At 31.6% G+C, this 126,104-nt stretch overlaps 3 protein-coding genes and 1 pseudogene across 3 annotated transcripts; all 4 read left to right on the plus strand.

Moving 5' to 3' along the window:
• Positions 1–10,956: 10,956 nt before the first annotated feature.
• Positions 10,957–39,001, plus strand: LOC107447494 (sialin). The gene is made up of 10 exons (XM_087160709.1): positions 10,957–11,244; positions 19,303–19,529; positions 20,763–20,996; positions 24,650–24,833; positions 27,671–27,798; positions 28,815–28,964; positions 29,364–29,496; positions 30,660–30,815; positions 34,939–35,024; positions 37,718–39,001. The coding sequence occupies exons 1-10, from the start codon at positions 11,163–11,165 to the stop codon at positions 37,946–37,948; spliced, it is 1,611 nt and encodes a 536-aa protein (XP_087016835.1). The 5' UTR covers positions 10,957–11,162; the 3' UTR covers positions 37,949–39,001.
• A 15,779-nt stretch (positions 39,002–54,780) lies between these two features.
• LOC147810739 (uncharacterized) lies at positions 54,781–59,913 on the plus strand. The gene is made up of 2 exons (XM_087162056.1): positions 54,781–55,435; positions 56,351–59,913. The coding sequence occupies exons 1-2, from the start codon at positions 54,781–54,783 to the stop codon at positions 59,911–59,913; spliced, it is 4,218 nt and encodes a 1,405-aa protein (XP_087018182.1).
• A 20,912-nt stretch (positions 59,914–80,825) lies between these two features.
• Positions 80,826–105,187, plus strand: LOC107447503 (sialin). Its single transcript, XM_087160710.1, has 10 exons — positions 80,826–81,002; positions 88,844–89,085; positions 91,266–91,499; positions 93,057–93,240; positions 94,254–94,381; positions 95,824–95,973; positions 97,077–97,209; positions 101,006–101,161; positions 102,724–102,809; positions 104,481–105,187. Exons 1-10 carry the CDS (start codon positions 80,900–80,902, stop codon positions 104,709–104,711), a joined length of 1,647 nt encoding a protein of 548 aa, XP_087016836.1. The 5' UTR covers positions 80,826–80,899; the 3' UTR covers positions 104,712–105,187.
• A 12,831-nt stretch (positions 105,188–118,018) lies between these two features.
• On the plus strand, positions 118,019–118,151 carry LOC122269367 (U4 spliceosomal RNA; annotated as a pseudogene).
• The last annotated feature ends 7,953 nt before the right edge of the window (positions 118,152–126,104 follow it).

The following is a 126,104-nucleotide window of genomic DNA, read 5'->3' on the forward strand; positions in this document are numbered from 1 at the left end:
CAACTATGTAGCGCTGTAATTTTGAACCCAAACAAGAAGACGATGGGTCTCCTGGATGAAGTATAGGAACTCCTGGATCAACTAGCCTTCGTGGAGGACTTTTTGATACAGCTAATCCGCATTTGCGTTACGTGCAAAGGAAAACCACGAAACCTTCCACTGACTCTTACCCGTCTACCACAGAGGATATTTTACGTCAGCACTGTGGTCGGTGCATGACAGGAACAAAGTTCGTATCAACTAGTCACTGCTGGGTTTCAAACCTGGATGTGGGCAAGTGAGCACTCTATCCCCTGAGCCACCAAGGTTCATATTAGTGATTTTTTAATTTTATTTTATAACCACAGTAGAACAGGTGCACCAATTCTGAATTTAGAGCTATGAATGTTTGATTCCACATCCTCGTATTTTTTTTATCACAACTCAGAAGACAAGGGAACATCAATTGATTTCTCGATATCAAAATGGCATGCGATAAAAATTTGTGGGTTGGGGCAATGAGTAGGGGAAGAAAGGTAACCGGTATCATAAGTTGGTAAGTTATATATCAATGAAATCATGCAGTTAAAATATACGATGAATAATAAAATACAAATAAATAAGAAATGGAAGTAAACAAATAAAATATTTACATACTTATATACATTATTTACAATTAAATCAATTTAGCAAAAGTACATAGTAACTTGCGATTAGATAATTTAATTAAATTAGAATTAAAATCACATTTTAAATTAGAATTTACACTTAAATTTAAGAAATAAATAATTAAGATAAATGTAATTACAGATTGAAAGGAGTACTCTAAAAAATTTAAAAATTAAGTTGAAGACACATCAATTAAACCAAAATAAAGACTGTATCTCTGTTAATGTGGTATCTCAGAAAATAATATTTTTTGTAATAATTAATTAATGTAAGTCTACTTCTCGAGCGATTTACCAATTTCTTCCTAGCGTTCGTTTAAAAGGCCTATTCATTTTTTTTAAAAGAAGAAAAGTAGAAACAAGGAACTTTGATAGTGGAAAATACATATATTTGCCTTTATTTCTTGCCAGGAAACTTCGAACCAACAAAATCTTAAAACAGTCATTAAAGAAACTGAAATCAAAAGGTGTTGGATCAAATTAGACTACAAATAGTCAAATCAATTTCACTTTCAGATCGAGTAATAAATCACATTTTTCTAGCACGTAATTGTGTGGTCAAAATTCGTTTACATTTACAAAATCAAGAATCATGAATTATATCATAAATGTGGGCACACATCGAAAACATAAACTATTAACTCTAACTATCTGCTTCCTTTACATGGCGGCTATTAGCTTAGGGTTAATAGATTTTTCTATTAAGAGATCATGACTTTTTAATGTTATTAAAGTAGCTAATTATTATTATAGTTATTATTATTATTACAGTTAAGGTTGTCTATGCTGTGTAATATTAAATACGTTTTGATTAAAAAAGAAAAAAAGCAGGTATGTAGTACTTACCATTAAGATTATAAACAGGGAGAGAAATTAATGAAACAATTCAGCATTTAGTTAGTTTTTTATAAGATAATGCTGTTCTAAGTTTTGATTACGGCTACAAAGGGTTGTTTCTTATTTACGAAAAAATGAACAGTTCATTGATGAAAACAATGGAAGTTTTAATAATATTATTATTTTTTAACTTAGGAAAAACTTGTAACATTAAATAATTTAACTTGTAAATAGTAACATAACTATTTTTTTTTCTTCTTTCAGTAAATAAAACATTCTTCGTAAAATAATTGTTTGCAGAATTTCAAATCTCAAATAAATATGTAAAATCTTCTTTAACCCTTTATTGGGTCAGGGGTCTTTCTAGCCAGAGGAAATTAAAATCTTCTTGGAATTAACATTGATGTAAAATAATTTCGTTTGGCGTGTTATATGAAAGTAATTTGAATTTTATAGCCATTTTTTGATGATAAATATGCTTACCACCACATATTAGATGTTATAAAAAGTTGGGAATAAAAAAATCTTACTATTATTTATGGTATTTTTGAAGTTTATATTAGTTTGCTTTGAAGGTTGTTATGAGGTTGTTTTGTATAAAAGATGATTTGAAATTTAATTGAAGTAGATTTTAAAAGCTACCATCAACCTCTCAAGATATATAATCTAAGTGTATGAAGTTGTTTTATTCACACTTGAGATTGTTTTGAGGTTGAGGAAAATCTACTTTAGAGTAACTGGCTACGGGAGGTTGTTTTTGAGGTTTTCGGACTATTTTTTCTACACTTCAAGCAAATACATATATTTGAGATGTGAATAATTTCACCAGATCTAAACTAAAATTATTTCTGAGCTACATATGAGGTTGATTTAGTGAGATGTAAAAGAGGTTGAAATTGAGTTAATTGAAATCGAAATTAATGAGGTTATTTTTGGTGCAAAACATACCTCAACATACAAAACATACCTTTTTTACCTCAGGTGTATTGTTTCAGATCTGCAAACCTCAAAATAATCTCTAAAGCACCTTAATTTTTTAAGGAACTTTAATAAGGGAACTTAGTTTTTTAATTTAATCAATTTAATAAATGCTGAAACCTGCAAAAGGAGTTATACGTATAACTTTTTAATATATTTTCTAAAACTGGCATATGGTCATCAATTTTATTTAAACGTATTTCATCAGAACTGAAGATTTTAACAACTGGAATCCCAAATTAAAAATGGTAAAATACTTTGACATCGGCTTTTGAAATTGGTGGTAAGCACACTTATCACGACCTTAGAATGGATTAAAAAGCTTTCATCATTTCAACTTCAAATTTTTTACGACTTTTTTTCTCATTCTAATAAATTTTCTAATAAAATACTTTTTTCGATGTGGCGCATTTCAGACAAATGTTCGTATAAAATGCAAAAGACACGTGTACTTCCTATTAATTCTTTACATCTTTTCTGAAAGTGTGGGAGATATATTTTTTTATTTTCATTTTTTAAAAACTATAACCTCTTAACGCATATATTTTATTATCATCAATTCGAAGAAACAGAATTTTTCGTTTGCGCAGCTGCTACTCGTGTTTAATCGAAGGATTTTATTTTCATATTTAAAGTGGTAATTCATATTATATGTCGACATATTTCAATCTAGTAAAGCTTGGTGGTTTTATGATGCGTTTGTTATGGTGCTGATATATTAAACCAAAAAATTTTTTTACATTAAGAAAAATGTTTCGCAAAAAGTTCAAATGTTTCCAAGCATGCTAAATATAATAAATAGTTTTAGGTTCGAAATAATGACCCTGGCATTTTTGGTACCAAGCCTACCAACCATTACGCTTTTTGCGTAATATTTTTCAGAGAGGTAGTTTCTGGTACTTTAGCCAACATTTTAACAGATTCACCACAAGAGATCAGGACTTGACTGGATATATGCTGTTGTAAAGTTCCTGTCAGCGGTCATCTGACTCCTTCATCTCTCTAATTTGCCCTTTGACGACTATTGGTATTTGATATACGTACTTGATATACGACTAGAGTACTAAAGTGAAGAGATAAGGAATAAAATACATACCTGCCAACTTTTACTCATTTGGCGTAAAATTTCATTTCTATATTTAAAGTGGTAGTAAAATGTATGCTTTCTATATGTTCCTTGCATTTATAAACTTATAATCTTTTTTGACCACCATTATTTTTTAAAAATGTAATCATATATTCTATGCATTGCTTTGCTTTAACCTCAGCAACTTTAATTTTGGCATGCATGTTTTTCAGTTTAATTTCAGGATGAATGGGAAAAGGGCCGTAAGGCCTCAGACTCCCAGTTCCACTTAACCGGTTAACGCGCAGCGTCATATATTTAGGACAGTTCCTTTTTTCAAAGACATACCCGCCAACTTTTACGCATTTGGCGTAAAATTTTATATCTATATTTAAAGTGGCATTAAAATCCATGCTTTCTATATATTCTTTGCATTTATAAACTTAATTTATAATCTTTTTGATCCACCACTATTTTTAAAAAACTTAAACATATATACTAATATGAAATACTGTAATTGTAGTCCGAATAAGTTCACTCAAAATACAACGTGTGTTTCTGCTTAAAATTGTAATTTAAATTCCATTTTACTACCACTAGAGAAAATCATCCTTGAAAGAATTGAAAGTTGACTGGTATGCAAAGACATTCATTGTGGTGGGAAACTTTTTTCAGAATTTGATAATATATTATACCACCTTTTCCATAAAACCATTTCTTGTATCATTTCAATGTATAAAGTCGGGACAAAACGGGCTAAACGAACGAAGAGAAACTCAACTTAATTTTTCTCAATATACAGCGTATGCTACTGCCTAATACTGTAACTTAAATTCCATTTTACTGCCACAGGGGAAAATCATTCTTGAAAGTGTGAAAAAAGTGTAAAATATGAATTTATAAATCATTTATTGTGGTGTGAAAACGAAATTTAAATGAATAAAAATTAATACACTATAACATATCCATATCTACCACTGGAATATATTTTTACTAAATGGGTTGACATTTGGCAGCCCTAAGGTACTATTTTTTTTAGGAATGAAAAATTAATATTTAATTCTTTTAATATACATTTGATTCGAAATAATTTAATTTAAATCATATTCTAAAAATACGGCTTCTTCATAAATCAATTTCTCTAAAACTAATCGGCCGATGGCGCTGTCTGATTTCGAAACTTAAAATATCGTCTGTACTAAATGATAGCACATTTGAAATTACCCCCTCGAGTCTTTAAGATTGAATCCTAGAACGCGAAGATCCTATCCTTCGATCAAAAGTATTCAAGCCAATGATCCAAATTTTTGTTGCACAGTACATAACTGTTATATGAGATACAACTAGTCTTCCAAATTTTTAAATTCTTAAGTATGATGCGCAACCTTTATTATGATGCACACTCGAACAGCATCACTGCATATCAATTATGTTGGTTCGGAAGAATTATCAGAACTTAAAAAAAAATTTAAATATTTAACTTATAGCTACCAGTTCTTAGCTTCAATATATATTTATATATATAAATAATTTCTCAATACATGAATTATCCACTAGTTTGATCCATGAAGGAAATTAAACAAATGCTTGCGGATGCTAGCATACAATTTGTATAACACAACTAATATAGTTTTGCACTTGTTGCTCAATACCAGCTCTGGAGGGCTAAACTTGGTTTCTCGGACTCAATAAGATCAGGACGTTCGAACCACAACAATGAGTTATGTTTTTTTTTCCTGTTAGTAATTCTTTTCTAAATATGTCATTAACACTATGCGGTCCACATATGTTTAGTGATAAGTTTACCATGTAATCGGTGTTTATTTTTGTTAAAACCACCTCAGCAAAACTTAAGTCAGTGGTAGCGAAATTTAAGTTACTTTTAGTTTAGTATTTTTCCTTTTAAGTAATTTTTTCACCACTAAATATCAAAAATTATAAGCATGATATAAAATACAACGTTAAAGCATCAAACTACTGGTTACTATATAAAAAAAGTAGGCATAACTATCAGTCTAAAACGAATTTTACTATATAAATTGCAACCACTTTATTAAAATTATTCCAGAAAGAGGAGCAGTTGGCATCCCTGTACTCTATTGTCCCTTGACAAAATGTCACATGAATATCAGGTTGCAACGCGCTACATCTATGTGTTGTCACCGACCACTAACGTTTGGCTTGGACATGGCATTAACGTGTTGTCACCGGCAGCTAACATTTGGATTTCACGTGACAACACGTTGATGTCACCGGACATGAAAGTGTTAATATTTGCTTTGTCGCATTTTACAGCTTTACTAGAAAAAATGGCAGCAATATATTGAGAGAGTTTTTAGGAGATTTAAGTCATTTCTTAAAGTTTGATCCCTTATCAAGTAAGAAGCATCTGTATTTTTTTTCTCTACATTGTCATGTTAGTCTTGTAGATGATTTGTTGCTGCATACCAAGTTAGTGAGGTAGTATAACTTCAATAATGGTGACTGTTTTACAATCCAGAAAGAAAAAAAACAAGTTGTGGTGAATAGTTTATAATTAAAAAGTGCGATAGATTTTGATTGTAACTTTAGGCTACAAGACATATTACAAGCTGCATCCTAATAAAAATATGGAGATAAAATATCCGTACAACAAATTTTTTTGTTCTTTAATTTTTTGCCGCTAAGTTTTTCAATACAAGATATAATTTTGTTAAAAAGTGCAGTATAAAAACATTCCTCGGAAACTCTGGAATGAACTGACAACGGCTTTTAAAGAATTTCTCGCACAATCATAGCTGGTATTTTTTTTTTCTTGCGGTCGCAAAATATGTATTTAATGTTAGTTTTTTTTTGGTTTATTAAATACGTTTAAAATAGGTATGTTTACCACAGCATAAATAATTTGGAGATTTATATGTATAAATGTTTGGAGATTCGTATATATTAAATACAGCACCAACCATAATAATAAGTTTTAAATTAAATACAGACTTAGCTTCACTTGAAGAAATTTTCTCTAAAAAACGTAGACAGTTCGCAGCCCTATTTCATTATAAGCTTCCCAGCTAAAAGAAAACACTGCAGTTTTTCTACAGAATTGAAGTATTTTTGAAATTATTCTACATGTAATTGTACATTTTCTGAAGCGCAATGCCAACTATAAAAATACTTCCGTTATTTTACAGCTAATGTGAAGTAATTTCTCAGTAATTTATTTCAATAATTTTTTTTGTCTACAAAATTTGTGTAGTTTATGTGATTAATTTATGTGATATTTTGTGTAGTTTATGTGATAAATTTTAAAAAAATAATGAAACTTTTAATCGTTCTCTATTCTGCATTAAATTTGAATTAATTATGCGGTCATTGTTTCAGAAGTTTGTTTACTGATTTATCTGCAGAAAAAACTACAATTATTTTGTTTTATTGCAAAAGAGAGAGATTTACAGCAATTTAAACAGAATTTATTCCTCGTTGATAAATCTTGAACTTTTTACAGGGTTGCCAACTTTCCACGCCTTTTGTTAAAATTTATTCTGGTGGTAGCCAAGTTTGTATTAATGTTTTTTTTATTCATTTATACTTATTTTCCACACCACTTTATACATAAATGATTTAAGAATATATATGCGAAGCCACTTTGTTCTAGCTGTCTCATAGTGATGCTCTTAAAATGCTGACAAAGTTACCGAAAAATATGAAACCTTTAGTTTTTAAGCGTCTACCGCTCTATGAAACATTTTGCAAACAGCGTAGTAGTTAGCAGGACTGTTTTTTTTAACGTTTTTGTTTGTTTATTCTTGATTACATATTATTTTCAGAATAATAGTTTCTTAGATTTAGATAAGGATTCTAAACATAAATATTAAAGCCTGAACTAATGTTCAATATCTATATTTATAAAATAAATGCATAAAATACATATTTGACATGATTGAAATTATTTTATAATTTAGAAGCAGTGAACAGACATCTGATCAATTTGATTATTTTAAATTCCGCAAAAAATTAGGCATTTAAACCTTTCTATATTTTAATAATTTAAACATTTTTTTTATTTTTATTAATTTATTCTTTATTCAATTGTTTTTTACTTAAAAAAGTTGCTTTTACACGAAGTTGTGAGGAAAACAATATTATAATAAAGTATAAGTAGTTAAAATTTATAAGTTTTTTTTTAAATTTGAATTTATCCTCAACTATAAGTTATAATTTTGTCTAATTGAAATAAATTTTTAGTTTTCGTATCCAGCAACTTAATATCAAACAATTTTTCATCTTTGAATTTAAAAGTGGATATTTTATCCCAGATTTATTAGCTTCAATGATAAACCTCTACTTCATAAATTTAATAATTTCAGTCTGTTTATGAAATTTGTATTAAATTTAGATAATTTAAAGCAAGCTAACTTCTTTATTGCTTAAAAATATAAAAAATTAAACTAAATAAATAACTTTGTTTTTTAAAAAAAATGTGGTTCGTAGTATTTTCAATGAACCATCAATAAGCATAAAATTTATAGAACTGCTTGTTTTTAAAATTCATTCTAAAAACTTAAGGAATGACAAATCCAGAAGCTAAGATGAATAATGCAAAAAAATGCGATTCTACATTGTTAGATATTTCCCGGAAAAAAATTGTTAAATAACAATTAATTTAAATGTTATTTTTACATAAACCGAGACAGTCAAATTACTATAAAAAAGACGGAATTTAAAATGTGAACTGTGGGAAAAATCGTCTATTGACTGTTTTTATCTGCTTTGATAACATAAGCAAGATATTTTTCCTGAACAACAGAAATGCCTCAGGCGACTTTAAATATAAAAAGTGGTGGGAACTGAATTCAGTTTCTATTTATTATTTCTTTTATTATTCAATCGTAATTACCACTAAGACTTACATTTCATATTGTTCATATTTAAAGCAGAAATTTTCTTCAGTTCATATTCGATAGTAAAGTGAAAAACATGCTATGTAAATTTTCCTAATTTTAAGATTTCGATTTTTTTTTTGTCGCCCGAGAGGGATTTGTTCCCTTATGTCTATTTAACGAGCGAGTGAACGGAAGTTGGACTCTCAACTTTAACAAAATATTTACATTCCTTCATCACATGAAGAGTTTTCAGCGTCCTGCACTCTTTATTTAATGTCTCTGACCACTCTACAGCGCTTTTGCTTAACACAAAAGTCTAGAATTTCTCATCACTCACGATAGATGGCACCACCAAATAATCTAATATTTCTGTATACTTTCTGTACATTTTTTAGGGTTGGAACTATTACAAGATTATTGCAGTTCACAAACTGTAGTAATTTTGCAGTTCTTCAAAATCAAAATTTTGTAGCACCTATAATAAATAATTTAGTTGAAGAGGCAGGTGCCGTCTGACAGAAACCTCGACATTAAAGCATTAAAAGTTTGAAGAAGTTAGAGTAAATACTTTGTTTAAACAGTTTTTTTTTTATCGTTTTTGTAATCTGTGATTATATTTAGTCTAAATCAATACTCGATTATTTACTTATTTAGATTGTCTTTATAAAATTATGTGTAAAGTAAAATACCAAAAAAAGAGAAATGAAATTTAGTATGCATATGCAATTATAAAAAACTGCAATAGCATTTAACATTGCACGTTGCAAATCAAAATCAAATAATTGAACTTTTTAAAAACAAATATGTTTTTCTAGTATTAATTTAAAACGTTTATAGCAGTTTTTTCCCCCCATAGTCATATAAATTTTTTTAGCTAGATTAGATTCACCGCCAAGACTGCGAATTCAACTGTCGAACATAAAACCTAAGTAAAGATTATTAATGATAAAACGATTAAAAAATTTCATTCATACAGGGTGTTTATAAAGTCCCGGACCCATTTTGATGTTTAATAACTCATAAAATAATAAAGACAGATTAAAATTAATAACATAAATGCATTTATGTTATTAGACCATGGTTAGATAGACTCAAAAAGCTTCATGACCCTTGTCAATGAACTTCCACGTGTGCCCCCTTCGTCGCACAGAGAATATCAAGTCGATAGTCAAAATCACTCCAGGTAGCGGCAAGCATGTCGGCATCCACAGAGGATACTGCGGTTGTAATTCTGGCTTTTAGGTCATCAATGTTCGACACGATTCTCCTGTGAACATTGTCCTTTATAAATCCCCAAAGAAAAAAGTCCAGCAGCGTTATATCAGGTGATCTGGGTGGCCAAGGAATTGGACCTCCTCGCTCAATCCATCTTCCTGGAAAATAGTCATTCAAAGAACTATGAACGATGATACCCCAATGAGATAGCGCACCATCTTGTTGCAAAAAGACACGTGGCTGAAGCTCTTCTAGTTGTGGAAATACGAAGGTATCATCGAATACGAAGGTATATGTGGGTATCATCACACGTGGAAGTTCATTGACAAGGGTCATGAAACTTTTTGAGTCTATCTAACCATTTATGTTATTAATTTTAATCTATTTTTATTATTATAGAGTTATTAAACAACAAAATGGACTTTATAAACACCCTAGATTATTAACTACAAAAAATAGTCTAAAACCCACAATAAAATAGTCTTTTAATGCTTAATACGTACACATCATTCTCTATTTTAATTATGATGTTGATGTTCCGCCGGAAGAAGTTTGATTATTTAGGGTTCCATAGCTGAAAAAAAATGGGAACAGCAGAGCTAGGATTAAGAAAAAAGAAGAACAAGGGACATTTTTGGCTTTAAAGGCATGGGGACTAGTTCTGCTCACCGGGGCCATAATTTACGAGACTATGTAATTCTTCAGCAATGTTTACAATATTTATCGACAATGGAAGCACATGTTGCTGAATGGCGCAGTACTCTGTTTCAATAACCCTGAACTAAAGCAGATGTCGCACTGTCCCATTATTTTTGAAAGCAGCATTTTCTTGTTCAAATCATGCAACATTTGAATTTCAGCAAACATTTTAGTTAATATGTATTCTAATTATCTGGGACATAGGCCTAAATTTACTCCTTTATGTATGATTATATCCACACGTGCGTAACACCGAAGATTTAAAAGCTTGAATTCTTTGAAGATAAAAGAATAAATAAAACGCGATAAGTCACTAAAAACAGAACACCCCACGTTTTAATTCTAATTTATGATCCGAATTTTCGAAACGTTATTTACTTAACAATCATCCACAGTACCCATAAGAATATACTTTATATTTGACTTCTTAATTTCTGTCATTTTTACACACAAATTTCGGCATATTTATTGTCTAATTTAATCTAAAGATAAGAGTTTTGGTCATTCTTGATAGGCTGATGTGTATTTAATATATGTTTTATTTTAACAAAGAAGAGACGCACTTAAAATTGATTAGACATAAAATGACAAAAATCAAAAGCGTGTTGACCATGTGATGTAATAAATTGATGATGCAAGATGCAGTCTAAAGTCAATGCAAAATCATATTTTTCTCCCCAAAAGACGTAAATTTGGATTAGTCATTTCAAATGTAATTATTTGTTTTGTTTTTATTACTACCGTTGAGTTGAATTTGTGCTGCTTTTTTAATATACTTATATCTTCAACCTTTTAAAAATGAGAAAATCGCATCGAAACTATCCCATAATTTGTCTCGAATTTACATGACAAGAGTAGCCCATGCAAGATAGAAAAATGAGCCTTTCCGAAAGAAAACTCAGCCTTTCAGAAAGAAAAATCAGCCTTTCAGAAAAATGTTCAAGTGAGTAAATTTTTATTTCCAAATTTTAAGTCTTGTAATACTAACGGAGTAATTTAGTTTCAGATTTAGTTCTGAAAAAAATTCATATTAGTTAACTTTCATTAAGCAGGCAATACTATAATGCAGATAAATCAGTTAATCAAAATTTATAATTTATTCTCATGTAATTATTGTACAGTAATTTATTTCAGAATTCTTTTTTGAAGGTTTGGTTTTGATTATTTTAATGAGCGCTTTTTTTAGGCGAATCTTTTTGATGCCGATTAATCAACAACTCAAAACTTTACGACTTGTAATAAGAGATGAAAAATTTATTTTTATGATCATTTCTAATGGGATTGATACATTAGAGCAATACAACATACAACACATTTTAATGCATGTAAATTGATACAGGCAGCAATATTTTATTACATGTAAATCAGTTCTTAGTTTCTAGTTCAACATTTTGCGTTTTGCAATAATAGCTAATTATTTTTTCAAACCAACTGTTTGGAGTAATAACTGTTATAGTACTAATAATTTAAAAAACGGTGTTAATTTATGACTAAAAATTAAATTTAAGTTTGGCTTTTTAAAATGATAAAAATCATTGCTAAAACAGATGGTTTAGTTAGGAAAATATAAATGTTTTCTCGAAAAGATGTTAAAAAAAGTTAACTATAATAGTTTAAATCAATTATCTCGATAAAAATGGGATTGGTAGACTTAATAGGATTAAAATGACACTTAAAAAACAACTTTTAAACATTGTGATTCGTTTAAAGTACACATCACTATAAAACAGTTCTGGATTAATAAGCCATAAAAGATATTTGTTTATTCATCCTGTTTTTGATGGTTCATAAAATAGATAATTTCCAAAGAGGAAAGTTAAAGTAGAAAAGGAAATGATATATATGTCTGTTTTGACTTCTGTTTCAATTAAAATATAATAATTATTAATTGCAGAGTTTCATTTTTAATCCATTATCTTGGACAAGGCAGTTAAAAAATTTATAATGACTTTATTTTATCCAACCTTTTTTTCAATTGCAAATATTTTTGAAATTTTTACTGCTCGCAAAAACGGCTAACTCTGACTATAGTTATTACCCACACAAATTAGAAAAAAATATAGTTGGTATGGCTAGTTTTTAATAATTACGACAAAACAAAATTTCATGACTTTACGAAAGAGATAAATTATGTAAAAGAGGAACATTGATGAAGAAAAAGACGCCTTTTTTCCCTTTTGATATAGGTTTCAAATAATAGATTATAATAATTAAATTATAATAATTTCAATGATTAAATTTTAATAATGATAAAATGGAAAATTTTATTTAAAAATAATTACCTTCATTCAGAAATTTTACAAAGTAGTAGGGAAAATGCTATAATTATATATATACAGCTTTTCTCCTTAGTAGCCAATATTTTTTAAAATTTTACCACTCGCAAAAATTACTTGCACTGACTATTCTTATTGTACAAATAAATTGAGGAAAAAAAAATTAGGTTTGGCGAACTATTTAGTTATTCTTTTGGCAGAATAAAATTTCCAAGATATGACATTATTAAATATTGGGTTGTAAGGAGAGTAATTTCGTTTTTTTTTCTTATGAAAATTTTCTCTCTGTGAATAAATATTTTATTGAATTTTATACAGTACATTCTGGAGCAATATCTTTCTGACTATAGCGTGATTTTTAGCTCATAAAATTTTTGCCTTTTTCTGACAAAAAACTAATCGAGGAGATTTTTGACCTTTTCATTCGAAATTGTGCGGAAAGGATCTTTCGACCATGTCAATCTTCATCTATTAAAAAGGTAGCTCAAGTTCGAAATAACTTGAATTTCAATCAGGGCACCTAGGCCGCGAAGCGGACCCTATCCCATCCATCATGAAATATTACTCATTTTGTATGCATTCATTGAGGTAAGCAGTCAATGTAGTTGCTAAGTTCGAACTGAGTTAGCATGTGCTATACTATAGAGAATTGATGTTACTTATCTTAGTGGTAGTTAGGCCACAATTTCCCCTCCCCAGAATTTTATCTGGGATACATTTCGAATGACGCATACCGCACCACTAGTTGCCATATTTGAGAAGTACCGGGAGAACTGTATTAAGTTCACCGGATTTTGAGCGCTTGAGGCGAGGACTGTGCAACGTTCACCTAGGTTTTTTTCGCGTTTGTCGTGAGGGCTATATTATGGTCAATGGTCATGGTAGTGTATGTGGTCTCTTCGGTTTTTCTATTAGCAGTCGAGTGATGCGAACGCGTAAATTTCATTCCGTAAAAACTAGAGGAACTCGTATGCTTAGCTTTGAGAATAAACTTCGGCTTTTCAAATATTCATGAATGATCGAATTAGACAAATTTAATCTCTCAGCAACCTCAAGAGTTAGTATCGATTAATGTCTTTATTGTATCTTCATCAACTTATGCTTCATCAACGTAGTGCATCCTCAGATTTTTTAGTCGAAATTTCACAAGTAAGTTTTAACATTCGTGTACTGTCAATACATCTTCTTCATACACATCGGATAAGATTTTTTGTTTTGAACAGCAGTTGCACCTTTTCGATATTAAAAAATAAAATATATTAGAAGATGACGGTTTTCAATTTTAATATTTGTAAGAGCACCAATCTAAAATTACTGTGTTGAAACAATCGAACTTTGTCACAAGTAATCTCTCCTATATCAGCTTTCAAAAATACTAATGATTATACAACTTAGGTGGGGAATTAGCTGCGTAAAAATACAATTAGGTAGGTATTCTGTTCGAAAAAAAAACTAAATAATTTTCTGAAGAAGCTTAACCCCTTGGGGACGGGTGATTCAGAAAAGCTTTCGTACAAAATCAGAATCAAGTTCTAATTAAATAAAAAACGGTAACTTAAATGTAGTCGTTGCTAATTTAACAGACTTACTTTGCTTTTACTTTAATTATTGTTAGTTTAATCATATATATAATCAATGTTAATTCAAAGTATAACTAAATAGTTTTATTTTGAACAAAGTAATGGTGAATTAAAAAAATCAAACAATTATAACTCCTCCCACAAATGAACTGCTAAAGAAATACTTTGATTACCAGTTTTATCTTTTTACCCTGATTGATACGGTTTCATGCTGTCACGTATTTGTGACAGTCGGCGCGAAAGGGTTAAAGATAAATTGTGCAAACGAGAGAAGTTAAAACGGAAAGAAACGCAATCATCTTATTGGATTTAAATTTTAGATAAAAAAAGGATAATCATTAATTGAAGAATTTTATTTTTAACTTATTATCTTTCTATTGACGTTGGAAAAAACAGCGAGAAAAATGCTATACTGACTTTTTGTATAAAAACTTTCTTTAAGCGGTTAATATTTTTGAAACTTGCTCAATTCGCAAAAATAACTCCCGCTGATTATCTACATAGCACAAACAAATTAGGGCAAACATAACAGCTTTCACTATTTTTCTACGTATTTTCCCACAATAAAATTTTCAAGGAAAATTTATAAATTGCGTAAAAGAGAAAAGTTATTCGTGTGAAAAGTTAAAGAGCAGCATATTTAACTTTTTTGACTTAGATTTTTTTAAAATTAATAAATTTAATCTACTTAATAAAAATTTACAGATTTAAATTAAAAATAAGGATAAATATTTTTCATTTTGAAATAATTATCTTGTTATAGAGAAGTTGTACGAAATAGAGTAGAAAGTAATATACTAACTCAGTGTTTCTCTTCGAGCTGCAAGAATTTTTGAGCACTTCGCTGCGATTTTTCTTAAAGCACTAACAAATTAGAGGTAGTGGTGAAAAAAAAACATGATTATTTATTTATTTATTTATAATTTTTTTTGCAGTAATAACATTTTCGAAATAACATTATTGAGCCATGGTGGTTCAGGGAATGGAGCGTTCGCCTACCAGTGAGGTGAACCGAGTTCGAATCCCCAGCGATGGATATAAATTCCACACCAGATTGAATCGACCTAAGTGCTGACATAAAATATCCTCAGTGGCAGACGGATCATTGGTTAGATTCCCGTTGCCGTCGGGCGGACCGTGGGAGGTTTGAGTGGTTTTTCTCTCCATACAAATGCGGCTTAGTTCCATTAAAAAAGTCCTGCACGAAGCAAAATTTCCCCCAATACTTGATTCAGGAGCTCCCTTGTCCTCTGGATTAGGTTTAAAATTACAAAACTATGGAGATGAACATTAGTAGTCGTATATCCAAAATTGTATCGCTACCACTACAATAATTCTTTAACAGAATGTTATATAAACGGCAGCTTTTTAAGGGTTAAAATCACCGCAATAAAATGCTCTCTCTCTCTCTTTCGACTCATTGGGCTCGGAAGAGAAGAATAAACAAAAATAAAAACTGCTTTTTAAAATGAAATTAATATCAATAAGCTTTTTTCTTTTTAAAATTCATGAAAGTTCGTTAAAATCTAAAAGAAATATTAAAGATATTTTTCTGAATGTGACGCGGTTGACGCATAAGCTTCAAAGTTTAAAAAGATACCGCTTTCTCAACCCGTTTAGGAAAAATACGATCTTTTACTATACTTTTCAGCTGTCCTATATTTATACAGCTTTCAGACCTTGGCACCATCAAACGCTCCTTTGTCATTGAACTCTTTATTCGAAAAGCAAATATCGCAAATCTCTCCTTTTCTTATCTTTGACTGACTCTTATTTTTCTTATCTTTTCTGTATTTAGTAATTTCAAGAGTTCCATTTTGTGCTTAAATTAATCCTTTATTTACCAACTTAATTTTATCCCATGATGCGAGCATGGAGTCACGACAAATGCCTATTTGCTTTAGTACTAAATGCTTATTTGCTTTAGAACTAAATGGTTATTTACCAGTTCATACAGTATTAATTTTATAAATACCGCATACGTTTTATTGAAGTAGCTACTATATAACGATGAAAACGAATATCTTGGGGTTTTTTTTCCTTCAAATAAATGTTTATAGGGAAATAATTTTTTCTGCCACCTTTATTTTTCTGAAAATACGAAAATGTTACTTTGAACACACCATAAGTAAAGCAGGGCTGCCCAATTTCTACGCTTTTTTTTCAAAAATTATTCTAGTGGTACCTAAGTTTAAATATTAATGTATTATTTGTTATTCATTTGAATGAATTTTCTAAACCACTATATATAAATGAATTAGAAATTCATAAACAACGCCACTTTGTTTCTAGCTCTTTCGAAGTGAGGCTTTTAAAATGTTAGCAAAATTATCCTATTTCATGATGCTAAAAAATTAATAACTTTTTTTGAATTAAACCTTCATAAAAATTTTAATTCTTTCAATTTTCAAGACTTTCAACTTATTATCTTTTCAAGACTTTCAACTTATTATCTTTTTCCCCTCGATTAATGCCTTAATATTATCTGTTTAGTAGTTTTTTTTTTTTATCTCATATACTTTTACAAGATGGGCCAGCAATATATTAACTAAAAATACTACCAGGTATATAAAGCAAATCTTATAAATTAAAAAATAATTATTCCTGATCAATAAATGGGATATCAACAATAACCTTCCAACCACAATAAAGCGTTCAATTTCATTTAAATATGAATTTGTAAACACAACCTATAATGTTGATATTGAAAATAAATTTTATAACTTTGTTTTCTGCCATATCATTTCGTTTCTAAAGCTTGTAATTACATCTTTGCATTGTGCTGTTCAAGTTATAGAAATACTTTATTGATGTTATGAAACGATCTTGAAGAGTTAATAAATGTAATAAAAATGTAACATCAAACTCTACTCACATCAATTTTAATTTCATTATTTTATTTCAGCAAAAAAAGAGCTGTTGTAAACAGAACTATAAATGCTGATATAATTTCAAATCAAAATATATCATGGTCGAAAATTGATTTCAGTAATAAAATGAATTTACAGCATGGCATACGAACATTTCATTTTGGCCTGAGATCAAACTGTTCGCTAAAGAAAATCGTAAATCTTGTAAAAGAATGTTTGGAAAAAAATGTATAGAGCTTAAAATACTCATTTAAAAAATGAACATAGCTATTTAAAAAATCGACGTAGTTTTTTATTCTGTTCTTTAAACTACTGTCATTACTATTGTATACAAAATTGTATACGACAATTGTATTCTAAAAACTATTGTATACTACTATTGAATAAGAATGCCCAATACAGTCCCCAAAGATGTGCTTTGTTAATATTGCAATTTTTATTATTAAATATAAAAGACAATAAAGAATGAAAGAAAAGTTAAAATTTCAAAGAGAATTTAAGATTTATTCATTTTAACAACATTTGTTTAAATACCAAAAACAAAAGAGGCATATTTTTCCAAAAAAATTACAAAATTACGATTAGCCAAGAAGTTAAATTCTTTATAAAATCATTGAGTTCAATGCGTATTAAAATTAATAAAAGAATATATTCATATAACGACTACTTTTGTTGTCAGCCACTTGCATATCCATAGGAACCGAAAATTGAAATTATATCCGTTCTTTATTGTAAATAATTTGACGTTTTATAGCTAACCAACAACCCCCTCCCCAATATTCAATTAAATATTTCATATTATTCGAAAAATGGTAATAATTTCTATAAAATTATCGAATTTAAATGTTATGTTTAAATGTCGATCTTTTATTAATTATAAGTTTTGAATTTTGTAGTATAATATATTATTCATTAAAGGATATAGATACTTTGTGCTATGTGAACTAAAGAAAAAAACAACGTCAATAAAACAAAAATGAAATTACAAATAAACATAAAACTTTCATCTTTGCTTTATTAATGTTGTTTTTCCTTTAATGTATCTGGATCTTAATGTATTTAATGCTCTTGATCTTTAATTTATTTAATGTAAGCGGGCTCAAATCTGGTTTTCAGACTAATCCAGGGGGTACCGAACAAATCAAATGATACTTTTCACTTAAATGTAACCGCACCTTAAAAATACATCCCTTGTTAAGCTTTACACATCCCTATTTAAGCTTTACCTTCATTTTTAACAATCAGGCAAATTAATAAAGAGAATATTTTTAGATACTTTCGCAAGATATTCATAAGTACAAGACATCTTTCTCTCCTCGTGCCGTTTATGTTTCTGTTTTTTCTTTTTTTCAATTTTTGTTATATTTTTACTCTATAAAATTATGTTTACGGATCGCTCCCCCTCTCTCTTTTTTTTTTTTTTTTTTTGGCTCTCTTTGCAATATTGTATTGATTTATTTCGTTTTGAGTGTATTAATGCAGTATTAGAAAGTACTATTTTTACGGATACAATCGTTTGAGCAGCTTGCGAGAAGAGTTGTTGGTTATTTTAGTTGTTAATTTTCAGTTATTATTTTTTTTAGTTTACAATAATTTTCAAATTTTGTAGCAATTTTTCTTCTTCTTTATTCAATACCTTTTTATCCTCTTTTTGTCTCTTGTCTTACCTTCTTCATTATATATATATATATATATATAAATTTTGGAGAAATAATTTCAAATTATAATAACTAAAAAGAAACTGGGTTTAGGTAACTAGAAATGGACTGTGCTCTAAAATTTTTATTTGTAATAAAAAAAAAATCCTAAAGCTATAATTTATATATTTTTTTTAAATTTATTTTATTTGTCCGCTTTACTTGATACTTTCCATAGTTTTTGATGCGGACATATTGCTGTTTATGGAATTTTGTTTCGTTAATGGGATTATAAGCGTCATTAAAATGCTTAATACTGATATGCATTATTATGCTTTCATTAATTTGCACTTGAAAAATATGTTTGGGCATGTAAAAAATTTCATTTAGGCAAGCATGTTGAAGAGTATTTTGGCATGTATAATATAAGGCATGTATAAATTTTGATATTTTCCTAGATCTTCTATACTTGAAAGTTTTTGAACAATGAAACTGAAACAAATAAAATTTAGCGAGAGACAAAACAGTTTGATGAAATTTCATTATAAATGTTTATATATAAATGTCGTGTGCAGTTTTGCAATAAAATAAAGTAGAAGAAATTCCAAAATTCTGAACAATAATGTTCCTTTTTTTAGAATTGAAATCACTGTATATGCCGAGAAGGTACATATTGGTTCTCCTTGGAAGTCTTGGTATATTCAATGTTTTTGCCATGAGGACGAATCTCAGCGTGGCTATTGTGGCAATGGTCAACCAGACAACAAATGCTCCTCTGCCTTCACTGAATGCTTCTTTCAACCAAGTTGCAGAATGCCCCAACTTGGTCCAGGATGAACCTAAAAAAAGCAGTATGATTTTTACGGTAAGACATAAAAAAGATTTTCCTTGTTTAATACTGTACTCTTAAATAATTGTTTTCTTAAAATCTCTATTGATTAATCGCTTTCATTGTTAAGACGTTAAATGACACGCTAATTTTACATAGCCTGCCTATCTCATACCTGCCAACTCTTCCGGATTTTCCGGAAGATTTTATTTTCATATTTAAAGTGGTAGTAAATATATACTATTTTTTATTTTATAATTTTAATTTTTAAATGATTTTGATCACCACTATTTTTACAAAAATTAAGCACATACATCAATATGCGTTACTATCATGGTTGTCAACTTAAGTTTTCTCAAATAAAACGTATTTGTTTGCTTAAAATTGAAGTTTTAATTCCGTTTTAATACCACTGGGAAAAATTATAATGGAAAGGATTAAAAGTTGGCAGGTATGCTGTCTGGTCAAGCGGTAAATAACTACAAACTAAATTTGCAAATATTAGACAAATTTTGCAAGTTTTTTTTAACGGTTTAGCTTGACTTATCAGAAAAAAGTGGTGAATTATATAAGCCAACGAATTGTTTAGAAATAGTAGTGGAAAAAAATCTACTGAATTGAATTTTTTTGACTAAGAATAACAATTAATAAACTACCACTTGAAAATATTTATTCACTGTCTGGAGCAAGTTGGCAACTCTCTGTATTTAAAAGAAACTATTTTTGTGTGTTCTATATTGAATTCATTTCTTCAAACCATTTTAGTAACGATAATAATATAAAAAAATTAAGATTTTACTCGAATCGAGTGTTTCTAATAATCTTGGCTTCGCCGGTCACCGGTGACCCCCATGGCATTCAACGTGTTAATATCGTTTATTGATATACGCAAGTGTTTATATTTTATTGCATAGATAAAAGTATAAGAATGAATGGTCAACTATGTAAAGTAAGCTAAAGTTTTTTTATTTGAAAGTAAATTTGATATGTTGTTTGAAATAGTATTACAGTTTATAACAATTATAATTAGGATAAAAATTTTGATTTAAAAAAGAATAACGTAAAGAAAAATAACAATTCTGTGCACTTTTAATCGTCCTAGTTATAATGAATAAAGCCTAAATCCCAAGCATATCCTAAAATTATTGCTTATAATACAAATAATAAAGTATATATTTTTTGTTTCAATAAGTTTATTATTCCATCATTTTTAGTTTTCGTGAATAAAATGATTAATGATTTTAATGAATAACTCATAAATTATTATAGGGTGAACAATTCAACTGGGATACTCCAACACAAGGAGCTATCTTGGCAGCCTATTACTACGGGTATGTGATCACTCACGTACCTGGTGGCATATTGGCTGAGAAGTACGGTGCCAAATGGGTATTTGGCGGAGGAGTTTTGGCTACATCTATCTTCACCCTTTTATCCCCATTAGCTGCACATCTGGATAAATATGCTTTAGTTGCTATCCGTGTTCTTCAAGGGCTAGCTGATGTAAGTACTATAATTTACACAACTTTCAACGCTGAAAGTAAAATAAATGATAGGTATTAATAATAATTTAAACATCAAAATTTTGTAGAAAGCAGTGATCTATTAGTGATCAATAAAGCCCGGAATTTCAGGCAATAAAAAATGCAAAAATAGGCAGGCAAAAAGGCATTTAAAAAGCTTGAAATAGGCACCTAAGAAAGGCACTTAAAATTAGAGCAAAATGGTAGTTGGTAATGCCTAAAAGCCCATATAGGTATCCAAGGTATAAAAAAAGTTACTAGAAGTATCCGGTATACCTACATATTCATTTCACTCGACTGTCGTAGCAATAGTACAAAAGAAGTGGACATAATTGCACACAAAAAAAAACTCAACTGCGTAGGTGCGAAATAAAAATTGAAAACTCGTACTTACAATAATATTGTATGCAGATTTATTCTGATGATTGGTTGTTGTTGCACATCACAACTAGATGCTTTTTCAAATTTTCGAAAGAGAAATTTTGTCTCCTGTCAGTCAATATAGTTTTAAACAAAGAGAAGGATCTTTCTACTTCGACAGAGGTTATGGGCGCGTACCTAAAACAACTTGCCATGGTAGGAGAAATGGTAAGTTCAACTGTAGTATCACCAGAAATTACTTTTGCAATGTCCTTGATGCATTCAAAGTCTGTATTTGCAGAGATGACGTTTTCACATTTCTTCCTTATTCTGTCACCAGCTGGCAGACATTAGTTCTTCAATAGTATCGTAGAAAATCTTTAGTGACTCGGACAAAGACATATTTCTTTTTTCCATGTGTTCAATAGCTCCAGGGAGCTTCCCAAAATAAGTTGAAATAAAAGTCAGTTCATTTTTTATTTTAGAACTGCTAAGCAGATTTTTACTTTTTCTTATGGATATTGACTCTTCATCCGAAAAGCTGGTAAGGACTCGAGTAACTTCCTCAAAATTTGTGCAGTAGTATGAGACTGCTGAAATCCATGTTCCTCATCTCGTAAGGATCGGTTTAGGAGGTAATTGAATGTCTGGTGCAATTTCTTTGAACTCTTGAAGGGGCTTTCACAAATACTTTTTTCACACTAGAAACAAGCAAGTCTACCTCAGGATAGAGACTTCTTACTTCCTCTGCTATCCTGCGCAATGCATGAGCAAGGCACGTTAGAGGGATCATATTAGGAAATAAAACTTTTAAGGCATTTCCAGCTTTTTTCACGTAGGAGGCTGCATCTGTAAGAAATAATAGCACACTTTCACGCTCAGTACCATTTGGCCAAAGTAAAGCCAGTGCATTAGTGAACAACTGTACAATTGTAGTACTGTTAGTCTTTTGCGACTGTTCAGATGTCAACAAAAAGATTTTATGTTTTTCAAATGGGCCCATAACACCAACAATAACATTCGCAACATATCGTCCAGTTACATCTGTCGTTTCATCTATAGATAGCCATATGTTTTTCGTTCCGATTTCATTTTGAATAGTTTTAAGAACTTCGGTGTAACAGTCATCTAAATAAGTTTTCCTTAAAGTTGATTCACAGGGCACACTTTGATTCGTATATTTTTTCAAAAAAGCTCGTATACTTTTATTTTCAAGTTTCCACAGCGGAATGCCGGCATCTACAAATGATCTGCATAAATCCATTGCAAATTCCGATTTGCGAGAAGATAATTGAAAACAGGTGGGAATCAGAGTCGGTGTTTTCCCATCTTTTTTATCTTTTGCTGTTTTATACTTAGATGTCTCCAAGTGCTGAGATATAAAATACTTCTTCTCAAAATTTACTGACTTCTCGCATGCCTTACAAAACAGAATGCTCCCATCAGTAGAAAGCACATCCGACCCAAACTCTTTCACAAAACTGTCCAGTTTTTTGCTTGTACAGGCTTTTACTTTAGGCATTTTTGAAATAACTAGTACTAGAAAACTTTTTCGTGCTCCTGCTACAATGTGCTCAACCAGCTTGGTGAATTCGTTTTGTAGATAAGAGAGCATACGAGTTATTCGATGGTGTATGCTATATGGGGCTATATGGGCCGTAAGTAAGAATAAATTCTATTGACTGTAAGTAAAAATAACTCCTATCTTTTCACTCCCTTTCTCTCTCTCCTTGCAAAGCGCATCGGGCGAAGGTGACGCCACGAAGAGACGGCGAGAAAATATTAATAAGACAAAAGGAATAAAGTCCTATTCTCCATAAATGCATTACAATACGTCGGATGACAGTCAACCATTTCTGTACTTCAAAATTTCTTCATTTTGCGTTTATGCTCGGTCAAAAGCACAAAAAGCTTTGCAGAAAAATTTTAAATTAGACAGAAATAGGCATTTATGAACAAAAGGAAAGAAAAAGGCATTTTCAGAAGAAAACGTTTAAAAAAGGCAGAAAAGGGCATTTATGGCATTTTGCCTGAACTTCCGGGCTCTAGTGATCAACCACGGTTGCAATTTATTTACCTCTTCGGGACTGGCGAGTATGAACGCATTGATACAAAACCAGACACAGGATGGAAAAACGTTAAAAGCTATAGTTTATATGAGGGCATGACTAATTTCACAAACCTTTTTTTTTGTTTTTACTTTACTTCTTATATAACTAATCAATGTTCTTAGTCCAAGTGGTGGTTACAATTTGGTCACCTGGGCCACAAAGCGGTTCTTATACCATAAATCATGTACTTTAAAAAAAAATGAGGCAACACATTGTAATCACCTGACCTTTTCGTAGTAGATATTTAAAGTTTGAGCACCTTGCTGGGAGGAATTATATAAGTTGAAAATAAAGAGAAGTATGTTTCTCAAAAACTTTCAAATTGTTGTCTGTAAATGAGGAGGATCTAATCAATATTAGTTCAAAGTATAAAATGCATATTTTTTTTATATTTTAAATGAAGTAGTTCCCACTACTTAATTTAAAATATAAAAAAATGAAATAGATTAAAATATTATTACCTCGTCTAACAAATAAACTGATAAAGAAATAGTGTGGCAACCAGCTTTATCTATTGTTCCCTGATTGTAAAAACCTTGAAAATGCATAATGATTCACCCGTCTCAAAGAGGTCAACGATCTTGTATAATAACAGAGATGCCAACTTGCTCCGGACAGCAAATAAATATTTTAAAGAGGTAGTTTATCAATTGTGATTCTGGGTTTAAAATATTCAAATTAGTAGATTTTTATCCACCATTATTTCTAAATAGTTCATAGTCTCATATAATTCACCACTTTGTGGTAGTTATGTCATGCTATGCCACTTAAAAAGCAAACAAAAATAGTCAAACATCTGCAAAATGTAGTTTGCAGTTATTTACCGTTTTTTAATTATTTTGGCGTGTCCGGAGCAGTTGGCATCTCTGTAATAATTTGAGCAAATTTACTAGCAGCTCATATCGTGCAAGATAAATGTTGACTCATAGACAATATGATATTTATGATCAAGCCCTTATAAAGAGGCCATAATCAAATATGTTTAAAAACAGAAAACAGGTATTATTATGTTTCAGTACCTTAATAATTTAGATTGGTTATTTTGCACTTGCATAACATCAAATCGGTGGCAAAATTTTGAGATTATATTGTGGCGATACAATTCATGTAAATGATTACACGTGCTGTCAATGTATCATGGTGTTTAATTGTATATCTTCAGGGCGTGACAACCCCTTCCATAACAGCTTCCATCAGCAAGTGGGCACCTAAAGTTGAGAGGAGCAGACTGTCTACAATCATCTACACTGGCGTGATGGCAGGGAACGTGGCATCCCTCTCTGTGTCCGGTTTGCTTTGCAGTACAGATTTCCTTGGAGGGTGGCCTTCTGTTTTCTACACTTTCGGTAACATGTTTTTTTTTTAAATCTTTTAAACATTTTGAAGAGTATTGAACCATTATATCGTTTATAGTTGCTACAACCTTAACATTGCACTAAGTTGAACCATATTATCAACGATTTTAAACTTGGTAATACGATACCGAGGTTCAACTTCTATGGTAAGATCGTTAAATTTGTCCCTTATTAAGAATGCAACAATATCCCGCCCAAATTTTATGTAAATTGATTCCCTTTCAAATTGGCTTAAAATATAATCTATTGTAGTTCAAAATATTCTGGGCAAAAGTTCTTATTGGCACAAAGTTTCAAACATAAGAGATATAGAACGGTTACTGTGGGGTTGTGACGTGGAGTACTTGTGCACACATTGCAAGTGTTTAGGATATGCAAGTATAGAGATAATTTCAAGTATCCGTCTACGAAGATAATCGAATGTATCTAGAATGTAGAAAATCGACTTCTCCAACAAAATGTAAATAATATTTATATACTGTTTAAATAATTAATGGCTTGTTATGTTTATATGTAACTATATATAATTATATGCTTACATCCAAGCATCTTTTTGTTTAAACAATCTGCCCTTATAAAGGATATAGCATTTGCGAAACCCGATCCGACAATCTCCACGTGGTGCACATTGTTTAATGCTTATGCCGTGACGGTATTAGATTTTTGTTACTTTTCAATATTTATATTTGAGGCTTCGTATCTTGGAAACTATCAGTTTTTGGACGTTGTGTCAATGAGAACTTTGGATCAGAATTTTTTAAACTGTAATCTTTTCATTTACAATTTTCAATAAATTTTTACAGAGAATTAATTTTTATAAGATTTGTGTGGAATTTTTTGCACCGTATTACGGTTCAAGATATAAGCAGAATGGTTGAAACAATCTGTCGGAGAATGTATATTTTAAGAAATGTATGATTATGTAAATGTAGAAATGTATGGTATGTTATCATACATACGGGGAGGTCAATAACAAACATTAAACAAGTTTATTTCTCCATAATTTTTAACGATTTCGTAAACGTGGAGAATATGAAAACATTATGTCGGCCATTAAGCCATAGGGGGTACGATTGTTCTTGTTTTTCAGAGGCGCCATCTATGACCAGAAATTAGACTTCTGCCGCACCCATACGTCACACCCGTTTATAGGGCGGACCCATTCATTCATCCACAGATCGCAATTTTGACCTGTACCAGAGAACGATCAATCACCAATTCGGTACCCCCAGAGGTATTGATTTGTCATGTTAACATGGAGGACTTTGTGACTCGACAGATTTAACGTGCACCGATAATCATTTACTACGTTCTCGCAAGCGTGAGTCCAACACCCGACCAGCCAGGCTATCCCGGCCCATATGAAAACTTTATAAAATAATTATTTAGTTCCAAAATTTATCTGCTCAAATGTAGCCTAGTATAATCATGTAGAATGTAATGCGAAATTACCAAAAAAATAGTTTATAAAAATGTAAATAATTTTCTGTTGTTGGAAATCGTTTCTGAAGTTTTTTGGAAAAATGTGTCATCAAATTTGATCATTTTAACCCACTGACGGTTCTGCACGTAAAAAGTCGCATTTTAACCTGCAGTCTTCTCTGCATAGCAAAACCGGTTTTCCCATGTTAACTGATAGGGGAACTGTGTGTAGGGGAGAAACATTCTCCCAATTTTGCCCATTTCCTTAACCGCCAGTGGGTTTTAATATGAGTTGCATAGGAACAGGCTACAAGGAATGCCATTGCTAGTACGTTTAAATATCCAATGATATTTTGTGCGAAAAAATAAAATCGCAATCGTTAAAAACTTTATTATGGTATCTTTGCGTCCATTTTAATTTCGGAAGTTACATCAGAATTATATAAGGCGCGAGTTTATTTTTTAATCTTTTCTGTTTATACTACTTGTATTGTAAATGTCAAATTAACCATTGGCCTACTACACTGTCGGCTCATGGCTGGCCGTAGCTCACACACCACTAGAAATGTAATACTATTTACTTGTAAGTTTCACCAATTTTTAGCCACTACTGTTATTTAATCAACAAAGACACAAAGTTAGCTTTTTCAATAATAATACACAGAAGACGCAATTGCTAGTGTGTTGACTATGAATATCCTACCAAACATCTGATATTTTTGTAAAATACTTTCTCCAGTGGTAGAGTAAATAATCTATTAAGCAAATTGAGTTTTCATAAAACTTTAATTGGACGTAAAAAAATGAATGTTCGCCTATCTAACCCTTTACCACAAGGCAAAAATTCAACAGATATATTTGTTTCTTTAATAAATACCAGGAACTCATACCTGCCAACTCTTCCGGATTTTCCGGAAGATTTTATTTTCATATTTAAAGTGGTAGTAATTATATACTATTTTTTTCTGTTATAAATTTAATTTTTAAATGATTTTGATCACCACTATTCTTACAAAAATTTAGCACATATATAAATATGCGTTACTATCATGGTTGTCAACTTAATTTTTCTCAAATACAACGTATTTGTTTGCTTAAAATTGAAGTTTTAATTCCATTTCAATACCACTGGGAAAAATTATAATGGAAAGGATTAAAAGTTGGCAGGTATGCAGGAATCCATATAATATTTGCATCGACCAAAAAGATTGAGTTGGACTTCTTTTCTTTTTTAATACCATTATAATAAACTGGGAAAGTATTTTCTGGCAAATATATTTCAATACTATTAATTGTACTTTGTATTTACTAATATTTATATTTCTGAATAGACTAATATTTGAAGTTATGTATTGTTTCAGAATGCTATCGTTGCACTTTTAAAAAATTTTTTGTTCCGGTTTTAGGTACAATAGGCGTGATTTGGTTTTTCTTTTGGTGCTTCTTAATGTATGAAACTCCTTCTGTTCATCCCACAATCTCTAAAGAAGAATTTTTATACATCGAACAAAATAAAGACGAAGAATCCAAAGAGGTTAGTTGAAACCAAACTTTGTCAATGTCCTAACAATTAAATTCTCAAAAACATGCTTGCAGATTTGTTTAACAAAGAAAATAACTGATTTTATTCTTCTATGAAAAAATAAGAATTTATGTGAAAATCCATAAGGTAAAGAACGTGTATCAAAATAATTCCCGTCTTATTTTACGCACGCACTTAATCTACAGTGCGCAAAATAAAAAACAGACCAACCTGAATAATTTTTAATCTAATAATCGGATTTTCACCTTTTAGGACGAGTTGCAGGGTGTTATCTGAAATATGCTAATTAATTAGTGCAGACTATTTTAAATTACGAAATCAGAAACAAAAATATACTTTCTCTTAATAAACCTATCTTTTTTCCAGTCGGAATTCTGTCGCTCAAAATATAGTTAGAAGACGCAAATTGGAAAATATGGTCCCCATAGTTTGGTCTAGTCAGTACTCCAAAGTTTGGAAAATTGCTACGCAAAAGGTAAAATTAACATTAAGGGGTCGAAACTTTAGATCGCTCTCCTGACAGAACTATGGGAACTAATTTTTTTAAATTGCGTGATCCCACTATATTTTGGGGGTCAGACGTTTGAATCCGTCAAGAAAACGGTATGCTTATTCAGAGAAAGTACATTTTGTTCTGATTTCATAGCTTAAAATATCGTACGCACTAATTAATTGGTATATTTGAGGTCATCCTCTCGAACCATTAATATTGAGTCCTAGAGCGTGAAGATTCGAACATTAGATCAAAAGTTAATTAGGGTGGTCCGTTTTTTATTTTGCGCACTATGCTATAACTGCTAACACTGTACTTACATATTATTGACTAAGTAGAAGAATATTGATACAATATCAAGTAAAAAAGTGCACGAACTGTTTAATGAATGTCTACGAATATTATAAAGAGAATTGAAATATATAATTATGAACTTTTGTTTCATCAATAGTATATTAGACATACTTTAGGTCCTATGTTTACTGATTTATTTAACTTTAACTGTTTTATATAGAAACATGTGATTCCATGGAAAGATATGTTTACATCTGTTCCTGTATGGGCTCTTATGATTGCGCAATTTGGTCAAGCATTTGGCTTTCTAGTGTTGCTGACAGAACTACCGACTTACTTAAGCACAGCTCTTCACTACGATCTAGCATCAGTAAGTATTTAATAGCTTCACTGCATGGTGGCAATTTAATGTAATAAAACAATAAGATTAGGCGCAATACTTCAAATGCAATATTGCAAATGCAAGTTCGATATTTTTGTGTAGTTTGATTTATAAAGACATCAATTTTAATGTATAAAGCTTACATACATAAAGCTCAAATTAATCACAGCACCAATGAAAATATTTAAAATTAGCAGCATAGTACAATTTCGTATGTGTAACCAAAAGCTTGATAGAAAACCTATGAATGCAAATGAAAAATGATAAAAAATGATAGCACAAAATCAAGAAAGCTATGCGTTAAGAAATTTAAAAACCAACTTTGAATAATATATACATTTCAGCATTATTTATTTACGCTTTCTAAGTTATTTTTCTTTTGTTTAGAATGGATTCATCTCAGCGTTGGCTTACATATTCCAAGCAATAGTAGCTTGTGTTGCATCTCTTGCTGCCGATAAGTTAAGAGAATCGGAGAAAATGTCCGTAACTGCAATTAGAAAGTTGTTCAATTCTATCGGTAAGATATTATAAGCGTCTTCTTTAATTAATGTAAACATTATAATCGGCAAAATTGTAAAAAAAGTGAATTATTAATATTAAGATATGATTTGAATTTGCGATTTATTAGTGTTCAAATTGAATGTTTCTGAGATTATGTATGTGGTTTATTAGTGTCCAGAAATGACCAGAATGTTTTTGAGATTATATTTGAGGTTTATTATTGTTCAGAAATGATCTGAATGTTTTTGAAATTATATATGTTTTTTATTATTGTCCAGAAATGATCTGAATGTTTTTGAGATTATATATGTGGTTTATTAGTGTCCAGAAATGATCTGAATGTTTTTGAGATTATATAGGTTTATTATTGTCCAGAAATGGCCTGAATGTTTCCGAGATTCACAAATCATAATAGCGTTCATATGTTTCTGAGATTGAATTCTCAGTTTATAAGAGTTCAGATACGACTTGAGGAACCCGTATACCTTCATAATTAAATATAAAAATATTTCGCTTATAATTTTTTTGTTTTTAATTGTTCGTATGCTTAATTGCTAGTTACGATATTTTATTTTATTTCATTTTCGTTTAAAGCCGTCGTTGAACAACCAACCATATTTGAGTTTACGACTACCAATGCTCACATTCGTAGCCTTTTAATTTTCGTAGTCGTTTAATTTACGTTACATGAAAAAGAAAACCACAAGACCTCCCACGGCTACCCTCACGCTAAAGGAACTCTAACCCATGATCCGTCTACCATTAAGGACATTTTACATCAACACTGCATTTGGTGCGAGCTGGATGCAGAATTTGAATAGACCCGCCATAGCTGGGTTTCGAACCCGCTTTACCTCATTGAGAGGCGAGTGCTCTATCTCCCAAGTCTCCATGGCTCTCGCCACTATATTGAAACAAACATTGCTATATTTTCCCCCCGCAGTATTGGAGTATAGACAATTGTCACTATAATCAGTACAAGCAACGCTATATTGCTTGTGGATATCAGAAGATAAAAACCTTTCTTTTTTATTAATTGTTCCAATACAGTGAGTTCTCTTTGCTATTAACCGTAATTTTGCAAACGTTTCTTGTGTTTCTAAGCTTAAATTTTCTCGTGTGATTTCAAAATCAATCCATTGGCATACTCACTAAATGAGGCACAATTGATCTTTGCAGGTATCTTTGGCCCTGCTATTTGTTTACTTGGCATAACAGCGTCTGGCTGTCGCTTGGACATCAATGTAGCACTTCTTGTGACTGCAATAGCTCTCGATGGGTGCATTTATTCTGGCTACAACGTCACCCATGTCGACATGTGTCCAGGTTTCTCAGGTAAGCATTTCTGTTTATTTATGTTTGCTGAAAATATTAATTATTTAAAAAATGAAAAATCCATACAAGAACTCAAATCTAACATATTTTTTGGTACAAGTTATTATGTACTTGACATTTATTATGTGCAGTGCAGCAAAAAAAAACGGACCATCTTAAATTTGAGCGAAATGGGTTGACTAGTTCCCTAGAAATCGATTTTTTTTTTTAAAAATCGTATAGTTAAAATTCGATTTCTCATAAACTATTCGACCAATTTCTCTCAAGTTTTGTATTTTGTCATGTAAAATTAAATATTTTAAAATGATGTAAGAAATTGTATGCTTTACTATTCAAAATAATTTTTAGCAATTATTAAATAAAATAATAAATATTTACTGCAATTTATTTTCTGAGTATCATTATCTTTGGGTAAATCAATTCAATTTTTTTCAATTGAGGGCAAAATTGTTTTCAATTTACTTAAAAAGTTCTCGAGATATAGCAAAATACGCAAAAAGTAAAATTAATATTAAGGTGTCGAAACTTTGAACCACTCCCCTGATCGAACTATGGGGACCATATTTCCCAGATTGCGTCTATATTTGGGGAATCAGAAATCCGACTCCGTTAAAAAAAGATATGTTTATTCAGAGAAAGTGCGTTTCCGTGTCTAATTTCATAAATTAAAATATGGTTTGCATTAATTAATTAGCTTATTCGAGGTCACCCTCTCGAACCATTAAGTTTGACTCCTAGAACGTGATGATCCAATTATTAGATCAAAAATAATTCAGAGTGGTCCTTTTTTTAACGCACTGTACATATAGTATGTAATTTGTTATGAGTCTATATCATGTACATTTATTACACTTCTTACAAATATTTTAAATTATGAGGAACATCACCCTATTAACTCTACAGTAAGACTACCCTATTAACTCTCTCAGTAAGACAACCTTTTTAACTCTCTTTTTTAAATCCTGTTTTTTTTTTAAAGTTATATATGACAAGGGAAAAAAATTGAAAATATTCCGAAAGACTTTGATCAATTGCAAGTAGTAGTGCAAAACCAATTATCCAATAACAATTGTACCTAAAAATGAGGGCAAGGGTTTAAAAAAGAAGTAAATGGAAGGACCGATATTAAGTGATATCAATTAATAACATGTTAAATAGTAAGTAATAAACATGTTTCTTGTTAACAATGATTGTGAAGTGAGGATATGAGCAATACGTACATAAAAGTCTCCTTATTCTTATATAAATGTAATAAACAAATTGGAAAAAATCCCGCAAGGAAAAATTTTTAAATTCGAAAGTAATTTAAGTTTAATATAAGGAGAAAAAAAAGAAAGACGTTTTTCAAGAAGTTTCGAAGGTCAAAAGTTTTTAGGGGTGAAAAGCTTAATTCAGAAACACAAACGAATCTTTAAAAAATAGCACTGGAGACAAATTTTTTGATGCATTTATACAAGTACTCCATCATACCTAGTACGAATGTGATGATTTTAAATCTGAAATTAGCTTTGTTCAGAAAGCAACATATTTTTTAAAAAATAATATTTTCGGTTTATTTTATTTTTTTTCTTCTTATTTACATGTTTACACAGAACGTGTATACAGAATTAGTTTATACAAAACGTTATTAACCTAAATATACACTTGCTTTCGAATTTGAAAATAACACCTAATGCAAAATATGTATGACCTTAACTTATCGCATCATAAACTGAAATATATTTATTATCTTCTTGGAACCACTCCTTACGTATCAAATAAGTGGGGACATTTAGTATTCACTTGAGTGAATTTTCAAAAGTTCTGGTTCGGAATATATCAATCAATTGCATAAAACTGCAGCTTGTGGAGAGAAGCCAATTGCAGATTTGAAATCAGCAACACGAAAATATTCTAGAACTATTTAAAAATCTCATGTAGTTGAAAAAAATGTGCTCTTCTATTACTTACTCGAACTTTTATATAATAAATACAAGTGTAAATTTCGTTTAAAGAAAAAATACAATAAGAAAAAAGTGTTGTGACTTTCTAATGTAAACATAAAAGGGTGTTTGTGGTATGCTTATCTTTGCTCACAATGGGGGGGGGGTATGATGCTTATAGTGCGGCTTTCAGGAGATCTCCTCCAGACATCTGTCTCGCGGCGTGGATGGTACCATAGTTAACAAGGAAAAGTCACTTTGAATAGGGGTGTGAAGTGAGTAGTTTTGTCTTGATCATGGCACAGGCCAGCGTGAGTAAACCAATGGACACCATTTCTCTATTGTACCCCCATTCTAAATGCGATCTCGCTTGTTACCATAGCAGTAAACAACCTCAGACTTTTAGTCTGGAGGAGTTTTTATACAGTACGTAATATTTGAATGGCTCCAATGATTGCTCTTAAGGAATGACAAAACTTACAGATCCCAAAAAAATCAACTTTTTTTCCTTAGAAAACTAAAAATTAAGATTGAAAATTATTTTAAATGTATCTTTTTTATCATTGTTTTTACATGCACTGGCGGTTTTCACATTATTCTAAAAAAATATTTTTTTCACATTAATTTAAGTCTAATTTACAATCCAAAAGATATAGTCAATAAAACTGGGGAATTTTTTTTTGTTTTGTTTCATAAGGTTTTGAACGGATGTTAGATGTTTTTGCTTTACTGATTTCTAGCATGCAATCATTTTCTCGTTAAAAGGTACAGTTTTTAAATAATTTTAGTCCTCGCTGGAATTATTCTTAAGCAAAAAATAAATGCAATCGGCGAATATTTTTAAAGTTAATGTGCTCAGAAAAAATCAGAGCAAAAACGGCACATCCCAAATTCACCTGAATTTCTAGATAAATGTATGCCAGATACTGCTGCCATCTACATACCATAAGCTGAAGTACCAAACGAATTGGTATACGCTGCATCTCACATTCTATTGTTAAAATTTTTTAGAGGAAAAAGAAATATTTATTTTCACATTTTTAGTTTTCTGCCTTAAATGAAATGTTAGCAAGAAATAAGTTTTCCATTTCACATTCTTTTGGTCCAAGTGAGAATAAAATTGAGCTAAACATAATTCAAATGATGTGATTAATATTTATAAAATAAATGTATTTGTTCAAAACTCCATCGATAGATAGTTCTATCGATGTAAATCAACACATTTTATGCGCTCTATAACTGTTAAGTAGAATTTAATCTAATAAAAGTAGTATTAAATTTGCTCAAATTCCGTTGGGAACATCACACCTTCGTAACAGTTCTTTGCGACGATTCTTACAACTGAAAAGAATTTCAGCTAGTGTCACTAGAACAAATTTACCAGCTGCGCTTTTTCTTGCAATGTAGGCCTAGCAACTACTAGACTTTTTAGAAACTATTTTATAGAATGGTAGGCATTTAAAAACCAAACTTTCAGAATTTTTGGAAACTTTGCAAAAGGGTTCTCTTTGAAAGAGCTGGAACAAAGTGGCGTTGCATATGAACTTTTAAATCATTTAAGTATAGTGGTGTGAAAAATAAGTTTAACTGAATTAAAAAATACACTAAAACATTTCTTAGCTACCACTAGAATAAATCTTTACAAAAAGCGTAGAAAGTGGGCAGCTCTGGTAACAAGGAATGCTAACTTGCATCACTTTGTGAGAAATGTCTATATTTTTTTATCGGTGGCCAAATTTATATAAGTCATTCTTTAGTAACTTTGTTTAAAATTATTCTTCCCATCACTAAGCAAAAAATAATTTTAAGTATAAATAAAAGGGTACTTACTATTAGTTAATTTTTGCAGCCAAAGCTTTCTTCAAAAGTCGGCTAAATTATATGTACCACATTTGCAGGCCTGTCAATAGCTACGCTTTTTGAAAAATATTTTACAGAGTGGTAGACAGGTAAAAACCAAAAGCTTTCAGAATATTTGGTAATTTGGACAATATTTTAAAACTCCTCACGAACGAAAGCGCTTCAGCAAAGTGGCGTTGCGTGAGACCTTATAAAACATTTATGTAATGGTGTGGAAAAAAAGTTTAACTGAGTAAAAAATAATACATAAAAGCATTAACTTAGCTACCACTAGAATAAATTTTTGCTAAAAGTTGGCAGCCCTGCATTTGTATTTCAAGTTAGTTGAAATCTATTTTTAGGAACATTATATGGTATTGCCAATGGATTTGCTTGCATATCTGGCTTCATAGGACCCATGGTTGTTGCTATTTTCATAGCTACTGGCGTAAGTATTGCATTATATTACATTTTTTGGGCATCGGGATAACCTAGTTGGAAGGACGTTGGAATTGTGTTCGTGTGAGCAGGACTTCGAAACCAGCCGGCTGAAAAGTCCCCATGTATTGAATGATGGCTGGTGCACATTAAATATGTCGGATTCACAAAGTCATCCAAGTTTCCATTACAAATCAATTAGTACTCTGCAGGTACTATATTGGAACATCGGTCATTCTCTGGTTCAGATCAAAATTACTATCTGCGGATGAAGAAAAGGTGTGAGAGAAAGTCCGCCAAATAAAACGGGTTATGACGTATGTGAGCGGCAAAATCGTATTGTTGGTCATAGATGGCGCCACTGAAAAACAAGAAACGCACCTTCGCCTTAATTTCGAAAGATTTCTATTTTGCTTCCTGGTAATGGCAACACATTCCTTTTTTACTGAATTGTATTATTTTATGTGGCAACGAAATTTAGAACAATCGTTTCCTGTTTTTCATACTACGAAAGAAAGGAATATCAGAAACAAATACACCTTATATTTAGTATTTTTCCAGAGCTTGCGTAAATCACTGTTTAATTAATATAGTTTAATATATTTATTTTATTAATCACTAGTTGCTGCCAAATAATTTTAAATTATATTTATAAATACAATATTGAAATCAAAAAGTATAAACTACTCTAATATTTTAAATTTAAGAACAAACTCTTCCGAAAATCCGTAAGGATTGGCGACAATAATATTTATATAAATAATTTGTAAATAAATTTATGTGGTCTTAATTGTTCACAAAATTAAAAAAAATCTGCTAAAGCTGCAGTTATCAGTACAATTTTATTTCCATTCATTCCCCTTGCTTAAAAAAATGAAATGTTTACAACCATACTTTTAAATTGAAAATAACATACCAGTTTTAACTTTAAAAAAATTAAATAAATATAGATAAATTTCATATATTTTAAAATTTTTAATATGAAAAAGAATTATTCCTGAATTAACTGTTCTACTATTTGGACTGGTTAATGATATTATAAGATAGGTGTTTTTAAACTGTTGTGCGGTTTGCAGAAATTTTAAAAACGTATTCTTACATGAATTGTATGCATTAGCCATTTTATACCGTACTTCTTAAGTGACGAGAAATTGGTAGTAAATGTGTTTCTCTATTGAGATTTATGTTTTCATTTTTATCTATTATAATATAATAATAATCACAAAAAGTAACCTTCAACTAATAAAAGCAATATATATTCATATATTCCCATCAAATTGAAATTTTTCGGTAGACACTTTTAAATTTTGAACAACAATATTTGTCACACTTTTTCTATCACTTAGAAATATTCCAAGGCGTTCCAACCAATATATGATATATGTATGTTATTAACTGATTAATATCAATATTCACCCGTTATTATTAATCATAACCACCGGTTATTGTTATTAATAACAGCCTGTTATTATTATTAATAACAAGTTTATGTTAATAATAGCCAGATTTATTATTTTAACCAGAAAATATAGACCACTTTTTGAATCTTGCAAGAACACGGTAAAAAGGTGAAACATCGCATTTTATCAAATCTTAGAACTTAGCATATTTATTATGTTTCGATGGTAAGCATTTAATTTCAATACAGCATTCAGTGTGCGTTTAAAAGAATGGACATGGTTTAAAGTACGTAATTTATCAGATGAACTCAATTCAAAATGCCTGTTTATGAAATTAGACAAAGTATTTGATTTCATGTTTCAAACTATATTTGTGACTACTATTTTTTCAAATTATTAACTTATAATAATTTTAAAAGCAAGTTACATCGTGGCTAAGTTTTTTTTTAAAATTAATAAGAATTTCAAACTGATTTGGTTGGGCTTAAAGAATTTTGATTGACGTTTTACCATTTAAAAGACGGATTTTGTATTCTGTCTTTTTTCTTAAACATGTGTATTCAGCTCTGTCTATTTTTTAAAAAGCACATTTCCAGTTACTCTTATTTTCTTAAACACGTGTATTGAGCTCTGTCCATTTTTAAAAAAGCGCATCTTCAGCTACACTTGTTTTTTAACGAGTGTATTTAACCCCGTCTTTTTTTTTAAAAAAGCGCATTTTCAATTACACCTATTTTCTTAAACACGTGCGCTGAGTTCTGTCTATTTTTTTAAAGGCGCATTTTCAACTATACCAAATTTCTTAAACTCGTGTATTGGGCTCTTTCTGTTTTTAAAAAGGCACATTTCTAGCTATTCCGATTTTCTTAAACGCTTGTATTAAGCCCTGTCTATCTTTTTTTTAAAACACATTTTTCCAGAGATACCTACTTTCTTAAACACGTGTTTTGAGCTCTACTTTTTTAAAAGCGCTTTTGCAGCTGTTTTCATTTTCATAAACACGCAGTTTGAGTTGTGTTAAACAAATCAACTGTATGCTTTCGTGAAAAAAAATATGTTCTCTTTTTCATTTTCATGCTTCCTTACATTCTTTAAAATAATAATCACTTAGAAAATTAAAAATTTTCATGCCATTAAAATAGCATCATAATTATTAAATAAAACACTGCTTTAAAATTGATTTTTTTTTTTAATTTGTAACAGTCAAAAGGTTTTAACAATATTAAAATGTTCTTGAAATCTTAAACCATTACTTGATTTTATCAAACTGTATGTGAAAATTAAATAAAATTTTGCATTTCAGCCTACTCTTGCAAATTGGAGCAACGTATTCTACATGACAGCGGGAGTGTACATATTCTGCGCGACAGTTTTTGTACTGTTCGGTTCTGCAGAATTACAGTCTTGGGGCACAAAGAAAATCCCACAAAGCGCTGATCTGAAATTGGAGAACATTGTTATCAACGCTCACGTGAAGAATGAATCTGAATTGATAGTCAAAGTAAATACTGAGGATTTGAGGACTTCAATGTGATTTTCGTGCCTTGAAATTTATTTGCTTAGCAATCGCAAAAGATATATTCATCTGATTTTGTTATTAACATACATGTGCTCAAGACTTAAAAATATTCATTTGCAAGTTCTTTTTATGCCCACACCGATGTAGTCTGTGAAACAGAAACATGATTAATAACACGTTGAATGCCACGCTAATTTAACATACCTTGCCCGTCTGGCCAAACGGTAAATAACTACAAACTAAACGTGCAAATATTGTACATATGTTGCTAGTTTTTAAAAGGTTTAGCATGGCTTATATGAAAGAAAGTGGTGAATAATATAAGCCAACGAATTTTTTAGAAATAGTGGTGGATAAAAATCTATTAATTTGTATTTATTAAACCAAGAATCATAATTAACAAACTACCACTTGAAAATATTTATTCGCTATCCGGAGCACGTTGGCATCTCTGTGTATATAAATAAAACCATTTTTGTGTGTTCTATATTGCATTAATTTCTTCGAACCATTTTAGTAACGATAATAATATAAAAAAATTAAAAATTTACTCGAATTATGCGTTTCTAATAATCTTGGCTTCGCCGGTCACCGGTGATCCCCATGGCATTCAACGTGTTAACTGCTTTACTGTACTTAGTATACTGTGGGATATCAGTACGATTTCATATCTTACCAGACATGGAGTTTTTCTATTAGCACAAGGCTACCAACTTTCTGTGCGTTTTTTTAATTTGCAACCGAGTATACCCGTAGCACGTTTTTCATAAATGGACTTTTTCTATTAGTGCAAAATAAGTCCGGCAGGTAAACGATCAATTATTTTTTTACAACCACTTTAAATATTATGTGCATTTAGAACTTCTGTAATGATAATTATGTGACTGATTTTATAAAACTGATTTTAAGTATGTAATTCGTAACTTGTGTTGTATTTTTTGTTTTTTTAAACACTTTGTTGCTTATTTGTATTATGTGTTCTTAAATTTCATAAAAGTTCTCATGTGTATATATTCATTTCCAATGCATTGACAAATGTCTGTGAGAAATAAAAATAAATCTAAATGAGCCTTGATTTATTCTTTTAGTTGTAGATTCCATATTATAACCATTTATGTAGTATTCATAGTTTTTTTTAGTTTTTAAAAAATAAAAAAATGAAATCATGACCTCCAACTCTTCGTCATTTTCCAAAATATTTCAAATCGTTACAAAACAGACATTTGGCTTTGTTAAATGAATGGATGAAAATTTTTGCATGGCACTATTTGTTTGCTAAAATCTTTTGCTTACACATTTCATTTGCAAAAGTGCCGAGCTGGCCTGGTTGGTAGAGCGTTGGGATTATGTCCAAAAGGTCGTGTGTTCGATATCCGCAGGTCGAAAACTCACCGTGTCGTAAACGATGACTGGTGAAGGTCAAATTAGTCCGGTCGCAAAGTCCTCCATGTTCCTATTACAAATCATATCTCTGGGGGTACTGAACTGGAGATTGTTCGTTCTCTGGTTCAAGTCAAAATTACGATCTGTGGATGAATGACTGTATGTATGAATGAATCCGCCCCATAAATGAGCAGTGACCTGTATGTGTGGCTAAAATCGTATTCTCGGTTATCGATGGGGCCACTGAAAAACAAGAAACGCACCGTCTGCCTTAAATTTGCTTGGTTTCACCAAACAGGCTTGCTTTCATTGGCAAGTGGCATTAGAAACAACAATATTTAAGAAAAAAAAACTTTGAATATATTTCAAAATAATGAGTTATATTGTTGAGTTCATAATGATTATTAATTAAACAAATTATTACGACGTTTTTCTTGTAATTGGTACTGTCAATTTAAAATCAAATGCAGCTTTTTTGAGAAATTTTAAGCCCAATATTAAAAGAGGTAACGAAATTTATGCAATAATATCTAATTAGGAGAAATTATTTTGAATTCTACAGCATTTAAATAGTTCAAGAGCCTGTAGTAAAGCCCTGACAATCATACAGTTATTTTTTAAAGTGCTGCTCTAATTTTAAAAGTTGTCTTTTCTTCAACCGCCGCCTACCAAATAATTGCAATAATATTTGAAAAAAACATAATTAAGCTGATTTAGATGAAAATTAAAAGGTGCGACAAGGATAATTTTCATCAAAGTTAGCACAAACTTGCCAATGTACCCGACTGAATTTTATAAACATTTGCTTACCTTACGTAATATATACGGGTGACTTTTGCAATAATATTCAACAAAAAAATCTGTGATTATAAAGCGATAAAGGATTTACAATTTTTTTTCATTTAGAAATTATCATGACACTGGTACGACATTTTAAGTATCAGTTTATAATGTTAAAAACAAATAATTTACAAATTCAAGATATAATCAACAAGAAATAATCAGCAAAATGTCAAGAAAATATTTTTGAAACTTAAAAAATTTTAAAAAGTTAAAATTTGAATTACATTATTTTATAATATCATTCCTCGCTTCTAAAATTTTGTTAAAATGACAAAAGTCCTTCAAAATATTATACAATACGTAATATAAAAAATTGTTGGGAGCACTTTTTCTGTTTTTTAATACAGAAACAAATAGCAGTAAAAGAGCAGTTAAGGACCAGCATTTTCGGGGGGCAAAAACATCAGATTGTAATAAAGAATCATATATAAACTAAAAACAATTTTACCAACAAAGTTTTAATAGCATTCATAAGAATGTAGTATCAAATTTTCAGCTAAATAGAATAACAGCCATTCCATAGACTGCTGAACTCGAACTGTTTTTATTATAATTTTCTGTAATATTACATGATGTATGGATATATGGGCCTAGCGCGGACAAGGTGCCCGATCTTTTATAAACAAAATAAGAAAGTAAATAGAATAAAAATTCATTTCGCTGGAACAAATTTGCTGAAATGGACAGAGAAAAATGGCTTTTCCGGTTATTTTCTCGTATTACAAATTATTGAGCAAATATTTCTTTTTTTTTTCAAAACATAAATTATGATCTTATGAACTAGTCAAATGATTAGATGCGTTAAAATTTACAAAAAAATAAACACAATTTTCAAACACAGGCAAACACTTGGGTACACAGCTAGCTGCAGACAAGGAAATGTTTAAACAAAGGTGCTCGGTCAAAACAAATATCGCCATAACTTCTTCAATTTAGCTCCGATTCAGAAAGTGTTTGTTTTAAAATGTTCAGTTAAATACCTAGATTTCAAAATTATAAAAGTTTAAAAATGATTTTTTTTGACGAATTTTCATCGATTTTTAAATCCCTTGTTGCGTAAAATTAAAATTTTACTAAATAGTTAGCAAATTTCTACAAGAGCCAGCACAATTGTTAAACTAAAATTTCAAACTTTTATATTGCAAATACGAGCGTACATTCCAACATTTAAGTTTTATATAAAATAAAATCAAGATTGGTACCGAACTAAAGCTGAAAGTCTTGAAATTAACTAAATTTTCAAAATAAATTTGGAACTGCCAAATATCAACACTTTTTTCAAAATATTTCTTCTAGTGGTAGCTAAGATTGCATGATTCTTTCTGTTGTAAAGTTGTAACATTCAATAAGATATTTTGGAAAAGGAGTAGTAGCTGACAGCCATGCGTACTTATCAAGACTTAAGAGCATGTTCTATATGACATTTAATGCGTTTATTTAAATTAGTTGTATGTAGTTGTTTAAGCTGGACAATATTTAATGAGAAAAAAAATTATTACTTTGCATTTTCTTAATCATAACTACTTTTTGAAGAACATAGAATGACATCAAACTATAAATTTTATTATGGTATTTTCCAACTTGAATAATTTGAGGAACATTTTTATTACCACGAATAAATGGAAAGATTTTTTAACTTTTTGGTAAATTTCGACAACAAATTTAAGTTTTGACAAAACATGTTTGTCTTATTAAAATATCGTACTTAAAAAATGCAAAAGTGTATTTAGAAAAAAACGAAAATTGCTCTCTACTTGCATTTATAGACTTTTTTGAAACATGTAATTCAATTTCTGTTTTCTTTTTCGAAATATTGTGGATATCGAAATAATTGAGTGAATAGGACACTTTTATTATTGTGTGGGATTTTTAATGAACAGATTATACAATAAAAAACAAAACAAAGAAATTAACTACGCATATTTGCTCTAAAAATGTTTAAAATAAAAATGTTAAAATATTTTGCGTGCATTTGTCTCGAAAATTTAAGTTATTGGTTTCAATTAACCGACAGAGCACGTTCAGTAGGTCTGAAACGAAAAAAACAGATGGCCAAATGTAAAGAAAGTTATTAAAAAAGTCTTTAAAACTATTTAATCACGCAGAAAAAATTTTGCATTGGTTTATTTTTACTTAAGTAGCAGGTTGATTTTAGATTTTTTTATAATATCGGCTACTGCACTTTTAGAAAAAAAAACTCTCACTTTTGACGATTCAGCAATCCTTGAGCAGTATTTCATTAATTTTGAGAATCACGAAATCACGTGATTTACGACGAAATGCGAACTCACAAATATGTGATGAAAATGTTTCCTCGATTCGAAACCTCTTCGTAGAATTTATAAACTAGAATGACGAAACTAGAATAGGGACTAGACCAGAGATGGGGAAACTACGGTCCGCGGGCCAACTGTGGTCCGCCGGAAGATTTTATCCGGCCCGTTTAACTAGCTGATCAGTGGCGAATATATCTACTTTGTTTAAAGCTATTTTTGTCCTTTCTTTTTTAATAAAGTACTGATGACCTTTCCACTTTCTCTATTTTTGTTCTACAAAACATAAATTAATTAAAATAGTTAGCACAAACAGCTTTAACTGGTAAAATGCTGAAAGCAAAAGTTCTTTATAGAATAGCTGTAGATTAGCTCCAACTAGTATTTGTCTTTCTCAAGGAGCAGACATATGGAATCTAATGTAGGTGAATTGTACTTCACATGAGGCTGACTACGCGTTTTAAGTTCCAACGAACGGATTTTTCTCTCGGCTCGAGCTCTAACATAATTTACTGCGTATGGAAAGGTTGCACACATACAACGTCATTGTAAATAATGGTGAAATTATTAAATGTATAAAATGGCTACTGCCTTTTTGAGTTATTTGTAAACATTTTTTATCCCAAAATGGCAACTAAAAATCGTAAAGTTGATGTAGAGTGACATGCACTCAATGTTGAATTGACTTTATTTTATTTCAGAAGTTTTTACTCGGCCCATCAAACTTTTTTTTCTAGATTTTTGGCCCACGACCAAAAAAGTTTACCCATCCCTGACTAGACAATCGAGAAAAAAAATAATAAACTGATGAATTACGCTGACCGGTTTGTATGGTAGACAAGGAATTGGCCTTGTAGCAGGAGGATCCGGAGTTCGAATCCCTCCTCAGGCATGATGCAATTTATCTATCTGTCCTTGTTTTGCTGGGAAGAAATTTTCCCAAAAAGCGTAGAAAGTAGGCCGTCCTGTACAATACTACTACTAGCAGAAATAAACATTCAAGAAATACTTTCTGAAAGGTGTACTTTTGAAGCAACTATGCACTTTTACTAAAATAAACTTGTAGCATACCGCGCAATGTGTAAACTTGTTGCATATTTACTGTAGATGGCGTATCAAGAGATGAATTGTCCATAAGCCACTCAAAATAATGCCACCGAAATTGCATAATATTTTTTTACCTTTTTTAATATGTAAATTAGAGAAATTTATCAATGCGCAAAATTGAGTTTTGAGTAAGTCAGAATTGTACTTTAGGAGTGCAAATGTATGTGGTTTAGAACATAATAATAACACGTTTGAAGCTTACTCTCAACTTACCACGACTCAGGTCTGACTTCTGGCTTCGAATTTAATATATTAAAAAAGAAATTATTTTACTATTAATTGTTTTCAAAACCGCGAAAATCTTACCAAAAAAAAGTTTGTAAGTAAAAGAAAATTTAATAAAAAGTCAAATAATGTTTTCGATTAAAATAAAATATCTTCAATAACAATGCTATGTTTAGAAAAATAATTTTACTCGAGCTATAGAAAAAGTTTGATAAGCCCTAAAGCTAAGCATACAAACGAAAATTAAACGAATAAGAAAATAGAGGAAAAGAATATAGAAGAAAAGAAAAGAAAATAGAAGAAAAGAAAATAAAAGAAAAGAAAATAGAAGAAAAGGAAATAAAACAAAAGAAAATAGAAGAAAAGGAAATAAAAGAAAAGAAAATAGAAGAAAAGAAAAAAAATAAGTAATATGTGTACTACATACAACAGCGAAATATAGTAAATGTTTTTTTTTTTTAGACCATTGACCAAAATTGCAAAACATTCTTTTTACCTTTTTTAATATGTTGTTGTTGTGGTTAATTTACGTCGCACTAGAGCTGCACAATGGGCTATTGGCGACGGTCTGGGAAACATCCCGGAGGATGATCCGAGGACATGCCATCACAACTTTGATCCTCTGCGGAGGGGATTTAATATGTAAATGAAAGAAATTTACTAATCCGTAAAATTGATTATTAAGTGAGTCGTACTGAAGGAATGCTAACTTATGTGGTTTGGTACATTTAGAACTTATTCTCAACTTACCACGACTCAGATCTGATTCAGACGACTCAGGTTCGACTCACGGCTACGAGATTAACATATTAAAAAATAAATCAATTTTCAAAATCATGACAGTAAATTATTTTCAAGAACACGAAACTCTTACCAAAAAAAAAGTTTTTACGTAAAAGAGAATCTAATAAAAATATCAAATAATGTTTTCGAATAAAACAAAATATGATCATGCTATGTTTAGAAAAATAATTTAACTCAAGCAATAAAAAGAGTTTGATAAGCCCTAAAGTTAAGCATACACGCGAAAGTGAAACGAATAGGAAAAGCAACAAAAAGATAATAATAATAATAAATTATGAAATGCGTACTACATACAACAAAACTCATAAACGTTTTTTTCCTTGCTCATGAACGTTTTTTTCGCAAGCTCACTCGATCTTATAAGGAGCTTAACCGCTATATTGATAAAAAAAAAATTTATAACTGTCGATAAGCAGACGACCCAGTTCTGAGATAAACAAGGTAGCTTTGTAATTTTGAGCCCAATTCGGAAGACAAGGGAACGTCTGCATCAAGTATTGGAAGAAACTATCATTTGTAAAGGATTTTTTGATGGAACTAATTCGCATTTGCGTTACACGGAGAGCCCGCAAGCAAAAAGCCTCTACCCTTAATCAGTCTACCACTAGGATATTTCACTTCAAAAATTTGAACGGTGTTAGCCTTGTCTGGAAATTTATATCGATCAACAGTCGCTGGGATTGGAACCTGGGTCACCTAATTGGAAGGCGAACGCTCTACCACCTGAGCCACCACAGCTTAGATAATTAACCTTTCAAAAATAAAAGCGGTTGCTGATGATAGCAATCAACTTAGTGTCGTTTATCCGTCCTGCAGCAACTAATGGCTTATTGTTGCTGTTGTACTAACTTGCATAGAAAAACGTTTAATTTTAATTAATTTAATTAAACGTTTAATGCTTAATTTCAATACTGCGCTTTTTGAAAGGCTACTAGTTAAAATGCTACTACTACAGAGATGCCAACTGCTCCGGACACGCCAAAATAATTTAAAATACAGTAAATAACTACAAAGTAAATTTTGCAAATATTTGACTATTTTTGCTTGCTTTTTAAAAGGTGTAGCATGACATAAATACTATAAAGTCATACCCTTCAACTTATGAGGATTTTGAAAATAATTCTTTCTAGTGGTAGCGAACCAAAGCAGAAATTTTTAAAGCAAATGGATCTCTCATAAAACTTTTATCAGAACTTAAGAATCTAGCCATATGGCCTGCACTTTTATAAGTAATAGTGGACAAGTTACGCTAAAATTAATTTTTTTTTTAAATATTAAGACATTAATTTTGCTACCGTCTGAAAAGAAGATTTCTGAATCTACGGAAATTCCGTAGCAGTTGGAGGGTATGTAAAGTGGTGAATTATATAAGCCAAAGAATTATTTAAAAATAGTGGTGATTAAAAATCTACTAAATTGAATTTATTAAACCAAGAATCACAATTCATAAACTACCACTTTAAAATACGTATTTGCTGTCCGGAGCAAGTTGGCATCTCTGCTACTACCCTCTTTTAGCAGTTATCATATTTTATTTTTTATATTCATTTTATTTTATAACCGTCGTTGAACTGCCGAACAAATTTTGGGTTGACGACGATCAATGTTCAAATCCGTAGCCTTGTAATTTTTAACCCAATCCAGAAGACAAGGGAACTCTTGGATCAAGTATTGTGAGAAATTTGACTTCATGGAGAGGAAAACGAAGAAAACCTCCTACGGTTTTCCTTTCTAAACAGAGCTGATATATATATATATATATATATATATATATATATATATATATATATATATATATATATATATATATATATATATATATATATATATATATATATATATATATATATATATATATATATATATATATATACAGGGTGTCTCAGTTAAGCGTTTCAGAACTTCTAAAAGGGGTAGGGGGCATCCTGACGACTCGAAATCATATAGCAATGTGTGGTCGGAAATGCTTTCCTGAAGCAGTGACGTACACAGAAGCACCATAAAGAAAAGAGACCGTAAGTGAAAAATCGTTTTAATAATACATTGAAAAAATTATATGGTACATGGGCCAAAGTAAGTGTTTGAAGTTTCTGCCACCGGCTACAATGTACACCTCACATCTCCGGCGCATGGACATTCGAACATTCTGCAATACTCCAGGCATATCTCGCAGGCAGCTACTGCGATTCCTGCAACCAGCATTATCAACAGGGGTGTCATAAACCAGTGTTTTCATATGACTCCAGAAGTCAAGACATGATAGGGTCGGGTGACCGAGGAGGCCATATAATTTTTTCAATGTATTATTTATTATAGCGATTTTTTACTTACGGTCTCTTTTCTTTATGGTGCTTCTGTGTACGTCACCGCTTCAGGAAAGCATTTCCGACCACACATTGCTATATGACTTCGAGTCGTCAGGATGCCCCCTACCCCTCTTATAAGTTCTGAAACGCGTAACTGAGACACCCTGTATATATACATGCCCTAGAAGTCATTATAATTTATTGGTTTGAAAAGATTTTTTGTAAACAGCTTAAATGTTCTGGAAAAACTTCAGCCAAATTTTTCTGTATTTTAACACACTCATATTTCTTAGACGATTTACAATAAAACGTTTAAAAAAATTATTTAAATATTATTACCGCAGAAAATTACAGTCAATTATTTGCCACAAAAAATTGTATCTTCCAAACCGTTCTTAAATATCAAAGATTATCGCGTTCGTCATGCGCGATAGAGGTCACCAAAGCTTTTTCTAAAATTTGACTAATTTTATGCAAAAATATCAAGCTATAATAATTTTTAATCTACCACTTTAAAATATTATAAATATGATAATAAAAATAGTTAAATTTCGGCTAATAATTTAACAATACATTCTTTTCTTCAAGTTTTTATGAAAGACTGTCAGTGGAGGCATGTCTTGAATTTTAAGTAGAGAAATCATTAGGATTAGATTAGCTCTCACAAGGTGGCAGCTGGCAAAGAGTAACGGCAACTGGGTGCATCAATAATTCTCAATTTATTTGCCAAATAAAAGGGATAATTGGATTTTGAACTGCATTTTTCACCACTACTTATTTAAAAATATGTATAATCGGTATTGGACTTGAAAAGTATAAATAACAACACATTTGTAAAGTCATACTGTAATTAAAGCTATCTCTATTCGCTTGTCTTCTGGATTTGATTCAAAATTACCAAGCAACGGAGTTCAACATTAGCTGTCGTAAACCCTAAATTTGGTCCAATGGTTATAAAATGTAATATATTATTTTATATGTATTTGTTTAAATTAATTTTGTTTTGGTTACCAAAATTCTTGCAATTCTAATTTATTAATTTGCAGTGAAACCCCCAAGAACTACCTCTATGTAACGACTTCCTCTATTTACGACCATTTTTGGAGTCACAGAATTTTTTCCAAAGACTTGTGTTGAAGAAAACCTTTAGAAGAGATCATCAAAACCTCTCCCTGCGACCAGGCAATACTCGGAACTTTTTGCGAAAAGGGTTAGAAAACGCAAAAGGAAAATGAAACACAGCTGCTGAAGATAGATAAGGAGAAACATGATTGTTCGGAAAACCGGTTAAATGCATGCAGGGCAGTGTCACTGATGTAGGGAATACTGGGCTATGTATACCAGGCAGTGGCACTGAAACTTAAAAAAACATTGATGCGGAGCATAAAGGGCACTGACACTGAACGTTAAAAAAAACATTGATGTAGGCCATACGGGGCAAATATATACCTTACTAGACCTAGGTACTAGATTTGACATTTAACTAGACCAAGTATATATTTCAGACATTTACCAAAGAGACTATGTGATTGTAAACATTCATTGGTAGAAGTCATCAACCACCGATTTGGGTCATTCACAGTAACTAACATATATAAGTCAGAAAAACATCTCCTGCAGAAAACAAGAACCATAAAAATTTTAAAGATATGTGTGTTAGTGGCACAGTACTTCATCAGGGGACACCGGGCATTGTCCACTAACTCACAAGAGTATTTCTGTTATCAGCGGTGAAACTAAAAACTGACAGTGCCCCGAGGCATCACCTCCTACATCAGAAAGCCTCCACACGGTTTCTTATAAATTTTCTGCGCAGATTATTTAAAAAGCGAACCACTTGTGCGCATGATCCCAAATTCTATTTTAAAAGTACTAACTAACTAATCAAGTTTTTCAGAGTACCCATACAGCAGTGTTTCCCAAACTTATGACTTTTGTGTACCCTTTATAAATTTTTCGTAACACTGTGTACCCTAATAAAAAAATTTATGTAGATTTTACTATAAAAAAATTGCACAAAAGTTAAAAATTACAACTGGCTTTTGACAATACTAATTATTAACTATTAACTCAACGAAAAATAGCCAATTGAAAAATACTTAATTGCAAATTTTCAAGGAGAGCTTTGTTTTTAAATAAAATTTTTTTGAAATGTTCTTTTGTTGTAAGATATTCCCATAAAAACGCGTACCCCCGCTAAACTGTTCCCGTACCCCTGGGGGTACGCGTACCACACTTTGGGAAACACTGCCATACAGGAATGGATATCTGCTCTTTCATCTAAATTGAAGAATATGTGGTGGAAAAGAAGGGAGGTGTGTTAACATTAAGTTAAATCTCAGAATGAACAATAATTGATAATCAAAAAAATCAAGTCTGGTTTATACATAAAAATAAATCGCAAGTTGATACAGAATAAAGGGAACAAATTGAAGATAAAGATAAAGAAAAAATATTTACACTATTTACAATATTTTAAAAGTACTTGAGAGGAGTTTATCATATATATTTGAGAATTGAATTTGTAGTGGTTGACAAGTAAATAAAACAAACCAATTATATTCATAAATTAAACGAATTGTTAGACATATATTTGCTACCACTTTCTAATTTTTAATAAAATTATATTCATTAATTAAACGAATTGTTAGACATATATTTGCTACCACTTTCTAATTTTTAATAAAATTCATATTAAATGGTTCTTTTACTAATTGGTTTACCTTCATAGTGGTCAGATCGGACTACCTATAAAAAAGCGTGTGGATAGGCTTTCAGTTATAGGAGGCGTTGCCCGAGGGCCCATAATGGAAAGTCAAATAAGAAAAATTGAAATGTAGATGCAAAGATAAGTAAATGTCAGTTACAAAGTAAGTCTTAATAATGACTTAAAAGTACACAAAATACGACATAAACGCCCCCAAATAAGAAAAGTAAATAAAGTTACAGTTAGAATAGCCACATCAAAATAACATATAAATTGCCACATCATTAACAAAACTTTAGAAATAAATCAAATGTTGGCCCCTTTTTGAAAATCTTGAAAAATATAAAACAAAGCAAATGAGTAAAAAATGTTTTAAAATGGTGCTGCCATCTGGAACATAAAATCCTAAATTTCACCACATAGACCTATTCATGCGGGCTTAAATATCGGTAATATATTGTGAATCATTCAATATATTTTGAATCAAAACATCATAATTACAGTAATTAAAAGAAGGAGTGTTATTCTCTATTGTAATCCTGATAATTCCAATAACTGAAAGAAAATCTGTTTTATTATTACAAAAAAATTTAAATCTGATAATTTGACCAATCAAAATATTCTTAAAAATCTTAAAGTAAAGGTTGGAATTAAAATGTGTTAAACTAATGACATTAAACTTAAAATCTCTTCCTTTATCGTATAATCCGATGAACAGTTTTTGGTTATGAAGTTTGATATCAAGATTTAAAAAATAAGCGCAATTTTCATCTGAATTAGTCTTAATTAAATTTAGTTCCTTACGATAAATATCTTTAATTAAATATCTTTAATTAAATCAAAATCATTACAATAAAAAATAATTAAATCATTAATAAATTTAAATCCAATTAATAAATTATGTTGTAAAATATTTTGCACATGAAAATGTAAGAAAATATTAGCAAATGCACCTGATTAACATTTCCAGATTGAAATACCTTGAACTTGTCTGTAAAAATAAATACCATTAAAAAGATAATTTTCAAAAATGTTTATATTACATAAGTTTATCCAGTCATCCTTATTAATTTTTTATGGTTTTTGTTTTCTGCAGGAGTTGTTTTTCTCTCTTTTTAAATTAGATATACTAACTTTGTTACCGTGAGATCAGTTATCTCCTGAAACTACGTAAATTCCGTAGTAGTTGGAAGGTATGTTTTTATATACAGTTTTTAGTTTCACATTTAAAAATAAGTATAGACGGAATTTATATTTTATCTAAACAAGTATAAACAGTACATCTATAGTATTAAATGGATAGTTTAAGTACATTTATACTATAGAAGTTGCATTTTTACTCTTTTAAATAAATTTAATCATTACAAATTTTGACGAACACGAAGATTTAACCCGTTCGGGACGGGCGAGTGATAAATGTTTTCGTAAGGAATCAGTATCAGGATGGTAAATAATAAAAAGCGGTAGTTTAAGTTTGGGCATAGCTAATGGACCAGATTTATTTTTGCTTTCACTTTAAATTTAACACATACAATTCATAAGTGATAAAAGTGTAACTACACAATTTTTAATTCGAGCTAAATAGTGGTGAATTAAATAAAGCAAACTATCATTACCCCGGCCACAAATAAACTGCTAAAGAACTACTTTGGTTACCAGTTTTATCTTTTTACCCTGATTGATATGGTTTCATGTTGGCACGTATTTGCGACGGTCGACGCGAAAGGGTTAGCAAATGTGAATTAATTGAAGCCTGACATTTTATATGACAAATACGAGTAAAGTGCTATAATCAAAAATGCTGTAATATATTAGCACTTGTATTTAGTGGAAATTTTCTTAAACTGGCTACCACATATTTCTTCCGACGGAAATATTACCGAACTTAATTGAGAAATTTTATATTTCTAAAAGATTACGATGAACGGGCTTGTTTTGTTTCCTTAAAATCAAAGTTAACTCTATCACCTAGATGCTAACAATTAACTCCATCAACAACGGATAGTCCGGAGTACTTCAATTTATAATTAAAATCTCAAAGAGTGTTATTATTTATTTATTTTTAATTTTCGCAATGCAATTAAATCTATCTTATGTATAAAAGCAAATCATAGAAACGAATATGAGCAATAACAATTTTATCATAGCAATTTTCATTTTTATAAAAAAAGAAATTGGGGGAAGTTCCCAGACGAATCAGGGCCTGACAAATGTTGCTGTAGTAACTGTTAGTAGTAATTAGTAGTTAGTAGTAACAATACAGGGAAGTACCTTTAAATTAGGGAAACAAAAATATTTATAGGAAAACAGTAACTCGTGACTTATATCAATTTTATGCTGATGGCAACTAAACTAAGTAGAAAATTAATGTGGAAAAACTGGATCCTGCCATGTTGTTGCTGTTGCTGTTCATTTACGTCGCACTAGAGCTGCACAACTAGCTATTGTCGACGGTCTGTGAAATATCCCAGAGGATGATCCGCAGACATGCCATCGCAATTTTGATCCTCTGCAGAGGGAATGGAACCCATGCTTTGTTAGCCTGACTAGCTGCGCGCTAAGTCGAGCACTTTGCGGCAGAACAAGGACCGATACCGTGCACCCTTGATCCATACGCAGGCTGATCAAAGTGGTCACCCACCCGCTTCCTGACCGCTGCCAGTGATGCTCGACTTCCATTGGAAACCATTCCTTTACGGTCTGTCCACTGAGGGATCCTTTTAGGAAGGAGGTTACTTCCAAAAGTCAAGCGATGTCTGTGTCATTTCGGATTTACCACAAATAATAGACAGAATAACAAATTCTGATATTGCAATTGCTTTTAACTCGCTAGCATCAAGCCTAATCTTTGGAGGATAAGTTTTTGTTTGTTTCGAATAGTAGTTATTTACGCTACTCTAGAGCTGTACTATGAGATATTGGTGACGACCTAAGAAACGTCCCTAAGGATGATACGACGACATGATATCACAATATTTATCCTCAGGCTGATAAAGTTTCTCCACCATTCTCGAGGTGATCCTTTTTTTTAGTTCTGTACAATGTATCATTGCTGAAAAATCATTTCTGCATTAATTTTTTTTTCTGCAAATTTTTTTTTTCTAGACAAAGTTAAAACACCCGTCCTTATCCACTGATGAGTTTAGGCAGGTTATATATTAATTCTATATAAATTTCAGAAATATTTGAATTTTGGTGCAAAAGTAGCAGAGATTTCTATTTTATATTAAAATTATGCATGCAATTCAGATGTGATCTTGTCAACGAAGTACTCGAAAAGGGAGAGATTGATAAGTGTCGGAACTGCCGAAACACTGACCGAAATTCTTCTAAAAATGCATATATGTCGAGCTTATTAATTAATTTTTTTAAAGAAGTTTGCAGAGAATTTCTTTACATCGATATAAAAAATATATTGTTTAAAGTGTCGTTAAAAATCTTGCAAAACACGTAAATAAGGCTTTTTTCGTTTTGAGGAAGGGGTCCGAAAACTAATTTTGTCCCGGAGCCACCGCAAAACTTTTGTTCAGCTCAGAAGAGGTACCTAGTCTTATCAAACGGCGAACATCCAGATCCTCAGTAATCATTAGGGAGTCATCCCCTCAAAATACACAGTTTGGATCGGGACAGATCTTAGGTCTATGGAGGTGAGCGGTAAAGCAGTCGTGTCCGGCTTACAGCCTGAAGGCAGCAACAGCAGTGCGTCTCGGATGATCAGGGATCTTTTTCAGAGTCTGCGTCCAGATCTTGTCACCAATAAAATTAGGGAGTTGATATAGTAAAATAAACTTATCAACACAGACACCGTGACTGAATCAACAGGCTGATATGGTAGGTCCTTGTTGACTAGTAAAGTATAATACATTGTTTGTTTGCAAGAAATTTCCACTAAGCAGAAGTAACAGCAAGTAATTTCCAAACAGAAATAATTTCAACTAAAGCCCTGGATTACCCAGATAAAGTAACATCACTCTTTTCCTTACGATCTTTGTGCTGCTTTCGATTTTGATTTTCTGCCGCCGATCACATGGTTAAACAGTCTCCTTTTTGTTGACTAGTTTAACCCCTCGAGGACGGGTAATTCAGAAAAGTATTCGTACAAAATCAGAATCAGGATGTAATTAAATTCAAAACGGTAACTTAAATGTAGTCGTTTCTAATTTGACAGACTTACTTTGCTTTTATTTTAATTATTGTTAGTTTAATTATATACATAATCAATGTTAATTCAAAGTATAACTAAATAGTTTTATTTTGAACAATGTAATGGTGAATTAAATAAATCGAACAATTAAAACTCCGCCCACAAATAAACTGCTAAAGAATTACTTTGATTACCAGTTTTATCTTTTTACCCTGGTTGATACGGTTTCATGCTGGCACGTACTTGTGACAGTCGCCGCGAAAGGGTTAAACGGCAAAGTATCATTGCCGTTTAAACTATAAATATAACGATCTGTTAATTTTATTTTCACTTTTCTTTTTACCTTTTTTGTTTCATGTTTTTAAATTTATTATGTGTTTGCTGCGCATTTGAGTGTAAATTAAGTCAAATTATACCGTTTACCCGTACCAAGGCGTTAAATTATGTCATTTACCCGCTAGAGGTCGAAAAATATGGCTGCATAGAATTGACCGAGATAAATGGAATCCAAGCGAAAACAACAGATTGTGTCAAGTAAGTTTGATATTGATTTATTAATTTGTTACAAATTTTACGTGATATTATTTATTAACTATGTAGAGCAAATATGTTTCCATTTTTTTGAGGTTTGACGAATTCAATTACATTAAATATATTCCTCTGTGTTGAAGCCGGTATGTTGCTACGCCCGTTGGCTTCTTGGCGTCATTGTTCTCAGCCAAGAGTCAGTTAATGTAAAACAACCAAAGAGCATACACGCTCGGTTTTTGCATCTCCGCAGCGCTATCAGCGCACCCGCAAAATAAATTCTTTACAGTCCACGTTGTCCAAGTTTGATTTTATACACCCCGCAAGCTATCGCAAAACATCTGGTCCGAACGATCAGGAGAGTAAAGATCCAGTATATCGCAAATTTACAATAAAAAACCCGCATTCATTATTGGACTGACCACGCATCGCATCAGAAATAACGCAGCATATCTCCAGCCATCGAATTAGTGAAAGGTAGGCAAATTTTCAGCATTTATTTACCGCATAATTTCATTTAATAAATAATGGATAACATCGAGAAATGTAGAAAGAAACGCGCTACAATCAGAACTAGCGCTACAAAACTAATAACAAAAGCAGATACTATAATACAAAGTGACACTAAAGAAATAACAGAACTAAATGAAATATTTGAGCAATTAAGTCAAAAGGAGAGTATTTTGACATCATTAAATTCTGAAATTGAAAATTTAATTTCGGTTCCAGCAGAATTCGAAACTGAAATTAGCGCTAGCGAAGAATACAGCGAAAAAATCATCAGTGCTAAGTGCAAAATTAAAAATTGCTTAACCTATTTAGAATCAGTTAATCAAGTGAAATTAACTCCCGCAAGTTTTGTAAACAATAGTGTTAGCATAAAATTACCAGAAATTCCGCTTCCGAAATTTTCGGGTAAATGTGAAGAATGGAGTACTTTCAAATTGCAATTCAATAATGTTATTACATCCAATAATCAGTTGACAAATGCACAAAAACTACACTATTTAAATTCAGCTTTAATCGGAGAAGCTAAAAATCTTATTACATTAGATGATACATTCACTTCATTATATGCAGCTTTAGAAGAAAGATACGAAAACAAAAGGTTAATAGTAGAATCTCACGTTAAATCAATATTAGATATTGAAAAATTAACGCATGAGTCGGCTAAGGACTTACGTAATTTAATTGATTGTGTAAATAAAAATATAAGAGCATTAAAAATTTTGGAGTATAATCGCAATGATCTTTCTGATATTTTTGTTTTAAATATAGTACTTCAAAAATTGGATAGGGAAACTCGAAGGCAGTATGAATTAAATATTAGCTCAAACGATGTTCCTAAATTAGATGATTTATTTTCATTTTTGGAAAAACGAGCTCAAATATTAGAAAATGTTAGCAAAACCACTCCTTTAAGATTTAAGTTAAGTCAAGAGAGAAATCCAAAAACGAAAACATTTCTAATTAATAAAAGTGTAACTCAATCATGCATTTTGTGTAAAATGAATCATCCTATCTTTAAGTGCGATTCTTTTTTGAAATTGAATAGTCATCAGAGAAGTGAATTGGTATCAAAACATAAATTGTGTTTAAATTGCCTAAGCAGTCAACACAAGTTATTGAATTGCAAATCGAAACATTTATGCTACATATGCCACTCAAAGCATAATACACTACTCCATAAGGAACGCGAAACTATAAACAACTCTGCGGTTTTGGCTTCTTCTTCTCACAGTCATGACCTCAATCCCGAAGCAGCGGTATTTAATATTCATCAACAAAATAATGAAATTGTTTCTGCTTCTTTATCTTGCATTAATTCGAAAAATAAAACAGGGCTTCTTCCGACTGTTTTAATTTGGGTTTTAAATCCTTTAAATGGATCTAATATGCAATGTAGGGCGATATTAGATTCAGGCAGCATGTCGAATATTTGTACAGCTAATTTCGCTAATAAATTAGGTGTACCTCAAGAAAAAATAAATTTTCGGGTGTCGAGTTTGGGCGGAAACGAAACTACAATAAGATCAAAAATACAAGCTACAATTTGTAATGGTAATGGCTCTTTTTTGAAAACTCTTGATTTTTTAGTAGTATCCAAAATTACCGATTTTCTTCCTGTTACATCCTTCAAAGTAGATAAGTTAGAAATTCCGCAACAATTAGCAGATCCTAATTTCGCGGTAACTGGAAGAATAGATATGCTTTTAGGCGCGGAGGTATTTTTCGAAATTATCAAGGCTGGAGATATCCGCGTTGCAAACAGTGATTTGGTGTTTCGCAATACTGTTTTTGGATACATTGCAACTGGAGCAATAAATACCCGCACCCCAGAAATTCACTGCGGTTTCATAACCACTCAAACAGAAGTCGAAGACTGCTTAGAAAAATTCTGGAGAATAGAGGATATAGACTATAAAATGAAAATTCAGAGTGAAGAAGAAAAGTATTGTGAATCACATTTTCAGAATACTTATCGCAGAGATGAGCATGGACGATTCATCGTAGAGATGCCAGTTAAGGACGTTGAGCGTTTAGGAGTGTCCAAAGACTTAGCCGTGCGACGTCTGAATCAACTATGGAAAAGATTATCCAGAAATCAAGAAATGCAAGATTTATACAAATCATTTATGCAGGAGTACTTAGACATGAATCATACGGAAAAATATGATAATGAAAGCAATTCCGGTAGTCAAATTACCTATTACCTCCCACATCACGGTGTTTATCGTCCAGAGAAGGCAACTACTAAGTTACGTGTTGTGTTCAACGCTTCATCAAGTACCTCAACGGGTGTGAGCTTGAATGATGTCATTTTGAAGGGGGACGTGGTCGAGGACATTTTCGAAACCATGACTCGATTTCGTAAACATAAATATGCTTTCACGGCAGACATCCAAAAGATGTTTCGACAAATCAAAATAGATCCATCGCAGCTTGATCTTCTAAGAATTGTTTGGAAAGATTCAGAGTACGCAAAACCTGTAACATTCAGACTCAAGACAGTCACTTACGGAACTGCTTGCGCTCCATTTCTCGCAATCAGAACTCTCAAGCAGTTGGCTAAAGATGAATTACGATTTCCACTGGCATCATTAGTTCTTTTGGAAGATATTTATATGGACGATATCGTTTCAGGTGCTCAAAGTTTAGAAGGTGCTCAGAAAGTGCAACAACAGCTGAACGATATTCTAGCAACTTGTGGAATGTCTCTTCATAAGTGGAACTCTAATTCAAGGGAGTTAAGGAACAGTTTACCATTAGGTGACCCAGCAGAGCATGATTTTGCATCAGAAGTTGATGCGAGTGTCAAAACTTTGGGTGTAAGGTGGAATTCAATTGAAGATCAATTTACGTTTAAAGTATCCATCCCAGAAATGACCACCAAATTCACTAAGCGTGAAGTGCTGAGTTTTATAGCAAGACTGTATGACCCATTAGGCCTTTTGCAACCTGTCATCACGAAAGCAAAGATGTTTCTCCAAAAATTGTGGGTACATAAACTGTCGTGGGAAGATCCCCTTCCACCACAAATCGCAGGTCAGTGGCTTAATTTTGCATCTTCTATGCAACATATAGAAACTATTCGCATTAATAGATACATTTTAACTGACTTTTTCACAAAAACTGTTTTAATGGGTTACGCTGATGCCTCGGAATTAGCGTATGGAGCTGTGGTTTACATGTATTGCCCAGGCCTAGCTGAATCAAACACTTGCCATATTATTGCAAGCAAATCTCGTGTTGCACCCATTAAAGTAATTTCTATACCACGTTTAGAACAATCAGCTTGCTTACTTCTTTCTCAACTTGTAAGAAAGGTTTATAATTCTCTTAAAATGGACATTGACGAAGTCATTTTGCATACAGACTCGACCATCGCACTTGCATGGATTAAAACGCCAGCCCACCAGCTTAAAACCTTTGTTGGAAACCGAGTCTCCAAGATCCAAACCTTGACTGAGAACTACCAGTGGAGACATATTTCCACTCATAACAATCCCGCAGATCTCATTTCCCGTGGCTCGAATCCTCAAGAACTTTCCTCATCAGACTTGTGGTGGTCGGGTCCGTCTTGGATGAAAAGTGGTGAAATATCGCATTTGGAGGAAATCCCTGACGCTCTCAAAGAAGAACGCAAAAGGACATCGTGCTTGATTGAAACAACTCCTATTGACTTTCCGATCATTTACAATGTTTCATCATACGTTAAGTTAAAAAGAATTATAGCTTGGTGTCTCCGCTTCATAATGAACTGTAAATCTCCGAACAATCGCATAAATGGTTATTTAACTAGTAGTGAGATAAAACTAGCTAGAAACGTTTTGGTCAAAATAGTCCAAAAACAAGAATTTCCAAACGAATATCACCAGCTAAAAAATAGCAAACCAATTTCTTCGAGTAGTAAGATCCTCTCCTTGAATTCGTTTTTGGATGAAGAGGGCCTTATCCGTGTTGGCGGTAGGTTAGAAAATACACAATTATCGAATGAAAGAAAACATCCTATTCTCCAACCGAAAAAACATCACTTAACTAATCTAATTATAATTCATTATCATGAATCCTTCTTGCATGCTGGAGCACTTTTACTATTATCAGTTATTCGCAAAGAATTTTGGATAGTAAATGCTAGATCAGTTATAAAAAAGCAAATCTGGAAATGCATAAAATGCTTTCGATTAAAAGAAAAAACCGCGACACAGATAATGGCTCAATTACCACCTTCAAGAGTAACGCCTTCTAGAGTATTTTCCATGACTGGTCTGGATTATGCAGGTCCAGTTTTTGTGAAACCGCGATCTGGACGTGGAGTTAGATCAATTAAAATGTACATTTGTATATTTGTGTGTTTCGCGACAAAGGCGGTGCACATCGAGGTTGTTGGAAATTTAACCGCTGAATCCTTTATTGCAGCTCTAAAAAGATTTGTTGCGCGAAGAGGAAAACCAAATGAATTATTTTCAGACTGTGGTTCAAATTTTGTTGCTGCAAATAAGGAAATTAATCGAGTAGTTAAATCTCTTCAAAAAGAAGAATCCATCCATCAGTATTTTGCCGATGAGCAAATTAAATGGCACTTTAACCCACCTTCAGCACCTCACTTTGGAGGAATTTGGGAAGCTGCTGTGAAATCCGCAAAATCGCATTTGAAAAGAACAATAGGTGATCATAAATTGACCCTTGAAGAGTTTTTAACTCTTACTGCACAAATTGAATCCTGCTTGAACTCTCGTCCTTTGTGTCCAGTATCGGACGATCCCGCTGAGCTTTCAGCACTTACCCCAGGACATTTCCTTGTGGGACCCGCTCTTTCCTCTATACCAGAAGAGAACCTTCTAAGCGAAAACATATCCCCATTAAAACGTTGGCAGTTGACTCAAAAACTTTTCCAGAATTTTTGGAAAAGATGGGTTAACGAGTATATTTCCAGCTTACAGCAGCGCCCCAAATGGTTGCGAGAACAGCCTAATTTGAAAATTAACGATTTAGTTCTCATTAAAGAGGACAATATTCCACCTTTGAAGTGGAAATTAGGGCGTATACAAGAAGTTTTTCCTAGTGCTGATGCTAAGGTAAGAGTGGTCAGTGTCAAAACTGAGACTGGAACTTATAAAAGACCCATTCACAAACTGTCAGTTTTACCTATTGACTGATTAACTTTCTTTATTTATTTTAGACTTTTACTTTTCTTTTTGTTTTGTGTTATAGTTATCCGGTTTATACCAAGGAATCTATACATCTGTTTATAATTATATTTATTTTAATTTTATGTATGTTGCATTAGTTTTTTATAATTATCTTTTTATTAGATGTGTATAGTTTAATTTTGTTTTTTGTCAATTTATGTGCAAATTTTGAAACTATGTTTCAAGGTGGCCCGGTATGTTGAAGCCGATATGTTGCTACGCCCGTTGGCTTCTTGGCATCATTGTTCTCAGCCAAGAGTCAGTTAATGTAAAACAACCAAAGAGCATACACGCTCGGTTTTTGCATCTCCGCAGCGCTATCAGCGCACCCGCAGAATAAATTCTTTACAGTCCACGTTGTCCAAGTTTGAATTTATACACCCCGCAAGCTATCGCAAAACACTCTGAAAGAAATGAAAATGTATTAAAAATATTGTTTTAACTTAAAGAATTTTTTCGTTAGAAAGCCTAGAAAATAGATTTTAACAGCATTTAAATATTTGAGAGTTTTTTGCCAGAATTAAAAATAAACTAACTAACATATTAAATATTTTTCAAATGAATAAATTTAAAATTTCGACGTTTTAATAAGATGATTTTATTCCTATTTGAACTTTCAGTTTCCTTATTTTTTTATTATTTTAAATATGTCATACATTATAATAAAATTTCGTGACAGTGCAAAATAGAATTGCTGTTCATTATATTCAGAAAATTTGAATAAGAATTCTCAAAGAAATATTTATTAATTTTATAACGAATCAGAACTCATTTATTTTGTTATTAAATGTAACAGAGCTCCCCTTTACTAATTATTGACTGTTTTATCATGTACCTTAATTTTCAAATAACTAAAAAAACTGAAATTACTTTAATTATTTCTAACTATATTTATCCCTTTGACGCTTATAAGAAAACCGACTGCGAAAAATTTCAAAATGTTTAGAAAAAAAGTTATAGCATGTTATGATAGACGAAATGAGAAAGTTTTAACTTATAGATTAGGTATTATTTTCAATGAACGGAATAAAAACAAATCGTATAATTTCTGAAAGAAAAAAAAAGGAATTAAAAGAAAAAATGGTAAATATTTAAGTTATCTTTAAGAATATGAAAATATTAATCAATAAAAAGTCGCGTTTAACAATAAAAACTAGGTATTTCTACATTGAAAGTTTCGGTCACAAGAGAATTGCCGTCACCAAGATGGCGGCATGTTGCTTCTTTATCTAAGTATCGATGACTTTAATTTCCACACATTCGAGGGACCCAGTTCTACCCCACAACCCGGTCTCACCCCACACTCCCCCACAGAAACTTCTCGAAAGTGGAATAAAACATAATAATAACTTCTCAGAAGATAAGAAGTTGTTAAATCCTTATTTTAGATGATTTCGGTCATAAATTTAGGTATGAGGCATCAGAAGGGATAATAAAACAAGGCAATAAGCACTGTCATCAGTTTCTTGATTTTCTAAACTGAGACGTTCCGGATTATTTCGGTCTTCGGGAACTAGTTTAAACCACACATTTTAGTACTCGTTCGTTATTTACTTACCAGGTGCGAAAATGAAACGTCAACAAAAGTAACGAGAAAAACAACTTTGTATTTGCATTTTGCACGTGATATTGTCCGGGCGATCAAATAAATAGCATTTTACTTTCCCGTCATTTCGCTTACCTCAGTGATGATATTAAAGAGTATATAAAGAGATGAACGGATGGAAATTCTAAGTTTTGTCAAAATCTTCTTTCTTCAAAATCTACTGTACAATTCGGAAAATAAAAATGGTCCGGAATAATTTTCGGTCTAAGGATCAGAATATTCAAGTGCTCGGAATAAATAATTGTTCAAAGGGCTAACCTTACTTTTTCAAATCGACTTGTGTGAGCCATGGTGGTTCAGAGGATAGAGGGGTCGCATCCCAATGAGGTGACCTGGGTTCGAATCCCTGCACTAACTGGTCGATAAGAATTCCACCCTCGGCTTGCACCAGCCACAGTGATAACTTAAATTATCCGCAGTGGTAGACGGATCATGGGTCACAGACCCCTTGTCGCCGGTCTAACTGTGAGAGGTTTTCCTCTCCGCGTAACACAAATGAGCGTTAGTTCCATCAAAAAGTCCTCTACGAAGACAAATTTCTCCCGATATTTGTTCCAAGACTTTCCTTGTCCTCTGGATTGAATTCAAAATTACAAGGCTACAAAATTGGGTCGGCTGTTCAACGACGGTTATGAAATTTAAAACAAAATAGATTTGTGTTGATGATAATTTTAATTACGAAATTAGACGCAAAAACGTACTAAAAATAAACTTTTTTTTTTCAGTAACTGATTCTTGTCCTTCAAAGATAGGGGGGTTAGTCGCAATTTCGAAAATATGATTCCAATAGTTTGATCTAGAGTGCAATCGAGGTTAAATATTCCTTTTAATGCGCTGTTTGCGTTTATCACCGTCTCAAAGAAGTAGCATTTTAAAAATTCTTATTTTTCACGATCTAATCGACAGGAGCACTTGAAATGTTTAATTTTAACTTTTAAAATAAGTAGATAAAAATGGTGCAAGAATTATTGAGGCATAAAATTCTAAACTTTTTAGTTCATTATTAAATAAATTGCAACAAAAATTATTAATATTAGTTTTTTGCAAAGGCTTGCCTTCAGATAAGTATGTTTTGTAATCGTGTGCAAAAAAATATATTATTCACTTCATTATTTTCTAAGTTATGACGAAATAATAAAACATAAATTAAAATAAATAACTATGTTTTTTTCATAGGCTTACCTTCAGATAAGCACGTTTGATAATCGTGTGCTAAAAAACACTATTCCCTTCATTAGTTCCAGAGATATAACAAATAATAAAAAATAAATAGTTTAAAATAATTGTTTTTTCTTACGCTTATCTTCAGATAAGCACGTTTGATAATCGTGTGCTAAGAAAAGTCTATTCGCTAAATTAGTTCTAGAGATATGACGAAATAATAAAAAATAAATAATTATAAATAATTGCTTTTTCATATGCTTATCTTCAAATAAGCACGCTTGGTAATCGCGTGCAAAGAAATATTTCATTCGCTTCTTTATTTCCAGAGATACTTAGAAATAATAAAAAAATAAAAAAATAAATTATTATAAATAATTGTGTTTTGTTCATTGGCTTACCTTCAGATAAGCACGTTTGATAATCGTGTGCAGAAAAATCTATTCGCTTCATTAGTTCTAGAAATACGGCGAAATAATAAAAGATAAATAGTTATAAATAATTGCGTTTTTCGTAGGTTTACCCTCAGATAAGCACGTTTGATAATCGTGTGCATAAAAATTAAAAATATTTCATACACTTCATTAGTTCCAGAGATATGACAAAACACGCAAAAAGTGGAATTAGCTTTTAAGCTGTCCAAACCGCAATCCTGATCAGGGCTGTACTTACCAAGACGGAAATGAGCAAAAACTGGTACGACAGAAATTTCATTCTGGCATTTTTTTCGAGAAAAATTAATTTTCTGTAACTACTGAGATTTTTTTACATTTATAGCATATTTATTGACTCCACCCGAAAACTAGTTAAAACGGAAATAGTTTTACTACCAGATTTTCCTCTCTTCCGTCTCGCTTTCACCCATGTGATACTGGCTAAACTATTAGGAACATATTTTACAGAATATGGTCTTCCCCGCCCTAAATAAAGAGTCAAATATCCGAATCGGTCGAGAAAAAAAGTATGTTTATTCAAAGAACGTACGTTTTTATATCTGTTTGCGTAACTTACCATCTGCACAAATAAATTTGCAAACTTAAGTTCAGACATTTGAACCATTGAGTCCTATCACGTGAAAATTCGAACGTTATTCACTGATGTTCCTTTTTTTATTATCTGCATTTCAATCTGAAAAGCAGTAAAAAAAGTCCGTATTGAACTTATTAGCTGCAGGTATTCATTGCTTGCCAAGATGATTTCAGAATGTCTACTGTTTTAAAAAAAAAATTCTCTCAATTGATCTGTTAACTTCCACTTATTCCTAAAAACGAACCCCTATTCCTCAATATCAGATTTGTCGGAGAATTGTATTTTAAAAATTAGTCAGTTCAAAAATCCTTGAAAATCATCGAATTTGCAATAAAGGTCATAAAAATTCTAGTGACCGGTAGGCACCCTTGTCCGGCACATTTTAATAATTTAAAAAAGGAGCATTATAAGTACGAAGTATACTAATAATTATTAGGAAGTCGACTAATAATAATTAATGCGAAGTATATTAATACTAAATTAGCTAAATTATTCAGTAATTTCTCGTGAAACAGGATCTAACATTTCAGATAACATATCTTTTTTTTATTTGCTTGGAAAGAGAAAAAAAATGTCGCAATTAACTAATGACGGTTACAGCAGTCGAGAGTTTTCATGTAAAAATTTTGATAAAATGTGATCCAAACAATGCGACAAAATGGGAATTTAACTTACTACTGACGCTTAATTTCATAAGGCAGTGATGCAAATTCAAAATTAAAAAACTTTATTTTTTTAACAAAATGTACTTTTTTTTTCGAGTTTATACAATACAATGTTTGTAACTTTTTTTTTAAGTTATCCGTAACTTGCAGTATTCATAAGTATAAAAAAATTATCCCAGTTTGATTTTTTTTTAAATTACATAAATGTAGTTTTTGTTCAACATAGGATTTTTAAAAAATGTTTTTTTTTAACTGAAAATGGCGGCTTTTTGAAAAAAATTTCAAAAAATGGCATAAACTAAGTTACATTTCTTTGCATTACTCTAAAACCGTCAATCTAATTAAAAAAATCTCTATGTGCAACGAAAACTATATTGTGAACAGTGCATCAAAATTTGAAGTAAACCAGTTGAAAATTATACTAGTTACAGATACAGAAAGTACAAGAAACATAGTTTTGAATAAACTGCGTTTAAAATCAGTTAAAATAAAACGGTTGAAAACTGTTCCAGTTATGGATATAGCAAGTACGAGAAACATAGTTCCGTATAAACTGCGTTTAAAATTGGTTAAAAGTTTTTCTAGTTGCAGATACTGCAAGAACGAGAAACATTGTTTCTGCTAGTTTTAACTGCGTTTAAAATTTTATGATCAATAATCCATATAAAAATATAAAATTTTGCAACAAACAATAATGCGTCAATACTAAATCTATAGGCCGGGATTGGCAGGGTGCTGGAATCCAGCAAGTCGAAGACTCCCTGTGTAGTAAATCGTGAATGGTGCACGTTCACTCTTTCAGGTCACAAAATCCTTTATATTCCCATAACAAATCGATGCCTCTGGGGGTACTGAATTCTGAGGGTACTGTTCCAGATCTTTTAATAGCCTATTGCAACCTTCGTTAAAAATTATTACATCTAAATAAGCAGCAATTTAAAATATTTAAATTGAAAATACCATTAGTTCTTTTTTCTACATTATTTAAACAAATTTTTTTCAATAAAATAGTTCAAATCATAGTATTTTACTAAAATGCTTTGACATTGAGCATTCATCATAAGTACTTGTTCATTTCTTCATGCACGACCTGCGACGCTGACAGCGAACGACATATCATACCATAACGTTTAAATTTTTATGAAAATTGGTTCAATATTTCGATACAATAATCTTTAAAGGAAAAATCTACGAAAATAGTAATAATTTTTTTTCTTTATTTTTTGAAACTGTGTTGTTCCCATTTAAAAATTTGTGGCAACGTGCTAATTGATATTCATTTCCGAAATTTTATAGAATTTGTTAATTTTTCCCCCTCTTGTATTCTAATTTACTAAAATTCCATTACGACACTTATAAATTTTTAAAAAGCTGATATAAACCAAAAACCGAAATAAAAACTTCGTATTAAAACTTTAAAGATAAAATGTTAGTACAAAAACCAATTCTTCCCTTCTTGAAAGACTCTCTCTTCGAGAGCTCTATTTTTAGATCTCATGTAATTAGTTATGTTGTTTACATTTCATTCTGTTGGTATTATGACTCGAATTCACGAAAAATATAGATGTTGAAATAGAGAAGGTAGAATAAGCGTGTATAGATTTAACTTGTTTTGAGCCTGAAACTCAAGGAATAACATGAATTTGTTGGCTGTTAAACAAGGCTGTTAAAACAAAATAACATTGACAAAAGTTATTGCTATACTTAAAAAAACAATGCAGAACAATCATTAATTCATATCCACAGTTTCTTCTTTTTTTTCGTGATAGTTTTCAGTCATTTTTTTTTCTGTTATTTGAAAATTATAGAGTAAAAATCAAAAGGGGTTTTTTTCCAACAGGGTTGCCGCGGGCCTCGTAAATTTTAAAAAGTGGTAACGACAGTTAAACAAATGTCGATAATTTAATTTCTGTGTAACCACCACTAAAAAATGTTTTCAAAAGAAAGTATATACACATGAAAATTTCAACTTCTAAACGACTTAACGACAAAGCAATATGTTATATTGAGAAATATCTTTTAGCATTAACATCAATTTACTGCCACTACTAAATTTTTTCAAGGACCGCAGGAGTCCTGTTCAATGATATTTGCATAGAAACTTGCCATGGATAGTTTTTTTCTTTCTAATTCTTGTGATTAATACTATTTCCGAGATACATTTATTGTTACCGCATGATTTAAACCAAAGGTTTGTGGATTCACGAAATGTAATAATTTAATCACAAAAAGACATTGATACCAGGGCTGAAAGACCATTTATATCGAGACGGAAAAGAGTAAAAACTTTTTTCCCCAGAATAATAAAAATCCATAACTACCAATTGTTTTTACGGGTGCAATTTTTATATTGAATTGCTTCTTCAGCGTGAAAAATTTCCTTACAGTGAACTGTTATTGTAATAAATTAACTCCTCCCGAATATTATCTAATATTGAAATAGTTCTTCAACCAGTATTTTCTCTTTTCCGTCCCGCTTTCAGGCCTGATTGATACTTTTTAATTCAATCTTCCTTATATTCTTTTTATTTATTTTTTTTTTCTCGGGCAAAAAAAATTCGCCTGAGTTTAAAAATTTTCATTGCCTGAGGATTTGCAGCTTTAAAAAAAAAAAATTTATATATATATATATATATATATATATATATATATATATATCACCTAGCACATGTAAGCTATAATCTATTCTTACAATTATTTATCTCTCTTTCAATAAAAGATAAAGCTTTAGAAATTCCTGGGAAGAACTGCTGAAACTTTCTTAACGGACATTTCCGCTCGTTTACATCTGGTAAATCCAGAAGCATTCAAAGGAAGACAGTGATGGGCATCATTCACGAAAATTTTATTCATGACTAAATTTATTCAGATTAAATTTATTCTGAATGATTATTCATACGAAAATTTAGTCATTATTAATCATTCATTATGCAAACGTATAAAAGTTTTTGAATAATGATTGATGAATAAACTCATTAGTCATGAATAATTTTTCTGAATAAAATTTTGAATAACCAGCAGAAAATACAATCGATATGTTTTTGTTTATAACGAGATGCAAAACATCGTTTGCTCTTAAGCTTCTTATTTTAGGAATTAAACTATAAAACTAAGACAAGTATGACTATTTACTTTTATGTTATTTTAACTTACTCCTGCGTAACATACTTAGTTGTGCTAAAAAGTAGGTTTATAACAGTTTAGTTACTTAAGTTCATTTTTTAATTTTGTTCTAAAAACTATAAAACGCAATTTTTTATAGTTTTAGAAAGCAAACGATAATATTATTTTAAATTTTTAAACAAAATTTTAACTTAAAAAATTAAACGCTTTTTTGCCTTGTAACCATTTCTTAAAAGTATGCATTACGTTAGACAAAAGTAAATTTTCTCAAACATTATATAAATATACTTGAAAAGGATTAACGTTTTATTTGTAGTTGTCATAATCGTAGTCAATTAGAGTATTGTGTGCCCATTTTTGTTGACCAGTGAAATTATTCAGTTATTTTTGACTAATGAATAAAAGATACTGAATAACGAATAATGAATGATTTATTCTTTATTCAAAATATTTCTGGCTAATGAATAAATCTTTATTCATCATTCATTATTCAGATTTTGAATAATTATTCATCATTCTTTATTCATTATTCTGAATGACAAATGCCTATCTCTGAAGGAAAAGTATTAGCTTATAGCTTACATAGAGAGGTAAACTCAAGAGATAAAATTGGAAGTAAACAAAATAAGAATGCTTCGCTGAGTAATGAGTAAAACAAAAGAGGGAGAGAATGCGGTATGAATAAGATCACAGATGCATTTTCTTCATTTGTCTCATTTATTGGAGCCATTCGTCTTTCTCATTAGTACCTAACTGTACAAAAGGTAACGGCCTTTTTAAAAATGCTTAATGATTTATTGAAAGTATTTGTCTTAAAACGCTTAATGGAAAATGTAATTATTTGTCTATTAGAGCCAAACAAACCATGGAAAGCGGCAATGGCTCAGGGGATAGAGCATTCGCTTTCCAATGAAGTGAACCGGGTTCGAATCCCAACAATGGCTGGTTCATACGAATTCCGCTTCCGTCTCGCATCGACCACAGTGCAGACCTGAAATATGCTTAGTGGTAGACAGATTATGGGTTAAATTACCCTGGCTGTTAGTCTAACCGTGGGAGTTTTTCATGAATTTCTACTCTGTGTAACGCAAATATGGGTTAGTTCCATCAAAAAAACCTTTACGAAAGCAAATTTCTCAAAATACTTGATCCAAGAGTTCCCTCCCTTGTCTTCTGGATTGGATTCAAAATTACAAGGGTACGGAGTCGAACATTAACTGTTGTAAACCCAAAATATTGGGTCAGTTGTTCAACGACGGTTGAAAAATAAAATAAAACAGACCATGGACAAATGAGAAAGACATGGATGAAATTTATTTAGATCTTGTCATTTCTCATGATGAGTGTTAAATGGGGGATGTAGTTTTTAAAAACCAAATCAGGGTAGATGAAGTGGAAAATCAAATCTCTCGACTTAGTGGAACGGAAAAGTGAAATCTCAGTCATAAAATAAAATTAGAAAGATAAATTCGATACGCCAGCACAGTGGAAAAAAAACAGTTAACAATTTTGCAAAAATATCCTGAACTCGTAAGTCATACTTTATTAACATATTTCACAATTTTTTTTCCTGAAGAATATAAGGAATATCTGGGTGATATGACCTTACTTTATGCTTTACAGGAAAATTAAACTACATTGCGCTGAGTGATTTTCATCTTCTCAGATATTTCAAACATCATTTTATCTGCAATCACCACGATAATAAACATGTGAAAACGATTGTGACCCTTTGATTAACGGATCAGGTGACAAATTTGTATGAAGTGTGTGTTCTAAATCTAGTTGTAAGTTATGATAAGTATTTGAACAAACTAAGCAACTATGCTGAAAAAAAGATAAACGTATGTGAGTAGGTTGAACTCCGACCCACCCCAGGGGGGTATACGGAGATAAAAGTAAAATTATTACAATAAAATTTCTCTAAAAACTAAAGTTACAGTAAAATTTCGCCAAATGACAGTGGTGGTGATCAGTTAAAAGTGGATTAACAATAAAGTTTGACAATTAAAAACATGTGTTAAAGGCAATGAAACCCAATAGCGCCGGTGTAAATGTCGAGAATTAAATGATTATAATAATAAGGAAACAAGAGATAAAAAATCTCAAAACTAAAATCAATGAAAGCTAAAAGTCCAAATAGTAAATGTCTAAAAGTAAAAGTCTGACTAGAAGTCTATGAATTTTAAAATCAAAAGTAGATAAAAATTCAAAATGCAAGGCTAAAAGTTTATTAGTAAAAATTAACGATGACATGCTCTATTGTTGGTTCATGACTGGGGTCAGTTGATCTGGGGCTAGAATGTCCTCGAGGGTTTGTTTAATAATTTGAGTCACAATTTTCCTGCAGGTCAATATGGCGAAGAATTGATGTTCCTCTTCGCAATTATTCATGTGGGTTCCACGAAGTGCCCGGAATCTTGGACAGTGCTTAAGTAGATGATCAATGTCCTGTCTCACTCCACAGTAATTGCATGAAGCTGATTTTTTGAAATATTTTTGTTGATAGGTCCCGAACACTCCGTGGCCAGTAAGGAGCTAGTTTAAATAAAAATTGGCCTGCAGGCGCTTTATGCTTGGGTCTTTAAAAAATTTATAGGGTTGTCTTCCCTTGTCACTAGACCTCCAGTCATTTCTCCAACGGTTAAAAGTAATGTTCTTAATGTAAGATTTAATTTCGCATTTTTCACCCGGGATCTCAAAATCAATCTGGCCAAGTTTAGTGGCTTCCTTAGCAACCCAGTCGGCCTCTTCATTCCCTTCAATGCCTGAGTGTGCTTTAATCCAATTTATATTATAGTTGCTAATATTCCTACACAAATATAGTAACATTGTAAAGATAAACGTATAGCGAATCTGAAAATAAAATTGCTTCTTGAAAATTTTCTTTCGTTTCGTTTTTCAAATGGTCTTTACTAAAAAAAACATCCCTCGTATTTTTATCTCAAGCTTTTGTTTCTAGTATTGACATTATACACTCTTTAATAGTTTGCCTAGGCAATTTCAAGCTATTTGGATAATCCGTTCTTAATTCTGTGGATGCCCTACCAACTCCCCTTATCATTCTTGATAAACTTAATTAGGAATATACAATCATTAGCATACCTGCCAACTTACAATCTTTTCGAGAATGGTTTTCCCCAGTGGTAGTAAATTCGAAATTAAATTATAATTCTAGGCAAAAACATATGTTGTTTTTGGATAAAGCTTATGCGGACAAACACGACAGTATTTTATATCAATATATATGCTTAAATTTTTTAAAAATAGTGGTGGTCAAAAAGATTTTAAACTTAAGTTTATAGATGGAAGGAATATGTAGAAAGCATACATTTCATTACCACTTAAAATATAGAAATAAAATTTTACGTCAAATGCGTAAAAGTTGGCAGGTATGCATTAGGAGTACCAAGAGATGACCGCTGACACTATTTCTCAAATTTGTAGATATTGCTGCTTATATTTAATCATTTGGTTACAAAATTCACAAATCGCTATTGGATGGAAGTATATGAAACATGCGAGCACTCGATTTCCAGTTGACCTTGGAAAACAGTTGGTTGGAACACAGCTAGAATTTTACACTTTCAGCAATTAACACGTTGAATGACACATTAATTTCACATAACTACAAACTAAATTTACAAAAATTAGACAGGTTTCGCTAGTTTTTAAAAGGTTAAGCGTGACATATTTGAAGAAGCGGTGAACTTGAAATATATAAGGCTACGAATTATTTAGAAATAGTGGTGGATAAAAATCTACTAAATTGAATTTATTGACCAAGAATCACAATTAATAAACTACCACTTGAAAATATTTATTCACTGTCCGGAGGAAGTTGGCGTCTCTATGTATATAAACTGCTGTTTGTAGAAAATGCAACACCATGAAGGAATCATCAGAATCAAATGAAATTCGCAGCAAATGTCAATTATAGGATATTATGCAAATTAATAAAGTTTCAGAGCCATCGCGCGTGCGTGGCGCGCGCAGCGCCCTCTGAATTGATGCTGAAAGCGTATAAATAAAGTGCTGTAGCGGGACGTTGAAAATAGTCTATGATTATTTGTTAGTGGCAAACGTTTAGTGAGACCTGAGTATGCCTCCACGACGGAAGAATAAGAAATTCAAGCAACTTACGGAGTTTGAACGAGGGAGGATAATCGGCCTTCGAGAAGGAGGATTTTCCTATCGCGCAATAGCAGCTCGTATGCAGCGGAACAGTTCCACAGTGATGCGAGTTTGGAAGCAGTGGACCGACGAGCACCGAACAACTCGAAAAACAGGCACTGGACGACAGAAGGTGACGTCAGAGCGCGATGATCGACACCTGCTCCGCATGGCGGTGAATGATCGCACAGCTTCCTCCAGGCAGCTGGCAGCACATTGGTCTACTGCTACAGGTGTACAATTGTCGGCTTCGTCAATTCGTCGTCGTCTGCTGCGCCGTGGATTGCGTGCAAGGGTGCCATTATACAGGATTCCCCTCACGGCGGATCATCGACGGCTGCGTCGGCAGTGGGCTCTTGAGCACAGAGACTGGCGAGCTGATTGGCACCAAGTTGTCTTTTCAGATGAATCACGCTTCAATTTGTGGACCCATGATGGCCGTGTTCGTGTTAGACGTTATGCCGGTCAACGCTGCCTTCCTGAGTGTATTATTGAACGACATAGTGGTCGAACACCCGGAGTTATGGTCTGGGGTGCGATTTCGTATCATGGACGATCCAATTTGATACGAATTGAGGGTAATCTCAATAGCAACAGATACGTCCGTGAAGTGCTACAGCCCGAAGTCGCTCCTTTCCTTCAAGGCATCCCTGGAGCTATCTTTCAGCAGGATAATGCACGCCCACATGTTGCGCGGACTGTTAGAGACTTCTGTTCAGCACAACGCATGCAACTTCTTCCTTGGCCTGCTTATTCGCCGGATATGTCGCCTATTGAGCACGTGTGGGATATGGTTGGTCGGCGTCTCACTCGTGATCCGCGTCCTGCAGTTTCCAAAGACGAACTTTGGTTGCGCATACAAGCGATATGGAATTCTCTTCCTCAAGCAGATATTCAACATCTGTTTGACTCCATGCCACGTCGTATAGCAGCACTTATTGCAGCGCGTGGTGGCTGCACCAAATACTGATTTCGGACGCTTAATTTGTTTCTTTTGTTTTGAAAATTTCATCATTTATTTGTATCAGTACAAGTCGTTTCTGCATTAAATTTCATTTGATTCTGATGATTCTTTCATGGTGTTGCATTTTCTACAAACAGCAGTTTAAATAAAACTATTTTTGTGTGTTCTATATTGCCTTAATTTCTTTAAACCATTTTAGTAACGATAATAATATTTAAAAAAAATTAAAAATTTACTCGAATTATGCGTCTCTAATAATCTTGGCTTCGCCGGTTACCGGTGACCCCCGTAGCTCTACGGCCAAACTCAATGCTCGTCACCGGTGACCCCAATGGCATTCGTGTTAATAATACTCCAAGTAGCTGCAATAAACTAACAGTTAAATCTATGAAGCTTAGTGGAAGAGAAAAAAGGATTGTTAAGCATCAAATTTACTCTGAGGCTGCTGTCAAACGGGAAAGATCAACAAATGGCAAAAAATACTCACAGAAGTGCGAGAAATGCAGAAAGTTTAATTGCAAAACTCGTACTTTGAGATTTAACGACTTGAAGCCATACTTTAATTTGGTGTAATAATTGCTATGGAGATAAGCAGCAGAAATGAATAAAGTTGAAATGTATTATTATCATTTTCTAAAAATATTTTTTTTAAAATTGAATTCACTTGATTTTATTGCCTTTCAAATTATGCCTAATATTGTAAAAAGAACAGTGCCAGTCAAAGCGAAAACTGCCCCAATCGAAAACTCTACTTTAGTGCCCTCTAATAATCCTAAGTCTTATGATGTTTGTGGAGAAGCCCTCGAACTATTATAATCTGTAACTTTTTTTATAATGCGTAATTCTGTTTATGTATAATTTTTTAGATGCCTGCTTTAGTGTGGGATATTGTTCAAATGGATTATAATTAAAAATCTGTTCGGGGCATAGATGTCCTCCACTTTTTCAACTTGAGGATAGCTTGGTGAGTCTATGTGTGGCAGCAGTTTCTCTGCTGTCAGCTTGGTATATGCCAGTAGACTGCAGACGATGGCAACCAAGGCTCCTCGGCCATGGTGCTTTTTTGCTCGGTCACAGGTCCATTGATTCCTTATATGATGCTCTCAACCACGCTTGATTCGGACCGTCAGCCAGCTAGTCCTCAATTGCTTGATATTATTGTGCTGCTGCATCTGTTGCAGACGCTCGGCTTCAAACGTATATGCAAGGACCTCAATTGGCATAAGCCACTTTATCCCAGCCCTTAAGAGGACATTATACAAAGGGAGATACTTTTCTTCGCAAATTCTTTTGCAGATCCATTAGTAATTTAATGTTTAAAAGAAAAAGTGAGTTCAGGAAAACCTAGAGTAAGCCCTAAAGTTTCAAATCCAGAAAAGAAATTTTCAAAATAACACAATGAAAATCAATTTTGAGACGATAACGTAGGAATACGCAATAGAGAAGCCCTTTTTCACTAATTTGCTTTCATTTTGATTTTTTTTTTTCAGCAATTGAAACGTCACGGCTGACTCTAGGTTTGCCAGAACTACTTTTTTTCAATATTTTAAATTTTAAATAAATTCTGGAATTTACAATAAAATGTTTCTCGCTCGGTATGGCGTCATATTAACTTTTGGAGTTTCCACTGTCTCTTTCTCCTCACAATTAGCACAGTTAGCTAAAATTTAATCGTGAGGTTTTGAGTATTGGTTAATTTTAATCCAGAAATTTGGATTGGTTCGGATTAAAAAATCACGCTCTTATGTATGATCGTATATATATATATATATATATATATATATATATATATATATATATATAGAGAGAGAAGAGTGTGTTCAATTGTAACATTTTTCACTTAACTATTTTTAACTAGCAAAAAATCCAATATATTATTAGTATTAATTGACAGACGAGAAAAGTAGACTATCCTCTACTAGAAAAAAAATAAATACCTTATTTCAAATACCATTATATTAGTTATTAACAACTTTTGACAGTCGTGCACTTGTTACAATTGTCCCCACTTACGGGGTCAATTGTAACAGTTCATAAATTCAACTAAAACATAGTTAATTATACATATTATCATAGTTGTGATATATTTTTTTATTGATCAAAATAGTAGTGATATTTTGGGAGTAAAAATAATAATGAGCAGAGACCTAAAGGGTTAAACTTTTAACTTTAAGTTGCTAAAAATTTTAATTTATGCTGTGAAAGGTGACAAATAAAATAATGCACATGTAACATAATATAAATGGTATAGGAAACTATTGGTGGTTCTTAAAGAGTTAAGTAATGGTTTGGAAACATAAGATTATTTATTTTCAGCTGTTACAATCGTCCCTTTACTTATTGTTACAATCGTCTCCAAGAAGCCATTTCAGCTTCATTTGTTAAATACAATGCTAGTTAATTAACAAAACTAATTTTTTTTATTGAAATGTTAATTAAGGTGTCCACTTACATATTCGGTTAATAATTTTTATTTGTTTAAACAAAATTTATTTGTTACAATATAATATTCTAATATCAAAAAAAGTACTTGCGTAGCGTGAAAATATCTTTTGTGATGTAACTCTTTCAAAAGTACATAAAAATGGCTGCCAGCAGGGGTGTACATGTAGATTTATTAAATACACCTTGTGCGCCACCTAGGAACCAAATCTAGAACCCGACACTCGAAATTTTTGCTCCGTTACAATCGTACCTTGTTACAATTGACCCCACTCTCCCCTATATATATCTATATATCTATCTATCTATCTATCTATCTATCTATATATATATATATATATATATATATATATATATATATATATATATATATATATATATATATATATATATATATATATATATATATATACCTCAAAGATAGGTATACCACAAAGAGAATTTCAATATTTCAACGCTTTTGAAGAAAATAAACTTCAATATATATAAAAATGAAAACTGGTTTTGTAATTTTCCTTATAAAATTCGGAATGCGTCAAAATGACGCGCCCCGCAAACCTAGTGTTAAAGTAAAAAAATTTAATTTGTGAAAACCGCTTTATCATTTTGAGCTTTCTTTTAGAAAGTAAAAAACTACCCCGGAATTTGTTTGAAACTTTTTTAAATTTTTAGATTATTTAAACCAGTTTTTTTTTTTAAAATTAGTTACCAAATTCGATTCACTACAGAGTTAAGAATAAAAAAAATTTTGATTTTTCCAGCGCCTGAGCTCTATAAAAAAAACTAGTTTAGTTACTCATATTTTGCGCAGTTTCTTAAAAAAGAATTTTTCTAAAATTTTAAAGCAAACATTTTGTAATTAACTTTAAATTGCTCTAAAAATTTTGTTTAATTTTATTAAATATTTTTTATAAAATTATAGCAAAAAAAAATTTAAAAAAATAGTTTCTTATAAAAATGTATATATTTCCATTGTTTTTTAACCCCTTTACTACTTTACTATTTTAATGGGTTTACACTTGTTTTAATAGATTTGTATTGATCATTATTTTAGATATTCTTATTTTTATACTTGTTGTTGATGTAATTTTTAGAGTTTTATGTATGTATAATGTATCTTTTATGTATGCATAATGTATCTTCTCTCGTATGCCCTTAAATAGGGCTGGTCGAGATACAAATAAACTCATATATTTAATATACATACGAAAATCTTAAGAAATTTTGTGTAATCATTGCATTTGATAACCAGATTAATTATCACAAGTTACAAATCTATTATTATATTTTATGGCATAGAGTATTCAAAAACTGTATTTTCCGTTTGTTATTTATTGTTGGTCCCTTATTATTATATTAATTCACTGCTTTTATGAAAAAAAAAACATTTGGAACACTCATTTCCTAGAATATGTACTGTTAATTAACACTTGATTAACATATACAAATTAAATTAATTAAAATATAACAAAACTAATATGTGACATGAGTTAATTAATAAGAATAATGACAGCAAAAATACAGAAACAGTTTGTAATATGCTGTGATGTCGCATATCAAGTATCAAAAAATAATATAGAATAATTGAGTTTCTTTGCAATACAAAAAATAATTAGGTTTACTTCATACATTCCAAATTTTATCAATGGTAGTAGGCTGTAATGAAAGTAAATAAATTTACAATAAAGCTGGAAAATAAGTTTGTCAAAGCAAGAATACCTTACCAATCTTTGGAAATGTTATCATCACAAAAACCATTTCATTGGTGAAAATATGAAATTAAGCACGGCATTCTTAAAATATAAAAAAGTAGCGATGTTTAAATTTTAAATCATGTAAACAAATTTAGAATCCACGCGTCTCCCAACACCGTCGACTTAACCTCCTTTTCTGTCTAGAGCAAACTTTCCGTCACTAAATGCTCACTGGCTCATCGTTGCCTGAGGAAATTAACCCTTTGCACTTAAAGTCCTTTCAACTGCTAAAAAAATGGACGCAACCACTAACATTTTGAAAGAATTTTTCTAATCTTACCTTATAAAATCCGAGGATCACTGAATGCAGTGGTAACTAAGCATTAAGATAAAAAAAAATTCACAATTAAAGTGGTGGGTAATTTATAGGTGACAGTGGTGACTGACAGTCACCTCTCGAGTGGAAAGGGTTAAAAATTCGTCACAGATCAGATGGTTACTGCAGATCCGGTTGTTTTGGTAAAATCACAGGAACGTAAGTTATCGTTATATCTATTTGTATGTCACTTCATTTAATGAACTTTTCGCTTTCAACTTTCCGCCTCTGTTCAGCGTATAGCTCAGTTTGTTTCACCAATTCTTTCCCCTCATGAGAAATACCTGAATAGAACAATCTAGATTATATGTTAAAAGTATATTATATGTTCTTGCTTATAACTGCTACTTCGATTATTATTTCAATTCCTTGTTGTCACTGCTAGATTTCTGTTATCAGTTTAAGGTACGCATTAATACGGTACGCATTAGTGTTTTATATAATACGAAGAATACCACGCCATGCGCCCCACCTCCCCCTCTTCCAAATTACTTTCGTGGTTCTTTTCAAATTATTTTGCACGCTCATTAAGTGCTGGTATGTTTTATTCTGGCTTTGTATGTATACCAAGAGTCTTTTCGAAATTAAGCTCTAAAAACGTACAGTGTGCATATCATAAGAAATATTTGATTCCTAAGCATTCATTAAATTACATTGATTACGATCTTATTTATACAAAATATTAAATTCCATTGTTTGGGAGCTTAACGTATTATTTGTTCTTACATAAACTCATAACACCTTTATTCTAACATAATCTCAGCAAAATGAATAAAACCAAAGAAAAATGTTAGAAAAAAAACCTAACTATACAACAAACTGCTATATTTTCGTTAATAAAACGTATCATTCTATGGAGTTAATAATAAAGCATCACTGAAACTATTATCTTTAAATCACATGGTCTGATTTAAATCACAAATCTGATTTAAATCAGATCTGTGATTACCACACTAAACATTTCTCTGCCCAACTGTAATTCAAACAAAAATATTGAGCTGTTTACTTGTGAATACGAACTATTTGCTTTTAACTGACTAACTCAGTTTGTCTCATTTTTTCGTTTCTCATGCGAGAAAGGAAGTTATATTCAGAAAATCGTAAATATGTAAATATGTAATCCATTTCTGTGTTTAAGCTTATGATTGTTGCAGGGCTCGAAAAAACTTAAAAATTTTACCCGTCCCCGAGGACGACTTGTCCAACAATGTACCCGTCCTCCTTTGAAACTAACTCGTCGCTTCTAAATAAATAAAAATATAATTTTCTCTTATTTATTACAAGCATTTATGTAAATTGCACAATGAATTAGTAGTTACTAGGATTACAAATACTAGGATTGCATTATACAGTAATAAAAGGAATACCCAGTATTTCTTTTATAAAATAATTTATTTCTTTTATGAAATAATTTATTTCTTTTATGAAATAATTTAAATGACAAATGTCAAGTTATCTGGAATGTTAATTTATCCGAGGGTACTGCGTTTTTTAAATGAATCAAATATGACGTTAGCGTTTTCCACAATCAAGCTAATGATTTACAGAAGTTTCTGCACAAAAATCTGAAAGGAGTTTTCCATTTAGGTTGATGTTCATAATTGCGTTTAACGCATCTTGTTTAAGACCAGTACGTAATATCTTTCTTTTTTCTTCTTTTTTTTTTTTTTTTTTTTTTGTAAGTTCATTGCTTAAAAGTCCCTTGCAACCGCTGCAGTACGGGAGACAGAGAAAACATCAATTCAACCATGCGCAGTATGTTGCTGTATTTCTAGATTAGAGGGTCATTTTAGAAGTGAGGCGCTAGACTCTTGTAAGATAACAAAAATTGAAAATGTATCACCAACATTAACTGGAAAATGGCCGTCCGCGCGGACGTCGGATTTGAGAAATTCGTTGTCCGCTGGGAATTTTTAACCGCCGAGGACGGGCGGACGGGTGGTTTTTCGAGCCCTGGATTGTTGACTAACTTTATATTTCAGTTTTCAGTAAGCTGTTGCCAACGCATAAAAGCAATTTCATCAGGTTTTTTTTAGCATTTTAAATGCACGCATGCATTAGTGTTCTGTACAATAAGTTCGATACAACAAATAGCTTGAATAAGAACTGATTAATGGATTATTAATTAAGATTTAATAATTGGTAAATTAATTGTTTAAAAGCGGTTCAAAGAAATAGAATTACATGGTTACCACGACATGGAAAAAATAAAGGTTTGGTAGTTAAGGTTTTTTAAAACTTCTGAAAGATGCATAAATTTAGCTATAATTTGAGAATTAAAAACATATCCCCATGGTATTTCTTACATATTTCATTTAAATTAAATATTTATGGATAGCTTAAATCTAGATTTATCTCAGTGCTGCTAACAGTTTTAAAAAAAATCCGAAACTAGGGAACCCTAAATTTATGTTCAACTCTTTTACTTTTGATATTTTTAAACAGAATTTGTTACACTTCTACTCTACACTTTAATCTGTAGAATTTTTAATCATTCTGATTAAAAAATACTTTAATTTATCTTTGATTTGAGAATTAAAAAATTATTTTCGTGATATTTTTTTAATCCACATATATAATTCATTTAAATTAAATATTTATTGATAGCTTAAAAAAACAAGATTTGTCTTGCTTCAGCTACCAGTTTAAAAAAATTTCTAGAAATTGGGAACGTTGAATTTATGTTCAACGCCTCCACTTTTGACATTTTTAAACAAAAGTTTTGACACATTTACTGTACAATTTAATCTAAAAAATGAATTTTTAATCATTCTGCTTAAAAAATTCTTTAATTTGAGAGTATAAAAAAAAAATTCGCGAAATTTTTTCACCCATATGCTGGGCCCGCGCTAAGGATTTCAAATTATCAGCCAGTAAATTAGCCAAACATCAAAAGTATTTGCCAATTTTTGAAAGTTTTTGCAAATCTTAACAATTTTTTATGATTAATTTTTTCTCATAGAAAACTATTTTACGGTAGTTTCTTTCAGGCTTATCTTAATTGGAATCAATTCTTATTGGTTATGCGACGCATCTACCGAAAATTACTGAAATCGAATAAAAAATACTGATTTGTTTATAAAAATTCATTTTGGCGTAATTTTGAGGATAGAGTAAAATATATCATTCGCCAATATTTTCGCTAAAACACAATTTTATACGCCAAATTTACGATTTTATCTCATTTGGCGAGGTGGCGAATACTTAGCGCGGACCTTACACTTATATTTCTTTTTAATTAAATATTTATTGATAGCTAAAAAAAATCTAGATTTATCTTACTTTTGCTACGAGTTTTAAAAAAAAACCTGAACTTGGGAACGCTGAATTTATCTTCAACTCCTTTGCTTTCATTTTTATTGTACAATTTAATCTAAAAATGAGATTTTATTCATTCCGACACGCTTATGCGTATTTCATTTACAATTTATTTTAACAAAAAAAATACACTTTCTGTTCATTAGACATAAAATAACAAAAATCAAAAATTTTGTTGTTCACGTAATGTTATAAACTGATGATGAATGATACTATCTTTCTTCATCTGACATAAATTTCTATTAGTCATTTCAAAGATAATTGTTTGTTTTATTTTTACTGCTTCTGAGTGGATATTTTACTGCTTTTACATTATATTTATACTCTCAACTTATCAAAAATGAGAGAATCGCATCGGACCTGTTCTGTAATTTATTTAGAGTTGACCTGACAAGAGTAGCCATGCAAGATAGAAAAATCAGCTTTTCAGACCGAAAAATCAGCCTTTCAGATAGACAAATCAGTCTTTCGGAGAGAAAAATCAGCCTTTCAGAAAAATGTTCGAGTGAGTGAATTATTATTATTATTAATATTATTATTATTTTGATTTTGTTGAAAATATTTTAACCTTTTTTTTTAAATTCCCGGTCACAAAAAAAAATTGCCCATACATTATAAACGTTTGGTTTAAAAAATGATAATTCTTATTCATTTATATCAAGTGGATATTTCTTCCATTTAGCTATCATTTAATTTCTTTAAGAAAAAACACTGATGAGCTTTGACTTCAAAACCGAATGTAAATATTTGTACTATTAAAAAAACAAGGTAAAAAAAAAACATGTTTTTCAGAAAATGAATCTTAATGAAGAAGCAGTTATGAAAACTCCCTTTTCTTATTTGAAAAAGGAAGAGTTACTTTTAAAATGACACTAGGCAAAAATAAATTAAAAAAGTATAAGCTACTGAAAAACTTAAATTTTACGTCATGCTGAACAATTTATTTCAAAAATCAGTTCTGAAAAAGTTAAAAAAATTAGTTCTAATTTTGATTACAATTATACTAATTAAAACTAATAAATCAATTTAAAATCAGACTTCAAAATTACATCTTGAAATGAACAGCTGACTAATTAATTCCTACAATCAGTTCTAAAAATGGTAGTAATTTAATTCTTGAGTTTTTTTTACTCTGCTTTTACTATAAATTAGTTAATTCAAATTTAACATTCCTTACCATGTAATAGTAAATGAGTAATTTATTTTTATAATAAGTTCTGAAAAGATTCTTTAAGAAATTACTTATAATTTTGTTTACAATAATTTAAAACTAATAAACCAATTAATCAAAATTAAAAATTGCATGTTAAAATGTATAACTGACTAATAAATTCCTGCAATCAGTTCTGAAAAGGTTAATAATTTAATTCTTGAATTTTTTTACTACGTTTTTACTATAGATTAGTTACTTCAAATTTAACGTTCCTTACCATGTAATAATAGATTAGTAATTTATTTTTAGAATTTCTGAAAATATTAAAAAAAAAAAAATTTATGATTTTGATTGCGGTTATTCAAAACTAGTAAATCAATTAATCAAACCTTAAAATTGCATGCTAAAATGCATAGCTGACTAATTTAATCTTACAGTCAGTTCTAAATAGGTTAATAATTTAATATTATTTTTTTTTTAAATATATTTTCTATGAATCTGTCACTCCAAATTTAACACTTTAGCATGTAATAATAGCTGAATAATTTATTTTCAGAATCAGTTCTTAAAAGTTTTTAAAAAAATTATTTCGAATTTTGCTTGCAATAATTTGAAACTGTTAAATTATTTAGTCAAAATTTAAAATTGTATGTTAAAATTTATAGCTGACTAATTAATCCTACAATCAGTTCTAAAAAAAGTTGATTCTTGAATTTTTTTAGTATATTTTTCCTATAAATCTTTCCAAATTTAAAATTCCTTACCATATAATAATAGCTGAGTAATTTATTTTAAGTATCTGTTCTAATTCAGTTATAAAGTTAGATTTGGATATTGTATATAATTTCGTCAATAATGATACATTAGTCATTCAAAATTTAACTTTATTTTATGCAATGGCAGCTGATTAATTCATGTTCATAATAATTTTTAATTGGAGTTAATAAATTGCATTTTAATTTTTGATAACACTTCATTAATGCTGATTAATCAGTTACTCAAAACTTAAAATTTTATTTTATGTAAAAATAGCTGAGTAATATATCACCATGGAGTCAGTTTGGACAGGCTAATATATTGGCTTTTAATTTTGTTGTATTTCTTTATTTTTTTCTTTGCAAATTCTCAGAAATATATTGTAACAGTATAAAAAAATTAAATACAGAAATGAAACCATAAGCAAGCTGTGCATATGATTTAAATATTTATTTATTTATTTCTGTAATGTAAATAAGCGTCGATACGTTTCTTACAACTCTTTCAGTTTCCAACATTGTTTGACGATAAATGTGCATCATTTTTAAAAACGAAAAAAAAAAATTAACATATTTCATCGACCTCAAATATATTAATTTTTCGAATTTTAAACATCTGTCTGTTTCAGAATTTAACTTCTCAGAAACTAGTAGACCGATTTCTCTCAAGTTTTGTATTTTGCAATTTAAAATTACATTTTTTAAAATGACTTAAAAATTATATACCGCACATTTCAAAATGTTTTCGACTAATATTAAATAAAATAAAAAATATAATAAATATTCACTGAAAATTATTTTTGCATGGAATTATCTTTGGCTAACTGAATTTTATAATTCGCTTCAAACTTTCTCAAGATATGGTGAAATATGCAAGAAGTAAAATTAAGATTAAGGGGTTCAAACTTTGGAGCGCTCTAGTGACCAAACTATTGGATCAAACTACTTTACCCTTTATTTTGAGATCACAAATCCAAATTAGTTGAAAAAAGGTATGTATATTCAGAGAAAGTATGTTTTTGCACCTGATTTCGTAACTTAAAATATCGTCTACACTAATTAATTAGCATATTTGAGGTCACTCACTAAAACCTTCCAGATTGAGTTCCAGAACGTGAAAATCCGATCATTAGATCAAAAGTTATTCCGGGTGGTCAGTTTTTTTTTATTTTGCTCACTCTATACAAAGTAACAATTGAAACTTTGCCATGGATAATGTTTTTACAATCGGCAATTAAATAACCTTCAAATTCGAATAAAACAATACTTGAATATTGAATTCAAATTTTATGACCTTGTTTCCTTAATTATTATTTGCTTTCAAAAGCTTATATAAATTAATCTCTGCGACGTGGAGTTCCAATAATATAAGTACTTTATTGCCTAATTAAATGATCTTGAAAAGTTAATAAGTGTAATAAAAAGAAACATCAAATATAATTTGTACATAACACTTTTTCCTGTCAATATCTTATTTTAGCAAACGGTGTGTGTGTTTTCTATAAAAAGAATCACCTGTAAAAGTTGAAGGAAACCACAGTAAATATGATAAAGTAAAAATAGAGAAAAGCACGTGACATGAAATAAATATCAGCAATAAAACAAACTATACTGTAAGCGGTTTATGTTTTTTTTAATTTTAGATATTGATCTCATTTTACGTTATAAAAACAGCTATAAAAGTAGCTTGGAAATTGAGACAGATAAAAAATTATATAGCTGTTACCTCTTTGCTTCAAGCAAGCTTTTGAGCCACAATTTAATCAAAAGTCGTCATATGAATTGCAGTCTTACCGTGCACAAGATAAAAAACTGATCCCCCTGAATTATTTTTCATTTATGATCGGATCATCACGTTCTAAGACTTAATCTTAATGGTTCCAGAGGGTGACCCCAAATGGGTTAATTTTTCGATTTTTAAATATCTGACTTTTTCATAATTCGATTTCTCAGAAGCCTACTTCAATAATTTCTCTCAAATTTTGCAATTTGTTTTTTAAAATTACATTCTTTAAAATGATTTGAAAATTATCTACCTTACAATTCAAAATTTGTCCGACTAATATTAAACAAAATAATAAAAATAAAATAATAAAAATTAAATAATAAAAATTTAAATGGTAAAAAAATAATAAAAAATAATAAGTATTTATCAAAAGTTATTTTTGCATGGAATTATCTTTGACTAAATGAATTTATAATTGTGTGGAGAAAAAAAAAGGTTTAAATTCGCTTAAAAATTTCTCGAGACGCATTACATTCAATTACGCATGTGAGATAAGTAAAAAGCGAAATTAACATTAAGGGATCCTAATTTTGAACCATTCACCTGACCAAACTAATGGGACAGCATTTTCCAGTTTGTGACCCCCCCCCCCTATATTTTAGGGTCACAAATCCAAATCTATTGAAACAAAGGTATGCTTATTTAGAGAAAGTTCGTTTTTGTGTTTGAATTCCGTAACTTAAATTATTGCCTGCCCTAGTTAATTTGTATATTGAGGCCACCCTCTCAAACCTTTAAAATTGTGTCCTAGAACGAGAAGATTCTATCATCCGATAGCTTGTTATTTGGGGGGGGGGTCCTTTATTTATTTTGCACACTGTACGTTCCTAATAAAGCTACAGACTTGATATTTTTAAAACTTGAAGTGGTTGATCGAAAAGCACTTAGTTTGCGAAAATAAAATTGCAATAATTTAATTTTTACTTCATTACCTATGAAATGATTAAACTCATTAAATGATTAAATCCATTAAAGCCCAGTCACAAAAAGTGGTTTATATATGTAAAGCATTTATTTGAAAAAGTACATCATCGGTTGGCTTTTTATTTTGGACATGGCTCTAAATGCACTAAGAAATCGAATAATGCGAAAGTTACTTCTTACTTTTCTCGGTTGGTTCTATCTTAGCTTTACATCTTCGCCTGGACGTAACGAAAAGTAGTTAAATAATTAAATTTCTAAAATAAGCATTTAATACATATTTATTTAACAAGTAAAAACAATTGAATCACTTCACTCACCGCTTTTTCCGAGATGACAAGCACGGAAGCACACAATGTGGTAGAAAACATTTTTTATGCGCATGCGCCAACTGCGTTAGCTGGATGCTCTGTGATAGCTCAAGTTCTCAGTCACGATGGACAACAGAGTTAGTGACAATGTAACATGTAGAATAGACCAACGCCTCCTATAACTAAAAGCCTCCACACGGTTTATTGTAGGTAGTCCGGTCCACTATGAAGGTAAACAATTAGTTAAAGAACCATTAAATATGAAATCTATTAAAAATTAGAAAGTGGTAGCAAATATATGTCTAAAAATTTGTTTAATTTATGAATATAATTGGTTTGCTTTATTTACTTCGCTACCACTACAGATTCAATTCTCAAATATATATGTTAAATTTCTCTCAAGTTCTTTTAAAATCATTTGATCATTGGATCTGCTAGAGTAAGGTTGTGTTGAAACCGAGCTCCTACTACGATGACTACTCAACGATTCGGACGTGGAGGGAAGGCTTTCCGACCCTCACGCGAACCAGCCATAGACCACGATGAAGTGAGAGAGCGGATGAGAAGAAAGATCTACAACCTAAGACTTGTTTCTTATGATGGAACCGTGGATTACGAAGGGATTGAAGATTTTCTGAAGGATTACGAAGACAGTGCCGATGAAACCCTTAGGTTCATTGAAAGCTCACCTAATCCACACAAGTTTTATCCTTCCTACTACGAGTGGATTTACTCTATTGAAGCATTGGAAGCCCTTAAAGACTCAGCAACCACCCAGACGCCAACTACAGTCGATTCCCCAACAACAGTTGATACTCCAATTGTTTCAGAGGAGCCAATCCCAGTCGTAACCGACGTCAACACAGATGTGCGTATCCCTAGTTCCACCCCTGAGACAGACTCTACTACTACAAAACCAAAGAAAAAGAAGAAGAGGAAAAAGTGCAGTGTCAACCCGGCGACATAAAATAGCACTGGACCCGACTCAGATAGCGAACCCCATCGCCCGAATAAAAAGATCGACTCCACTACTAATGTGACAGATTCTCCACCTGATACAACTGCAGCCCCGGCAATCGTCGAGACTCCAGCTGAAAATTCTGAACCGATGGAAATTCTACAAACCACCCGCAGAAATTTAAAAGCCCTGATCCGAGGACTTAATTCAGAAGTCGAAATCACCGATCTCGAGAAAGAACTAAAAGTTTTTGAGCAACGGCCAATCAGGATAGAACAGCTAAAGAAGAGGCGTGGCCAGGAACTTAAGCCCCTCCCCCTCTACTTGGTTATACTTCCAGATAGCGAAAAACATCGCAACATCTTCATCATCAAAAGACTGTTTGATACCCCTGTACAGATAGAAAGATTTCGTGGCGGGCGCCACGAAATACAATGCTTCCGATGTCAGAAATTCGGACATACACAGAAGTCCTGCACAGCTGAACCCGCCTGTATGAAGTGTGCCCATGCACATTTCACGTACACTTGTACAAAGCCAAGGGGCGAGCCAGCGAAATGTGTAAACTGCCTAGGTGAGCACCCAGCCTGTTTCTCAGGCTGCGGTGCAAGACCCAAAAGAAAATCCAGAGGACGACAAACCAAGCCAGCAAAAACTTCGGACAATGCCACCAGATTCATGCTGCTTTTTAAAGAAATGCAGCAACTACTGAAGGACTAAGACCTCATGAACCTACTACGATCCCTGCTAGCCGATAAGCAGTAGCGCAGTGATCTCCCCATCATGCCGATGATCACCCAAGACATCCACAGCACTCCTGTGGTTATCTTTTTACCAACATCATTACAAGCGCCCACGGGCACTACCACAGATGAAAAAGTCAATTGTCCGCTTCGCGGACAGGCACTTTGTATTCTACTCTTGTTCAAGTTCTTTTAAAATAGAATTTGGGTTCATGCGCACAAGTGGTTCACTTTTTAAATAATCTGCGCAGACTACTTATAAGAAACCGTGTGGAGGCTTTCTGATGTAGGTGGTGATGAATAGACACAGCTCAAAGCACATAAGAGGAAGAAAAAAGAACATAGCTTAAAATGCATAGTGTTATAAGAAACTTTGTATAACCTAAAACGCGTATTTACGATATTAGACACGTTATTGGACACATTCGTAATATAATGCCGTCCAGTTGCATAAATCGCCTAGTTTCTTTATTTTTAAATTAAGTTTTTTTCCAAAAGACCTTTTACAAGCTTATGCTGTTCTTTCAACAAACTTTAAAATTATTATAAATATATGTTAATAATGGAAGGAAATCTTTTCACGTTTAGATACCTGAATGCGAAGATATCGTATGGATAAAAAATTATGCTCGTGAATTAATATACAGTGTTACGTAATGATTATGTTTATATAGTGTTTAAAGAAGTACGTGAAACCTCTGGTTCATTTTTTGAAATTTGCGTTTAGCAAATTTGGATTCTTGCCTCTCAAAACAGGGGGGGGGGGGGGGCGACGCAATTTAGAAAGAAAGATCCCAATAATTTTGGCAGGAAAACAATTGAAAGTTAGCACCCTTTATTGTTAATTTTGCTTTCCGGTACATTCGAAATTAATAAGGCGAATAAAAAAAATTGCTTACAGTTATAAAACTTGTTTTCAAAAAGCAATATCATGTAAAAAAAAAAAATTTAATAAATAATTATTATATTTTCATTTTAATGATGCTGTAAAAAATTTTGATTTTTATCTATAGATAATTTCAAATGACAAGATTCATTATTTTAAGGGAATAGTTCGATTAGCTCTTGAGAAATGAAAATTTTAAAAAATGCAACTTCTTTGAGAAAGCAATTATATTCTGAATATTTCTATTCCATCCGTTATTCCGTTTTGATGCTCAAGAAACCCAATATTCCTACTCTGTCCGTCCTTCCGTTTCGATTATCAAGAATCCGAATATTCCTATTCCGTTTCGTTTGATCTGTCCAAATATTTCTATTCCGTTCGTCAGTCCATTTTAATGATAAAGAATTTGAATTTTCCTTTTCTGTCCTTCCGTTTTGATGATCAAGAATCTGAATATTCTTATTCCATCCTTCCGTTTCGATGATCTAGAATTCGAATATCCCTATTCCGTTCCGCTTGTTCCTTTCGAATATCACTATTCCGTCCGTATTTCCGTTTCGATGATCAAGAATCCGATTTCTCCAAATGAAAAGTCTGTTTATTCAAAGAAAGTAAGTTTTTTAGTCTGATTTCGTAACTCAGTATATAATTCGCTCAAATTAATTCATTTAAAGATAAGCCCAGAACCATTAAAATCAAGCTCTAGTTCATGAAAATCAAATCATTAGATCAAATGTTTTCAGAGTGCTCTAATTTTTTTGCGCAACATACACTTTTGCATATTGAAAAATTAAACAAGCATAAATTCTTAAGAATGGTGTTTTTAATTTTAGAAACAATTGGATCAACAGTGAAAACAATTTATATACCAAGAAGGTACATATTGGTTCTCCTTGGAAGTCTTGGTATATTCAATGTTTTTGCCATGAGGACGAATCTCAGCGTGGCTATTGTGGCAATGGTCAACCAGACAACAAATGCTCCTCTGTCTTCACTGAATGATTCCATCAACCAAGTAGCAGAATGCCCCAACTTTATCCATGATGATACGCCAAAAAATAGTACCGTTTTTACGGTAAGTAATAAAGAAATTAATTTACTTTTTCTCCACTGTAACCATAATTTATTGTTTTATTAAAATGATTTGTTATCAATTGTTAACCCTTTAACATTAACTTCTGCCCTCGAGTTAATTTGAGCGAGCTAAACCATCACCTCCTACATCAAGAAGCCTCCACACGGTCTTTTATGAGTAGTCCGCGTAGACTGTTTAAAAGTGAACCAGTTGTGCCCATGAATCCAAAACCTTTTATAAAAGTAATTGAGCAAAATTTATCTTATATATTTGAGAATTGAATCTGTAGTGGTGGACAAGTGAGTAAGGCAAACCAATAATATTGATAAATAAAATAAATTTTTAGTCATATATTTGCTACCACTCTCTTTTTTAACTATATTCTATATTAAATGACTCGTGCTGTACGTGTATATCTTTCACAGTGGTCTGATCGAACTACCGATTAATAACCGTATACACTCGAGATAATTCGAGCGGCGTTGTATTTTATGCTGCGATAATTTTAATCGAGAATTTAAAATCGTTTTATTGATCATTCACATAGGATTGTAAGCTATAACACTTATTTATTCAAGAATAAAATATAGCCTTTGTCCATGGAACAAAAGAGCAGTTTATCAAAATTGTCCACCAATAGAAAAGTTGAACTAGGAGCAGCAGGTATTTTTTACATTAAAAAAAAATTAAATATTTTTTGGCCGGTTTTTTTCAAAAAATCTGTGAGTTAAGGATGAAATGTGCAAAATTGTGCTATGGTTAATTAGTTTCAACATATGAATGAATTAAATAAAGATGATGATTATTTTATTTATTTATAAATTTATTTATTTTTGAAACTAAATGAAATGCATATTTTCAAAGAGGTTTCAGAGTCATACTGCAGGGGTTGGACAAAAAAAAAATGGAAACATTTCCAAAATTGCCAACTATTCCGCTTCTTTCTGCAAAAGTTTTAATAAATTGCTAGCAAATTAAATAGCAGGCCTGCTACACTTTTTGAAAAATATATTATAGAGTGGTAGACATTTAAAAGCCAAAACTTTCAATATTTTTGGTAATTTTGTTATCATTTCAAAAGCCTCACAACAAGAAAGCCGGAATAAAGTGGCGTTGCATACAAATTTTTATGGGTGGTGGCATGGAAAATAAGTTCAAATGAATTGAAAAAATAATACATAAATATATAAACTTAAGTACCACTAGAATAAATGTTTACAAAAAGCGTAGAAGGTTGGCAGCCCTGAAATAGCAATACTTATAATACTGAATAGCAATACTGAATAAGGATAATTAAGCTTACTGTATAAAAGTGTCACCACGAGATAACTGCTGTCTGAATAATACTGTGCTGACAGAATAACTAACCCAGAGGGTTCTTCCTTATCTAAATTAAAATTGTGAAGATTTTCTTTCTTTACTTATTTAACGGGCAGTTAATGTTTCAGAAGTTTTTATATGACAAAACTGTTTTCACAATTTAAAGGATCTTTTATGTGTTCATTATCAAGTTTTGCTTAAAGCTTTTAGAAACTGTGTCATTTTTCCCCATGCAGTGTTCGGATATCACCTCCTGCATCAGAAAGCTTTCATTACTTTCCTTTGTGTTTTTTGTTCTAGTTTTCGAATCTTTTCATGTGATAACATTAAATAACAATACTAGTCAAACTTCAGTTTCCATGATTAAAAGCAACTTTCAAGAATTCTCATACAAACACAAAAGAAAAAATAGTTTTTTAAGTGTTCCCTCACGTAAATAAACAATTAAGTAAATAATAGTTTCAATGATGAAAGCGAAAATCACCCAGGTAATACAAAAAAAATGCAATATCATGCAATGAGCATTTTTTTATGGAAGATAATAATGTAGTTATGAAAAGCAATTTACTTGAATAACTGATTAGAATGATTTTAAAATCTAATGCAGCAGTAAAAGCAAATTTATCATTTTTTTTTCAGCACTGAAAAATTATCCTCAATCAGAAAGATTGAAAAAACGTTGAAAAAATCTGGGCACAGAAGGAAAGAATTTAAATAATAGCAATGAATTTTTTTACATATACCGAGAATATTGACAAATACTTTAAGTTCTGAAAGAGAGAATTTAAGCTTTTGAAAAAAATTTAAGACATAAAAATATAATTCAAAAACTGTTAATTATAATTCAAAAACTGTTTTAGGGTGAACAATTCAACTGGGACACTCAAACGCAGGGGACAATTTTGTCAGCCTATTTCTATGGTTATGTGATGAGTCATGTACCTGGTGGAATATTGGCTGAAAAGTTTGGTGCCAAATGGGTATTTGGCGGAGGAGTATTGGCTACATCAGTCTTCACCCTCTTATCTCCTTTTGCTGCATATCTGGATAAATATGCTTTTGTTGCTATCCGAATTCTTCAAGGATTGGCTGATGTAAGTAGTATAATTTATATTATTTTCAGAAATAAAAATTAGTTGCAATTAATTGATAAGTTAAAGGATAAATTGTGATTTAAATAATAAATTACTATATAAAATTTACTACCCCAAGACAGTCATAAAGAAAGTGATCCATTAATACATAAATGGTTATGACACATTAAGATTTGAGCAAATTGCTTGTGGCTCAAATGTTGTAAGTTTAGTTTGGAATCTTTAACAATATAATTTTTCTTAATGGTATATCTAATGGTTATTAAAGTAACGATGAAATTTAAGCCCAATATTACCGCTTGCATTAAAGTACAAAAAATAAATATTTAAGAAAAATTGCTAAATGAGAAAATCTTTTTACAAACAAATGTGCATATTTCGGTTATATTATATAAAGAAATGCTATTGAAAATTAAAATTTAGTACATACTTCAACAAACATGGAATTATTTGAAAGCACCACTCCGTGATTTCAGTGCTTGACAACTCTTTAACCTTTTCGGAACGGGTGAGTCATAAATGTACGTGTACGGTACCAGAATCAGGATGGAAAAAAATAAAAAGCGGTAGCTTAAGTTTAGACTAGTCTTATTTTTCGCTTTCACTTTAATTCTAACATATCTAATTAATGTTAGCTCAAAGTGAAACTATATAATTTTTATTTTGAGTTAAGTAGTGATATATTAAGTAGATCAAACTATTATTACTCCTCCCCGTTATCATTTTTGAAAATTTACAAGAACCGTGGGATCACTGTTATACCTGTATATCTAAGCTTCAATTTTTTTTATGTAGTGATAGACGAAATTTCTTTATTTCCTATTAATTAAAATGTTAGGATATTATCTTTGCTAAAACTTGGGAAAATATTTTTTTAAGACTACGAAAATTAACGTAGTAGTTAAAGGGTATGATTGACTGGAATGATTTAGCTATGCCATTTTTTTTTTCTCAAAGGAAGTAACTTAAAAACGATTTAATGACATGATGTTTAACACCTTATTCTTTAAAATACATTTAATTATCCAGAACTGTATATACAGGGTGTCCCAAAACGACCGCATAAACTCTGCACAGCTAGATTCCTCGTTGGGGGTACATAAAAACTGCCCAAAGAAGCGTTCCTGTACGATCCATAGTTTACGAGAAAAATACGAATAACAAAGTATGACGTCGCTGCCGGTGCAAGAAAAAACACTTTATTGAACATATCAACAGCAGTATACTATGCACAATTTAAAGCAGATGTTCAAAGTTTCCGCCGTGCATGTCGAGGCATGCTTGTTCACGCCATGGAATGGTCCAATAAAGTGTTTTTTCCTTGCACTGGGAGTGACGTCATACTTTGTTTTTTGTATTTTTCTCGTAAACTATGGATCGTACAGGAACGCTTCTTTGGGCAGTTTCTATGTACTCCCAACGAGGAATCTAGCTGTGCAGAGTTTATGCGGTCGTTTTGGGATACCCTGTATAGATATAAATATTTTTTCTTCGGGGGGGGGGGAGAAAACTCGTACTATCAAGAAAACAGCATAATGATTATTTATGTGTTTGCAGGGAGTGACAACGCCTTCCATAACGGCAGCTATCAGCAAGTGGGCACCCAAAGTTGAGCGAAGTAGACTCTCCACTATCATCTTTACAGGCATTATGGTAGGGAACGTGGCATCACTCTCTGTGTCAGGGTTGCTTTGCAGTACAGAATTCCTCGGAGGATGGCCTTCCGTTTTCTACTTATTTGGTAAGATTTTTAATTTTTCTTAATAAGTGGGGAACAACAAAACCTGGACTAGGTTAGTCAAAAGCCATTCTATCCTAACTAACTTTCAGGAATTTTATAAGCACAGACTAATGTAAAAGCTTATGTAAAACGATTGTTTAATTAAAAATAATAACTGTTGTCCCGACTTAGGCGTTCACTTCAGGTGGTTGGGTGCGTGCATTTACTTGTTATTATTTCGTTCGAGGTATCAGATATCAAACCCCTTTGAATCCAAAACAATTTTAAAAAATCTAACTGACAGAGAAAAAATAAAACAATTTGACAGCTTATAATTTCTCCAACTGATTCTAACAGAGAAATAGGAAATATTTTTTTTAAAAAAGGGATAATTAACAAATACACAAAGGGATAATTTGGTTTGAGACGGTAGACACTTTGTACTAGTACGTTCTAGTTCTACTAGTACTTTCTAGTCCTACAAGTACATTTTTGATCTAGTACGTTCGAACCCTACTAATACATTCGAACTAGTGTGTTCTAGCCCTACTATTACCTACAAAGTTCAAGTGATATTTGAGACGAAAAACAAAATAGCAATCTATCAAAACTTTAATATTGTGTTTCAGATATTATTTTTATTCCAGACATTGAGTGTGTGAGAAATGAGAAGTTTCGTGATATTATGTATCAAACATGCATGGTTGATAATACTATATTTCAATTTAAATTGTTTCAATCACACAGCGAGTACCGATGTCACCGAGGAGCTAGACTTTTAAAGCTTTCTCAGGTAGACTTTCGAAATTTATGTTCTGCGCTTGCGCGGAGAACACAATATGCACTCACTGTGAACTCACATTAAGATAACTACACAATTTTTGAAAGAAAAATAGAATTTCGAGGATAATATTTCTGATCAGTTATTAATATATTTTCCAATATTTATTGAAATTAAAAGACTAATATTTGAAGCACGTAGTTGTCAATAATATATTTTTTGCTTATTTTCAAATCTTTCGTTTTGGCTTTAGGTGCACTAGGCGTTATCTGGTTCTTCTTTTGGTGCTTCTTCATATATGAAACTCCTTCAAATCATCCAACAATTTCAAAAGAGGAATTTTTATACATCGAACAAAATAAAGACAAAGAATCCGAAGAGGTTAGTTGAAACCAGTTTTCACTGTATGTCAGAAATTAGTTTTTCTGTATGGTAAAAAAAATTTTTTATTTAAAATTAGGAATATTTTCTTGCAGATTCATAAATTTGAGTGAAAGACATTACAGATCTTTATTTTCTTTGAAAAGCACTTACTTTTTGATGTAGTACTTGAAATTCATTCAACTTTCTATTAGTGATTCTCGAAACATATTTTTTGTTCTTCAAATAAATGGAGGCAAACAAATCTCATTGTTTATGACTAACTGAAAATTAGTAATTTGGGAAAATTGTTTAATCCCTTCACGAAACAAATAAAAACTTATTTAATATACATAATTTCATGGAAAAAAATTATTTTAAATAAAATACTTTACATCAAGAATGACATAACAAGTCATAATTTCTTCAATCTCTTTAAAAGTTAAATATTTCGGGAAAACCAGTATACTTGGCGACTATGAAATAATGGAACGAATAATGAGTCAAAAATACTTTGCATTGTATAAATATTGCAAAAGCACATCTTAGCTGTTATCATTCCTGCCAACTTTCATTCTTTACGAGAATGGATTTTCAGAGTGGTTGTAAAACAATAAACGAAAACCAATCTGACTCAAAAATATAATTATATTTTGATCCCTTTGAAATTCGCTTGAGCAAGTATTATTAGGCTTTTATATATTTATTGTAATTATTTATATGTAGTGGTGGTCAAACTCATTTATAATTATCATTATATTTCAAGAAGTTAATTGGAATAACATGTGTATTACTACCACTTTAAATATGAAAATAAAATCTTCCGGAAGAGTTGGCAGGTATGTGTTATAGATTACAATTTTAGCAATGATAGACAATTTTTTTTCAAAGCTTGCGCTGTCTTGTCACATTATTAACACGTTGAATGCCAAGGGGGTCACCGGTGACCCGCACTGAGTTTGTTCGTAGCTCCACGGGGGTCACCAGTGACCGGCGAAGCCCAGATAAATAAAAACAAATAATTCGTGTAAATTTTTAATGCTTTTAATTTTTTTATATTATTATCGTTACTAAAATGGTTTGAAGAGATTAATGCAATATAGAACACACAAAAATAGTTTTATTCATATACAAAGAGATGCCAACTTGATCCGAACAGCGAATAAATATTTTCAAGTGGTAGTTTATAAATTGTGATTCTTGGTTTAATAAATTCAATTTAGAATATTTTTATCCTCCACTATTTCTAAACAATTTGTAGGCTAATATGATTCGCCACATGTGCCAGAATTGACTTACTAAAACCGTTATAAAAAACTAGCAAAATCTGTCTATAATTTGCAAATTTAGTTCGTAGTCATTTACCGTTTAGCCTGACGGGCAAGCTGTGTTAATCACTAAAAGTATGTTTTGTTTTTACGTGCGTTAGTTTTACGAGCAATAAAAACTTTTCTGTTTTATAGAGACATGTGGTTCCATGGAAAGATATATTTACGTCCGTTCCCGTATGGGCTCTTATGATTGCACAATTCGGTCAAGGATTTGGTTTCCTGATTTTGCTGACAGAATTACCCACATACTTAAGTACTGCTCTTCACTTCGATCTAGCATCCGTAAGTATTTAAAAGACTCACAGCATGATGTCATTTCGTATAATAAGACCATAAAATTGGCCGCAATACTACAAATGAAAAAATTCAAATTTTTCGTGCAGTTTGAAACAGACAATTCAAGAACAGGGCGGAGGAAAGGTTTGTGTTCGGATACGGAGAAAAGCTAGGACATGAAGGGTTTTTGCACAGTACAGTCTATCTTCACTGTGTAGTAACTTTCAGGCAGAACCAATTTTTCAAGTTTTTGATTTGACAAAACTTAGCAATCTACAAAATGCAACTGGGGGCAATCAAATTGTTATTTTTTTGACAAAAAGGACATAAACCGTTCTTTCTCTTGGCCTTCAATTGTTTGAACATTAAAAACTCTTTGCATATTTCTGAATATAAGCCGAGATTTTTAAGAAAACTTTCGAGTACTAAAGTTAAAGGGATCAACTTATAATCGGATCCACTAACTTTGATAAATTACAGGAAGACATCACCAAATTAAATACTTCTTTCTTTTTCCCATCACATTTGTTACGTATCATTGGAGAATACGAATAATCTCCAATTATTATGCCAAATTACCGCCTTAATCACATTTACCGTAACATGCATATAGCCATTAAGTTTGATTAAAATCCTATAAATACAAAATTACTTAATTCTTTTCATAAATAACGCAAAATAAAAGAAGGTATATAAAAAAACTCTGTATAAGTATCTATATAAATATATTTAGACAACTATATATATTTACATACCCTCCAACTGCTACGGAATTTCCGTAGTTTCAGAAATCTTCTTTTCAGACGGTAGCAAAATTAATGTCTTAATATTTAAAAAAAATTAATTTTAGCGTAACTTGTCCACTATTACTTATAAAAGTGCAGGCCATATGGCTATATTCTTAAGTTCTGATAAAAGTTTTATGAGAGATCCATTTGCTTTAAAAATTTCTACTTTGGTTCGCTACCACTAGAAAGAATTATTTTCAAAATCTTCATAAGTTGGAGGGTATGTATTTAGGCAATATTTATTGTTACGTTCCTTTATTATTATTAATCATACGTTTTTATTTCATTGTGAATAATGTAGAGATGTTTTCTTTCGTATAGAATGGATTCATTTCAGCGATGGCTTACGTATTCCAAGCTGTCGTTGCTTGCGTTTCATCACTTGTTGCCGATAAGTTGAGAGAATCGGAGAAAATGTCCGTTACTGCAATTCGAAAGTTATTCAATTCTATTGGTAAGAAACTATAATTATTGCTAGTATTCAGGTTGTAAATTGGGATATCTGCATTCCTGAATACTATTTACTAACATTCAGGAATGCAGAGATACCGATTTGTTCAAAATAGCCGATAAATATTTCCTAGTGGTAATCTTTTAATGTATGATTCCTGTTTTAGTAAATTCGATTCAAAGGGTTTTACTCGATACTGCTTTTAAAATATTCAAAGGTTTATGTAAGCGTTACTTTGTTACAGCAAAGCCGTGCTGTGCCCTTTGAAATGTTGGCAAAATGACCCGAAGGTCTTCAAATTTCAGCCTGTAGTTCATGTCGAATTTCACCGGTGAATTTCCGAAATATTTGTTATATCAGATTTCATATTAATTTAATCGTTGATATTATTATATTTATTCGATATTTTAATATCTGCTTAGGAGAAGCATCTGTTTTCAAAGTACCGGTTAAATGCCTACTGGGCAAGAGTGGCACTTGACCCTAAAAAAAAAAAAAAAAAAAAAAAAAAACTGATGTAGGGCATAGCAGGCAAATGTATACCAGTAAGTGGAACAAGAAAAAGTTATTTTAAAATAAAAGCTGAATAAGAAAATTTTTTCGCCTATATTATATTATGAAGCCTGAGCTATATTGCTGAATAGAAACTTAATCTTTATTTATATTACTGTACTCATAAACTTTTCAACCAGTCGAGATATTTTATTTATTTATTATGAAAAAGTGACTGCCTTTTTTATCCTATTTCCTACAGTTACGATACGGTAGGGAAAATATCAGTGCAACGAATATCTTGCAGTGATCTTTAACTCTACAAAATATCTAGTTTAATATATTCTTAGCAAGTGCATGCTAGGAAATGGCTCTAAACAAAAAGAATAAATACATCAGTGTAGAAAATATTGAGCGAGCATATAAAGCAACTATATAGAGATAATCGGGCAAGTGAATATTTAACAATATAGTTAATGTATACTTTTATCACATTTACAAAATGAATTTGGTTTTTTAATTAAAAACTGGAAAAACCTTTATAACAACCCCGCAGGTTCATTTTCCGTCCAACACTTGCCTAGCACCCTCATTTTCTTAAAGGAAAGCCATTTATCTATATTCTCTACACTAGTGTTATTTTAAGGACCAGTACCTTTGCCCTGAAAGCACTTGCCTAGTATTTCCTACATTACTATTTTGAGATTTAGTGTCATTATCACATCGGCAGGCGTTTTTCCTAATCTTTCCTTAGTGAGTAATTCGTGCCTCTCGCAAGGCTTAAAAATAATACAACCCACTTTTTTTCTGAAATTGTAAGAAAATCTGTCTTCCCTGCTTTTTTTGTGCTAAAATTTATGGTAAAATAGTTTTCTATCTGTACATATGCACTGAGTTGCCAAATTATTATGTCCACCCCCTCAATACCACCTTTAGCCAGTAATACAGCTCGAATTCTTCTTGACATAGATTCTATGAGATGTTGGTAGATGGAAAGAGGAAGTTGTCCCCGTATACGATGAACTTCATTTGTCAGCTCCGTCAAATTGGATGGCACTTAATCCTACTGTCCGATGTCCCATTCGTACTCATGCCACAAATTCTCAATTGGATTGATATCTGGTGATTGTGTGGGCATACGAAGCAATATAAAGTTAACGTCATGTTCTTCGAACCATCTGACGATAATAAGAGCTGTATGAATAAGAGCATTATCTTGCTGAAACTTTCAATCCCTGGCAGGGTCTACCATTAACATAACAGGATGTACTTGATATGCGAAAACACTTTAATACCCTTGGACATTTAGGCGTTATTCCACAGAAATCAAAGGAGCCATGCAATACCAAGAAAACATCCCCCAACCATAGTATTGCCCTCATCAACTAGAAGTGTTGCGCAATGCCGTTGGGGTCCATGTTTTCGTGCTGTTTACGCCATATCCGATCCCTGCCATGTGCATATCGTATTTGAAAACGCAATTCATCAGACCACGTGACCGTTTTCCAGTTATCTACTGACCAATCATTATGCTCCCTTGCAGTATGGAAACATCCGCTATTGTTCAAGGCTGCCAGCAGAGGCTTTCGAACAGGTCGTCGGTTCCCGTAGCCTATACGGTGCAATGTGCTGAGTTAAATTTACTCAGAAACGTTTTCAGTTGCACCTCCATTAAGATTCCCTACTATTTGACGCTCTTCTGTTGGACTGGACAACTCTGGCAAATCTCCTTTCAGCTCGAGCGTTCATCAGCCTGTAACGACCACAAGACATACGTTGAGACCCGGTAGTCCATACACGTTTATTACTGCTGCTCTTGAACACTTCACAAAAGCTGCAGTTTTGCTGATATTGGTACCGACACTTCAAGCGCCTGCAATCACCCCGCATTCATAATAAGTTAACACTAGGTTTACGGACATTTCTTATATACCTATCCATACGAACATGCGCCAATTTGACGCTTGAACGAATACATATAGCAGTCCTCACAGAGATGCCAACTTGCTCTGGACATCAAATAGTATATATTTTAAAGTGGTAGCTTATTAATTGTTATTCTTGGTTTAATAAATTTAATTTGCTAGATATTATCCACCACTATTTCTAAATAATTCGTAGCCTTATATAATTCACCACTTTTAATAGGAACATTTATTTAGTAATTATTTGCAGTTTTCTTAAATATTTGGGCGTGTCTAGAGCAGTTGGAATCTCTGCACTTTGAAAGCAATGAAAATATGATATATATATTTATGAAATATTCTAGTATTTTATTTTTGAATACTCGAACTAAGCAACTGAAGCCTTCAAAATCTGACATCAATTGACATTCTGCGTTTGCTCTTGCTATTATTGGTTATCGGCAACAGTTATTTATCGTTTGTTTCATTTGAGATAACGGATCGAAGTATTGTCGGTACATTTCTATTTGATGTCATATTTGCATATTTACTTAAAATTTTGTCTATATTACGATCACGTCAAATTGATGTATATCCGTAGAAATAGGTATATCACAAAGAGAATTTCAACGCTTTTGAAGAAAATAGACTTCAATATATATTTACCTCGATTAATAGATAAAAGTCATTACAAAAAAAATAAAATTGCAAACGATTTTTGTAATTTTCCTTATAAAATTCGAAATGACGCGTCCCGTAAACCTAGTGTTAAGTCACATTTGTCTCCCTTATCTCCAAACTTAACACTGTGCTATTTATGGTTCACTTTCCTCTTTTGTAGCTTTCTCGCACTCTAGCGGCAACACTGTGAAGCATAGCTGATTTTGCATAAAACTGTCAAGTGGTCATAATAATTTAGGCACACAGTGGGTATATATATATACATACATATATTCAAAATATCTCCTTCATGTTTTTAGGACTTATCATGAGTTTTTTGGAAAGGACGTTTAATTATGACTCCTTATTATGAATTAAATCTCCTGAATCAATTGTTGTCACAATTTTTTAGAAATTATTTAGATGTCATTACAACGAAATGGTGATTTAAAAACGGTAACCGAATTGGTTGCAAATAGTAGAAAGTATTTGAAATATCTGACTATTTCGTATTTACCTTTTACTACAATAAAATGTTTGTTACTATATCGGAACAATCAAGAAAAGTTTTGTTTATGTTTTCTGTTGATTTTTTTTCGATAAAGCGAGTTCACATCACCTTCAATATCGCGAATATTTTTGTTAAGGTTTATTGTTCTTGAGAGCTCAACTGTTTTTGTGTGATTGTATAAATTTAACTTCTAAACATAATTAACGAGATGAGAAACAATTTTTCTTACCAGGTTTCTACGGCCCTGCTATTTGCTTGTTATGTATAACAGCATCTGGCTGTCGATTGGATATCATTGTAGTTTTTCTGGTAATTGCAATAGCTCTAGACGGTTCGGTTTATTCTGGCTTCAACGTCACCCATGTAGACATGAGTCCAGTTTTCTCAGGTAAGTTGCTTTTAGTAGCGCTTAATGTCTCTTAAGTCCCCTTAAAAGAAAATTTTTAAAAAAACTAAAGTCCTTTCTTTTAATGTCCTACCCTCCAATTATTTAAATATTTTTTTCCTTGGGCATTTTATTTTTTGCGTCGTTGAACAGCAGACCCAATTTTGGGTCTACGACAACTAATGCTCAACTCCATATCCTTGTAATTTTGAACCAGTTCTGAAGACAAGGAAACTCCTGGATCAGTGCCCCCAGAGTTATTGATTTGTGAACATGGATGACTTTGCCACTAGACAGATTTAACGTGCATCAGTCACCATTTACTACACGCAAAGTCTTCGGCAGGCGAGTATCGAACCCATGAGCACTTGGACATGGGCCCGGTGCCCTACCAACCAGGCTATCCTGGCCTTTTCTGAAGCATTAAACTGAATCAGAAAATTAAAAAGGAAACAGAACATTCGTAAACCTTTTCATTGCACCTAAGTACAGTGTACGCAAAAAAAATAAGCACCCTGAATAACTATCGATCTAAAGATCGAATCTTCATGTTTCATCATCACTCAAACTTAATGGTTTGAGGGGGTGTCTTCAAATATGATGGCTAATAAACGCAGAGGATATTTTAAAATACGAAATCAGTCATAAAAACGTACTTTCTCTTAAAAAAACATACTGTTTTTTCGACAGATTCGGTTAAGATCCTTACAACATAAGGAGTAGCAATCTGGAAAATATGATCCCCACAGTTCCCCATAGATCAAGAAAGCGACCCAAAATTTGGACCACTTAATGTTAATTTTACTTTTTGCGTAATTCGCCATCGTCATATTCGAGAGTTTTTTCAGAAAATTGAAAGAATTTATCACACCATTATAAAATTTGTTGATCCAAAGATAATCCCATGCAAAAATATAGAGTCCTTTTAGAAACATTACCTTCCCAATTTTAATTACACCGAATAGAATCCTTTTAAAAACTTTACCTTTCCGCTTTTAAATTCACCGATTAGAACCTTTTGGAAATTTTACCTTTCCAATTTTGAATTCACCAAATAGAGTCATTTTAGAAACATTACCATAGATACCAACTGCTCCGCTGTTAGCAAATTGGTAGCGAATTAAATAGTAAAACGTGTAGAATGAGGATAATTACACCTACTTCTTAAAAGTGTCACTTTGATAACTGCAATATACTTTGATTTTTTGATATGCAGCTGTGGAGAGATAACTCAAAATGAACATTACTAAACTAAGTATAACTTAAATTTCGTTACCACTAGATAATACGTTTTTACGAACCAGAGCATGTTGGCATCTCTGCTACCTTTACAATTTTAAATTCACCTAATAAAGTTCTTTTAGAAACTTTACTTCCAGATATTCAGTTTTTCCTGGACGCTAGATTTTTGTCATAAAATATGTACTGAGAATACTTTAAATACAACTTTTTTACATGTTATGAAAAATTCATGGATGTATATATTTTTAACATTGATGTATGTATTGCATACTGTATTACTGTTTTTTTTTGTATTGTAACTGAAATCTAATTTTACTTTTTAGGAACGTTATATGGTATTGCCAATGGATTCGGTTGCACATCTGGTTTTATAGGACCCATGATTGCTGCCATTTTCACATCTACTGGTGTAAGTATAATTAAATTACATTTTACTAAATATCACAAGTCTTATGTTGAAGAAAATAAATGTTTATGTAGAATGTTCCTAGTCTGCGTTTAAATACTACATAAGTACAGAGCACTTAAAACATACATTATTCAACTCTATACTTTTTAAAGGAGAAATTTTATTAGGTTTAAAAATTAAAGCGATAAAAAGTTCATTGTAGGGAATCTCGCCATTGACTTTTAGTAATATCCATACAGATAGAAATTCTCTCGATTCGGTTACCCGATTTGTACAACTTCTGACAAAATATGCTTGCTCTTGACATTGTTTCTCTTTTCGCAAATGACCGTATTTATAGTGCAACTGTCGTTGCTGTAGGCCATTAAGGCAAGGGGAGCGATTGTTCTTGTTTCCTAGCGGTGTCATCTATGGCCAAGAATTAAACTTCTGCCACACTCATACGTCACACCCACTTATAGGGAGGACCCATTCATACATCCATACATTCATCCACAGATCTTAATTTTGGCCTGAACCAGAGAACGATCAATCTCCTTTTGAGTACCCCCAGAAGTATAATTTGTCATAGGAACATGGGGGAGTTTTTGATCCAACCGATTTAATGTCCACCAGTCACCATTTACTACACGGGGTGTCTTCGGCCTGCTGGGTTCAAATTACCGCTCTCACGAACGTGTGTATAGCGCCCTACCTGCCTGGCTATCCCGGCTCCCATCATAATCTGTTTTAATTACTATTAAAATATGGAATATTCAAAACATATTTTATTCTACCCTATACTTGTTAAACGAAAAATTTCATTAGGTTTAACAATCAAGGCGTTGAAAAGGTTAATTTAAGGAATTTCTCCGCTAACTTACAGTATTATCCATACAGATATAATTTCTCGTTTTTGTTGCCAGATTAGTACAACTTTTTCCATCTAAAAAAGTATGCTTGTGCTTGAATTTGTTTCTTTTTTCACTTATATCCCTATTTCTAGTGCTATTGATTGTTTTGTTAAAAACAACCTTTACAGTAATTTCGTTACTCTTTTAGTAATATGAAAAAAACTAGTTTTCTAATTTAATGACAGTTATTCGAATCTAGTGAATTTACCTATATCTATTGACAAAGAATAATATTGATCTAGACTGGAGAACAAATTTTAATTGCATTTATGCAAATACTTGATCTTAACTAATCTGGGTGCGGAAATTTCAAATCTTTTTGTTACCTATCTTAAGATCTCTATTCGGTATCTTAAGATCTTTTTGTTACATATTGTAAGATCTTTATCATGTATCCTAAGATCTTTATATCTTTTTGTTACATATTGTAAGATCTTTATCATATATCTTAAGATCTTTAGATCTTTTTGTTACATATTGTAAGATCTTTATCCGGTATCTTAAGATCTTTAGATCTTTTTATTCCCTCTCTTAGGATTTTTTGTTACCAATTATGGATTCAGATTGTCTCTACGGCTTTGCATTATTCGTCATGAAATTCTCACCAGCATTAACTTATATAAGCTGTTTCTGTTTTAAATTTCTTAAAATTGTGCGAACCCTGCTTTTATTGCTTCATTGAATCACACTTTTATGCCATTCGTTTGTAAATTTTTAAATTGTTCCACACTTATTCTGCTTTAATCATGTGAATTTCTAATAAAATGTTGTATTTCAGCCCAGTCTCTCTAATTGGAGCAACGTATTCTACATGACAGCGGGAGTGTACATATTCTGTGCGACAGTTTTTTTACTGTTTGGATCTGCAGAACTACAATCGTGGGGAACGAAGAAAATCGAGCTGGAGGAAGAATACAGTTTGGAAAACATTGTCATAAACACAAAAGTGAAGAGTGAATCAGAATTAATTCTCACAGTAAACACCGAAGACTTTAGGACTCCATTGTGATTCTTTGTGTCGTTAAATGTTTGACATTTATTCGCTTATACTGCAAAATATTCAGGAAACTTTTGGGATAAGTATTGCAGTATGTGATCCCTACAACAGCCATTCAACTTTCATGGTAAACTTTACGGGAAAAGTAAGGTGGATTCATAAGCAACCTTCGTCATTTTCCCGACATCCTCTCGACTAACTTTCTAACATAATTAATGTAGCTTTATAAAGTTGTGATATAAAGCCGTATATAGGACTATGCAGAAGCATGTCGACAGGCGACTATGAATTCTTGCGTTGACTTGCTTTTCACTCATATTTCTTTTTGGAAAAAAATGCCGACCTTAAATTTTTACCAAATATGCTTAGAAGTTGTTTTGCAATATAATGATTTGCATAAATGAAGGTATGCAGCTGATTTTATAATTAATATGTCCGTCATCAAAATTTAATGTTCATTCACAATATTTTTTTTATCCTCGCACAAATGCATACTAGAGAACAAAAAAAAAGATTATGAATTGCTAAATCACTTTACTCATGCTATTAGTTATTAGCTGGGATTAAAATTCTGCCAAACATATTTTTGCTCTACTGTGACGATAATATTCTAATACAATAGGAATGCCAATTGCTTCGCTTGTAGTAAAAAAAAATTTATTAAGTGGTATACAGATAAAGAAGTTTTTTGTTCAAAGGCTCCATCGTAATACGAAATTATACTTTTTTGCGAAAAATATGCTATTTTTATGATTACTGTGAGTTTGTAACTGTTATTCATGTTTGTTAGGTCAAGTTTAGCCTATCGCTGTCTATGCCTATTTTGAAAATGGTGCAAAACTTCACTGTGGAGAAAAGCTACAGTTTTATGAAAATGAAAATCGTTTGTGGTCTCATTTTTCAATATTTAACAACTTACTCCAACGCTGCATTACTTGAGCTCATAAAAATTTACAAAAACTGTAAATAAGGCAGTTATTTTTGGTAATTTTCGTCTAAGTGGGAAAATGTCGCCAAATTGACGATTTTTAAAAAAAATATTTAATAAATTTTAAAAAAGTAAAATTATTTGTTCATTCTAAAGTTCAGATAACGGTTAGTTGATATGTATTGTGTAATATCATCGCATTGCTTCAAGAGTTAGGTACTTAAACTACGGCCTTTTTATTTTTCTTGGCGGCAGAGCTTCGAAAATCGCGTTAAAATGTTCATTAACAGTTTATTTAAAGATAATTTGGGAGAATTAAGAGATAGTTCGACGAGATAACTAGCATATAAGGCCACCCTGATAGATGTTGAAAAATTTCTTTCGACGATGTTGATTTCACTGATGTGATGAAAGTACTGGAGATGTTTAGAACAAATCGTTAATTATCCGTAGATAGCTAGTTAGAAAAGATAAATACCACCATATTCTCAACTTTAATTGCAAGAAGAGTTTCAAAGTATTTTTGTTCTTACCAGCTAGGCAACCTCGATGTCAGAAAAAAGTCTCTTTTTGTTGTTCAAGTGTCCTGGTAAGCTGTGATGGTTATGAGATAGATTATACACCGAAGAGCCATTACATTATGACCACCCTCCATCTATAGCAATGGGCTCGCCCATGTTTCATGGTTTCTCGCTCAGGAACAATGTTTTTATGAGGATCATTAGAACCCATAATCCTCATAGAGCAATCCCTGACGTCTGTAAGCTACTTGATCATAGTTGCAGACCAGGTTCACCCATTCATGGCAACAGTTTTTCCTGCAGGGGATGGTGTTTACCAACAGGATAATGCACCATGTCATAAAGGTTGAATCGTCATGGATTGTTTCGAGGAACAATCCAGTGACTTTCAAGTCATGTCTTGGCCCCCAAATTCACCTGACCTTAATCCAATAGAGAATTTGTGGTCCTACTTGGAAAACCAAATTCGTGCTGTCACGCTACCCCCTCGCAATGTGAGGGAATTGCAAGACCAGTTGGTAAGCGCTTTGTTCCAGATACCTCTGATTACCTGTCAGCACCTTGTGGAATCAATGCCACGGCGGGTGCTAGCAGTTTTAAAGGCTAAAGGTGATCCTACATGTTATTAGCAGGGTGGTCATAATGTAATGGCACTTCGGTGTATTTTCTCCTGGAGTTGACATATCTTTGATTTAAAAAAATAAAACTTTTGAAACTAAATACCGTAACATTAATCTTTAGCACTCCAAGTAATTTATTAAGCTTTTTGAACTTACGTAAACACAGAATTTTCTGACATGAGCAATTTTCCGGCAATATTTTATATAATTTTAAAAATTCATTAAATAATGTGGTAACTAATTATTAAAATAAAAAAAACTATATAAGTTTAAGAGGAGTGTCTTTTGATGTCAGTGTAAAAGTTCAAAACATACTTAAAGTTTAAACGAGCTAAATGGAAACTTTGCTTTCTAACTGTCTGAAATTATTACTACTGACTTACCTATATTTCTATTATAGTGTAGCGAATAATAGAGCTATATAGTGTAGCTTGCTTAAGCATAAACGTCCTACCACTTTCTTCTACTATCTAGTGCTCTGGTTTGCATAACTTATTACATTTATGCCTATGTCACAGGCACCAATGTCCTACCACTTTCTTTTAGTATGCACTGTTCTAGTTTTCATTAAAAAGTCACATTTATATGTAAGTCGATAAAGCAGAAATGTCATACCAATTTCTTTTACTAAGCAGTGTTATGGTTTCCATAAAATGTTACACTTACTTTTATGTCACTTAAATACAAATGTTCTACCATTTCCTTTTACTATGTAGTTTTCTTGTTTCCATAAAATATCGCATTTACGGATTCATGATTTGCAATCTCTAGTTTAAAATAGAATTGTAATGAGTGAATAGTTGCAAATTTCTCTCGCATTTTGTGAGAGATTGTTATTTCAATTTTTTTTTTTATATATATCCTAGCTTATGTAACAAAATTCAAATTTTAATACAACATTTTTGATTTCATAAATTTTTATTTTAAATGTTATTGATCATCATGACGTACGTAGAATTCAAATTATTTGACAATAATAGGTCAAATTATAAAGTGCTTGTTTCTCAAAACTCCTTCAAAATAATTAGATTATTTTGTGACATAAACTTGCAGCAAAGTTTCTGTCATGAAATTAATTTTCACAGGTTTGTAAATTTGCCATAAAGTGCTAAAATTCTTCCCCTAGATTGGTAACTAACTTTATAAATAGACAAAATTACAAAAATAATTATAATAATAAAAAATTACAATTAACAGAAATTTGACGTCTATTAATAGAAATCTGACGTCTAATAAGTAATTATAAAAATAGTTATCTGAACGTAATTCTAGGGGTTGGTAAATAATGAAAATACCTACTTACTTGAACTATAAGTTAATCACCTCGTGAATAACTGCGAATAATTAAGAGAAAAGAAACTTTTTTTGCGTTGTTGCTTTATTACTATTATTATTAAATATTATGGGGCAATAATATTATCTATACATTTATATATTTATAAAATATGTATATATTACTTTCAAAATTCTAATAAAATGCGTAAATTTACAAAACAAATGTTGTATGTAATTATTTTGATGCGATTATAAATCCTTCCTCTGTAGCCGTCTGTTAATTGTACTGTATATTCTTACATTTCATCGAATCTCATGTGTATAAAGTTCTTTTCATTTTCAATCCATTAATAATGTCTGTAATAAATAAAAATAAATTTGTTAGTTTTTCAAAATGGATTAGTTCTTTCTGGTGTATTTTCTGTACGTTTATCTTTTGCAGGATGATAATTCGAATGATATATTAATTCTGCCTACTTGGTAAGTAAACAAAGTCATGATTGCCAACTCGTTAGCCTTTTTTCTCAAAAAGTTTAAATCGAAACAAACTCCAGATACTTTCGTTTTTAAATTCTTGATGTATTTATAGACCGAACCGATGTAATGTATTCTCAGCAATATTTGCTTAACTGAAAATCTATTGCTACCACATTATATTTTAAAAAGAAATTATAATTATATTAGTTTTAATGCATATTTAACACTTTTGAATTATTAAATATAAATGGCAATTATCTTCCAAACGATTCACTTAAATGAATCGATTCACTAAAAGTAACGAATTTATAAATGTATTCCATACCTGTCAACTCTTCCAGATTTTCCGGAAGATTTTATTTTTATATTAATAGTGGTAGTAATTATATAATATTTTTTCTTTTATAAACATAATTTTTAAATGATTTTGATCACCACTATTCTTACAAAAATTAAGCACATATATTAATATGCGTTACTATCATGGTTGTCAACTTAAGTTTTCTCAAATACAACGTATCTGTTTGCTTAAAATTGAAGTTTTAATTGCATTTTAATACCACTGGGAAAAATGATAATGGAAGAGATTAAAAGTTGGCAGGTATGGTATTCTTTTTATTTATTTAATGGTTGTTAATACAATGGAGGAGTCGTTATAAGTTGAAAGTCGCACAAATTACTTTAGACTGTTTTAGTTTTTGAATTATGTAGTTGATTTAGGTCAGCGGTTCCCAGTATTTTATGGCTACGAAATCCTAAATAATTAACCTTCTTACTGTGGAACCCCCGACTTTATAAATAAAGCTTTTTAAGGTAATAGTGAACGTTATAGCCTTTTAAAGACTATTTTAGAAATATTTAATTAAAGGAATGAAGAATTTTCATCGTTTTATCATTAATATCCGAAAGTCAAATTTCCAGTTCTTGTGCTGCTATAGTCTGATAAAGTAGTAGTGATATAGTTTAGTCTGATTAAGAATTTGTTTTTAGTGTTTAAGTTGAAAATAAATAATTTGAAATAAATAAGTTCAAATAAGCCGAATTATGGTTTACTTCGAAATGAGAATTTTGAAAAACTGTTACAAACGTTGAAAATGGTTATTATGGAAACTACTTTATTAAAGTAGATAATTATTTTGATCGGAAAAGCGTGCTGAGAAATACTATTGCAATATTTTCTGAATGCCTACCCCTTTCATAATTTATTTATTATATTGTTATTAGAAATATTATATTTTTTTTCAAAAAATGCCATTTCTATTTTATTGGCATTTTCTTAGAATTAATTTCATAAAGGCAACCAAAATATAAACTATAGATTATAACGAAGACTATAGAATGTAACTATAGATTGTAACGAAACACAATCTGAGGTTTTGAAACTCTTTATTGGCTATAGAAAGTACTAACTCTCGGAGCCCCTGTAACACTTAACGGAGCCCTAGGGTTCCACGGAACAACATTTGGGAACCACTGTTTTAGACCCTTGTACTCTAGGGTTCAGAAGCTGAATGTTCTATTTGGGTGGCCATAAAAAGTACTACCTCGTGTAACCGCTGTAACTCGTTCTCTGAACCGTAGGGCTCCACGGAACACCAAATGGGAACCGTTAATCTAGCTAGACACTGGGCTCTAGAATTCAGAAACAGAATGTTCCAGTTGGGAGGTCAGCCAAATCAACACCTCCTAGAATAAGGAAGGCCTTAGCACGGATCAAATTAGTAGTCCGATGTGACGAAGTTAACTGCGCAGTTGATGAAAAATAAGAAAGATGTCATTACGTTCGGGGTACTAAGCTGCGCAGTGGTTGAAAATACGAAATACGCCATTACGTTTGGACTACTAAATGATATTTATGGTAACCCGTGCAGAGGCCTACTCTTTTCTAGGAGGTGTTGGCCAAATGCGGCTAAAAAAAGTACTAACTAGTGGAAACCCTGCAATTCTTTACGGAAACCTAGGGTTCTGTGGAACATTCTGCACTGTTGTAGAAAATTTAATTGTTCTCCACGAGATTTTACGACTCGCGCTTCAACTAAAATTACAAGGAAAGGAGAGAGAGATTAGATGTTGCCAGGCATAAAATCCTTACATTATTCTAGAATTTTTTCTAAAAATCTGAAAAAAACATAATTCCAGAGTTCAAGGCAGAAAAATCCATGATAGGACGGCGAAAAGTTATCTTTACAATATCGTAAACAAGTAAAATTGCTTCTCTTTTATTTCTAATTGCATCATGCATTCTTAGTTTTTTTTAAGCACTTTTACTATCCTTAGTTTAGTTTAGTTCAGTTTTATTTTTCGAGTAAATATTTTCCAAATCCAGGAAATCATTCATTTCGTTACAATTAACAAAACGTTAGCAGAAAGGTAATGTTAGCACAAAACGTGCTAGCATATCAAATCAACACACCATCATAGCTAACACAAAATCATATTTGTTATTTTCAAATACCAACTTTAGAAGAGAAAATGATTAATTATAAGCAAAAGTAGATGAGCAGAGCGGACGGGAGACATGGGCTCCGAATATGCTTAAAAGAATGTAAGTTATTTTCAATTTTTTTTCTTTAACGCGTTCACGCCGGGAAAAATGAAAATACTAGTACGGGAAAAGAGAAAATACTGGTAGAAAAACTAGATTAACTCCTAGAGGAGTTAATCTATTCTCAACAATAACAATTCACTGTATGGAAGTTTAACATGGCGGAGAAGCAATTCAATATAAAAATTGCATCCGTTAAAAACAATTGGTAGTTATGGATTTTTATTATTCCCGGAAAAAAACTAAAAAATGAAATTTATTGTTACCCGTTTTTACTCCGGTGCGCTGCCAAGATGAGACAATCTAGCGTGATCCACCGGTGGGTCACCCCGGCGTGAACGTGTTAAATATAATTTCGTACAAATTTTTTGCATATTTTTTATTTAAGAAAACCCAAAATTGAATTCACCATCGTGTTTCATGAGCCTACGTGACTCAGTGGTTAAGGCACTGAACTTTCACAGTGATATACTGTGATTCAATCCCCAGTTCTTCGCTCAGTTATATCTTCCAAGTTCTTACTATGAGCCCAGCTGTCAGTGCCAACTTGAAGCCCACTCAAAGTCAGATCGATGAATATACTCTCTCAGATTCCATTCCTTATTATTCTTATTCTCTAAATATTTGTCTATGGACCTGTTGGAAAAAGTTGACCTTTTCTATTTTTCTCTTCCTTTTAACATTCTCTAAAAACAACTCTTCTTATTTGTTTCTACATTTTTTCCTGTATTTAATTATTAAGCATTCGTCTTTAAAATTATTTATATTGGTTTCCTGTCTCTTACAATTAATAGATACTCCAACCATGACGTCATCATTAGAAGACAAGCACAACTTAGTGCTATCCTCATATTCATAATCATTACAATTATTTACATTCACCCAAGGGCCAATAGAACTGAAGGAGTGAGATGAGTGATGCCGTGGGCTGGTTTTCCCTTTTTAAGGTACCACTTTAATGTTCAGATGTCTGGGAAGATACTGTTTAGATATAATTTCTTTGCAATATGACTTGAAATGTTCATTAATGTCTTAAATGATCGAATTACTCTTATTTTCATTTTACCGCAATTTAAGTTTCTTATGAACTGTAACGGACACAAGAAAATACTTTTTTTAATTAATACTAGAACGTCTCGACTGGACCCCGAATCCTGTTTAGCTTGTTCTCCTTTTTCACGATTTTACAGGGAATTTAAAAAGTTTTTGTGACTTTTAATCGTTTTTAATGGTGATTACACAGAAAAAGATGTGTGGTTCTGTGATTAATTAAGGATACCTAGAACGTTCACTGGTGTCGTTTTGGACACCAAGGCAATTTATCGTTATAAATACCGGTCGTTCAGCAAGAGATATTTCAATAAGTAGATACCATAAATAAAATTTCCCAAAATACTATCAGACATTTGTTTGACCATGTATGCAGTGTCAATTGGCTCACAGCGAATCAATCATTCTAAAACTGTTGTGTCTGAGTGTTTAATTGCATAGCATTTGCTTATCTGCTCATAAAAATAATGAATTTGATATTCGGACCTTGTGCAGAGCAGAAGACACCCTAAAACGATGGCTCGTAGTAAAAGGTTTAAGAAACGCCGAAATTAAAGACTGTAATGCAACTAAAAATTGTGTGTCTCTTGCATGAAAATGTTGTGCGGAAAATGAACAGGGAAAATTTATTATAACTGTATCCATTGCAAATGAGGTAAGTACTAAACATCATGCGTGAAAACGATAAATAATGATTAAAAAACTTGCATTTTCACAAATTATTATTCTTATATTAATAAATAATATTGTTTAATTTTACAGAATAAAGTAATTTCCTTTTGTTGCAGTTTTTTAATGTATATAAAGAGTCATAATGTATGACAAATACATGAAATATTATAAAGTCTTTAAACTAAACCCTGTTTAAACGCAGTCCTGCAATCATTTAGTTATGATTTTATGTATTTCATATCGTGGTGTCGAAACGGTGGACGTTTAAGGTAATCTAAATCCCGGACATTCTAGTGTTAAATCGATATGAGGTCACTTATGCTTCACCAGTATGGTGAGCAGCACTAGATTATTTACAGAATAAAATATTACAATCAGTTACAGATGCCCGATGCCACGTCAGGAACCAAACTTCAAGAGATGAGATAAATCTCTTAAAAATTTCTCAATACATCGCCTCATAGAAAGCCAACATTTTTTAATAAAGTAGAAAAATATGATAAAGCAAAGCTCAGTCACATCTGTAATAAGGAATCCTTAACTGAAAATATTATTCACAGCCCATTTACAGCCTTTTTCTTATCGGATGGTTTACTATCATAAGAGTATTGCAAATATTATAAAGATTATGACACATAAAGCCTAAAAAAGCACCAGGCATTGACAATATCAAAAATAAAATGATCAAACTGCTTCTTCCTGACAATATGACTGCTATTACCATTATTTTTAATGCCTGCCTAATTTTCAACTATTTCCCCCAAAATTAGAAAATAGCCTCAATCATTCTTTTGGCCTAAGCCAAATAAGGACTTATCCTCGCCAGGAAATTTCAGTCCCATTAGTCTCCTATGCACTCGAGGAAAAATTCTACAGCGTATTATTTACAATAGAATCAAACCCTTTCTTGACTGTTTACCAAAGGAACAATGTGGCTATAGGAAGCAGTTAGACACCACTAAGCAACTTCTTAGAATAGTTGAGTTCATTGGAAGAGGACTTCATAACAAACAAGTTACTGCTTTGCTATTGTTAGACATCAGTAAAGCATTCGATAGAGACTGGCACGATGGTGTCATCTATATGTTAATTCATCTAAATTTTCCTGTTGGTGTTATAAAGATTATTAACTCTTTTCTCAAAGATAGATCCTTCCAAATCAAGTTTAACAGTCAAATGTCTACTATCAAAAAAATTAATGCCGGCGTCTCACAGGGTAGCATTTTAGGCCCTATTCTGTATATAATTTACACTCATGACTTCCCTGTGGACAGAGATGATTATACAGTCAAACCCCGCTATAGTGAACCTTCAAGGGACAGAAATTTTGGTTCACTATAACCGGGAGTTCACTATATCCGTTACTCAAGCAATTTAACTAATGGCTCCCAAACTCCTCCCTTTTATTACACATTATTCAAATAAATGACTGAAAAATATTATGTAATAGCAAAAAATGTGTTATTTCTCATTACTCTTCGTCTTGCGTGCAACAAAAAATTTGTAATTTTTAGCTGATGAGCAATCCTCAACATCAGATATGGAAACACTTCTTGACTATCAGATAATTTTTCCTGAATTTCTATTATTCCGCTTTTTAAACCTGTCTAACGTGCCATTCGAGCATATAAAAGTAGTCTCATAAAATCGCTTAGCAAATTCATCGACATTTGTCCAGATACTTCGATTGGTGAACCACTTCAGTAATGCTTCTTCAACATCCTTGTGATCTGCTTTTTTCAGCCATCTAAATTTTTTTCATGAGCAGAAATTATTATTGCCTATTCTTCCATATGTTACATATGTTTTTGGATAGTTTATATTCCCTGCAAATATCAACTTGATTGCATCCATTTTCAATTTTTTCTGATTATGCCCATCATTTTATCATCAATGGAGAACGTTTTACGTTTACTGCTCGCCATAGTTAAATTTGAGACACTTGTTTGCAGGATTTTTTAAACTGAACTGAGAGCAAAAAGGAGTTGAAATGAGGGCCTTATCAACACATATTAGTGTCCCACCCTTTCACCAATAATGAATAATTACTCATTCCCTCTGACAGAAAATGCATATTGATCCCACTGACACCTTACAGGTGCATCATCTGCCTGAGTTGGAAACATCTGCTTGGTTTGCTTAGGGATGGGAAAGTGAGATAAAAAAAGAAAACAAGAAAAAATGCTTATCGCTACATTCCCCTCTATAAATCGTTTTAAAAATCGGTATATGTATTTATTTTGAAGTAGAAATTTCAAAATTATTACAAAAAAAAAATTAAGAAAAAAATCAGTTGAAGACAGAAAAAAGTTCATTACATCCAACTTCTTCACTTTTTTGGTTCACTATATCCACAAAAAATAACATTACACGTGTATAGCAAGACACTGGACCGAACAATTCGTTCACTATATCCGGGAGTTCACTATAGCGGGGTTTGACTGTAATAGCATCACGGCTTTCTATGCTGATGACACTAGCATTCTTCAAAAATCAGAAAATCCAAATCTTGCTTTAACAAAAATTCAAAACTAACTTTACGATATCGAAGACTGATGTCTTGATTGGAAATTCGAACTTAATGACCGCAAGTCGCAGCTTTTGATTGAACAATAGGGTAGAAAAGCCACCTCTCCCAGTAATCAACTTGTATTATTCTACAAAACAATTCCAATCGTAAACAAAACTGTTAACCTTGGTCTAACAATCAACAAATAGCTCACTTGGAAGGACCACGTTTCTAACATTAAGAGCAAGGTTGCTGCTCAATCCTACTTAAAATGCACTTGTCCTGTTAAAGCAGTAGCCTTGTAACTCAATATAACAATAACTGTTCTGTGAGAAAGACAGTACCTATTTTTCTGTTTCTGTCCCGCATCCGCCAGCCTTTCTCTGTATGTTGTGGAGTTGGAGATGGTTTTACACGCGCGAAAACTATCAGTATATAACTACAGATATGTAAAAGTACCGTCGCCTATTACTATTAGCCACTGTATAATTTCAACTGTTGTGTTACTTTTACTAACATTTACTAATACACGCTTTCTTGATATTCATCATAGTTGCTATTTGAAATTCATTTTTTTCCGTTTGGTAATATTATAAGGGAAGAAAAATTATAACATGTGATCAGAAAATTTAATGTAAAGCGGTAGTTAGATTATTTTACTTCTGTGAGAAATAAAATCGTGTGTTAAATGTACAGCGCAATTTTTACTACCTTGGAAAAACTCTAATACAAATAAATACTATTTAATTCATAAAGAATATAAATATTTCAGTTTATAGATGAATATTAGTAAAACTTATTTATTGAAAAATACTTCTTTTTTATTACTTCTATTTGAAGCAGTATTTAAATAGATGTACTCGTTTATTAAAAAATTATTAAAGAATAATGTTACAATAAATTACTAATTACTAACTTTACGTGAATTTAAGCCTATTTTATATTGTAAATTTCTATTTAAATAAATCACTTAATGTTTTCCCTCATAAATTGTATTATTTGCAATAAAGTCATAAAATTATAAAAAAATTAATTTAATTTCACAAAAGTAGCATTTATAAATATATCAACTCATACGGCATTCCTTTATCACTATCTAATTTAAACCTATCCTCTCATGGTATATGCCAGAGGTGGCCAACCTGCTGCTCTTTGAAGGATTATTTGTGGCTCTCCATAAATGCTTCCGAGTCCCCTTTTCATTTTTGTACTATTATATTTTAGAAAAATTATTATCGTTCCTTAACGAATCGACAGATATCGCGGGCATTCCGCAATTGGCAGTTTTTATACATTTTCTTTCACCTGACTTCGTCGTTAACGAAGAATTAATAGATTTAATAGCACTTCAAGAGTCAACCCGCGTTTCGATATTAAAAATGCATTAGATTCCATAATAAAAACTTTTGATGTGCTCCTTATCAAACTTGTAAGCATTGCAACTGATGGAGCTCCGGCAATGCTGGGTAAAAAAAATTAGTCTTATTGGGTATTTTAAGAGATGATTCTCAAATTCCACAATTCATACCGATTCACTGCATAATTCACCGAGAACATCTCGTTACAAAATATTTAAAATATTCTGATGTTATGAAAACAGTGTTACACATTGTAAATTACATTCGCTCCAATGCAAAAAATCATCGACAATTCAAAAATTTCCTTAAAGAATTAAAGGACAAAGAACTTCCAAATGACATTAATTTCTTTTGCATTGTTAGATGGTTATCTAGCTACAATGTATTAAATTGTTTTGTAGATTTGTTTGATCCGATAACTGCAAAATGGTTCGACTATCAAGGAGCGTGGCCACCCCTGGAATAAATAATGGATATATTTAAATTTAAGCGATTAAGTATCTACCACCTTAAATAAAAATATATATAATATATAAACTTTAAAATCTACACCAATGAATATGTGTAACAGTACTTAACCAATTAACTGAAGTATTTGCTAATCATTTTCAATGGTGGTAGGTACAATGAAAATAAAAAATTCATATTAATATTTGAAGTTTGGTTGTTGATGTATATTCTACCCTGCGCAGACTACTTATAAAATGCCGTGTGAAAGCTCTCTGGTGTAGGGAGGTGATAGTTGTCCCCCTCCACACGGTTTTTTATAGGTACTCCGATCAGACCATTGTGAAGGATATCCACTTCTTTTTCTTTCTTTATTTCGCAAAAACTGGGCACCTGGCCCGCGCAGCGACCCCTATCCCATACATCATGAAATAATATTATATACATTGATTTAAAGACATTTTGATTTCCGCAACAGTATGGCAGCTATTTCTAAAAGTCAAGAGCTTTGCTTGCTGAATTAAAACATTTTGCTCTACAATCAATTTAAAGATGGTTATTATATACAGGCATGATTTCAAAATATTCATTGGTACTTATTTACAGACATAATTGGAGATATATACATTACAGGATATCCACTTCTCCGAACGAGTCATTTAATACAAAATCTAGTTAAAATAAGAAAGTGGTAGCAAATATATGATTAAATTTTTTTTAATTTATGAATATTATTGGTTTGCCTTATTCACTTGTCAACCACTACAGATTCAATTCTCAAATATATATAATAAATTTCTCTTACTTAGTTTTATAAAAGGTTTTGGGTTCCTGCGCACAACTGGAACACTTTTTAAATAGTCTGCGCGGACTACTTACAAATGACCGTGTGGAGGCTTTTTGATGTAGGAGGTGATGGCCTCGCACACAAATGCAGTGTCGTAGCTTACCGAGACGTGACTATGGCTAGTTGAAAACTTTTCCCAATATCCCGCCATGTCGATGTGAAAAACCGCCGGCACAGGCAATTTCTGGGAACCTCTTCGGTGGTTTATTACTTAAAGAGTAAGGATATTATGTAGAAGTCTCACTTTGACTGTATTCACTTATGAATAAATATGTTTTTTGATCGAGCTGATTGTTTTGCAGTTTAATTTTTTCTTAACTTAACACGTTAAGGCCGGGAAAAGTGAAAATACTGCTACGGTAAAAGAGAAAATACTGGTGGAAGAACTATTTCAATATTAGATAATATTCTGGAGGAGTTCATCTATTCTCAACAATAACAATTCGCAGTAAGGAAATTTATCACGACGAAGAAGCAATTCAATATAAAAATTGCATCCGTTAAAAACAATTGGTAGTTATGGAATTTCATTTTTCCCGGAAAGAAAAAAAAGCGAAATTTATTGTTACCAGTTTTTACTCCGGTGTCCTGCCAAGATGAGAAAATCTAGCGTGACCCACCAGTGGGTCACCCCGACGTGAACGCGTTAAAGCCAGTAGCATATTTTCCAACTTTTTCCGATTTGTCTGAATACTTAGAATAGTAGTAAATTTTATGGTGTCATACTTTATTGATCTCACGGTCTTATTTTAATACTTATCCGTCTATTTCATAAGTATGAAGCACGAATTTTGCATTTCCTGCTTTCAAATTTGAAGTAATTTTTTTTTTTTTTATTGTTCTCGTAATTTAAGTACTTATAAAACTTTGCAACAGGCTGAATGAGATGATTCTGCCTGCCACTAGTAGCCCGCGAACAAGTTCAAGGCACCTGTGTAAAGTTACGAGTAGAAAGTAAGCGTTACGTTGAATAATATATCCAAATATATGCATAGACAGCCATAAAAGTAACGCCTATTGTTACTCTCGCCCTTCTCGGAATTTGGGTAATTTTGCAAAACGGTTCATTAGGTTGAAAAAATGTAATTTTTCTTAAAACTTTCCAATGATGATTTGAAAAGAATTGCAGATTTCTATTACATAACTCCAAGGAGGAAAGATTTTTAATAGCTTTGGACCCTTTGACATTGGCATCGTAGTAACACCGTCAATTGTTGAGTACGCGTAATTTCCGTGTATAGCCAAAACAATCAGATCTATGATTTTAGTCTTGATTTTCTAATTAATTAAGTTGCGTCTAGTCTAAATCCGTATGCGTACCTGCCAAGTTTTACACTTTTCAAATAGGTGTTTTCCCAGTGGCAGGGTAAAGTCAATGAAATTCAGATTTATGTTGGTTTTCGAAACTTTTACAGAAGATTAGAGAAAGACTGTTATATGGGTCTGGTTCATTTCATCGACAATAACTTTATCGACAGGCATTTCCATCGATACCAATTCATCGACAGACCATTTCATCGACTAGGTCATTTCGTCGACAGGAACATTACAACAACAGAGTCATTATATCGACAGGGTCATTTCGTCCTTAGGGTCATTTCGTCGACACGGTCATTTCATCGACAGGGTCATATCGTTGTCAAGATTATTGCGTCGACAGAGTCATTTTATCGACAGTGTTATTTCATCGATATGAACATTTCGTCGATTGTGTCATGCGTAATTTTGAAACTATTCCACAGATTTAATCTAAATATTTTCATTATTAATTAGAAAAATACTTTTATTTAATTCTTATACTAAAGCAAAATTCTGTATTGTTGTGTATTGTTCCAATTGCAATAAAAGAAGCATTTTTTTCTTTTAAAAAATTCATATCGGCCTTTACTTTAGTTGTCCATACACTTAAACAGACGAAACTTTTGCGAGTTCTTGTTGTATTTTTGAAGTTACTTATTTCGCAGATAAATTGTTTATTTTTTAAACCGCTTGTATTTGTGTTGATTAGCATCCCAAAAGGACTTGCTATAACGACTGAAAGTGATTCGTGATATAGTAAGTGAATAGAGGGGGGAGATGAACAAGTAAAAACAAGACAATGAATAAATGAATCTAAATTAGAAGAAGTAAATTAGGGAACAATGATATAATTTTGGAACTGAAAATTATATTTCAATTTCGCCTTTCAAATAAATTGATAGGTAGTTGAGAAGCGCTACGGTTCATGTGTCAAAATTTACTTTTCTATACCGAAATTGTAATAAATCAACGCTTGTTTTCAGGATGGGTAGGGATTGCCTTCATAACATTACTAAGCATGAGATCCGGACCGTTGTCAACGGTTGATATAGTGTGACGTCAGCAATCAAATTATTTTTGATATCAAATCAATTTTTAAAAAATTATGATATCCTTAGAATAAAAAGTAATAAAAATATATTAAAATGAAAATTTCGAAACTATTTCAGGGAGGGGGGAAGCAAAATTTCTGCTGTATAAATTTTCAATATTTTTAAATATATTTTATTAATACCATAGACTTCAGTGTAATGAAAACCAATGAAAATAATCATAGGCCTTAAATAATTATATCTGCATAAGTGAACTGATTCACATGGTATCTCGAGAGTACATTTTTAAAAAAAATTGTTTCGAAACATGTAAGGGAGTATTTACTTGAGGTTAGAGTAGACAAATGGAATATTTCTCATATTTTAACTTTCAAAAATTACCTGTTTTCAAATAAAGAAGGAAAAAAAATTTGCCTTTTTATAAGTAGTTGCAAGACAAAGCACAAAATTGTTAAACTTCAAATCGAGGAAGAAAAAAAATCTTAGTTTTTCATGGTGGAAAAGTAATTTTTTAATGCAATGGATAATGAACTAAATAATCGAACTTAGTCTTAGTTTCTTTAACACTATTAGATACTATTTCGAACACTATTTCGAAAAACTATAGGAATGCAAACATGAGGTTGAGGTATTTACCAGATATTCCGCATAGACTGCAGATCTCAAAAGTTCCCACCACAACTATCTAAACAAGCATGTTGAATGGGATAGGGGCCGCTGAGCGGCCTAGGTGCGCAGCTCAAAAATCAAGACGAGACAAGGATGTTTAAGTTCTATACACATTGTCAAAAGTGCAACAACTGTTTGGTTAAAACAACAAATTCGATTGGAAAGATCAGATCAATAAATCACAAGTACACAGTTTGTCTCAAATTGCAAATTCCAGACCTCTTGCGCGGAGCAGGAGCCCAGCTCAACAATCAATACAAGCTATTTACCGAGAAGAAGCTTGTAAACTCCTATTATATTTAAAGTACTACTTACCGGGCCAAAAATGATTAGAAACACAGGCGTAACGTTGCAAGCATATTAGGTGTTTGCTCTTCACAAAATATACTTTTTTTATGGATAGTGAATTTTTTAAATTATAAAACTAATAAATAAACGATGAATTAATTCCTTTTTATTTGTAGGATTTAAACTAGACACATTTTGTTTAACAGAAAATGAACAAAATATTAAACCCTGAATTTAAACGTAAGAATAAATAACTATTATTGCTTAAAAAAAAAGAAATGAAAAAGCTTTCAATTAACTCTCATATTCATATGTGGTGGTTATCTTAGCGTCAGCCCCGACAGGGGCTCTAACTAGTTCTCTTTCAATTAAAATTTCGACCACTTTTTGACTAGTTCAAATGCTCAAATTTTTAACTGGTTTTCTGCAGAGGATGAAAACACAATTTTCAAACACTGTCTATAAGCAGAATTTTTCGTTATTCAAAATTATGATTATTTTTGGCCTGAACAAGCCAGAAGACTCAAAACTAAAGTGTAGAAAAAATTAAAATGAAAATATATATACATTTAAAAAATCAAGTTTGTTCAGTGGACTAAAAATGGGAAAATAAATTTTTATAAATTTTCGTGTATAACAAAAACCTTTAGGGCAAAATGTCACAATAAACTTCTATCAACATTTAAAGCACCACTTGTTTCGTTTTGGTGACAAAAATTAACATTTATCTTTCTTTTTTTTAGTACGCTTATTAAACATGATGTTCAAAAACATTTCAATTTCCAATTACACTTTTGTGAAAAGAACTCTCCTTCGTGCTGTGCTTTTAAATATATACTATCATTGCAAATTTTATTACTTTGAATCAATTTTTATTCTCTAGCAAATAGAAAAGACAAACATTTTAATATTTAGGTAAAAAATAAGTTTGCTAAACTTATTTTTAATTAATCATTAATGAGAATAAAATCAGATGCATATGGACAACTCGCCTCAATGATAAAATCAATCAATTTATTTGTCAGTTAATTTATTTGTTATATCGTAATTATTTGCGTTTTTTTTCTTAATATTTTAAATCCTAAAAACCAATCAGATTTCCTCCCCTCCTTCGATTGAAACCATTTTTCACACGATCATTTCGATTGCATCGCATAACGAGAATGTAGAGTCACTTTGAATTTTTTTTTTTTTTTTACCATTAACAATGTCTATTTTATAAGGTAAAAAAAAGAAAAAAATATTATGCATTTTTGGGGAACACATAGGATAAAGCGAAACTATTAAACATCTTTATCTGACTTGAGCTTGTCAGATATGTGGCACCTCTGCATATGTTGCATTTTGTACCATGCTCCAAGCCCAATTTTTCCTATTTCCATTGTCTTGGGTCGCCTACTTCTTTTATATAGTCTGACAGTCCCTTAATGGAATTAAGGTGAAGCTCTTTAAGATATGGTTTGCCTAGGGTAGTGAGGCGCGTAAGGGAGAGGGCATCATACTCGTATAGGAAACATTAAAACGTTATAAATAATTAATTAAATAAGAAATAAAATAAACTGGAAATGCAAGAACAAGATTTTTGTTTCAAATAATATTTCATTTAAATTCCACAAGAATTGTCAGTAACTTCCCTTTTCAGCAGCATAGCTGACAAAGACATGAGAAAGAGGTTTAGAACAAAATTTTTCGTAAATAATATTTGGCAATAAGTTTTCTAAGTTGTAATTTCATTTTATTTTTCTCCACTTGCATTTTTTCAGCATTTTTATATTCCACCCCTTGCTAACTTCGCTCACCAACCCTCGTAATAGCCACTCATACATCTTAGTTTGTTTTTCCCTATATCGGTATTTCTTTAAAGAGAAAATATATAATTATGTAAATTATATGCAAGAAAATTTTGTTAATATGTCAATAGTAATAAAATAAATAATTACTTGCATATGAAAAAAATCGACTAGGCTTGAAAAAATAAATATATAAATATAGGAAATATCTAATTTTTGAAAAAACAAGAAGTAATTTTGCTAGCTAACTACGTCAAAGATTTGTGTTCTTCTGATTAAATTCTTTGTAATCACCACCATTGTTATCATTGTTACAATTTGCTAATTTTTTTTTCTTTTTTTTTTTTTTTTTGCCAAGATTTTAGACTGTATTAATGCGAATTACTCATTGTGGGGGGAACATTATATAAGAGCAATTTTCTTTTTATCGACAAAGAAATTTAGCCGCTGAAGTGGTCTCTTAAGAAAAAGACCTTGTCAATGAAATGAACTATCGACGAAGTGCTTTCACTATCTTTCAGATTTATTATATACTCTCTCTTTTTTCTTGCTAAGTTCTCCCTACATTTACTCCCTACATCAAGAATCATTCACAATAGTTGTTGCAATTGCTTTTGTGATGCCAATCTAACAATACTGCACATTAAAAATAAATATTAGAAATAAATGTGTTAAATATGACGGGAAAAAAATTATGTAAAATACAACTTAAATGTGTAAAATGTAATTAGAACACCAAATGTCAAAAAGGTTTCGTTTTTGCAACGTGATGTAAAAAGAGGAGTAGGCAATTTTTAAATAAAATGCTTCTTTTCTGGAAACTTCAACATACTATAAAGATTTTGCATCAGGCTAGGTTTAAAAAATTTCAACACGAATATACTAAATTGCAAAGAAGTGCAGGGAGCATAACGTCTAATCAAAAAATATAAAAAAGTAGTTTCAAAATTACGCATAACGTTGCCTACGAAATAACTTTTTCTATAAATTGTCGACGAAAATAAGCCTGTCAACGAAAGAGCCTGTCGACTAAGCAACCCTGTTGATGAAATAACCCTGTCGGCGAAATGACCATGTCGTGGAAATGATACCGTCGATGAAATGATCCTGCGGATGAAATAGCCCATTCGTCGAAATGACTTGTCGATGAAATAACCCTGCCGACGAAATGACCTAGTCGATGAAACGGTCTGTTGATGAAGTGATTGTCGCTGTAATGAATGCGACCCTTTTATATATATATGCTTAAATTTTTCAAATGCAATTGTGGTGTAAATAATTTTAAACCATATTTATTTGATAATGAATAAAATGTGATTCTATATATTTTGCCACTACGTTAAATATGAAAATAAAATCTTCCTGTAAAACTAAAAGAATTGGCATATATACGAATATTCAGTGATGATTCGTCAGGTTCTTTTATCACATTTAAAAGATCCCCTCGTCTCGCAGCGTTTGCTTGCGCTTGAGAAAGGTGGGAGCGTTTTGTAGTTATTTACCGTTTTTTTTAAAAATTATTTTGGCGTGTTCGGAGCAGTTGGCATATCTTCAAAATGCCTATCCATGCCATTATTTTATTTCTTTTAGTTACGTCAGATCAAGTGATCCAATAAAAGTTCATCAGGGCAGGTACAGGGCAATCAAAACTATTCGAAGTCGATTTCAAGTACTTACATTTTTCAATTGACTGTTCACCTATTAAGTATAGGAACAAAGTTTATAAAAATAAATCAAAGGTCATTTAAATGCTTTCGTGGGTTTAAGGAATCGTGGGAAATTAACCCGTTTTGTCCCGAATTTATATATTGAAATGATACAAAAAGTGGTTTTATGGAAAAAGAGGTAAAATACATTATCGAAATTAATTGGTTTTTCTACAGTTAAAGCAATCAAGAAGTCTTTGATAGATCAAAAAATACTTATTCCTTATAATTCTAGATCTAATCAGAAATAACTAAATCATTGTGGTATCTGAGAATTTTTTAATTCAACCAGATAAATGAAAATACTGAAAAAAGTTTCCCACCACAATGAATGTCTTTGAAAAAAGGAACTGTCCTAACTATATGACGCTGGGCGTTAACCGGTTTACTGGAACCTGGGTCTGTCCACGAGCGATTAATCCTCACTTCGGCCGGATCACGCTATTGGTCGAAAATGACATCACTGTTTGGGGGCAGGGAGATGGTGGCTATTGGCTGGTGTTTGCATGATTTTGGCGACAAATTTCGTATTCACACATGCTCGCTTAGAATTCATTCCTTCTTTTATCTTTTACAGTTATAAAGTAACAAAAATTGAAATAAATAAAAGCTCAAATTTACTAATACATCGTAATTTAGTTGTGTTATGAATAATTTTAAAAACTTCATAATCAAGCAACATGTAAATTTAGTTCAAAGTAATGACCAAAATTCTGGGCCAGCCCCCCCCCCTGCTTTTCTAGATCTACCCCAGTTGCCCATGACGTAAAAGCAGTACAGTGCCCGCCGCTAATAAAATCACCGGATAATAAAATCAGCCGCTTTATAAAATCAAATCAGCAAGACCCGAATCGTTACAATATTAATACATGTTAAAAACATCCTTTAATAAAATCAACACCGCCGCTTTTTAAAATCAAAATTTTGACTACATAATAAATCAAAAGTGCGATATTTCAGCTTCTTTTGTCCTTATTTATAAAATTTTAATTTTTCGAAGTTTAAAGACTTTTTTAGAAGAAGCAATAGTTACTCACAAGCCTGTGAAACTGGTGTGGTTAGCACTTTCCTGCGATATTCATAGTGTAAGAGTTAAGGAAAAATGTGGGTGGTAAGCGGCGAGTTCATAGAAATCAATTTAACAGTGTCAATTCCTTGACTTGAATGAAGTTTGGAGAAACCCATCTCATTCAACAGGGGGTCGAAGGGGTTGAATTCTTATCTTACTTTTTATTGAATGAACCATAGAAGGGAGAGAAAGAAGTTTCTTTTGTTATCTATCTTAACAGAGAACATGAATAGATTTCCAAAAACTGTCTGTGCGCATGTTCCATATTATTTAGGCGAGGCCA

Source organism: Parasteatoda tepidariorum, chromosome 4 (genome assembly GCF_982258835.1).
Source record: "Parasteatoda tepidariorum strain Cologne lab strain chromosome 4, Ptep-v5.0, whole genome shotgun sequence".
In the NCBI taxonomy this organism is placed as follows: Eukaryota; Metazoa; Arthropoda; class Arachnida; order Araneae; family Theridiidae; genus Parasteatoda; species Parasteatoda tepidariorum.

Coding starts and splice junctions, on each gene's coding strand:
- LOC107447503 (XM_087160710.1), top strand. CDS start 80,900: ATGCAAGATAGAAAAATCAGCTTTTCAGACCGAAAAATCAGCCTTTCA. Junction 81,003..88,843: donor CCTTTCAGAAAAATGTTCGA/GTGAGTGAATTA, acceptor TTTTAATTTTAG/AAACAATTGGATCAACAGTG. Junction 89,086..91,265: donor AAAATAGTACCGTTTTTACG/GTAAGTAATAAA, acceptor AAACTGTTTTAG/GGTGAACAATTCAACTGGGA.
- LOC107447494 (XM_087160709.1), top strand. CDS start 11,163: ATGCAAGATAGAAAAATGAGCCTTTCCGAAAGAAAACTCAGCCTTTCA. Junction 19,530..20,762: donor AAAGCAGTATGATTTTTACG/GTAAGACATAAA, acceptor AAATTATTATAG/GGTGAACAATTCAACTGGGA. Junction 30,816..34,938: donor CATGTGTCCAGGTTTCTCAG/GTAAGCATTTCT, acceptor ATCTATTTTTAG/GAACATTATATGGTATTGCC.
- LOC147810739 (XM_087162056.1), top strand. CDS start 54,781: ATGGATAACATCGAGAAATGTAGAAAGAAACGCGCTACAATCAGAACT. Junction 55,436..56,350: donor TGAGTCGGCTAAGGACTTAC/GTAATTTAATTG, acceptor TTGATTTTTTAG/TAGTATCCAAAATTACCGAT.